A 144,179-nucleotide genomic window follows, 5' to 3' on the forward strand; every position below is an offset into this window, starting at 1 on the left:
CAGGTAATCCTAAAATGGGGAATATCATTTCAGATTAATATAGGACAAGGCTGGGATGAGTCATTAAGTTGCAGCAAGTACTTAAGAAGACACATGGAATTTTGGTCTTTGTAACTATGGAGTTTGAACATAGGGATATCTGGCTACAACTAAACAAGATGTTCAGTGTCTGCACCTGGACATTTTGGTCCCATTTCTCAAAAAGAAAACATGCACCGGCATCTCAAAGAGATTCAATAGGCTGAGCCCTGGGAAGAAGGGATTAAGATATCTAGAATGGCTAAATGAGTGAAGCCTTTATTCATTAGAGTTTTGAAGAACGTGGGGTGATCTACTGAAATACACAAGATTCTGAAGGGATTTGGCAGAGAAGATGTCTCTACTTGTTGAGGGAATCTTGACCCAGGGAATGTAGCTACAGAACTAGGGGACACTCATTTAAAACTGAGATGCAAAGGGATTCTGTCCTCCAGAGAGTGTTGGATCTGAGATAACTAAAAACATTTAAAGGAGGTAGATAGATTTTTGAAATATCAACGAATTAAGGTCTTGGGCCAGGTTTGAGGGGCCAAATGGCCTTCTGTAGTGCTGATTTATTACTTTTTTAAAGTTTATAAGTTTTTGGGAAATAAAATTTCACTTCCCAGAGCTTAGGCAATGTAGAATGAATGATTAGGACATTAAAGTGGAAATTAGCTAACACCATTCAGGAGATGGCAAAGGGATAGGATTTAGGGTAAGATCCTGTAGACCGTCCGAACTAACTCCATGTTAATTAATGACAGGAAGGGCAATGACATTGGCAGAGGATGTGGTGATTGGTAGCCAGGAAATAGGACCCACAAGTGAAAAAGATAAACGAGGTGTGAGAAAACTTTGTAGACAGCCGCATGGTCTGAGAAACGAATTTCAGGATCAGATGATCTAACACAACAGGGAAGTAAAGGCGGAAACAGAACATGTTGAAATATCCTGTGTTGGCGATAAGGTCACACCAGAGGAGATATGATTCAGGTATTGATATTAATGAGTAGGATATTATGAAGTGAACATAATTAGCGATATGTATACCTGTGTAGACATAAAAGGGAAAGGTCATTGGAAGCATTGGGTTGGAATTGGAGCAAGCCACTAACTGAATTGTTTTCCAGAATACTTAAACTATGAAGTAGTTTACCATAGTTTACCATAAAGTTACCATAGTCCCAGAAGACCATTAGAGTTCCTGTCTTATTGCTGTCAAATTTGAAGGCCATTAAATACTTTAATTTTACTGTGTAGCTAATACAGAGGTAGGGATTGCTGATACGATTTGGCTGTCTCTCTCCATGTTGTGATATGGGAGAGTGGTGGATATGCAAACAGACAATGAACTTATCACAGATGTGACAAAACCACCCTGCAGAGGTAAGGGGATAGGGTACACCAGAAAATGGACTAATGTTGGTAAAGGATGATACTTTCTTACAATTATGTACACCATGAGCCATTGTTGTTAACATCTCCAATACTAGTTCTTGCGAGTGATGTTTGGTTCAGATCAAGTATAACAAAAGCATAACAAGAGTATAACAACAGGAGTTGCTGGAAAAGCTCAGCAGATCTGGCAGCATCTGTGAAGAAAAATCAGAGTTAACAATTTGGGTCTGGAGACCCTTCCTCAGAACTGATGGTAGTGAAGAAAATGTTGGTTTACATGCAGAAAATAGGGTAGGAGGAGGGGTAAGAAGTAAATGATAGGTGCGGATAGAGCCCAAAGAGAGAGAAGAACAGTTGGACAGACAAAGGAGTCGATAATGATCTGGCCAGGAGTGTGAATAGTTGGTAATGGAGACTGTTTGTGGTTGACAATAGAGAGTATTGTCTAAGCTTTGGTAAAACAACCGACAAGACAGGTTAACGGTGAAGAGTGACCAATTGCTGCAGCCCTCAGTACAGGGGAAATGCAGTCTGGTCAATTATGTTATTATTGTATTTAACACAGGCAATTCAGTAGAAATTCAACTGATTAAATTCTTTCTCTGCACATCCTACAGGCGCTGTTGAATTTTCCCAGCATTTGCTGTTTTTATTACACATTGTGACGGCTTATGTGCACAAAAACAAAGACTCTGTCACCTACCCAGCGTGACTAAAAAGTTACAGAGTGACCAGTATTCTGTTTCCCCATTGTGTTGAATTTTCTTCTGCAGTCCCACTCTGAACAGAATTAACTGTTGGTGTCATTTGCACTTCCCTTCAGGTTAAAGATGTGACATTCTGGCAGGTTTTCTGTCACAAACAACTTACAATTTGGCTGTCCTACAAATTATTTGAGGCAGCCAACAGGTCAAAACCACTGCCATTTTCTTTTTTGGCTGCTCCTGTTCTGGGCTCCACGAAAAGACGCTGAAGAAAATTAATGAGACATACAGTGAAATTAGCTAGCAGTCAGGGAGCTGGAAATGGCAGAGAGCATTGTGGAATTAAGAATTAACATTTGACTGTATAAACTGAAAGCGATGTCAGTAGTGATGTAACAGATAACCTGATAATGGACAGCCCCTGTAGAGACAAGCAATTGTGTAGATAAGGTGAAGACAGTAAGGAGTAGAAGCAGGTCATTTGGTTCAGAGCCTTCTCCACCATTGAAGACGATCATTGTTAATCTGATAATCCTCAACTCCGCTTTCCTGTCTTGCCCCATAACTTTTGATTCCTTTACTAATTAAATACTGTCTCATTCAGCCTTGGGCATACATAATGACCCAACTTCTACAACTACTGTGGTAAAGCCTTACAAAGATTCACTATGCTTTGAGAGTAGAAATTCCTCCTCATCTCCATCCTACCTAAATAACTCCTTTCTCCATAAAATCCCTCCATGTCTGGTTTCAATTTCAAGCAATTTCTCTGGACAGCCTCCGGTCCAGTGTACATTTCCTTAGACCAGGAACACAAAACTGCTCACAGCTCTTTTTCAGGTGTGATGTAACCACTGTTTTGCATAGTTATAACAAAACTTCCCTACTTTTATACTCCATTCCCTTTGAAATTGAAGCCAACATTTCATTTACATTAAATACTACCTGCTGAATTTATATGCTAGCACTGAAATGACCCTAAACCCTCTCTGTGTTCCAGTTTTCTGCAGTCTTTCTCCAGTTAAATGATATCTGGTTCACTTATTTTATCTGTTAAATGCATAACTTCATATTACATTCCATCTGCCAAGTTTTCGCCCAATTGCTCAACTTTTCTATTTCACTGTAAACTGTGTCAACGTCACAATTTGCCTTCCCACCAATTTCTGTTATCCACAAACTTGGGGTGGGGGAGCCCAGGTCGAGATGGAGTGAGTTTGAGTTGGGAAGGGATTTTTCTGGGGGGCCTCAGGGTTCACCTTTTTTGCACAGATGTTGGTGCATGTGTGGGGCAGGAGCAGTTGCAGTGTTTGGGAGACATTGGGATGGGCATATGGGTGGGAAGGGTTTGGAGTGTTGTGGGCTGGGTGTGGGACTGAATTAGTTTGGGTTATCTAGTCAGTGTGGACAGGTTGAACCAGAGGATCTCTTTCTGTGCTGTGTAACTCTATAGCCAATGTGGAAGTATTGAGCTGAAGGGCTTGTTTCCATGCTGTATGACCCTATGATCCTATGGCGATAGTATATCCATTTCTGTCATTCAAAATGTTAATGTATATTTTAAATAACTATAACCTGAGCACTAAGCCTTTTGGAACCCTTCTATGGGTTGCCATGCTGAAAATGCCACCCCCTAATCCTAACTCTCTGTTTTCTATTAATTAGCTAAACCTTTATTCCTGTTAATATATTACCCCAATGCTATGGGGCTCTTATCTTAATTAGTAGCCTTACATATGGAATCATATTGAATGTCTTTGTAAATCCTAATAAATTACATCTACTGGTTCCCCTTTATCTATCCTGTTGTAACGTCCTCAAAGAACTTAGTAAATTTGCTAGGCATGATTCCCCCTCTGTGAAACAATGTTGACTCTGGATGATCGTTTTCTTTCATGCAAAATACAAAGCTCCTCTTTATATACAATGAACAGCATCTTCCCCATTACAAAAATACTGCAATGTCAGGAATCCCTAGTTCTGCCCCAAAATCAACAATTTTTATCCATGTGGGGGCAGGAATGAGGGCAGGAATTCCATGACCAACTGCCTCCACTGAAAAGTGGTTTTGAAATCACTGATGTCTGGTACCCAGAATATGGAGATTAGGCCAGGTAAGAGCTTGTCTGTTTTCAATGCATTTCTTTTGGATAGCCAATGCACACCTTTGGAGAGCTGAGGCAACCCTACAATATGGTGGCAGCATACCTTGGGGCTGGGGTCAGTATCTTTTGAGAGTGGTGGATAACGGATATCCTTTGGGGTGAAGGTCAGGGTTCTTTTTTGTGGAGTCAAGAGCCTTTTTTTTACAGTGGAACATATTATGCACAAAAATTTCTTCCTTCCCTTGGAAATATGCATCCTATAAAGAGCTTTCACAAAGATTTGATGTGTCAAAATAGGCATTTGTAAATGAGAAAAGTTTATGTTGAAAGTCTATATATAAGTGTGATAGGTGGAAGTTGGCATAGGGGCATGAAATGGAGGGAATCAAATTACATGAGTTTGCATGAATGGCCTCTGCAATTGGACATCCTGTCACCCCTAAGTCAGCACCTCATTTCATGTTCATCCACCTGAAATGTTGACCCTATTTTCCTTTCTAAACAGCCTTACCTTCTGTGTGTTTCCACCACTATTTTTTTTGTTTTGGATTCTCTGCACCAGCAATATTTTGCTCTTCATTTCATTCTCGGAGATTTGGATTTTCTCACTTAAATTGTCCCAGTTCATCCATTTCATGGAGAATATTCTTACCAGTTTGTTGAGTATGGCAAAGTTAGAAACCCATTTGATTATGAGTCAATGAAAATGTACTGTTTCCACTTACTTGAAGCACAGGAAAAACCCTAGCAACCTTCTATAGGGGTGGACGGGAATCACAAAAATGAATCATTTTACCATTTCAATCAGATATGGATGCTTTGACAGAGCCCATCACGTGTACACAAAGGATTCACAGGGGACATCGTAACCTATTTTACGGCTGATAGTAACCACTGTGACAGTCATTTCAAGTAAGCATCTCAAACCAATACAACTTATCAGATTTCCCAATATCCTTTACGAAGCAGCAAACATGCAAACATTCTGATGATTCTCACAATGGAAAATGAGTTGTGGCATATTCAAACAGCATTATCTAGAAGGTGTGTCATATTGCATATGTTATGGCACTATGCAAATGTTAAAGAAAAAAAGAATGTTCAAGAAAACTTTCACAACCAATTCCATTATGATAATAGCTCATTAAAAAAGTCTCCTGTATCCCATGCAAGCATCTTTTAAAAATATTCTACTTCTATATCTTATGGTCTTAAGAAGTAGGCCATTCAGTCTACCAAGTCTGCTCTAGCATTCAATTACTTGATCTAATAATCCTCAACTCCACTTTACTGCCTTTTGTTCATAATCCTTGACTGCCTTCCTGATTAAAAATCTGTTTATCTCAGCCCTGAATGTACTTCAGCATCCAGCGTCAACAGCCTACTGCAACAAAGAATTCCACAGATTCACTTCTCTCTCAAAGAAGAAATTCCTCCACATTTCTGTCTTAACTGTGTCACCTCTTATTCTGGTCCGAGAGTCTCCCACTAGAGGAAACCACATCAGCATCTACCCTGTCTAGTACATCCAGGATCTTACACTTTTAAATAAGCTCACCTCTCACTCTTCTAAATTCCAATGAGTACAGGGCCAATCCCTCTTAAGAAAACCGCTTGATATCCAGAATCAGCCTAGTGATCCTTCTCTGTGCTGCCTCCAATGCTGGCATACTTTTCTGCAGAATTACTACAGAAAATTTTATGGATTGACTTGGTTGGGTTAATTAAATGTTTTTCCTGAGTTTTACATACTTTAATCATGGAAATCATTTTATATTTGTATAAACAGCACCAACAGAAGTTAGTGCATGGCTTTTCACCTTGTGATGCTTGGTTTCAATGTCAGCCCAGACTGACAGGATAAATGTTGACACTCTATGCTCCAATCGAATTAGCTGGTTTGAAACATACAAAGATAGGAGCAAAAGCATTCACTGTTTGAGGCTGGTCCGCCATTCAATAATATCATGGCTGATCTATTTGCAATTCAAGTTCCCCATTCTCAGCTACATCACTACATTTTGATTCCCAAGAATCTGCCAATGCGTTAAAAGTGTTCAATAACTCTGCTTCCACAGGTAGAGACCAGGTCCTATATCCATACACTCCCAAACAAACCTCTAGTGCATACGGGTCTATCTTTCCAAATTAATGATAAATTGCCATCGCCACTTAGACAACGTGCACTTGAAGCAGAAAATTCTCGAGATGTAATACACAAATGTCAGCTGCACGTTCATGGGAAAGGGGAGATTCTACATTTATATAACACCTTTAAAGTAATAAAACATTGCAAAAGCAAATTGAGACTGGAAATTAACAGAACCGTAAAAGACATTAGATGTGACCAAAAGCTTGGTTAAAGGGGCAGGTCTAATGGAACATTTGAAGGGAATATAGGTGGAGAGATTCATCGAAAGAATTTCAGAACTTGGCATCTAGATAGCTCAAGGCATTGTTGATAACAGTGTAGGAAGTCAAGCCAACAGAAAACACCAAAACTGAAGGAATTGAATTCTCATAGAATTATTGGGCTTTAGGAGGTTGCAAAGACAGGAATGGGTGAAGTCAAGGACAGATTTGACTGCCAGTAATTTGACAACATAGAAAGCTGACCAGGATTGAAGAATTGCAAAGTAAGATCTATTATGTTTCTTTTTAACAATAAATCCTCCACCATAAATTTCACTGACGTTGATCCTCATTCTCTCCACTGCATTGCAAAATCAAATTACAAGTCTGAGGGATGCAAAGCAATATAACTTCTTTCAAGTGTATAGATAGTGACAGAGTGTAAGAACTGCTGCAACAAATCTTAAAAATTCTGCATGTTGTGAATGCAGGAAAGAAAACAGGCACGTGGATAATTCTATTTGGAGCAGGAAGTGGCCAAATTAATAAGTCAAATTGGCAACTACCTTGTAACTAATGATGTAAGAAGAAATGAATAAAGGGAGTTAAATAAACCTAGAAAGCTATCATCAAACCAACAAGAAAGCCAAGAGCTAAAATTAATTAGTGATGACTTTGGTCTGATGAGATCAACATTCCTCAAAAGATATCAGTAGTCAATATGACATAGTACAAAAATGCACATAACAACTCTGTGATTCTGATTAAGAAAGTTATACATGAAGGAGAAAATCAAGCTTTTTAGAGGCATTTGGAAATGGATTAGATGTTTGGGCAAGAGAAGATTGCAAGGACATAGTGATGAAAACTAAATCATTAAATGCAAGAGTTATTACTTCAACTTAGTGAGATAAAAGTATACTGCAAATTTGCTAAATTGTTTAAAAAATCCACAATTTTCATCACTTTGGATTTTGCTGTGAACAATGAAGGAATGGCTTTCAGCATTTGCTGAACACAGTTTCCAGGATGTTTTAGTGAACTTGTCAATGGAGGTTTCTTGACTTCAAGTGGATGATCTAGTGTTGCACCCTAGCCAAGGTATTTGTGGCATCTGACAGTAGGAAAAGCAGGCTTTTCAAACCGACTGAAAAATCCTCAAGCATATAGTAGAACATAGAACATTAGAGCGCAGTACAGGCCCTTCAGCCCTCAATGTTGCACTGACCTGTGATACCAATCTGAAGCCCATCTAACCTACACTATTCCATTATCATCCATAGGTCTATCCAATAGCCATTTAAATGCCCTTAAAGTTGGCGAGTCTACAACTGTTGCAGGCAGGGCATTCCATATGGAATTTAATGTGCTCCCTGGAAATGGGAATTGGCTATAAAATTGGCAGACAAGTTTGGGTGAAGACCAGGTCTTCCTCCTGACACTTTCCACATCCCCATCCTAGTACTGTTAAGTCTGGGTGAGGTGGAATTCAGACTTCCTACTCAGAGGTCAACTGAGGCCATTTAGAAGGTACTGAAAGACACATAGGAGCAACAACAACATAACAGCCTCATCCCACTGTCACAGGTATTCACCCTGCAGCACTCAGGGCCCAGCACACCACAGAAACTCGAAGCACTAGTAGGTCATTTGACCTTTCGAGCCTAGTCCTCCTTTCTCCCTTGTATCCCTTGATGCTTTCAAAATCCAAATTTCTTGAACATATTCAGCCACTAGCCTCCACAACCTCATGTGGTAGAGAATTCCACGTTTACCGCCCTTTGAGTGAAATTTCTTCCTCTGTTCAGCTGTAATGATCTAACCCCAAAGCTATGAACACTGCTTCTAGAATTCCCAACCAAGTAAAAAAACATCTTCTCTGCATCTGGTCTGTCCAGTCCTATTAGAAATTTATACATTTTAATGCACCAAAATTTAACAAGAGTAAGGGACGCTTTGCCTGCAACGGTAGTAGATTCACCAACTTTAGGTACATTCAAGTAGTCATTGGATAAGCATATGAGCGTACATGGAATAGTGTAGGTTAGATGGGCTTGATATCGGTATGACACAACATCAAGGGCCGAAGGGCCTGTACTGTGCTGTAATGTTCTATTCTATTCATAGTACATCACTGTACTGCAAAAAGATGAGACTATATGAATCGACGTTACTTCTTGCTAATATTTTTTATGTTTACAGCTATATCAGTTTCCACAAACAGGTTTTTTTTCCTTGAAACCAAACCATTTACCACTGTGAGTTAGCCCATGTACAGTTCTGGTCGCCACATTACGAAAAGGATGTGGAGGCTTTGGAGAGGGTGCAGAGGAGGTTCACCAGGATGTTGCCTGGTATGGAGGGTGCTAGCTATGAAGAGAGGTTGAGTAGATTAGGATTATTTTCATTAGGAAGACAGAGATTGAGGGGGGACCTCTACAAAATCATGAGGGTTATAGACAGGGTGAATAGCAAAAAGCTTTTTCCCAGCATGGAGGACTCAATTACTAGGGGTCATGAGTTCAAAGTGAGAGAAGGAAAGTTTAGGGGAGATATGCGTGGGAAATTCTTTACACAGAGGGTGGTGGGTGCCTGGAATGCGTTGCCAGCAGAGGTGGTAGACGCAGACACATTAGCGTCTTTTAAGATATATTTGGACAGGTACATGGATGGGCAGGGTGCAAATGGACACAGACAGTTAGAAAATAGATGACAGGTTAGACAGAGGATCTTGATCGGCGCAGGCTTGGAGGGCCAAAGGGCCTGTTCCAGTGCTGTAATTTTCTTTGTTCTTTGTTCAAACAATTAATCTCAAAAATGGCAATGGCTCACAACATATAATGACCACCTCACCCTACCATACGACAGAGCTGCTATTGGACACTTGTGCGGATTTGTTCAATTATGAAAGAGAAGCAGAAAAAGAAATTAGTCATATACCAGCATTACAAGTCAAATTTTCACTTTAAACAAACTGGGCTGTCTATGTATTATTTTGATTGAATGAGAATACTGCAATATGGGTTTGAAAATTTGTACCAATATTGAGAAGAATGTTGCAAAGTGAAATTGGTTTGACCACCGCATCACAATTGGAATGGAATGAAAACTAAGATGCAAGTCAGTTTACTGGCACAATTTACTGAAAAGCTATGATATAATGAGTTCAAGCTTTGATAAATTTTAAAGCTTTGAACTGGTAATGTGTTATGATTGGACAAGTTACCTCATTGACATTATCACATGGTTGAGTATACGTGTACATATTATCCCAACTGAACTCAGGAGAAGGCACTTTTCAAAAATAAAGTGCAGAATGGAGATGCGTAAATGCAAGCAAATGCATATGTCTAATTGCTAGATGAAATAATTCACACCTTCACCACAGAGAAAACATCAGACATCGTAATGACCTCAAATCACTTTCAATGAATACAACTGTGGTTAAAGATGTTTTACTGATTCAGTTCAGAGCTATACATCCTCACAAACCACTGTTATTCCACGAGGATTAGATTGCCTTCTCACTTAATATTGAGTGTTGTTAGGGAAACTCTTGAGATTGAAAAGTAACTTAAAAGGAAGATTAAAACCAAACACTATTCTGTGAAAATCAATTTGTATGATCCATTTTAGATGACACTTTTTAGTTTTATGTATTATTACATATTTATATTTTCAACAGAACAGATTTGTATTTTGAAAAGATTGTAACAGTCAAAAAATATGATGAAATGACTTGTCACACTTTCAATTCCAGAACCAGACTTTGACACAACTCAGAATAACACCATGGAAGTCTCATGAATCCAGTGAATTAAGTTTAGCTAATCTCAACTAAATTAACACTAAACTGAGAAACCACAAGGACAGCTGGTGTGGGAAGTATTTTGCTCATGTTCTAAGTGCTATGCACACTTGAGCTTAATGGGCATTGTGACAGTGCAAGAGAAATTTGATCTTTCAATTACACCAGTTACACTTAGCTGAGGAAATACATAAACTTGGATAAAAAAAAACTGGATCTCAGCACCACAATCTTGACAAGTGCAAACAGGTTGATTAAACAAGAATCTATACTGGCCTCTGAGGGGGTTACAGCAGTTTTATCACAATGAATATGTAGTTTAAAAAGGGTTAAGTCATGAGGACAGCTTGCAAAGGCCAGGCCTGTATTCTCTAAAACAGATTAAGATGCGATCTAAAAGTGATGTTTAAATGACTGAATGGGGTGGACAGAAGCAATTCTCTTTGGCAGAAAAGTCCAGGAAAAAGAGACCTAACATTACAATTACATCTAAGTCATCTAGGGTGGTCAGAATTTATCATTATTAGGGCTATAAATGGCAGAAGCACCTGCCTATAGTAATACAGTGTGTGATTTAGCAATGTATAGCCAGGTACAGAATTGTTATATGACAAAAGTGTAGCTACATGTCACATATCAAAATGGAGATTTATATATGCATCCATAATGGGATTTAAATTCATTCCTGTGGATATTAAGTCTAAGGTAGCTACAAAAGTCTGGAGACTGCTGTACAACTGGTATAAGAGCTAAGTCTGGAATGTGGTGGCATAAAATATATTGTGAAGCGCCAAAGATAATTGATAAGGCTGGTTTGGTAAACTTCATGGGATGACCCAAAGCTGTCCATGGACTGATCATGCATCCACACATGAATTGAAACAGACTTTGTGCGTCATGATTTATTTTGTCATTCCACCTCTTAACCACTTTATACTAAGAGTACCACAAGTCTAGAATTTTCCCCCCCAAAACATAATGATGTTCATGGAGAAAAATTTCTCTCAAAGGATTCTGGCTTTGGAACTCTCTCCCACAGAGCATAGAGTCAGGGCCATTAAATATTTGAGGTAGAATGTTATGAATTCCAGCTCAATTCAAGAAATTGAAGCATAATAATACACTGTCCAAGGCAGTGTTAAGCTACCAGAAAGTCTATCTTTCAGATCTGACATTGAACCAAAGTCATATCTGCCTTATAGGTTGACATGAAGAGGCCTAAATCACTATTTTAAAGAAAAAGGCAGTTATTACCAGAGTCCTGGTCAATCCTAAAACATACTATTTGGTTTCTAAATATCGCTGTTTGTGGTAATTTCCTACAATCCAACCGTGATGACACTTTAAAAGGACTTTATAAGTGAAGTGCTTTATGATGTTCTGAGGGCCCAATTAAAGTGCTACATAAATGCAAATTTGTTTTGATAGCATTAAATATATTTAAAGTCAACTAGTTATCAACAATCATAGGATTTTCAATTAAAATGGCAAAGCAGTTATTTAGATTGCTGAGATAACCCATGATCAAGTACACAACTGTATAGATATTTCTTTATTTATGGACATTAACATGCTGCATATATACATATTCATGGTCTCATATGTACATCTCAATGATTAATTTATACATAATAGATTACAAAGAATAATCAAATAAAAAGACATTTGTAAAGTGTTTATTTCAACTGCTCTGAACATAGTATCTAGAAAGTGGGTTCAGGGCAAGTGAGATAAAACAAACAACTTGGGACCCTTTTATTAATCTTACTAAAACAACCCAGCATCGAAATAGGATTTCAGAACATGTGCAGCTTTCTAATAATGATTTTAAACATTTTACAATAAACTTTAAAACAGAAAGACACAGGATGCATACAATATAAAAACACAATAATAAATTTCTTGATTTGTGCATTTGAGACTCCCTACTAAATTCACAACATGGAGAGGGTATGTAAGCGTTCTTGTTCAGCAATCCAAGGTAACAGTTGTTTAATCAGGAGGATACAAAGCCAAGTTTACATTTAGCTTACAGATAAAAAAAGACTATTTTCATGTGTTTAAGTAGCAAACCATCTGCAGCATATAATTTTCCCTGAATTAATGTTGAGAAAATACAATACTACGTCTCCATTAAAGTTCATAACACAGTCATTTATAAATAATTCAGAGGAAACAGTGGATAGTCAAATTTGTCAGTCTGACGCTGCATGACAATCTCAAAATAACTGTTTGACACAGATAAGCCTCTATTTCACATTTCTACAAACGATCAAATTTGCAGTACTCACAACAGAGGTCTGAATTTCACTAACAATAATGCATCCTCCATTGGGAACTTGCAAGAAAGCTTTTTGTAACAAAGTATTTGTACTAACAGTTTAACTGCAGTATTTGATTGTTACAAATGAAGAGAATAATGTGGACATAGTGCCTTTGCTAGTAAGCAGATTCTTACCGATATTACCTACCAGCCTTTTATAGTTGCCCCAATGGATTGGCAATATGGATCTTAAATTCATATTTTAAAAGTATCTAATTTATTGGCTAGTTTTCTGAATGCTGGGTTGCTCCATTAGCCTTTTACAAACTAACACTCACAAGCTGCATGGTCCCTGTGCTACTTAATATGTAGCAAAGAGAAATAAGAGCAATCTGGCATGGTTGCAAATCATGCAGACAGAGATCAATTGAAAATATGATTAACTCAATGCTTTAATTGTATGGAATTAAAAGCATTCCATAAAAATGGTCAACATGAAACAGCTCAAACCATCAATGGTACAGTACAATATCAATGGATTAGAAGTTAGCAGCTCTCATGGTTACTGTTTCTAAAATACATGAATAGACTTTCACAATGCATCTTTTGAAGTAATATTCCCCGAAAACTAAATGCATTGCAATTTTGACCTTGAAACCAATGCTCTCGCAGTATTATGAAATTTATAATTCCATAACCATTAACTTTCCAACTGAGTCAGAGACAAAATAATCAAATTTACTTCTGAGGTCAGTGTGTGCAAAAGAACCAACAATGGCTCATTGATGTATGTCAAAAAATGGAACCAACAAAGAATGAATTCCGGTTATGGATCAGCTTTCGTGTGCACTTACAACCTTTTGTTTATCACATTTATAGCAGCAAGTACCACCTGAGTTCTCAGAATAGGTGATGAACACTAGGCTAAAGTTTGTATCAGTGATAATGGGAACTGCAGATGCTGGAGAATCCAAGATAATAAAATGTGAGGCTGGATGAATACAGCAGGCCCAGCAGCATCTGATGAAGGGTCTAGGCCCGAAACGTCAGCTTTTGTGCTCCTGAGATGCTGCTGGGCCTGCTGTGTTCATCCAGCCTCACATTTTATTAACTAGGCTAAAGTTTGTCTGTTTGTCACTTTACATACTGTTTAAGAAGCAGGGCACCCTCATAACCATTAAGAATATAGTATAATGTCAGTCATAACAGAAGCACAGGTCTTGCGATTCCTGACAAACTTTTTTGTTTGTAGAGTTTACCATTTTTCATGGTTACTTTCTATTCCTTCCATATTGCTGCAGAGTAAAAATTCCAACCAGAACCTGTTACATTCCCAAACAAAAATTGCTTTTCCTTTAACAAATGTAACAAAGGAATGCACAAGTGAGATATCTGATTTGTTCTTCCTGTTATAAAAGTTGCAGGCACTTTTCAAAGCTAATAACAGCAAATCCTGCGCTTCTACTGTAGAGTCAATGGATTGGAGATTTAAGATGCTAACATTATTGGTCGAACTACATATGTGCATGTCAGGTTCTTTGCTGTGAAGTGTTGGTTTACTGTTTTGATCATTTGTGTTAGCAACTTTTAGGGAATTAATTATCGGTACAGAGGGGGCTTCTCAATAGCTCTTCACACGTATGGTAAATTGCTTCAACTTCCAATCAACTACATTTATGCAAGTAGGCCACACAAGCCATTACATCTGAGCCAGCTCTGGGACATAGATATTCTCTTAGTTCTACACTTCTGCCCTTTCTCATTCTTCTTTCTTTATATTTTTAAATAATTTAAAAGATCAGCTACTTAAGAATTCAGTTCCTATCACTGTTACTTGTAGTATTCCATGTTCTCAATACCTCGTCCATAAAAAAATTGTTCCATTAACTTAGTTCCTTACATGAATATCAAACTTACGCATTTGGATATGGAACCACCAGTGAAAATAGTTTTTCTCAGGAAGTCACCAAAATTAGTCAGCATTTTGAACACAATCAAATTTCTTCGGACCCTTCTTCAACAAAGTAGCCTAGTTTTTGGTCCCATTTTACACTAAAACTGGTCCTAGTAAGTCCCTACCACACTCAACTCTCTCCATTGCACTCTACTCTATCCGTGGTTTCGCATACCAGGTGGAGAAGGGTGAACAATTTAACACAACTAACGATTTTATCAGCAGTTTAAAACATTTAATTCTTTTCTTCTAGAGTACTGTGTGCAACTCTGGTTACCTTGATATAGGGAGGATATTATTAAACTGGAGAGAGGTCAGAAACGATTTACCAGCATGTTTCCATAAACAGAGGGTTTGAGTTACAAAAATAGCTTGGATACACTGGGACCTTTTTCAGTGAAGCATAGAGGTTGTGGGGTGACCCTACAGAGTTTTTGAGAAGACTTGTAGCCCGGGTTGTGGATGGGATTGTTGTTTTGTTTGCCAAGCTGTTAGGCTGGTTTGCAGATGTCTCGTCACCACACTAGGCAATATCATCAGCGCGCCTCCAATGAGGCACCGTTGGTCTGTCCCCCTTGTTATTTATGTGGGTCCGGTTTGATGTGGTGGTTGGCCTCATTTCCAGTTCTGCTTCGTAGAGTTTGTACATGGGGTCTATTTCACAATTCTTTTGAATTCTGGGTTGAGTATCAGGCCTCTAAGAATTCTCATGAGTATCTTTTGTTGGCTTGTCGTAGGATGGTTACATTGTCTCAGTCGAATTGGTGCTTCTTTGTCCGAGTGTATGGAAATAAGCAATAACTGGTTGTGTCTCTTGATAGTTAGTTGGTGCTCATGTACCTTGATAGCTAGTTTCTCTCGGTCTAGCTGATATAATGTTTGTGGCAGTCCTTACATGGGATTTTATTTATAACGTTGGGCCTGTTAGCTGTGGGTATGTGATCCTTTGTCCTTGTCAATAGCTCTTGTAGTGTAGCGTGGGTTTTTGTGCTACCACGATTCCTAGTGGCTGGAGTAGTCTGGTCGTCATTTCTGATACATTCGTGATGTATGGCAGGGGGACTAGTACATTTGGGCATGCTGTATCTTCCTATTGTAGTCTGTTGAGTAAGTACTGACAGACTAAGCTTTTTGGGTAACCTTGTTTTTAAAGTTGCTATGGAGGTGTCCTTCTTCGGCTTTGAGCACTTCCAGGGTGCTGCAGTGTGTTATGGTTCATCAGAGACAGCACTGATGATTTTACCTAGCATGGTGATAAAACATCTGCAAACTAACCTACCAGCTTGGTGAACAAATCAACCACCCCAACCTTACACAGGTTTATAAAATCATTAGGGGCAAGGTAAATAGCAAAGGTCTTTTCCCCAAGAAGTGGGAGTTCAAAACCAGAGGGCATTTTTTTCACAGTGAGAGGAGAAAGATTTACAAAGGACATGAGGAGCACCTTTTTTTTAAAATGCAGAGAATGGTTAGTGCTGGAATGACTAGTTTGACTAGTGGGGCTAGTTTAGTTTGGGAATATAGTTGACTTGGATGGAAGGAAGGTTTTCCATGCTGCGTGACTCGATGACTAATGTGCCTCAAGATTGCATGATGTGCTCTGAAATGACCAATGCAGCACAATATACTATCCTAATCAAAAAATCACTATCTAACAGCAAGACTCAAAATTATCTAATTTTACAGCAGTCATGGAATGCATTTTGAGAACTGCGATCCCTTGCCATCACAGTCGTACAAAGTGCACATAAGTCCCTGGCTAACACAAATCAAAGTAAACAAAGAACAAGTGGAGAAGTCAACTTTGTACTTCTTAAACTGACTGTAGGAAAGACAGAAGGAATAGGTTAAGCACGGTAAAATGATTTACGGACCAGAAATTTGACGATTTTGTTATAAGTTCTTTGATCTTGAAGGAATATTTGAAAATGTTAAATTAGGATTTGTGTTTCTTTCACAGATAGCAAATTCCTACTAATTGCTTAGCTGCCAGTAGTACATTCTCTACCCACCACCAAAACCAACCAAAATACAAGCCAAGATCAACGTCAAGAAGAATAAAGTAACAACTAAACACTAAGATCCCAAGCATTTAGTTGTAAACATTCATGACCAGCATTCTGACAGCAACTTGAACATTGCCTAATAAAAGTCACAAACTCACTGGTATTTCATTTTGATATTAGTATTAAATTCCCTTCTTCTTACAGATCATTGTGCATGGTTCAGAAAAGCGACAACTTCTTGTTCTTGTCACAAGTATTAATTTTCACATTCCTGGAAACATTTTCCATCTAAAATCTGGTCCATGCACCTAGTCAGTCTCATCTATTGATCACTGAAGAAGGGTTTCAATTCCAGCTTCAGATTTCGTTGATCGTTTCCTGATTATGGAAAAAGAAAATAGATCATAAAGGCCTTTTGATGACTTATTCAGTTTAATCCTTTCCAAACTGAGTGCTAAAATGCTAGCAAAAGTGACAATGCTCCAGGACACTTTTGCCATTACTCATTCAGCTGCAACTTAATTGGATATTCAGCTGTTTCCTTCCAGTCTGCTCGCCATAACCTTGCAAGGCAGTGACATAACTAGTTGGGTAACCTCAACACAAGGTAGAACTTTAGAAAAAATAGAAATAAGTACGATCTGAAAGTGATCATAGAAACATGGCTGCAGAATGATACACTGTGTCCTGAATATTAAAGGATACATGACATTTAGGAAGGAAAGGAAGCTAGGAAAAGATGGAGGGTGATTCTCATTCAAACATAGAACACAGACAGTACAGTACAGTACAGGTCCTTCGGCTGACGATATTGTGCCAACCTATTATCCTATTCTAAGATCAAAACTAACCTGCATACCCTTCACTTTACTATCATCAACATGCCTATCCAAGAGTCACATAAATGTCCCTAATGTATCTGATTCTACTACCACTGTTGGCAAAGCACTCCATGCACCCACCACTCTCTGGGTAAAGAAGCTACCTCTGATATCGCCATCCCTATACCTTCCGCAATCACCTTAAAATTATGCCTCCTCATGATAGTTGACATGATGGCATTAACACAATGGACAAGGATGATCCAAGTTCAGGAAGAAAGGATACACAAGGAGTTTGGGTAGTGATGAGAAATGATAAACAAAGGAAATTATTACTGGGAGTGGTGTATGCTAACTCTAACCATTCAGTAGCATGCAGTACAAATGAAGAAACTGTGGGAGCTTGTCAGAAAGGTACGGCAGTAACCACGAGGGATTTTAATCTGATTTTTCCAGTACTTATGCAGATATGCAAAGGTACCTAGGTGAAGAGTTCATCTAGGATAGCTTCTTAGAATAGCATGGTCTGACGGTGACCAAAATACAGGCTTCAATGGGCCTAATATTATGCAATGAGATTGGATGAGTCAGTGACCTCAGACTGAAGTTGCCCTCAGTAGTGATCATTACATGATTTAACTTTATACTGATGAATACTGGGTCCAGAACAATTATTTTAAACATTAATAAGGGTAATTATCAGTACTTGAAAATGTACTCATGCTACGCCTGCTAAAATGAGTTGGCAAATGTGGTTGATGGATACGTTAACAGAGATACAGAGCCATACATTTAAGGAGATACTTCAGAATACTGAGAATAAATACATTCTATCAAGTCAGGGAAGTGCCCAAGGGAAGATCCAGTATCTGTGGTTATCTACACAAAAACGCTGAAGACACTATCAAACCAAAAGAAAAATGCGATTAAATATTCACACTGTTGCCTTACTTTCTGCCTGTCTTGGGTCTGGATTTCCCTCCCTTTGAGGTTCTCGGCCTTTCCAGTTTCATTAATGACTGTCGCAGACTTTCTTCAGTGTAGGCCAAGTAAACATGAGACAAATCCACTTCAAATGGCTAAGATAATAAAGAAAGTAGTTAAAAATTAATTTCAAATAGGGAATTAGGTAAAATAACTAAAAAGAGTTTCTGAGCAGTAATCAGAATTTCTGAAAAGTGCATTTTATACTACTAGCCTAATCAGTTGCACCATGTACATTTAAACTTATAGACTTCATGGTATCATTTAATAAAAACTCCACTTTAGACAAGACTTGCTGCACTTTTCATTTTTATTAGGCTTTGCACGAATGCCTTAACATGACTTACTGAAAACACACCTGCGCATCTCAGTAAGATGCCATTGTGATTCAACGAAGAAATCATAAAACATGATATAACATACAAAGACATGATATATGAGAAAGCCATGCAACTGCGTGGGGCCTGCTTTGCTGTGCTTTCATGGTTGATCTTGGGATGCAACTCCACCTTTCTGCCTGCACCCATATGCCTTGATTCCCTGTGACCAAAATTCTGTCCATCTCAGCCTGAAATGTATAATAAACCATAGTGTAGTAGTTTAGTGTGACAAAAGCTGTAGGAAAATTGAATGACATTTATATGTCTGCAGTAAAACTAAGTTTATTTAGTCTTCTGAGATAATGGGAACTGCAGATGCTGGAGAATTCCAAGATAAAATGTGAGGCTGGATGAACACAGCAAGCCAAGCAGCATCTCAGGAGCACAAAAGCTGACGTTTCGGGCTACACTTGCCCCCACACCTCCTCCCTCACCCCTATCCCAGGCCTCAAGATGACATTCCACATTAAGCAGAGGTTCTGCCAATGTGGTATACTGCATCCACTGTACCCGGTGTGGCTTCCTCTACATTGGGGAAACCAAGCGGAGGCTTGGAGACCGCTTTGCAGAACACCTCCGCTCAGTTCGCAATAAACAACCGCACCTCCCAGTCGCAAACCATTTCCACTCCCCCTCCCATTCTCTAGATGACATGTCAATCATGGGCCTCCTGCACTGCCACAATGATGCCACCCGAAGGCTGCAGGAACAGCAACTCATATTCCGCCTGGGAACCCTGCAGCCATATGGTATCAATGTGGACTTCACCAGTTTCAAAATCTCCCCTTCCCCTACTGCATCCCTAAACCAGCCCAGTTCGTCTCCTCCCCCCACTGCACCACAAAACCAGCCCAGCTCTTCCCCCCCACCCACTGCATCCCAAAACCAGTCCAACCTGTCTCTGCCTCCCTGACCTGTTCTTCCTCTCACCCATCCCTTCCTCCCACCCCAAGCCGCACCCCCATCTACCTACTAACCTCATCCCACCTCCTTGACCTGTCCGTCTTCCCTGGACTGACCTATCCCCTCCCTACCTCCCCACCTATACTCTCTCCACCTATCTTCTTTACTCTCCATCTTCGGTCCGCCTCCCCCTCTCTCCCTATTTATTCCAGTTCCCTCTCCCCATCCCCCTCTCTGATGAAGGGTCTAGGCCCGAAACGTCAGCTTTTGTGCTCCTGAGGTGCTGCTTGGCCTGCTGTGTTCATCCAGCCTCACATTTTATCTTTATTTAGTCTTCTGTTGTCCAGAAAAGGAAAGCTTGCATTTTTACACATTTTTCACTTTTCAGCATATCCCAAATTGCGAGAGTGTAGCCATTTGTTTACTTAGTAGATGCAGCAGTAAATTTGTGCGTAATAAGGTCCCACAAACAGCAGCACAATGAGCAGTGAGTCTGCTTTGGTGCTCTTGGTTAAGGGATAAATAGTGGGCAGAACTTCTCAGCTTATTTTCACATCGCCTCTCAATCTTCTAACTCAGAGGTGGGAAATCTTACCATTAAGCCAAGATGTTATATCATTGTTTCAATATTATGCTATATCTATTTTTGGTTCTAATTCTTTCTATCAACTAAGAATGCAATTTCTGCCAGGTGACTAAGGACAGAGTTCCTTTGCCACTTATAGGTTGATACAGGTGGTTTCAGGTAATGTAAAAGATACTGTGTAATGAGTTTAGGTCCCATCCAGAATTGCTAAACACAGTAAGGCATAACACTAAGCTCAAAACTTAAATGTTTGCAAACTTTTTTTTGGAGAAGTTTAAATTCTACTGGCCCAGATCTTCCAGTCAGCTCAAAGTGGGCACATCTGCCAATGATTGCAATTTAAATTATCCACTTACCATATCAATTTGAGCTTTCGCACTTTCTGATATTGGCTCCATCAAAGATTCAATGATGGATAGAGCCAGGAGATCAAGGAAGAAGCTAATTCCAGTAAATGTAATAATTTCTTGGACTTCATTCGTATTTAAAAATTCATAAATAATGTTGTGGGATGGAGGTGGACCAGCAGAGGTGAAGGTGGACGGGAAAAGAAAGGAAGCTATTTAGATGATAACGTTTCCTTTAAGCTAAGAATTCAAAACTCACATCTTTTTCTTTTTTGTCTGCTACTGGAGTCTGTTTTCTCATGTTGTTACCTGTGTAAGCGACACATTTCTACAAATAAAAGAAAAAAAGTTAAAAGTTAAAACGAACTTAAAAGCTTTAACAGGTACTGTAACTAATTCTTTGGGACGCACTTAAACATAACAAACTGTGAAAAAATTTGCAGACCATTTGCTGCATACTAGTATTGGAATCACAGTAAAGCTGGTTGTAGGGAGTTGAATTGTTGAAAGTTAGCAATATGAATGCTTCAAAGCAAGAATTGTTGGAATAATCTTCAAAAATATTGATAAAACCTTTGTACAGATTTTCAACATTATCTAAAAACTTCTTTCCTACAACTTATCTATACTTACAATGCAGATTGTGGAGTCTGAATTCAATAAATTTCTGGAAATGAGAGTCTAAAGATGACACTGATTCCACTGTCGATTGTCAGAAAAACGCACCTGGTTCACTAGACTCCAGACCACAACGTGGTTGACACTTGACTGCCCTCTGGGCAACGAGGGATGGGTAACCATTGCTGGCCTAGCCAGTAACACCTACATCCCATGAATGAATAAACCAAAATGTTTGGAACAAAACACGTAAATTCGTGGAAGACATCAATTTGACGGGGTGTGGGAGTACGAGAAGAAATAAGTTAATACTGAAGGGGACTGTAACAAGTTATGAGACAACAGTAATAAACCGGCAAAAAGCACTGCATGGATTATTTGGCCAACACATGTTGCTGTCATGGATATTCTACATAATTCCATGCAAAACTAGTCTTGCATCAGTTGGGTACAAAATTTATTATCCTGAATTACTACAAACTTACCAACTGCCACTCTCCAATGTCTTCATTCCAGTGTACATAATTCTCAATCATCTCCTGGAAGGTACATACATTCATTTTAGCAAACCTGCCATCTTTGACAAATAGAATACAAGCAATACCCAGTTTACTAAATAGTTTTATTTTTGTAAGTCATAAATGAGAAAAACTCATTAAGTACAATGGAGTATAAAAAAACGTCAGTTCAATTATATTTTTTCCCAGTTAAGGACAAGGCATTTATCAGGACAAAAAATTGTTTAAAATTTCCCTTCCTTACTAAATCAATTAGCATCAGTTTCTTTTTAACTAATATCAACTACCCCAGTAATATTAAATTCAATAAACAACTACATTTATGCAGTGTATTTTTATGCTAAAAATATGAAACATGAGAGCACATTAGTGATATAATTTTTTAACAACATTATTTCTAAATTGGATTCGAACAGAATGCAGAAATCACATGACATACTGATTACTACAAAAATTCAATTTACAATCATCAATATTTACAGTATAAATGATTGTCAATATCCCAATGTCTTCTTGTTCTACAGTTTAATTTACATTATTTTCTAATACAAGTTCAAAGATTCATATATAGACCAGTGATGTGCACTTTAAAAGAAAACATACTGGTTATCATGAAAGCTGTATATATCACTAGGCATAAGTTACACATTCCATTTTTCCATTATCAAAATCCACAACATAAATAATTTGTTAGGAATCTCTGTCCAACCTGGTATTCTTGAGGAATAAAGTTCTCAATAATGAGCATCTGCAGACGAAGTTCACGGCTCAGCTGTCTTATATTCTCCAACAGTCCTTCAATTTCACGTTGGTGTTCTTGCTGCAAGTCTGCCATCTTTGAAATTTAAAAAAAACATCAAAATGAATTGGGAATGTCATCATGAATTAAAGCACAGAGCACCTGAAAGATGTACTGCAAAGAAACTGGACAAACGGGTTACTTATAGAAGGGTCTTGATTGCCAGGAATTTTCAAGAAAGGTCTAGTAAAAGGAACATTCCATCATTAAATACAATTGCTAAGGGCAGGGATGAGAGAACACAAACCTTAATCCCTTCTTTTTACTGTGTGTAATCTATGGTTTTGAAAAGGAAGATAGGCATGTTTCTTTCAACAATGCCACCCACCACCATCCACTCCCCAGCCCCACACAATTTGCGTGCCAACTTTGAAAACGAGCAGGAAGTGGTTGTGGTTTTAAAATAAAGAGGATTATTGTTTCATGTGAATTGCCCGCAAGGTTAGTGCCACAACACTCACCACACAGATACTTTCAAGGAAAAATACAGGTAAAGAGAACAGTGAACTTACACAAGTCGTAAACAAAAGTCATAATTCTCTTCTAGGCTCTTTTTATCCCCTTTCTTTCCCCCATGTATAAATACTTAGCTTAGTTGTTTGGATGGTTAGTTTGTAATGCAGAGTAACACCAACAATGTGTGTTCAATTCCTTCATCAACTGAGGTTACTGTGAAGGATTCCCCTTCTCAGCCTCTCCCTTCACATGAGGTGTGGTGACCCTCAGGTTATACCACTACAAGTCATCTCTCTCTAATGACAGAGTAAGCTTATGTTCAATAGGACCATGGCAACTTCCTTTTTTATACTGAGCTGGCTCCCTTCACAATTATTATCCCCACAGTATCTCAGCATTTTGCCCCCAAACCCAACATTTAAGCTCCCAAGCTTCCTTCCCAAAGCACTGACCTCTGATATCCTTCATTTGAAGATCAGTGAATTGAACACAGGTCTGATTGTGGTCCAGCCCCTTGACTGATAGACAGCCCTGAAAGATGAAGGTCAGATCCCTTACTGATGTCTGTACAGCTCCTCAACTGACTTCCCACAACTCCTGGCCCGTTTCATCGGACCTACAAGGATGACCTTTGTCCAATCCCTAAACTGCAGAGGTATGGCCGCCCCGGCTGTGACATTCCCAACTGGCCGCCTAACTGTGACCAAGTCCCTGGACTAATATCGGAGGATACTCCTGCCTATCCATCCGTGCTGTGTCCTGGCATCAGCATTCAATTGAAGTACAGAACTGGAGATTTGCCATTATGATGTGGTAAGACTGGCACATGTTAAATAGACAAGGCCTGGATGTGTGCAATGCTACGCATACAGCATGCCCCAAATTGCTGCTAACTGGTGTCCAAGATGGAGGTCCGAAGGACCTGAAACTGCGAGGTAATCACCTTGATTTCCATGTCAGGAATTGTTGGCTAACTAGTTTCTATCCAGCGGCTGGGAGAATGGGAATTGGCATATTAATAAGGAAGGAATCACGAATAATGAGATGTTAATATATGGAAATAGGCCTTTTGCCACTTACTAGAGAGAATTGTGTCTTGCCATTCTGGGAAATGAAGTATTTTGGTCAAAATATTGAGAAGCCTCCCAATGGCTATATTGCACTATTTTTCCAACTTTTACATCATGGTCTACGTTGTTGAGGGGCTGGGACAATTCTGCCCGCAAGTTCTACAGTTGGTTTTCACCATGGTATACCCATTCATGGGACCATTTATATTTTTTGTTGCTTCTTTCACACACATACATACAAATATTTTATGCTTATCTGAAATTATAGACTAAAGGTTCTAAGTTTACAACTTGTGCATTTCCTATGCTGTGATTCTATATAAATAGTTATTTAGCCGCCTTTCATAATCTAGACGCTCAGACTTTTATATAGCTCAAGTTATTTCTTTTACTGGAATGAACAACAGTCCACAGGGAAAACACAGTCACAAATCACATTAGCTCCTCCATAAACATGGCTGCCTCTCACCTCAGACTTGGCTGCCATCAGTATTGTCCAGACTTTCTTTAGTTTCTTTGTCTTGCCCTGGGCTTCCTCTTGCAAACTGGTGTATTTTTCCTCAATGTCCAAACGTTCTTGCTATTTAATGGAAGAAAAACACCATTAAAGGATATCAATTGATTCTTAAGAGTGGCCAAAGCAAATATATGTGGATGGAACACCTTTCCAAGATAGTTTTACCTGATATATCAGGTGACCAAAAGATGGTTCAAAATGCAAGTTTTAAGGATAGGATGGGGGTGGAGAAGCAGGTGAAATGGCTAACTGAAGGAATTAAGAGTAAGGGGATTAGACGGCATCAAAAGGGATGGAAGGTTTTTTTTTAAAAAAAGAGGCCATCACTGTTGAGGAACATAAATTTCTAAGGACTTCTAGGATTTGAGGAGATTACAGAGCAGGAAGAAGACACATAATTCTTTACAAATTTAAACTTGATAGAACTAAAAGGATCAGCAAATGTGGAAGCAAATGGTAAAGCAGGGTAAGAAAAATAAGTAGAATTTGATGCAATAGACAGACAGACAGCCTGGGTCTGGACCTTTGCTAAGGAGTTGAACCAAACTGTACGGAGTTGATGGTTGTGCCTTTATTATTTTCCACATCAAATAATTGAATTATTTTATTGTTCTGAAAGTACATCATTCTAACATTAAAAAAATTTTTGCTGAAACCTGGATACCCTAACACCACTTACTTATCTAAACTGCACATCAAATCCGATGCCTCACAACCTAATAACGTCTTTTTAATTATGAAAATTGAATAAAACAGCTAATGTCTAAAAAATAAGTCAATGTTAAAATTGAAAATGTGAGAGATAAATCAAAAAGTGGGTTTTAAGTGACACTTAGCTGGAGGTTTAAATCCTCACAAACTATCATGATAGCAAAACTGAGGGAAGCAGTTTCAACTTTGCATTAATTAAAAAACACGTTAAGAATAATAACAACATTACCTCTTTTTCCTCCAGCTCTTTCCGAAGTTGCTCTGCTCGGTTCCGGCGTGCTTCAAGCTCACAATTTGACTCATCCAGTAGTCTCTCTTGTTCTTCAGCTTTGGCCAGAAGATCCACTCCTCCTACAATCACCTTCTTCTCTAGAGCTGACAATTTTTCTAACAATGTCTGATGCTCCTGCCTTGAGAATTCCAGTAAGTGCATCCCATTACATACGTATATTTCATAAAACGTTAAGTTGTAAATTATTTTCAATTAAGAACAAATAACATGAATCCTTAAGATTAACAGTTTACCTATAAAGAAAATCAAAGAAGCATTATATTGTGGTGCAGTGAAAGGCCCTTTGGTCCACTGAGACTGTGCAGAACAAAAGCAGCCAGTTAATTATTCTTATCCCAATTGCCCTTTATGCCTCTACCACCCTTACAGGCAGTGAATTCCAAATTCCCACCACCCTCTGAGTGATTTCCTTTCTCTTATCTTATCTTCTCTAAATCTCCTGTCCCTTACTTAAATCTATACTGCTCATCATTGATCCCGCCACCAAGAGAAAAATTCCTTCCTGTCTACAGCCCTTATAACTTTATACATCTCAATCATGTTCTCCTTCAGTGTCCTCTGCTCCGAGGGAAACAGCCACAGTCAATCCAATCTCTCTTCACAATTGAAAACTCTCCAGCCCAGACAATAACCTGGTAAATTTACTTTACAATCAAATCCCTCCAATAACATAGATTCCAGAACTGTACATACTACTCCACCTGTGGACTAACCAATTTTTTATATAGTTCCAAGAAAACCTCTGTGCTCTTAAACTTTATGCCTCAGCTAATAAAGACAAGTGGGTCCATAGGCATGTACTAACATCTCTGAACTGACTGATTATAAAAAAAATCCCATAAGCCTTCTTAAACACTCTAACTCTCCCACTAACAAAGAGTATGAGTGGGCGTGCACACCAAGATCCATCTGGTGCTTGGTGCTTCCCATGGTACTACCATTCATAATGTATTCCGTCGCCTTGTTTGTCCTGCCCAAATGCATCACCTCATCCTGTACTTTTGTATTTGCTAACTTTAGTCAAAAAAATGGAAGCAATAACTACAAAGAGGCAAGGAGCAGATCAAAGGTAACAAATGATCCCAAAGGAAAATAACAATTGGTCAAGTTATCTTTTAAAAAAAGCTTATGATAACAATATTCAGAATAATCAATGGGAAATGACTCATAAGCAAAAATTTTTTTTAAAAACACACTTAAAATGATATCATGTTGCAGGTTAACATATCTTTGTAGAAGCCTAATCTCATTAGTTTACAATAGAGTTTGAATTCTACAGAATTTGTGGTCATGCCCTAGGAAATAAACAATGTAGTGATTCTTATGCGCACAAGAAAGATATTGGGCTGGACTTTACCAGGGGAGGCCTGTGGACTCGTAAAATGTTGAGGGAAGGAAGAGCTTAGAGTCCATTGTCTTCTTCCAACTATTTAAATGGCCTCTTAATTGCACTGTTTGTTGGAACACAATATGCAGTTAGTTTACACAATTCATTACCGATTAATTACGGTTGTGGAAATAGGGACATACAATCGATGAACACCTGATGAGACTTAACAGGCTTCCAATGTGCTCAAGCCTGAGGGGTGCTTAATTAAGCAGTCTGTGGTCCTTCAAAAGCCCCTCTGGTACTACAGCCAATGATCCTATCTCAACCACAGTAACTCTTCCCTTGCCCTCTTCAAGCAGTATCCCCAACCCTAGCCTTAGCAGAGCCTACTATGTCTCAAACAATTGACCTAGCCAACGGAAAAGACAATGGCAGAAACAGCCCTGTCGACCCTGCAAAGTCCTCCTCACTAACATCTGGGGGCTAGTGCCAAAATTAGGAGGCCTGTCTCAGACTAATTAAGCAACAGCCTGACATTGTCCGTAAGGTATGATTCAGTGATTCTGACCAAGTTCCCGATGACACCATCCCTGGATATGTTCTGTCCCATCGGCAGGGCAGATCCAGCATAAGTGGCGGCACGGTGGTATACAGTCAGGAGGGAGTTTCTCTGTGAGTCTTTAATATTGACTCTGGACCCTATAAAGTGTCATGGCTTCAGGTTAAACATATGAGCAAGGAAACCTCCTGCTGATTACCACATACCATCGTTCCCCAGCTGATGAATCGGTACTCCTCCATGTTGAACAATACTTGGAGGAAGCACTGAGGATGGCAAGGACACAAAATGTGCTCTGGGTGGGGGATTTCAATGTCCACCACCAAGAGTGGCTTCACAGCAGTACTAATGATCCAGTTGGTCAGGTCCTAAAGGACATAGCTGCTAGACTGGGTCTGCAGCAGGTGGTGAGGGAGCCAACACGACAGAAAAACATACTTGACTTCATTATTACCAATCTGCCAGCTGCAGTTGCTTCTGTCCATGACAGTTTCGCTGAGTGACCACCGCACAGTCCTTGTTGAGACAAAGTCCCGCTTTGCTTTGAGAATAACCTCCATGGTGTTGTGTGGCACGATCACCGCACTAATTGGGACAGACTTCGCAAGATCTAGCAAATCAAGACTGAGCATCCATGAGGCGTTTTGAGCCATCAACAGCAGCAGAATTGTACTCTAGCACAGTGTGTAACTTCACGGATCGGTATAGTTCCCACTCAACCATTGTCATCAAGCTAGTTGATCAACCCTGGTTCAGTGCAGCGTGCAGGACAGTTTGCCAGGAGCAGCATCAAGCATACCTGAAGATGAGGCATCAACCTAGCAGAGCCACAGGAATATTTGCACACCAAACAGCATATGCAAATGATAAACAGAGCTAAGCAATCCCACAACCAAAGGATCAGATCAAAGTTCTGCAGTCCTACCACATCCAGTCATGAATGGTGTGGACGGTTAAACAAATTACTGGAGGAGGCGGCTCCACAAATATTCCCATCCTCAATGATGGAAGAGCCCAGCACATCAGGGCAGAAGATAATTACAGTGAAAGTTTCACCCTTATCAACCAGAAATGCCGAGTGGATGATCCATCTCAGCACTATAGATATCACTCTTCAGCCAATTCGTCACACTTTATGTAATATAAAGAAAGGGTTGGAGATGCTGGATGTTACAAAGGACAAATTCCTTCAATGTTGCTGGGCCAAATTCCTGGAATTACCTCCCTAATGGCACTGTGGCTCAATCCACAGCAGTTGGACTGCAGTAGTTCAAGACAGCAGCTCACCACCACCGTCTCTAGGGAAAAACTAGGAACAGGCATTAAATGCTGACCAACTAGCAATGCCCACATTCAGAAATGAAGGAAATAATCCTGGCTGACTGGCCTCAGCACCCAAAACTGCACTTGCTTAATTTGGGGTGGGTGCCTGGTTGCTTGGCTACCTTCTATTAAAGGAGGTCTCAGGAGTGGACACCATTCCCATTGGCTCTAAGCTACTGTCTCTGATTACACACAACTTCTTTCGAAAATGGGGTAGTCTATTAACAGAAAAGAAGCCTAACACCAATTAATTAGTTGTGAGACAGCCAAAGATTGCAGCCTGTGGTCACACAAATGACAGAGGTGGGGCTGCCCCAGATTTTGGAACCATCACAAGGGCTCTCACCAACAAACTTCCAGCCGGTGTGCTGAGTTGTAAGTTAAAAGCAAAGCAACATGATGGAAAATGGTAGCAGAACTGCAATGGAAGGACTACAGTGATTGGAAAAGAGTAACCCTTTGCAATTTCATTAAGAAATCTCTAATTTTCCCATCACTGGCATGTTAGCCACACCTAGTGGACACAAACAGGTATTGCAGCACCTCAATACAATAATGGTTACAGCATGTTAAGAAAGATTCTATTTGGTATGGATAATAGAACATAGAACATAGAACAATACAGCGCAGAACAGGCCCTTCGGCCCTCGATGTGGCGCCGGCTTGTCAACTAATCTAAGCACCTCCCCCTACACTATCCCATCATTATCCATATGCTTATCCAAGGACTGTTTAAATGCCCCTAATTTAACTACATTGGCAGGCAGGGTGTTCCATGCCCTTACCATTCTCTGAGTAAAGAACCTGCCTCTGACATCTGTCTTATATCCATCGCCCCTCAATTTGTAGCTATGCCCCCTTGTACAAGCTGACATCATCATCCTTGGGAAAAGACTCTCACTGTCCACCCTATCTCATCCTCTGATCATCTTGTATGTCTCTATTAAATCCCCTCCTGGCCTCCTTCTCTCCAAGAGAACAGATCCAAGTCCCTCAGACTTTCTTCATAGGGCCTGCGCTCCAAACCAGGCAACATCCTGGTAAATCTCGTCTGCACCTTTTCCAATGCTTCCACATCCTTCCTGTAATGGGACAACCAGAACTGCACGCAATATTCCAAATGAGGCTGAGTTACTTAAAGTACAGTTTACACAAAATCAGTTCAAGCCTTGAACAACCTAACCATGAAGTTCAACAACCCTCAAGAAAATGTCTGCACACATAAATCTTGTACTTGTACATATCTCATCAAGTTCATCCATTGTACATTCCTATTTTCACAATGGTAATTAATTAGTAATCAACCTCGGGCGACTGACTGTGTGGAGTTTGCACATTCTCCCCATGTCTGTTGGGTTGCCTCCGGATGCTCCTGTTTCCTCCCACAGACCAAAGATGTGCAGGTTAGGTGAACTGGCCATGCTAAATTGCCCATATGGATGTGTAGATTAGGTGGGTTATAGGGGGATGAGTCCGGGTGGGATGCTCTGAGGTTCGGTGTGGGCTTGTGGGGCTGAAGGGCCTGTTTCCACACGAGGGATTCTATAAAAAGGAAAAAAAAGTGTAAACTAATTGCAATCATTATACCTTCTCTTGCTCCACAGTGCTGCTGCAGCACTTTTCTGCATAACTCACTTCCCAAATCTGCAATCCAGAGAAATTCTCATCTCCAATCAACTTTTCATCAGTTTCCCAAATTACGGCAGGGTTTGCTATTTAATCTCAAATAATATAAACTCAAAATATGACGGGAAATGGAGAACAGAATGCTCAAGTTCAAAATATGAATTGAATCAAATCTTCAAATCACCCAAAACCAACCTGAAGGAGGTTGATAGTTAGCAATCAGCAAGGGGATTGCTTGACCATCATCAAGACCACATGGTCTTGATCTTGTGTGCAACTGAAAACTGACTAGATACATAAGAAAATTGTTGGCAGTAAAGTTTGAAACATTAGATCTCAGACTTCACCACTACAGGTCATAAAATCCAACTGAAGAACACACAATAATACACAGGATACAATAAGTGATTATCTAACTGGGCTAATTAGAGTTCTAACCCACCAATGGAAGTTTAGATGTAATTTACCTGGGATGAGAAACTAATGATGATCATTAAACTACTAGATTACTGATAAAAGTATCGATCTAATTCATTAATACCCTTTGGGAGGAGAAGCGGAAGTCTTTTATCCTGAAGCAGTCTGACCCATTTGGGGCGTTCAAGTGCCCTTTAAAATGACTGAGCAAGCCACTCAATCTCAGCTGGATTAAATCATCAGGAGACACAAGAATTCAACATGACAATTCATCTGACATCAGTGCACATGGCAAAGACAAACCTGTTCAATCAAGAGTGCAAAGTTCTCCTTGCAAACATCTGGGGGTTATACTAAAATCATTTGAGCTGTCCTATAGGCCAGTCAAGAATCAGACTGACATATAGAATCACAATCTTCAGTCTGACTTCACCAACACCACTATAAAAGAAATGTTAGTCTTACCTCCAGGAGAGACCCATAAATGTGGCAATAGCACATTGAGATTTGAAAGTGGTGGCCTTGGGAATCATCAACATTAACTCCCGACCCTAAGAGGGTCAAGATACCTAGTCAAACATGGCCAGGCAAATCTCCTATTGATTGCCAACTATCAACGTCCTTCAGTTGATGAATACGTCTCTTCACGTCGAGCACCACTTACTGTCAGCGTTTATTTAGTACGGAAAAGATCCTTCAGTCCAACTCGCCCATGCCAACTAGACATTCCAATGTGACCTACTCCCGTTTGCCAGCACTTGCCCACATCCCTCTAAACTCTTTCTATTCATGTACCCATTTTTTTGCTTTTTAAATGTTGCAATTGTACCCGTCTCCAATACCTCCTCTGGAAGCTCATTCCACACAAGCATCACGCTCTGTGTGATAAAGTTGCCTCTTAGGTCCCTTTTAAATCTTTCCCCTCTCACCTTAAACTTATGCCCTCTAGGTTTAGACTCTCTTACCCTGGGAAAAAGACCATGGCTATTCACTCTCTCCATGCCCCTCATAATTTTATAAACCTCTGTAAGGTAACCCCTCAGCCTCTGTCGCTCCAGGGAAAGTAGCCCCAGCCTATTCAGCCTTTCCCTATAGCTCTCCCTGGCAGCATCTTTGTAAGTCCTTCTGAAACCTTTCAAATTTCCTATAGCAGGCAGGGCAGAATTGAACACTATTTCAAAAACAACCCGACCAATGTCTTTAACAGCCACAATATGACACACCAATTCGTATACTCAATGTACTGACCAATAAATCAAGTGTACCAAATGTCTTCTTTACTACCCTGCCTACCTGCATTGCAACACAGACAGCAACTCAGGATTTTCAAGTTTAGAAGTCCAAGTGTGCTTGCCAGAATCTGAACATAAGTAAGTGTTGTTCTTCTCACTGTTATTTTTGGTAGTCAGCGTGTTAATTACATATGTACCTTCATAAATGAATACTGATTTGTTAGCAGGAAATGTTTCTCAGATGATGAAACTATTACTCCCCAAAGATACCAAGCAAAAAATTACACAAAGGGTAACAATGTCACGTTAAGAATAAGGAACCACTAAAATCCAAAAGGTATTATATAACCCTATTTTAGATACAAGGTAGATATCCTCAACCTTTTAAAGATCCAACAAGAGCCCATCGACAAAAGATTCTTCGTGATCATAAAACCAGTCAACTGATCACTTTATCACTTATGGTCTCACATCTTAAGTTTAAAACTTCTGCGCATCGATACTTTTCACCATCAGGACATCCTTGCACTTCAGTCCATGAATTTCTGATCATAAGGTAAGCAAGTAAAATGTTAAGACACCACTATGAAAGAAATGTTAGTCCGACCTCCAGGAAAGACCCATAGATGTGGCAATAGCACATTGATATTTGAAAGTGGTGGCCTTGGGAATCGTCAACATTAACTCCAGACCCTAAGAGGGTCAAGATACCTATTCTGTACAGAAATCAAATATCTACGGGATGAACCACATCTACTTTTGATTCTTTCTTTCCATTGAAATTAACCCAAATCTCCTTTTTTTGAGAGAAGCACAGTTACTATGTTTATCAATTTGAACGGCAAATATTTGTTTATTGAGCTTCAATATTCTCCATGGGGAGGAGGCAGCTTCGTGGTAGTGTCACGGGACTGTCAGTCCAGAGACCAAGGTAATGTTTTAGGAATAGTGGGAACTGCAGATGCTGGAGAATCCAAGATAATGAAATGTGAGGCTGGATGAACACAGCAGGCCAAGCAGCATCTCAGGAGCACAAAAGCTGACGTTTCGGGCCTAGACCCTTCATCAGAGAGGGGGATGGGGTGAGGGTTCTGGAATAAATAGGGAGAGAGGGGGAGGCGGACCGAAGATGGAGAGAAAAGAAGATAGGTGGAGAGGGTATAGGTGGGGAGGTACGGAGGGGATAGGTCAGTCCAGGGAAGACGGACAGAATAAGGAGGTGGAATGAGGTTAGTAGATAGATGGGGGTGCGGCTTGGGGTGGGAGGAAGGGATGGGTGAGAGAAAGAACAGGTTAGGGAGGCAGAGACAGGTTGGACTGGTTTTGGGATGCAGTGGGTGGAGGGGAAGAGCTGGGCCGGTCGTGTGGTGCAGTGGGGGGAGGGGACGAACTGGGCTGGTTTAGGGATGCGGTGGGGGAAGGGGAGATTTTGAAACTGGTGAAGTCCACATTGATACATTAGGCTGCAGGGTTCCCAGGCGGAATATGAGTTGCTGTTCCTGCAACCTTCGGGTGGCATCACTGTGGCACTGCAGGAGGCCCATGATGGACATGTCATCTAAAGAATGGGAGGGGGAGTGGAAATGGTTTGCGACTGGGAGGTGCAGTTGTTTGTTGCGAACTGAGCGGAGGTGTTCTGCAAAGCGGTCCCCAAGCCTCCGTCTTCCCTGGACTGACCTATCCCCTCCCTACCTCCCCACCTATACCCTCTCCACCTATCTTCTTTTCTCTCCATCTTCGGTCCACCTCCCCCTCTCTCCCTATTTATTCCAGAACCCTCACTCCATCCCCCTCTCTGATGAAGGGTCTAGGCCCGAAACGTCAGCTTTTGTGCTCCTGAGATGCTGCTTGGCCTGCTGTGTTCATCCAGCCTCACATTTTATTATAATGTTTTAGGAACCCAGGTTTGAATCCTACCAAAGCAGATAGTGGAAGTTGAATTCAATAAAATTCTGGAAGTAACAGCCTAATGATGATCATAAATCCATTGTCAATTGTCAGAAAAATCCATCTAATGTCCTGAAAGGAGTGCAACTGCCAGCCGTACTTGGTCTGGTCTACATGTGACTCCAGAACCACCGGAATGTTGACTCATAAGTGCTCTCTAAACAATTAGGGATGGGCAATAAATGATATCATAACCGGTTACATTCTTCCCATGAATGAATTTTTTAAAAAAACTTACTGTGCTTTCAGCAAGTCTTTCTCTCTTTTCTCTAGTTCTGCTCTGGCTTTGTTTCTTTCTTCCTCCTCTATGTCAAGCTTAGCTTCAAGAACTTTTCTCTCTTCATCAATCTTTGCTTGCATTTCTGCCATCTTTTCCGGAGATACCTTCTTCCTTCCTTTAAGAAAAGGGAAAGTTCAAACTGATTCAGCTTCACATTTTTTACACTTTTTCACTTGAGTGACCTGGATTAGCATGACAAAAAATTAATTAAGCATAATTTAAAGTGATGCTGCTAACTTTATTTTGTTTCAAAATGAATATCAACTTTCAGTTAGGCACATCACAGTATGAAAAGGCGGTCTGCTAATTATTTTGGTTTATGAATATTTACGTCAGGAAACTATGCAGCGGCTAGGCAGGAAGTTAGTAGGACCATTTAAGGGAAGGCTTCATCATGGCGAGAGGGAAATGCTTAGCTACCTGAACAGTACACGTTATTGGGTCAGGTACCACCAAGGAGCAGAACTGATGAAAGAAAGGCACTTAATGTGGAGGAACGCAAAAGCTCTCTGCAGGGTGATATTACCATCAATACAGAGATTAGAAAAGCAGTAAGAAGAAAACACCAGTGAAAGAACACAAGCATCATAAAGCAGCAAATCCCAGCGTGGGCAGGCCACCTGAGAAAAAAATATATTTGATGGTACCTGAGTAGGAGGAATTTTCTAGATATGTTTTAACACTTGTTTGGGATATGTAGTGATTGTAATAAGGTCAGCCAGGTGAACTTCAGGATATGCGTTCTCTGATCGGTGCAAATTAACAGCCCCAAGCAGGGAGTCATGGCTGACAAATAAGAACAGCTGTGTCAGACATCCTGTTCACTCTGACAGCTGGGTCTGCAGGAGCTGGATCAATGCCAAGAACTCCCTATATGTGAATAAAGAGTGACTTGGTAAAAAGATACCTGTCTCTGTGGAGTTATTTCAGTGGCGACGTGAGTGGGATTAATGATGTAACCATGCAAAGTGCCTACTAGCCAAAGCCCAACTGGATTTCAAACTGCACTACAACTAGCTTTATCATTGGAAAATATGGCAAGTGCAGCATGAGTTGTAGGGCATTCTGCTGAATGTGGACATTCTCACTGTTCCAACTGAGATCAGGAAACACCACATGAGCGAATGCAACTGCATAGCCTCACTCAGGACTTATCTTGTACAGAGGGACTCTCTGTCAGTGTATAGCAAAACCCTATAACAAAGCCAAGCCTCGGCCAAACAGTTAAAATCTTCTTCAGGATTGGGGCTGGCAAGCTACTGTAATTGCTGTCACAATGCAGACTTGAAACAGCAAAAGAGTCACAAAAGACTTAAATTGAGTAAGAGAACTCATAAACAGGTGTGCAGGAGAGTGCACACCCTGGAAAGTCCACCCACATCTGGTTTGCAACAATTAACTTGCTTAGCAACTTTCAAATCAGAACCAATCAAAATAAACATCTGTTTAAATGATCACCCACATCTGATGGAGGTTGATACCTGTGCAGCCATTTCAGCGATTGCAGAATCAGTCTTTAACAAAATTAGCTCCGGACTCCAACCCTTAGGTTTGTGCAAGACCTCGGCTAGACTGAGAACCTGTAGCAGGGAACCTTTACAGGTAAAGGATACAATTTCAGCTCCAGTCTCTTACGCAAAAGCAGTTGGTTTACAATTTTCTAGACACACTTCCAGTCACAGTTGTCATGCATTCTTGCAACTGTAGTCAGATGAGCATTCTCAGAAGAATGCTACAATTAACACCCATAAGCGGACGATAGTGAGCATTTTGCAAAGTCCACCCCATGTCATTGTTTATCCAGAGAACATGCTAATAACAGGGAAGACCATTAAAGAGCATTTAGAGAAACACTGAAGGAACATATAATATTTCTCCCAGGCAAACGTATACCTTAGAAGGGAAAAATGTGTTCTGGGCATCCTAAGTGACCTACTTGCTCTACACAGTCGACAAGACCGGTGTTGGACCTACTGGAAGATAAAGTGAGGATGATCAAAGATAGCTCAGCTCCCACGTCTGTGCCGGAGCTTGACTTTCCTTGGGCTGGTGAATTATTACAACAAGTTCATATGGAACCTAGCCTCCAACCTGGCATCTTTGCATCAACCCTTAAAAAAGTCAGCCTTGGAAACGGTCACGTAGCTAAGCCATAACTTCCAGAGAAATAAAAAGAACAGGTATCATTCTCTAAGGTGTTGGCATACTATAATCCCAAGTAAGATCTGGTGTTGACATGCAATTCCTGCTTGTATGGCATCGGGGTAGTATTAGCTCATAGGTGGTCCGATAGAGTAGAATGTCTAATGGTGTATGCATCTGGGACTTTGGCTAATGCACAGAGTAAACATATTCAGATAGAGAAGGAAGGTTTGGCAGTCAGGAAGTTCCACCAATGTTTTTACAGACGTAAATTTATAATAACAACAGACCACAAATCCCTGCTAGGTATACTTAAAGAGGTCAAGGCAATGCTGCCCATGACTTCTGGCCAAATTCAGCAGTGGGCTCTCATTCTAAGCACATACAATTACAAGTTGGAACACCATCTATGAGGCCAAGTAGCAATTCTGATGTATTGAGTTGCTTCCTGCTGGCCAGTGGTACCACCCCTGGAAGAGTCTGTAATAACGTAAAATTTTCTGGACGCACTTCCAGTCATAGCTGTCAATATCAGCTTTTGGACACAAACAGATCTGGTCCTGGCAAAACTGAAAACAACTGGTGAGAGCAGAAACCAAAGGGCCATCACAACCAGAAATGAAACCTTTTTGGACGCAGAGAGACAAAATCACAGAAGACATATTATTGTGGGGAGCAAGATGGATTAGCCTGAGCAAAGGCTGGCGCCAGATACTGGCTAAACTATACCAGGGTCACCTAGGGGTTTCCAAAATAGAGATGTTGGTGAGATATTACATCTGGTAGCCAAGATCAGATGCAGAAATAGCAGTGTCGAGAGTGCTAAGAAGAAGAAAACTGTCATCAGCGGCTCCCCCACATTTGGGGAATGGCCAGGTAAACCATGAACTCAGCTACACGTCAACTGTTCAGATCCTTACATGGGCTCAATGTTCTTAGTCATTGTGGATGCCCACTCAAAATGGCTTGACGTGTGCACGGAGTTTATTTGTTAAACATGGGAACGAAGGCAGAAAAACCGCACACATCTTTTGCCATACACAGACTCTTGGAAATGTTGGTTACAGATAATGGACCATTGTTTATCAGCAGGGAATTTGAGTATTTCCTAAAGTCGAATGGTATTCAACACGTAAGAACTCCTCTGTACATGCATCATCTAATAGTCTGGCAGAAAGAGCAGTCCAAACTTTGCAGGCAGACTTAGAGAAAGAGCCTACAGCTTCACCAGATATCAAACTGTCCTGGTTCTTATTTGATTAGAGGCCCATTACTGATGAAACTACAGGAATAGTTCCAGCAGAGTTACTAATGGGAAGATTACTCCCCACAAGGTTAAGTCTGGGGAGAGAGGAAAAGAGACAGGAAGTGAAGAAGAGGGTGAAATGGCATCAGAAGGCCAGTGCCGAACACAAGGCAAAGAGAGCGTGTTTACTTAGGGGACCAAGTTTGGTACAGGAACCACAAGAATAGCCCTGCATGGGCAACAGGGTCAGGTGGCCTCTCTGGAACTATTTCTGGATATGTTTTAAGTTATTTTGTGCAATGTGATATAAATTCTGTTTTTAAAAAGATATAAACTTTCGGTAAGCTGTGGTAATTGATACCTGAAAAAAATATTTGGAATTTAATTTAAAGCAAAGTACTGCAGATGCTGGAGATCTGAAACAAAAGCAAAGTGCTAAAGAAACTTAGTTGGTCTGGCAATATCTATGGAGAGAGAAAATCAAATATTTTGAGTCTGATGTGTTAGATCGGATTCAAAAGGTTAACTGTTTCCCTCTCCACAGGTACTGACAAGCTGCTGGCTTTCACTAGTACTTTCAGCTTTTACTGTGAAAATAATTAGCTTATTTCAGCCAGTTTAGAGTTTCCCACTGATAGCTTTTTTTACTTCAAATTGTAATGGAATGAATCAGCATTATTAGCAGTTAATGGTTATTTGAGCTGATCAAATGTAAACAGCTTGATATACACTTTGGAATTGAGAGATTCTGAACCTAGTCGACAATCTCCTAAGGCATTACAGATGTTCTAAATCCAAGTGTTTCAAATATTGCAACAAGTAGCCCTGCATGATAAACATACAAATAGATGTAAATAGATTTTCCCTTGAATCTTTTGCATCATTCGATTAGATCATAGGTGATCCAACTGGAGCACACATTTGTAATTGCATTCTACACTAAATATTTATGGATACCACGTTCTTTCAAAGTTTTGATAAATTTGCTCTTCCAATAAACAAAAAATTAGATTCCTTTAGAGTAACCTACACAGAGTTTTGAGCTAAGTTGTTATTGCTCAAATTAAAATAAATCACTACATTGACATAAGCTACAATATATCACTTATCCAGTTCTCTTAGCCATCAACTTGTTCACTACAATATCACACCATTTTAGATTGCTATTCTAATTCATTTTATCAAAGGAAATTCCAAGCAGTCCAAAATTTTACGAAGTACATTACTCTTTGAAACCGAATTTGCTTTTCTGATCACGTATCTGTATTTATACAAGCATTGATCTATTTTCTGGATTGAATTTTGTTACATTTTACATCAAAACACAATTGTTATAAATATAAAATTAGGAATTCCATATAGAATACATAATAAAATGATTTTGTACATTTAAAATAAATGTATTTACAATTGTAAATTAATGTCTGAATCATTTCAATTCAGTAACAAACAAGGGTAATTTGCAAGCATCTCTTTAACTAGGTGTGGGTGTGGTTTTATGCGATCAAAGTGAACAGTTTCACCCAAATCAATGCTTCAAATTATTTCACATTCTTATAACTTTGCAAATGAAGTGCAAACTACACTACTGCTCTTTCTTCCTAATCCCTGGTATTCTATACCATGCATACAAGTTCAATGATAATACTGACTACAGCCTCCACTAATACTTCTTTGTAATAATCACAATACTCTTTCTTCAATTTTCCTTCCACTAAAGAGGCCCCTAGTACTCATATTTTTGATTGAGGGAAGCAATCCACAAGGAACCACAATGTGGACATATTCCTACTTCTCCATAGTATTTGTTTTGAGTACCCAACATGTTTTATCTCCACACTACCCAATCACAATCTCTTCTGATATTCTGTTGTTTTAATTCTTTAGTTTTAGCTCATTTTCTGACCTCAGTTCATTTCACTTTACCTGCCTATAAATTTTAAAAAGGGCTGCAATGCTGTATACATGTATGCCTTAATTCATTTAATATTTAATGGGATCAGATTTAGATCTTGCACAACTTGCACCTTACAGAAATATAGAAAGATATATAATTCACTGAAACCAATGAATAAAAAGGGAGCCGAAAACCTGTTTGATCTTGATTCAAGAAGAAATTAGCAAGCCACAGGTGGGCAGATTGTGCATACAGAAGGAAGGGAAAAGAAACAAGTTAATCATTATTTTCTGCAAATCAGAAGACCAAAACAATGAAGACAGGTGATGAGAATGTCACTGCAAGGGAAGAAAAATTAATAGTTAATACAAATATTGTGCCACATTGCTCTTGCCCAGAAACAAACCAAATCACAAAAAAAATCAGCAAGACTGTCAAGATAATACAATGAAATAAAATTTGTTATAACTGTAGTTCTTATGAAAAGCGTGCCTAAGCAGTCATAACATCCCGTATAAAACTGAAGACTGAAATGCAAACCACAGCCCAAATTGTACCTCTGGCCTAGTTTTGACTAGTGAGCAACAGTTATGTTGGCAACTCAGCCATTGTTCCAAAATTATTTTAACACATGGGCATCATTTAATTTCTACCAATTGACTTATCCCAATTCTCCAGAACAAACTATGATTTCTGCTATCATCATGAGGAACAAGGTATAATATTCAAATTGGCATACGCAAACACAAAAGAAATGACTACATAACGGTCATGTTACTGGAAAAGCAGAGAAGGCAGGTGGATTAATAGAACACAAATCCAAATCAGACTATGGCAGCTTGAGAGTTTGAGGGACCACTAAACCTTGCACTGAAGGGATCTCCTACTACTGGTAACAACACCAATGTTTTATCCCAACAGGCAAAAGTACAAATTTAAGCTTGCTTACCTGCTTCCGGCTTCCTGCTTCCTTAGATGCTGTGCCACTTTCAAATGTTGTCTAGCTAGTTCACCTACTTTGTTTAATCTTTCTCTCACCTCAGCTATATAACCAAACTGTGAGATCTCTGACTTTGGACCTATCAAGTTTTTCTTAATTAATAATAAAGGCCCTCTCACTTCATGTCCGAATATGAATTCAAACAAAGTAAACTGGGTCAATTCATTTAAAGCATCTCTAATAGAAAATAATGTAAATGGGGTACCTTTATCCCAATCATTTGGAAAATCCTGGCCATTAGCCTTCAGCATGGTATTTATGACATAATGCCACCTTTCAAATGCTCTCTGGGATTCAGGATGGTATGCACTTGATTTAAAGTGTTGAATGCCTAAATTATCCATGATCTCCTTAAATAATTTAGCAGTAAAACTGGACCCATGGTCTGACTGAATCTCCTTGGGTAGTCCATAATGGGTGAAGAAAGCAAGCAACTTCTCCACAACTATTTTGTGTCATGACATTCTGTAATGAAATTGCCTCCAGAAATCTGGTATGCATGTCCATTATGGTTTTAGGGAGGGGACCTATACAATTAACCATAACCCATGTGAAAGGTTCCTCAAATGCGGGAATTGGCAAAGGCACTGGTTTTATTACTGCCTGTGGCTTTCCTACCATCTGACATGTATGATAGGTACGGCAAAATTCAACCACACCTTCACATAATCCAGGCCAATAAAAATGCCTTTGTATCTTAGCCTGAGTCATCCTTACTCCCAAATGATCTCCTATAGGTATTTTTGTACTACCTGTAATACTTCCTGTCTGTATGCTACAGATACACAATCTGGTGAACTTCTGCCCATTTCTCCTCTGCACTAACCTGCCAAGGTCTCCATTTCTCCATTAATATTGTTATCTTAACGATAATAACATTCAGGAATACATTCTGATTCCTTTTCTAAGTAGGCTTTATGATATAAATCTTTTATTGTCTTATCCTTTTGTTGTAACTCCATTAGTCTTTCAGAATTAAATACTTCTGCCTGATCCTCTACCTGCTCAGGTGCTTCCTTTACCATTTGACAGGATGACAGCTAACTGCATCTCAACTCCTTCGTCTTTCTCTTTGGTTTTCCCTTCTTGCTTTAACTTATGATTGTGCAGTGACAAGATCCCACAGTCTGGAAAAATTCAAGGGTATTTTTCTTTTAACTCCTCAGTTCCCATGCTTTCTTTTGGCTTCTCCACTACAATGGGCATCACGCCCATCTTTGATCCAGCTAAGTTGTTTCCGAAAACAAACTGTATTCCTGGAGTAGACATTCTTTCGATCACTGCCACTGTCACTTCCCCAATCTTGATTGGGCTTTCCAGCCTTATTTTACACAGGGCAACACGAAATCTCTCTCCATTTATTCTACAGATTATCATCCTCTCGGGTAACATTTTAGAAGGAGCACAAATATTTTCATCTATTACCAAGAGACTGACCAGCTCCCATTTCCCCCAATATTGTAACTTCTTTACTCAGGTAGAACAAAAGGGAGGAGGCAAACATTACCCACAGAGGGAAATCTTTGAAGAAATCGGGCGCTATCTTACTATCCAGGCCATGACTAGGCTGTGCACTCTCCTGCAGCTCGACTTGGGACTTCCTTCACTAACTACCTCAAATAATCCCACTGATTTAGCTTCTTTTACCACATCCTGTTTTCCCAGTGCTTCTCTGAAACCACCAGCACTGTGATTTTGTGTGTTCCTCTCTATTACAGTGAAAACAATTGAAGGTTTTCATCTCTTTTTCACCCTCTTGGGTTTCTTTTTCACATGTGATAAACTATTCCCCTTGGGATCTACTTTTGTTTTCCATTGATGCATCTCCCATTTTCCCGATTTTTATCCCTCACAGAATGAAATTGCTGTCAGAACCTAGATTTTGACTTATGCACCAGTATGTATTCATCCGCCATCCGTGCAGCTTTTCTTGCTGTTTTAACATTCTGTTCCTCAACATGAGATCTTATCATTTCTGGAAGTGAGTTTTTGAACTCCAGCATAGTAATCTCTCAAAGATCGTCATATGTCTTTTCTATCTTTAATGCTCTCACCAATCTAACGAAGTTGCTATGTTTAACTCCTTCAAATTCGACATAAGTCTGACCCGGTTCCTTTGTTATATTTCTGAACTGTTATCTGTGTGTTTCTGGTATCAATTCGTAGGCATTCAAAATAGGCTGTTTTACTTCTTCCTATTCTCTTGACAGCACTGCAAATACCTCATTAGCCCTGCTTGCCAACTTGGTCTGAATTAACTTTACCCACACAGTCTCCGGTTAATTCATCTGTTTGGCCAATTTCTTAAAGGAAATGAAAAAGACTTCTTCATCTTTTTCATTGAATTTTGGCAATGTTTTGACATATTCCTATATATTCCTATCAGATCTCTGGCTACCATAGGTCTGCTCATCATCACTCTTCTCCTCACTAAGCATACCTTCTACCTTCATTTCCATCAATTTAAGTTGACTATCCTGTTTAATTTGCAACTTCCAAACTTCAAACAGTCTCTCATACTTTTTGTCTTTTCTCAGCATGTAACTGTAATTCAAACAGTTTCCTTTTCTGTTCAAGCTGCTTCAACTGCAATTGAATTCTAGCCATTTCCAAAGATTCTGATGGCCATTCCAACAAATTTAAACGTCAAGCTATTGCTGTAATTACTCCTTTTCTTACAGACAAAGGCAACCCCAAATCCAGCTTGCCTGTGTGGTAGAAAATCACTCCGAGACGCGGAGAATTCCTCAAGAAGATGATCTTTTATTTGCAAATAAAAGCCGTGACAATCCAGGAGTATTTTCCTAGAGTGCCCCCGAACCTCTTTGGCTTACACTTCTTATACCCTTCTGTTATCAGTCTCTTGATCAGCTTATCAGCATGCCCAACTGGGACAGTCCGAGTTATCTTATCTCAAACCAATGAAGTCAGCCTGCCTTATCTTTCCATACCTGCCACTATGGTTTTTTCCTCCACTACTTAATTCATGATATAATGACTATTCATTTCTTACCTTGCCACAATGGTCTCCTCTACTTCTGACTTATCTCTAATTTATTCTAATATAAATAAGTTTCTACTGCTAGTTCCGCCACAATGGTTTTCCAACCTTCAAGTGACCCCTACCTTAAAGTGACCTCACTCCCTAGTATTTCTTATCTTGTCACACATCACATCTACCCAACACATGCCAGCACGGATGCTCACACAATTACTCTACTTTATCTATTCTAGTCACTTAGTTGTTATTCCATGTTTATCCATGCTTGTCTGTGTGCCCCATAACTGCTGTGGGCTGAACTGATTTATTAGCTTTGTCCCTTGTTCAATCTCCCTTTCCTGTCACATCTTGCTTAATGTGTGATTACTTGTTTGAAACGGTCTTTGCCAGACTCCCATTACCTGACAGTTTTCAAATTTTATTTTCCATACCTGCCAGTTCCTGCAGCTTTTCCTTGCTCACCTTTTGTAAAACCCCCAAAGTCACTTCTTCCACCTCCAGAAAACTCTTAGTGACTGAAAGAGCTATTACCTCGATTATGGTTAAGCCAACAAGTAACCCGAAATTAAACAGATTTTCCACTTCTTAAGCTAAGGTCTAGAACACAGGAACAGGCCCTTCGACCCTCCAAGCCTGTGGCGATCGAGGTCCTCTGTCTAACCTGTCATCTATTTTCTAACGGTCTGAGTCCATTTGCTCCCTGCCCATCCATGTACCTGTCCAAATATATGTCTGCATCTACCACCTCCGCTGGCAACGCCTTCCAGGCACCCACCACCCTCTGTGTAAAGAACTTTCCACGCATATCTGAACACTCCTATTCCCCGACTCATTATTTATCAGAGACATAAACCAAGTTGATTTTAAACATTTACCTTTTCGCTTCTTTCTCTTCTCTCCACCCTCTCCACTTTCACCTTCTTCGTCATCTTCCTCAGAGCCACTCATTTCTGAGCCAGAGATTTCTTCCCCTGAAAATATTTAAATAGTTTGATCAAGATATGGTTTTTATTTCATCAGTATCTCAATGTTCGTCTACTTCACTTGTCCATACCTTCTTTTAGTTTATTTCTAAGATCCTCAATTTCCTTCTGAAACTGGCGCAACAATGCATCTTTGGGGTCTTCATTAATTCTGGCTTTATTTTTGATATTCTTTGCTCTGTTTGCATAGCGTAAAGTACTGATAGTCTCATCGTAATTGTAATCTGCTGGCCCAATGTTTGCACACTGATAAAGAAAAAACATATAAATGGTAAAGGGTGCCAAAAGTTCAATCCTGCGTATTAAACTGTCTATCTTAATTACTTTGCAGTATGAAGATGCCAAGAAGAGATTAGGTACCTCCTTTGGTGCAGTGAATACACCCTGAATCTAGGTTGATTATTCATCTATCTAGATGCAGGTGTTTTTTAGTCACTGAACCAAAGGGTGGTTTGATGGTGATGGAAATAAAGAAAATGTTCATTTTTCTTTAAGAACACTTCTGGATATATAAAGAACCAAAACAAAACCAACAGCATGTTCTTGTGGCAGAGTGGCACTATCACTACCTCAAGCCCGGAAGCCTGGTTCAAGTTCCACTTGCTCCATAGTTGTGTATCAACATCTCTGAACAGGTTGATCAGAAAATATCCAAATACAAAATGGAGGGTCCTTGTGCACAGTGGTTGTGTCCCTAATCTTGGGATCAGGAAGGCCTGGATTTAACTTCTACCAGTTCCAGTAGTGTTTCTGAACAATACAGTGTGGAGCTGGAGGAACACAGCAGGTCAGGCAGCAGGGAAGGAATTTGAAAGGAGCCCTCTAAATATCACCATTTAAAGACAGTCAGCTATCAAAATCTTCTGAAAAATACAGACTGAACTCATCATTAGTTAACACGATACATAGACATAGAAACACATAAGATACAAGCAGGAGTAAGCCATGCGTCCCCTCAAAGCTGCTTCGCCATTCAATAATCATGGCTGATCAACAAGCTCATACCCCAATCTGATCCTTTCAGTGAGCAGTGCATGAAAACATCCAGCTCTCTGAACATTTCTCTCTTAACCTATGGCCAAATAACAATCTGGATAACCTCACACTCATCCACATTATACTGCATCTACCATGCATTTGACCACTTAGCTTGTCCAAATCACATTAATCCTCCTCACAGGTCACCCTTTCAGCTCTGTGTCCCTTTAGCTAAGCATGTTGAATTTCAGTTTTTCAATAAAATCCTGGATAAACTTCAAATCATATAACAAACTTTCCAAACTCATACTTGTATTAAAGAATTGCCAATTTTTGTGATAGATAAGTGCTGAAGAATTTTTTCAACTTTTTGTAGCTATTGATTATATTATACTGTTGGACTATTAAAGGAGTTCAGGAATAGAGACATTGATACACATTTAATTTATGAAAAAAAAAGTATAATGCCAAAAGCATGGTACATGCCAACCTAATGCCTATATTTGACAAAGAGTGATGGAGCATGCCCACAGATTCATATCTCAGCCAGCTTGACAGTTGTGATGAAGAAAATAATGGAAATAAAGGAGAGATTAGCAAAATTATCTAAAAGCCAAAAAAATGAATGGAAAACAAAGATTTAAAAAGGAATGTTTTGCTTCAGAAACTCGATTAATTTTGGGGGATGACAGAGAGAGAGAGAGAGAGAGAGAGATAATGGTAATGAACTGGATGTAAAAGCCTTGACTAATGACTAATGAATAAAGTCAGAGAGAATGCTAAATCAGAGGGAAAGCTGTAAAGTAGATTGCCAGCTGGCTTCAATAAAGGTTGGTGCAAGGGTATAGTGGAGGCTGGTAGTGGTGATTCACCAAGACTGACGTCGGGATCACTATAGGTACTTCTGCTATAACGCGTGTTTTGTTAACGCAAATCTGCTACAATGCAATTGATGAATGGTAAACACTGTTTGGATAATGCAAACTTCCTACTGTACAGTATAGCAATTTTCTATCCATCAAGATTGCAAAAGAACGCAAGTACCATGTTATAGGAGAACTACCTGTACTGTTCACAATTATGATTACAATTTAGATTCTGGACTGGAAAACACAATTACTAATTGTGTGAATGACACAGAGAGAAAGAGGAGATAGTCTCGCTCAATTCTGACTAAAGCAAATTAAAGGATACAAATAATTGGAAAACAAGGTTCAGCGCAGATTAATGAGGTAATACGTCTTGGTAAGAGGAACAGTAAACTCAATTATTGCTTTCAAGTTTTAAGTCTAGGTGGGGTAATAGTACAAATAGGTTTTGACATATCATTAAAAGTTGTGCCACTAGCTAGCAAAGCCATGAAACTAAAACCAAGTCAAACATCAAAATTTATTGTCAGAGAATGAACTGAAAAGTGGGAAAGTTATGCTAAACCAAGGACAAACCATGCCTACAGCACAAGAGGGGAGACGATGGCCTAGTGGTATTATTACTGGACTGTTAATCCAGAGGCCCAAGTAACGTTCTGGGGACATGGGTTTGAATCCCGCCACGGCAGATGGTGGTGGAGTTTGAATTCAATACAAATCTGGAAAAGAGTCTAATGATGACCATGAATCCATTGTTGATTGTCGGGAAAACCCAACTTTAGGGTAGAAAAGTGCTATCCTTACCTGGCCTAGCCATCCTGTAACTCCAGATCTACTGCAATACAGTTCACATTCAACTGCCTCACAGCAATTAGGGATGGTCAATAAATGAAGGGATGACTTAATACAGTCTTACTAATTATGAAAGGTTTTGATTGATTAGATAAGACAGAATGTTTCAATCGCAGAAATAACTGGAGTCATTTAATACAAGATAGTCACCAAGAAACCCATATGAAATTCAGAAGAAACATCTTCTCCGCAGGAACAGCAAGGACATGAAAATGCAATGAAAAGGGCTGGTTAATGTGAATATTATAGATATATTTAAGGGGAGGTCAGACAAGCATAAAATGGAGAAAGATTCAGCGGATTACACTGAGCATAGAAGAAGGAAGATGGGGAAAGGCTAAAGTTGACCATAAACAGATCAGTTGAAAAGCATATCCGTTTTTGTACCACATCAATCTAAAATGGATAGCTCATTTACATATCAGCACAGTTGGTTCAATTGGTTCTTTGAGCCTACTCCACCAAATAAGATTATGCCCGGCCTACCTCAACTCTATCTTCTCATACTGTCAATACATCCGTTAGTACCCAAAAATCTAATATGAAAATAAGAATTATACAACTGCTTATTTAGCCACTTTTTAAACATAAGATATATGCTGAATTATAGGAACAATTGTCAAAATGTATGTTGCACGTTATTTAAATACAAACTAATTTCACTAAATAATATTAATTATTCTCAATTATGCATTAATAAGAGGAAGAAAGCTCACCATGATAGTCTTTGAATTGCCTCCCAAAGAATCCTGGAGTAGACGTGTCAGTTTAGAGTTACGATATGGCACATGTGTACTTTTACCATCAACAAGAGCGGAGATAACATTACCCAAGGTGGACAATGAGAGGTTAATTTTTGTTGCTTCTTTTAATCGCTGTCCTGTGGCTCCAGTCTTTCCTTGTCTTTCAGAACCCTGCAAGCAAATAAGATAGGACTAATGCTTTGATACTCAACACATAACTGTATAAGTTTTCACTGTTATTTTTCAATTGTTGTGGTTACCAAATGAAAAGAGAAAATGTTGAAATACACAAAAATTCATCTACATTTGTAAAGATAAAAGATGGCTTATGGTCTTTTGGACGTGCATGTTCATTTAACTTTCAAAATTAGTACTTAATTTTATTTAACTATTATGCATTTAATATAAATAGTAAGGAAAAAATTCAACTTGGAGGAGTAGAAATGCTAACTGTGCAAACTGACACACAGTATACCTTTTATCAGATTTTTAGGTTGCCTATGTTTATAACATTTCCACTAATCTATTAATAGGGACCAGAATCAAAGATACCACCAATATGGGATGTGCTCTATCTTAACACAATATTGATTTATCATTACAAGCTTGTGAAAAACATATTTATTTATAAGAGTGCAATCAATGCTTGCAATAGGTTGTCAAGAATTATAACTGCAAACACAATTCTGAATTAAAAATTATGAAATGGGCAGACAAGGTAATGTAAAAAAAGATTAAATCAATTAAGCTAAAAGAATACATATCTAATTTTAGAATACTTTTGAATGAATATAATAAATAAAGCTCAATTTATTTTGGAGTCAAGATCAGCATTGCCTTCAGGTGAAATGGTTCAAGAAGATGAAGGCATATTCAAGATAAGGAGTGCTGATGTAATTTATTCTCTATTTTAGAGTTGATGTTGTCTTTTTACACATTCAGTATAAATCTCCATGTCAATTCTTATAATGAAAACCATAGGAAGGCATATCACAATGCAATACAGAACATATAAAGTGGAACCAGTGGGAGAATGGCATGGTGTAGACTGGAAGCCAAGAGAGGGTTGTAAAGGTACAGTTCAGTGGAATTATTACCTTAATGCCTTTTCTAATTCCATTAATGTAAATATGTAATTTTGTAACTGAAGTACAATTCATTACTAGAGCCAAACAAAGGCAGAGGAAACGTTCATTTCACCCTATTTACTCCCTATAACACTCCAATAAGCAGTGTTCTCCAACCTAATTGATTTCATAATTTACTTGCCAACCAGTTGACTCAAGTATTTTATGACTTATTTTCATTGCAAAATTAGAAAATTCAATCTATTCAACAGCAATAACTCTGTGTAGCAGCCAGTAATAGCAAATTGTCCTGCGTTCAGATCAAGAAGGGCAGGCCTGGAACTAGTTGTCCGAAACTGTGCTAGATAGAAAGAAAGCTTCCAGGCAACCTTGTCGGAAAAATACACTAACTACTTTTATTTTTAGGAAAAGATAAACCTGCAGATATCGAAGCATTAACTATGGCCTGGAGCCCTTGGAACTTGAATTTAAAAAAAAAGGAGCAAACATTGATCAAGATTTCAACCAGGATCAACACTACTAGTTCCAGGGCTGCCCACAGTCGTCCATGTTTGAGCAGGGTACAGTTGGGAATGTCCCCAACCATCACTCTCCCTGTTCGGGCTTCAGTAATAAAAATCAAGGTATTCAGAGGTGCTACAAATTCTATACAAATTAAAGCAAAATGATAAGAATGAACCAGAAATGCAGATGAGCAGTGTGTACAAAGGCTTTTTAGATATTCTGCCAATTCTTACTGCAAGATCAACAAGGTGCAGCTTGCCCATGCGAACATGAATATTTCCATCAATTCCTTTTTCACTGCACTCGATGGTAATCGTAAAAATAGCATGAGAACGGGAACTATGTTCATTCATATTTGTGGCACCAACAGAACCTAGAAGGAAATAAAGAATCAATATCAATAAAGTATCAAAACAATATCAACCAGCAGTTTTATTCAAAAACAAAAATACAAAACAAATTTACTCCATGCAAAACTACAAAGGTGAGACTGTGATTCTCTTTTCACCTCTGGGCAGACAGCACAACTGCTTGTTATACTATTCTTTCACCTTAGCTTCAGTTTCAAGTTGTTCCCATTGTTTGACAGCTATTAAGCACACAAGTAATGTTTTTGTTTAATTCAACACTAATACATGTACAAATTTAGTAATATTGTTCAGTTTCACTTGTTGTACAATAGCAAGTATGTCACAGTCAAAGCATCCCAAAAATAACAATTAACACCACTACATTACAATCTTAAAAAGGAACTTGTATTTTTATTGATTCATAACTTTGCAGATTAATGGAAAGACCTACACTTGTTACTCATTCACAGCCCACATTGCTGTTAAGGAGGGAGTTCCAAGATTTTGATCCAGCATTAGGACTGTTACTATTAGGATTTTGTTTGTATTTATGCTCCCTAAGCTTTGGTAATTTTTTTGAACTGCAATTGGAATAATAATAATAGAGACTCTACATCTAAAATTTTCTTTGATTTTTAAAAAAATGATGAGGCACAATACCAGAGTCACCATTTTCAATATGGAAATGCTTGTGGAATCAGAATTATGTATTCATACTGATTTAAAATAATTTAGCATTCTAAACCTAAACAGAAAGACATGGATTCAACACTATTATGTTCATCGTTTTAGCAAACCTGGAGACAGCTCAGAGGGATTGGTTAAACTGTTTCATACTGAAGTAGTTAAACAACTTGCCAAATGAAATTCTATTTGGTTCTTTAACGAGAGATGATGCCACTCGTTCCATCTGCAGACAACTTCAACTGATAGAGGATGCGGACTGACTAATGTGACTGGCAACTTTTAAGAGAAAAATTAAAACTGTTTCATCAGCTCACAAATGTCCAAAATAAAGCTAATAATCCTGGGGCAAAACAGCATTTTTAAAACCAATAATATTGTCTATTTACAGCATCCTTAACATACTAAAACCTCACAAAGGACTTGGCAGGACACTATGACATCAAGCTACACAGGTTTGGTCAAAGGGATCATTAAAGAAGATGAGAGAATTGGTGAAAGAAAGAAATGGGGAAGCAGATAACTTTAGGAAAGGAATTCCAGAGTTAAGGGTTGAGGCAGCTAACAATTGAGCGATTTCAAATCAGGGATGAGAGAAGAAGCCAGAACTGGAGGGAAGAGACCTCAAAGAATTTTGGAACTGTATGCGGTTAGAGATAGAAAGTGGCATGTCTACACTCAAATTTGAAAATAAAGTACATGAATTTTAAAAAAATGATTTTTAAATTCAGAAAATAACTACAAGGAGGCAATATAGATCAGGAAGCACAATAAAAATTGGGTGAATGGGACTTTGTTACTTAGCACCAAGGCAGAGTTTTGGATCATTTTGTATAAATTTATGGCAGGAACCAAACACAATGGCTTTGGTCTTCTCCAAAATTTAGCCAGAGCAAAGTTCCTGCTTACCTATGACTGAATAGCAAACAAGCAGAGGGATAGATTTGAGGCAGTGGATATGAATAGTTTAGGTGGAACTGGGCTTACTCAGCATCAGTTTCCACACATTTGCCATATTTTTAAACGCTAATGCCTAGAATAAGTATATAGATAAATCGTAAGAAGCCTTGTGAACTAAGAGGTAATAAGGAGTGGGAAGAGATTCTATTACAGATGATTTTCTAATTATGAATCGATAAACAAGAATAGAACCAAATTACAGTAGATTCATTCAGTTGGATGAAGAAGGCATGTTGGAGAAGTATGGTATGATCAACAATGTCAAAGTTGCAGGCAAGTCAAGAAGGGGCAGAATACCATGGTCAAATATACAGGATTTCATTTATGACTTTCAAATATTCATACCAAATCTTTTTTAAAACTTACGGTTTTTATTCCCTAAAGTCATAATACGATCCATATCATCTGCGTTGTTTACCACATAACCAGAAAGATCTTTTATGTACACTCCAACATCAGGCCGTTCCTTAACCTGCACAATGAAATGTAACAATTTGAAATAACAGGCATGTGGAGACAGATTTCTAGATTTACATATACATTACCAGAATTGAAAGTAATAGAAGACACCTCCAGCTTTATTGTCCAGGCAGTAAATTGGCTGACTAGAAAAAAATCAAGTAGAGTTGCAGATTATTAGCTCGCAAAAGATTGAAGAATCACTCTCACAACTCAACTCCTTCAGGAGGGGTTGAAGGAGTTAACTAAAATACAAGATAAGTTAAAGTAGTGTCACTATCAAAAGCTCCTTAGTGGAATCCTCCAAAATAAGCAAATAGTAAGATTTGAGACTGCCCTTTATAGCCAGCGTGTGTTAATATAGGATCCCTCGAGCCTAGATTATCTGCCTTGTTGTGAAAAATAAATAAATTTATAAATTTGACTAGATTTTCTTCTCACATGAACTGAATTTCTCACCTCTAGTCTCTGACTTTGATCCTTCCCAAGAAGATCACGAACCTCTTCATTATAAATCTCCAGATAGGATACTCGAACAAGAAACCTTAAAATGTTGAAAGTTTGAGTGGGGTAAAATTAAACCAAAGTATACAAATACTTGATTAAATTCATTAATTTTAACGTCCCAGCAGGAAGCTACATTAACAAAGGCAGCATTGTTTGAAGACAATGTTATGTAATTATATGATAATTATACATAATTCTTTTCTACATTTCAAGTATGGCTAATCACTGGGAACATAGCATGGTGAATTAACTCTCCAATTTCCTAGTTAATCAGCCTTGTATATTAAGCATTTTTAAGTAGTTTATTTTCTCAATGCTCATTTTTCATTTGTCAAACTAGTCATGCAGTAGAAACATCACCTGATACTACACAATAAATTGATAATTCAATGACTAATTTGGAGAAGTGCCATATTTTCCTTTCCTCATGTTTGTTAATATGGACACACTGATATGAGTCATTGAGAAGAGCGCAACAATTTAAAATTGTCGCAGAGTGAGGAGAGAAGCTAAGAGGAATTTCACTATGGATAGTTTTTAAAAGGATAGGATTCTTCAAAAGCTGTAATTGAGGTAGAAATCATTGTAACTTTTAAAAGGAAGAGCAAACATTTGAGACAAAGACTACTGTAGAGATATGATAGAGCTGGGTAATGAACTCAGGTTTTAACAAGAGCCAGCACAGAACCAAGATGAATATCTCTTTCTGCACTTCTCTAGCCTCGAGTAGAACCATATTTCTTCCACTGATAATGCTGGTTTCAAGGAGCCTGATTTCCACTTTCTCTCATCAAGTTGCTGTTGCCACCAAAATGAGATTCTATAAATCTCAAGTTATCAAGTATTTCAATACTATTGTGGCGACCTTTTACAGGACACAAATAAAAATTGTGAAAAATTAGTCATTAATAGATACTCTCTCATCTCTACCTCCACTGAAATAATAACCCTATTTATCACTACTACTGTGTGAAGTACTCCTTGAACTTTACTTCAGCTCTATGCTCCAAATACGCTGATCTTTGCATCTACTCTCTAAGGTAAAATTCATTTTTGTCCTGGCAATTCATAGGTGTGAAACTTTATGCCTACTTCAGCTTTTTGTTCTCCCATAATCTGCAAATTCTTAAAATGTAAATTTAAGCCACCTAATTTACTAATTTACCTCATCTCCTTCATACATCAGTGAAGATCATTTATCTTCATTTCTCAATAAATGAAAATGAGGTAATGTCTTCAGAAGAGATGGAGAGATAAGTTGGCAAGAAAATAGACTTAAAATTAAAATAAAACAATATTATTTGTGTACATTACAAAAGAACATTGTGCAATTTTAGCTTAGAATCAACATCCTGGTATTCATGATCGTAAGACCATAAGACACAGGAGCAGAATTAGGTCGTTTCGTCCATAAGTCTGCTCTGCAATTTGTTCTCCCATAATCTGCAAATTCTTAAAATGTAAATTTAAGCCACCTAATTTGCTAATTTACCTCATCTCCTTCATACATCAGTGAAGATCATTTATCTTCATTTCTCAATAAATGAAAATGAGGTAATGTCTTCAGAAGAGATGGAGAGATAAGTTGGCAAGAAAATAGACTTAAAATTAAAATAAAACAATATTATTTGTGTACATTACAAAAGAACATTGTGCAATTTTAGCTTAGAATCAACATCCTGGTATTCATGATCGTAAGACCATAAGACACAGGAGCAGAATTAGGTCGTTTCGTCCATAAGTCTGCTCTGCAATTTGTTCATGGCTGATCAGTTTTTCAACCCCATTCTCCTGCCTTCTCGCTGTAACCCTTGATCGTCTTATTAATCAAGAACCTACTCATCTCTTAGATAAACTTAGATAGACTTGGCCTCCACAGCCCTCTGCGGCAATAAGTTCCACAGATTAACCACCTAGTGGCTGAAGAAATTCTCCTCATCTTAGTTCTAAGGGTCTAACAAAAAGATGAGGAAGGTTATATGATCTAACTAGTTCTTCATTTCACCCAATTTCTGAATGAACGATTCTAGATTGTAATGTACCCTAATATTTCTGCATCCTTATGAGATATTGGAACTTTACCTGGTGTCACCTTCAGACTTTGCAATATGTCCAAATATATGAGCAAACGAATTGGGAATAATGCCCCTAAGTTCAGGTACAGCCCGTACTCCTTCCATAGTAAATGTCTTGCCAGTGCCAGTTTGTCCATAAGCAAAAACTGTACCTGAAGAATTGAAAAAAAAGTTTGTGATTTATAACTGAAAGATAACAGACTGAGGCTGAATAGCAAAACTGAAAGATTGTCATGAGAGAAAGGTCGTGAACAGCAGTGAAAGGAATGGATGAATATTCGAAACTCACCTTCAGGGGTTTTGTCCATTGACTATGTATTGCTGAAACAATCATTAAATTAACTGAGGCTTCTTTTGCTAAAGACAGGACTGTGGTGACTTGATAGAGGCGTTTAAAATTGAGAAGGGATTTGAAAGGATAAGGATAGGGATAGGTGAGCAGTTTCTTCAACTGGGAGGTCAAATAATGGGAGGCCATCGAAATGACAGTCTCTAATAAACCCAATGTGGAATTTGAGACAAACTTTTCTTTTATTGAATGCGCTAGGAAATTTGAAGATTGCTATCATGTGAAGCGGTTGAGATAAACAATACTAGTTAATTTCAGTGGAAGCTGGGAAAATATATCAGCAAGGCCAAGACTTTTTGTCCATGCATTATTGGTTTTGTACGGGCTGGCTTGTTCAGAGGGCAGTTAACAGTCCATCGCAATGTGAGGGTCTAGAGTCACACGTTGAAAGCTTTGACACAGATCTGGCTCAGAGATATAGACACTACCACTGCATCACAAGAGACCTTATCCCAACTACTGGAAGAAATGAGCAGTGGAAACACACCTGTGCATATTTATAATAAACTTATTTCTAGAAGGGAGGGTGACCAATTCAGATATTGTTTAAAGAATTCTACAAGGATAACTGGTATTCAGATTACTTTCTTTGAATAACAGGTTGGTGAAGAAAATAAATATTTTACACAAAATAGATTAATTTGCAAAATAATTTTCCTTGTATGCTTAACAGATTCTGATAATCTAGATGCAGGAGTCTGAGTGACCTACCTGTTTTGAAATCCTCTTTCTAAAACAATGATATATATTATGAAAACATGTCTGTAATATACATAACTTTAAATTTCAAATAACTGAAAGCCATTATAAAACTATGTTACCATTGTATCCTTCTAGAACTGAATCAACAATTGGTCTTGCAGTGAGATTGTACACATCAACTTGTTTGCTCTCTGGACCGAAAACTGTATCAAATGTGAACGTTTTTGGTGGTTCATTAGCAGCATCTGTCTTGTAGACCGTGATTGTTCCTCGTATCTCATCCACATTCACAACTTGTCTGTGTGCCATATTTCTTTCCTTCTCATTCATCGGTCGGCAGCGTACCACAACCTTCACATTGTCGCTCGCCTCAACATGGTCAATCTTCTCCAATTTATTACTCTACATAAGATATAGTAACAGGAATTGTCATTCACCAATAAAGTAGGATACATGTTCCAACAACTATATTTTGTTCCTGCTAAAACTAAAGTGAATAAAATCTTTTCTTTCCTACATTTAAATGTTCTCTCCTGTTCTGAAAACAATAATTCATGCAGGTTATAATTGCATGAACACTTGCAGTCCACCACAGGTGACCAATTAACATTATCTTTTATTCATGTTCGAATCACATCCCTTCCTCAACTGACTCGATATTTATCAGCAGAGAGACAATCATAATGAGTGAAAAGAATAGTATGGAAGCCATACACATGTAGATTTCTGATTAAAATCAGTTCTGTATGGTTTTGTACTCCTCCAGTCTGGATTCAAATCTTTGCACATAAATAAAATATATTATGTTCAAGGCATTCCAATAAGACAAATGAATAGAGAGTCTGATTTCACTTTGTCCAGGATACATTCTAGCGAGTTCTGCACGCTCAACTTTAAAATGTACGATATGCTTACACTGTTCCTACACAGATAACTGGACATGATGTGGAGGTGCCGGTGATGGACTGGGGTGGGCAGGGTCAAAAATCACACAACGCTAAACTATAGTCCAACAAGTTTGTTTGAAAACACAACCTTTCGGAATCTCACCCCTTCTTCAGATGTCAGTGAGAGAGGTAGCTTCAGACACAGAATTTATAAGCAAAAGATCAAAGGGTCAGAGAACTGATGTGAAAGTATTTAACAGATCTAAGATGGCTGTTTAATCTTTAATCAGCAAAGGGGATGCAGGTTTCGATTGATTAATATGCAAATCCCAATATTTATCTTAGGGCAGTGACTTGAAAAATTAAGGTTTTATCAGTGTACTAAAGGTGACATTTTGCATCAGACAATGTACGTTAGATGTGAAGCCTTGCTTAGAGCTGTTTGCGTTTTGGTTTGGAGTCAAACTGTCTATAAATCGTGCGCTGTTTGAACAAAACAGAGTGCATCTGCAATTACAAATCTACAAATTTCACCCCATAAATTTATGTGTGTGCTTGTGCACAAGAGTAGAAGAGACAGAGTCAGAAAAAAAAAGTTTGTACACGAGGGACAGAGCGTGTGTTTGTGCATGTGGGGGACAAACAGACACACAGAGTGTGAATGTGAGAGAGAAGAGGAGTGTGAGTGTGGGCGGTGGGTGACGGAGGCGGATCAGACAGAAAGGAGAGGGTCTGTGTGTGTGTATCTGTGAAAGACAGCACTGAGTGAAAGAGAGCAGTGTGTGTGAGAGCGTGTGTATGTCTGTGTGTGAGCATGTGTGAGAGGAAGATTGTGTGTGTGTGTGTGTGTGTGTGTGTGTTGTGTGCACACACGTGAGTGAGTGAGCATGTGTACGTGATTGAGAGAGGAACATGAGGTGTGGGGTGGAGTGCAGAGTATGCACAGTTTGGGGAGTGCACACAGGGGGTATGTGCATGGGGTGTCCGTGTATGGCGTGTCCTCCAAGGCGGACCTCAGGATACATAACAATGCAGAGTCATCAAAGAGAGATTGATAGCCAAATTTCAGTACCCATATCTCAATCAGAACCTTGGGTTTGTGTTGTACTACAGGTGATCCCATCACACTACATACTCTCAAAGGCACGCACACACACACACATACACACACGGTGCATTTACAGTTGCAGATGTGTAATTGCAGATACAGCCTACTTTGTTCAAAAAGCACACAATTTGTAGACAGTCAATGTGGTGGTTTATAAACTCCTACTTTGGAAATGAAACCATTATGATGTCAAATTAAAACAAAGACAGATTCTAAATAATACCTAAAATGTCACCTCTGGTATATTGACAAAAACTCTAGTTATCTGGGGGCAGTGACTTGAAAGAATTCAGCTTTTGTGCTCCTAAGATGCTGCTTGGTCTGCTGCTGGACTATAACTTGGTATTGTGTGATTTTTGACATGACATCTGCACAAATCTAGCTATAAAAATAAACACAAATATAACTGTCTTCAGAAATTTGCACAATCATCACCTGCCAAACATCTGCAGCACAATGAACTGGTAAATCCAAATGAAACCGTATACGTAAAGGGACAGGGCACAAATCGGACTATTGTCTGGAGACGGGAGGAATCTAAGGCTGCTCAGTGGAGACACTTGTGATTTAGGTTTACATCGAACTACTGATAGTATTCTTGTAGTCAAAGGTCTGTGCCTGGTACAGATAAGACACTAGAAATCAAAGTTGCAACAGACAGCAACAATAAGTGAATATTAAAAATCCACAGAGGTGAGACTGGAATGAAACTTGGATCACAAATGAGAAAGACTGTTTTGGTTAATTTACAAATTTCTTTGTAGTTAATGTCCGATTTTAGTCATCAAATTATCACATTCTCAAATTTAACTATGAGGAACACTGATATTTTCTTCAATGAGCTCAATTAGAATGCTCAATGTTCTTTTGTTCCTCAAATACTCCACTGCTTATACAGCACTGAAAGAATCCCCACAGTGTTGAAAGAGGCCATTTTGCCCATGGAGTCTGCAAGGCCCTCCGACGAGCATCCCACCCAGACCCACCATATTTCCAAAACCCCACTCTCACCTAGCATGCAAATTCCTGGACACTATAGGATAATTTAGCATAGCCAATTCACCTAACCTACACATCTTTGGACTGTGAGAGGAAACCACATTACCCAACAGAAACTCACGCAGACACAGGAAGAATATGCAAAAACCATACAGCCAGTCATCCAAGGTCAGGATTGAACCCTGGTCCCTAGCACTGTGAGGCAACAGTGCTAACCACTGTGCCACCCTTTCCCATTATAATTTATTTCCCCTACTCTACTAAAGGGACAAAAGTAATGATTTCCACATGTGCCAAAAGGAATCCAGCATCTATTTTTATTAGTGACCCAGGAAAGCAATTAGTCTACGATTTAAGAAGAGTCAAAATTAGTCAACATTCACATATGCTCACTAATTGCTAGTTGTTGACAGTTAAAAAGAATTGAAGGGCAAGAACCTTAGATTTGCCCTCTCCTTCACAAAGAAACTTTGCATCCAATTGCAATACAGCAATTTTCCCACCTTTGATTAGTTAAGTCACACAGACCAAGCCTCAAATCTAAGTTTTCTCGGTCTATCAGGTTCTGCACTAAACCAAACAATAGGTTTCTCAGATAGTAGGAACTGCAGATGCTGGAGAATCTGAGCTAACAAGGTATAGAGCTAGATGAACACAGCAGGCCAAGCAGCATCAGACAAGCAGGAAGGCTGATGTTTCAGGCCTAGACCCTTCAGAAATCATTTCGTCAGCAACATCAGCCTTCCTGCTCCTCTGATGCTGCTTGGCCTGCTGTGATCATCCAGCTCTACAGCTTGTTATAATAGGTTTCTTAGCTAAGCTATCAAGGCAAAAGGTATATTAAATTGAAATGGTTTGCAATTCTGAGTGCCAACATACACTGTCAACATAAGGGGGAGACAATAAGTTTTAACCATGTGTATTTAACATTTAGCGTACTAGATATGTGGGTAGAAAAGTGTAGGTGGATGCTCACAGACGTTTATGAATAAGGCTTTCTTTTAACAAAAAAGCAATAAATACCAACCACAGCTTCCAAGTGTAAATGAATGGTTAAAGAAAATAAATTTAAGACCACGCCTAATTATGGTAGCAGATGTGTTAGACTAATCTAAAGAGGTAGCAGCGTCACCAGACCCAAAACGTTAACTCTGTTTTTTCTTTCACAGATGCTGCCAGACCTACTGAGCTTCTCCAGCAACTTTGTTTTTGTTTCAGTACTTTTGCTGAGTCAAGGTTGTGAGCTCAAACCCCACTCTAGAGTTTGGAGTGCATAACCCAAACTGACTCTTTGGGTAAGGCTTCTTTGACATCAATCCTGTCCAGGACACAGCTATTAACATATCTTAATATGGTAAAAAAAATCAAACAGAAATATTGCCACACTAATCGATTCAATTACCAGAACTTTTTTTCAAAAATTTAGATTAGCCATACAACCTTCAAACAGTTTGTAAGCTACCTTATCACTATACTGCATCTCCACACACTTTTTCCTGGATCAGACAGAAGTGCATTTATACCAAAGGGTATGCATTGATATTAAGTGAAAATCACTTTACAGAGACATCAACCCCGTAGTGTGAACACTTGCTCAATAAATCCAGGATTGCAATTGCTGTATTGGTAATCTGAATAAAAGATATTCTAATATAAATATGGAGTAATGAAAATCCATCTTTATTTACATCTCTGACTATCTACGTAATCACTTAATTCCTAATTTATGTTATATTTATCGTATTATCTTTAAGAAAATCAGTTTCAAGCTTTGGTTTTCATTGACAATGAAGGTTTTTGATACCTTACCAAGAGTGCAGAGAAAAGCAAAACACGGATGCCTGGGGTCATGTCCAAGCAATTTGGGAACCAGCTGAGAGAGCTAAGTTTACTTTCCATGAAACATAAAAAGACTAAGGAGGAATATGGTACGGCTTTTAAAAATAATTAAATAAGAAACTATAAAATGCTATTTGAGCACTGCGATAATGATTGACGCAGGAGAGCTTGTTCTAATGATTAGATATTTGCAGGCAATAGAGAAATTGAATAAAACATGTTTGCATGATAAATTATTAAAATCTACTTTGAACCAGCGACTATTCTGTGGATGCATGCATAAAGCAATTTTCACTGCAAGAGAAACAGAAATACAAAGTAAGAGATGAAAGCTGGGAGGTGACTCATTTGTACAGAAATGTGTTGTCAGTGGTGGGAGAAAATAATATAACAGTACAGTACAGATATACATTTTTAACCCATATTAAATAGCATTGGTGGAGTTGTTGACAACAACTGCTTACATTTGTTACAGACTAACAGGCCTGATACACTGAAGTGCTGAGATCACTCAAAGGAGTAGGACTCCTTTTAAGTTGAAAATGCAATCAAGTATTTCACAAAGCTATAGTGACAGGCACTCAGAAAAATGAATTTATTATGATAGTTGTTCTGGAGCATTTCTCTGGAGAAACAGCATTTGATGACAGTAGTAATCATTTTGAGAGAGAGACCAGTTACTGCCATTTAAAATTCAGTATCTTTAAAAAAATGCACAGTACAGAAAAATATATATAAATCTATTTATTATCCAACATATCCAATGTTAAAGCAGATGCACACAACGGTGCCAAGAACCGAGTTAGGTGAGGAAACTGTGTGTCATATCTCCAAGTTTGCAGATGATACAAAGCTGGGTGGCAGGGTACACTGCAAGTAGGATGCAGAGAAGCTTCAGTATGATTGGACAAATTAATTAAACGGACAAATACACAGCAGATGTAGCATGACGTGGATAAATGTGAGATTGGTTGCAGATACTGGCAGGCATATCATTACCTGCATGATGACAGTTTGGGAAATGGGGAGGTGCAACAAGACTGAGGCATTTGTGTATACCAGTCACTGAAAGCAAACATGGAGATACAGCTGGTAGTGAACACAAACTGTATGTTGGCCTCCTAGCAAGAGGATTTGAGTACAAGAGCAGGGATGTCTTGCTGCAACTGTCATGGCTTTGGAGAGACCACACCCACAGTACGGTACGCTGTTTGTCTGCTTGTGAGGAAAGATGTTCTGGCTAGTGATGGTGTGGAAAGGTTTACCAGACTGATTCATGGGGAGAGATGGAATCGTTTAGGGCTACATTCACTTCAGTTTAGAAGAATGAGGGGAGGATCTCAGAAATCTATGAAGTTCTGACAGGAACAAACAAGCAGATACAGAAAGAATGTCCTTGATGAGCAAGAAGCCCAAATTCAGGGGTTACAGTCTGAGGATAACAGCTAGGCGTTTACAGCAGAAGAAAAGTCCAAAGATGTGCAGTTTACGTGGATTGTGCATAGTGTCCAGGGATGTGTTGGCCACGGTAAATGTGGGGTTATGGGGAAAGGGTAGGGGTCTGGCTGGAATACTCTTTGGAGAGTCAATGCAGACTCAATGGACTGAATGGGTGAACAATTACGTCAGAACATTTGATGCTGTACAGCAAGTGTATACAGATTCACTACTTCTAACAACTTTAATTTATAAGAATCTTTATTGTATAAAAAATGCAAAATAAGGTTCAGCTTTATTAATGGTGAATGATGTTATAGGGTTAGAAGAGATAGTTTTGGGAAGGTTTCTAAAAGAAAACAAAACTGGAAAAATTCAAGAAAGAAGCTACAAATACTATGGTCTTGCTGCAATTTAGACTCAGAGGGCAAAACCAGAGCCATTGGACAAAAGAATACAACTGGGAGAGGTAACAAAACAAGGTAGGAGAAAGGAATAAATGGAATTTGCATTTCAAAATGAGGATGTGAATTCAATTTGTCAGGTGTCAGCCACTGAATAAAGACAAATGAAGAAAATTGTCAGGAGGAAATTGGAGCTGCTATATAAAGGATGCATACAACGGGGTTTTGAATGAAATGGCAGTTTAGGTCGGGGATTCTACAGGTTAGCATGTAGGACATTAAAGAAATCAAATCTACAAAATCAAGGGTCTTAGTCATATAGGTGATGAGATATAGATGAAGCAATGCAATTGTAAAATTAAGCAGTGCTGGAAGCTCATCTCAGGTCAAACTGAATGTCAAGGGTGCCATGGAGGTTGAGGCATGGGTACAGGGGACTTTGGCAACAACCAAATGCTTCGTTTTAGGCTGTTAATGGATTGTTATAAATGGTTGGAGTTTTATTTGTGGTTCTGTAAAGAGGTAGGAGCAAGCCAAACAAAAGATGAGAAAAATGTATCTTGACTTTTACATCAAGCCAATAGGTGACGCTTCTGTTCTCTGGCATACCAATTTCTACATAGTGGACACTGAGAGCCTGCTCTCAGACACCTTCTCCTCTCTCCCCTTGGGCTGTGACTCCATCCATCATCAGGTCATTGGTGACAGTTGTGGATACAACCTCATCTCATCAAGGGATCTCCCCATGATAGCCTCCTAGCTCAAAGACCTTCAACTCCATACAGTCTGCTTCTACCTTCTCCTCGGAGTCCACAAACAGGACTGTCTGGGCAGACATACTGGTTTTGCCTGTTGCTGCCCCACTAAACTTATTTCTTCATAACTCAATTCTATTTTCTCTTCCCTCATCCAGTCCCTCTCACCTACATAAGCAATTCTTTACAGTCTCAAAATTTTCAGTTCACAGGCAGCAGCCGCATCCTCTTCACCACGGACTTGCAATTCCTTTACACTTCCATCCTCCATCAGGATTGTCTCAGTGCCAACCATTTCTTCCTGGAACGAAGGCCTGAACCAGCCCCATTCACCCTTCTCTGCCCCACCAAATTCACCCTCACTTTGAAAAACTTGCCCCTTTAACTCCTTTCACTTTCTTCAAGTCAGACGTGTGGCATTGGGCACCCGTATGGGCCGCAGTTAGGCCTGTCTCTTTGTGAGGTATGTGCGACATTCTTTGTTCCAATCCTATTCAAGCCCCTCCCAGGTCATCGATGACATCATCTGTGCAGCTTCCCTGAAGTTCTGATTTTCAGCTTCACTTCCACTTTCCACCCTACCCTCAACTTCACCTCTCCACCTCCAAATCTTCCCTCCTTGACACCTCCATTTCCATTTCTGGGAATAGGCTGGACACCAATATCCATTACAAACCCACTGACGCACAGTTACCTAGGCGATACATCATCAACCCTACTTCCTGTAAGGACTCCATCCCATTCTCCTTATTTCTCCATCTGTTGCATCTGTTCTAACAATGCCACCTTCTAGAGGAGGGCCTCAGAAACATCCACATTTTTCTTCAACCAAGGATTCCCTGCTACTGTAGTTCACAGGGGCCCTGTTCAACCCATCTCTTGCTCTTATCTCCCACCTTCCCTTCATTCCCACGATGACAATAGGGTCCCCCAGGGTCTCAGTTACCACTCCTCCAGTGTTTACATTGAAAGAATAGTAAACTGCCAGGACTGCCACTACCAGACATAAACTCCCCTCCCTCCCTTGTCAACATTCTTCAGGGATTGTTCTGTCCAGGATATTCTGGTTCACTCCTCCACCACTCCAAACTCCTCCTCACACCACCACATGATTCCCATGTAATGCCTCCTCATAATTCAAGGCCCCAGAAATCACCAGCAGTGATTTACCTGCACTTCTTCATTTCTAGTCTACTGTGTTAACTGGACACACTGTGGTCTCCTCTACACTGGGGTGACAAACATACAGACTGGGTGGCCACTTTGCAGAACACCTATGATCTGTCTGCAAAGATGACCCAAAGCTTCCAGCTCCTGCCATTTCAATGCACCATCCTTAAAAGAGGAGTTGTTTTCAGTACAGCTCACCCATTCTCTCCTAATCCTAGCTCTTATTGTTATTTATTCAGCTTTCCTTCTGTCCTGGCCTGCTATTCATAATCTCCTTACTTACCTACCCCTTTCATGTGTCTCTCTCTGGGCTACATTTCTTCACTCGCACAACCCCAAACCTCATCTTCTACATAAATATCACATTCTTTTAGTTACTGACAGTACTAGCTTTCTTCCAGATGCTGCCAGACCTGCTGGGTTTTGCCATCAATTTCTGTTTTAGTTTCAGATCTTGAGGACTGAAGTTCTTTGTTTTATATTACTGAGGTAAATGTAGGTTACTCTGTGTTGACATCACGAAGACTGAGTAGTACAGATGCTGTGTTAGTAATGGTTTTAACCTTGGTGACAACGTCTCTCTTTTGTAGCTGAGATTTTCACAGGCTTACAAATAAAAAAATGTTGAAATTGAAGAAAAGACATTCCTGAAATCCAGATTCATGTTGATATCATAAATTTAATTATACTGAAATTTATTGACACCATTACAAACAAGGACAAGCTCCAATAAAAGTACAATCTACAATAATTAATTAGCATAAGAGAACCATTAGAGTAATTTTGATCCTTCCTTTAACCTGCATATTAAAAAGCCACTCTCCAAGCACACCAAGTTAAATTACTGTATATAAATACAGAACATGAAAATAAGATAACAGGGTCACATAGCTCCAAATCACCTTTATTGGTCTTTTGCACCATTTTCAACGTATGCAGCTGAAATTGTACACTGAAGTGCAGCCGCCAATGGTGGAGAAATTTGAAAACAAACAAGTTCTGTTTTTAAATTAAGGCATCATTTGACTGGAAGTGATGGTGACAGGGACTTGACTTTCAGATCACTTCCAGTCCAGGTCAGAGCTGCATTGAGACTCTAAATGCTGGTACAAAAGCAAAGTACTGGTTACTCCGTGATTCTGATGATTCAACTAATTACATCTTCTTTTTCGAAAAAGAAGTTGCTCTAAAAGCTCAGCAGGTCTGGCAGCCTCTGTGAAGACAAATCAGAGTTAACATTTCAGGTCGATGTTTCATTTCTGAGGAAGGGTCTCCAGACCTGAAAGGTCGTCGATTCAATTCCAGCTCAAAGGAGTCTCACCTTTCTTTGGGGCAGCACAGTAGCTCAGTGGTTAGCACAGTTGCCTCACAGCACCCCGGACCTGGGTTCGATTCCACCCTCGAACGACTGTGTGGAGTTTGCACATTCTTCCCCGTGTCTGCGTGGATTCCCTCTGGGTGCTCCTGTTTCTTCCACAATCCAAAGATGCGCAGGTTAGGTGTATTGGTCATGCTAAATTGCGCATTGTGACCAGGGATGTTTAGGTTAGGTGGGTTAGATATGAGAAATGCAAGGGTAGGGGATTGGTCTGGGTGGGGTGCTCTTTGGAGGGGCAGTGAAAACTTGTTGGGCCAAATGGCCTGTTTCCACACTGTAGGGATTCTGTTAACTCTGATTTCTCTTCAGAGATGCTGCCAGGCCTGCTGAGCTTTTCCAGCAATTTCTGTTTTTGTTTCTGATTTACAGCATTCACAGTTCTTTTGGTTCTTATATTTACTTTAGCATGGAAAACAGTTTATGTGAATGGATTCTGGCATTGTAAGCTTAATGTCACATTCAGGACTTTGGTAAATTTCCCTGCACCATTTTTTATACACTTGCAAGTACTAATTTGACATTTACGAACCCAACTTCATAACGGATCCAAATCTCCAGAAAACGTTTAACTGCATCTTCCATCGTAGCTGTCCCTTCAAATCTAGCACAAGTTGTTGAATAGCAACAAAATACAGACGGGGGAGTCTGAACCACTCCCATTAAACTGCACTGGAAGGAACGGAGGTTGTATGTAGCGGGTCTCAGGGAAAGGGAAGCCCTGTCATCTGGCAATATTTCCGCCATGGCCATCCGTCCAAACCTGGTGCAACATCAGCCCTGGAATTGCAACCCTTCACCCTGTGCAAGCTCAGAGACCTTTCCGTTTCACACACACATGGGTGCGGGCGTCATCAGCCTTCTCAGGCTTAACCCCCACGTATTGTTTACAGCAGATTCCTGTTTACGGCTTGGGCTTGGCTCACAAGCTTTTTGCGCGTGTCTCTATGTGTGATATCTACATCACATTCAGGTCTACCTCCAGATCCCCGCTGCTCGAACCTAATCCATCACGATGATCCTTCCTGGCGGGATAGGGTGGGGGTGGGCGGAGTCGGTTCGTACACTTACAACTGATCGCCCGCCCGCCCTCCCTTAAATAAATGGAGGAGGATCAGAGTGGAGGGATATAGCGATCTTTCAGTCCGATCCCAGACGTGGTGGGGAATAAGAATCTGGCTTAACTGGTGTGAGGAAAAATAAACGGCGAAGGGTGCTACCCAATTTCTGCCGCATCCCCAACCCGCACCCCTCCCCCGCTCGCAGACGGCTGGTACCAAACCGGGCGCTTGAGTTTTTAATTGTCCAGATTTGCTTCAGACTGAGGTCTCTCTCCCCAGCGGGAGATCTGAAACCCAGGCTCCATCTCAGCGGTTAAACAGAGGCCCGTGAGTCCTTTCTCCCACTCCCTAGTCCGAATATCTCCATCCGGCCAAAGCCCGCCGTTATTGTCTGCAGACTCACATTAACTCACTCACCGGCATTTTGATCGTCGCCACGGGCCTCGAGAGCACATTCAAATTTGACTCCGACCGTCGTCGCCGCCGCCGCCCCTGCACGAGTACTCCCTCCTGCTCACCCCAAAGAGCTCGAGCCTAACCACCCCCGAGATTCCCTTTCGACTCCGCTCTGCGCATGCTCACTTGCCAGCGACACACGGACGGTCCACCCCCATACTTGATTGACGGTCCGCATTGGCCAATCGGTGTCGAATAGCTTGGGCCCGCCTCGGGGAAGGGGCGGGGCTCTGCGCGCCGCCACGAATCAGAATGGAAGATGGCGCGCGTCTGGTTTCCATGGCCACCGCTGACAGACAGAGAGGGAACAAGCCGCAGAACTAACAATGGCCCCGCAGAAGAAAGAGGAAGAGGGAGATTTGTGTAGGTAGCTGAGTGGGTAAGACACAATTAATCTGTATACATTGATTTTTTAATTGTATAACTTTATGAAGGATGGTGGGGGATGAAGCACTTTCCATTTCAACCACAAGCTTACAGCTGCATCTATCATAATCGCTCGTGCCTGTGGTTTCTCTGACTAAGATTTGCAAATATGGCTTTGTGCCAACAAGAGTGAAACTGCTGAAACTCATTTCAAATAAACGCAAGCAGTAGGCTGAAGAGATTTCCTCTCCTTGACACTGGGGTAGATTTGAATCCTAGCGGCCACACATAACAGGCAAGACAACCGACCTGCCCATTTCAACCAGTGGTATAGTTCGTGCTAGATTTGTCAAATCAATTTAATTATTGATTACATTATTTTAAATGAAATTTAGTATTTTATGTTAAATGCTTTCAAACATAGTGTGATCTCTTAAGATGATAATTCTATACTCAATAAAACAATATGTCACATAATTTCTTTGTCTAAGAACAGTAATCATTCCAACGTTGATCATGATGCTCTTACTGGTTTTTCAATTCAATTGGTTCATTTTTATTCTGATAGATGCAGTTGTGCAGATCTAATTTCCACATATAGAGTTACGTCAGTTTACATATGGATTTTTCTCAGGGCCGAGCACTTTTGTACAACCTTGCTTATCACTTCTAAATAAAGATGGCAAAGTTAGATTCTGCAAGGAATTTTTCTTCTTGATGTTAGTGGGTGTTCCAGTTACTGTAAAAAAGCACACAATCTTATAAGTTAATGTCTTGCAGGGTAGGAAATCTACCAACCATACCTGATCTGGTCTGGCTGAGATGCATTAAAGACCCACAGCAATAAGGTTAATTCTTAACTCTCCTCTTAAATGGGCTGGCAAGCAACTGTCTTGACCTACAGACTATGTGTGACATCAGTAGAGTGAGTGGTGTTCAATATGGGTGGAGTGTGAGCATTAATTCCTTCTGCTACATTATCTTTGAAACACATATGTCATTCATTTCCATTGTTAAACACTGCCAAGGTCTCCAGTTTGTGACCTTAGATAGTTTTTCAGTCTCTCCAAAGATTTGGTATTGAACATCTGAAGGGATAACTGTCAATGAGCCCATTGACACATACAAAGGTGCATATTTGACTTTCACTTTTCACCAAATTGTTCATTCAAATTTACTATATAATAGTACTAGCTCTTCAGTACCTCCTGAGTCTGATCACCTGTCAGCTTATGGACCAGTGGAATAATCTTAAGAAAATTCAATCTGGTCATTATATAACACATGCAAGCACATTTCCAGCAGGGATTGTTGAAAGTAAAAAGAAATCATGGATTAAGTTTCTCCTTCCATTGCTGAGGAAAACTGAAACCAATTGCAACCCAATTATATCCAGGTTGAATACAACATCCAGCCTTAGTACAGATCAGGAAATCGGCCTGTGATCTTCTCGGTTTATGTGGTATTTTGTTGTTAATTATTTAGAATAAATTAATTTCATTTTTCAAAAAATCATTTTATGATTCTAGTATACAGAAGACAGAGAAGTTGTTCCTCCATATGTTATGTTTACATGATGAGAAGAATGGAATCCCAACAGTGTAGAAGCAGGCCAATTGGCCCATCAAATCCACGCCGACCCTCTGAAGGGTATCCCAGTCCCTGCAACCCTGCACTTTCCATGGCCAATCCATCTAACTTGCACATTTTTGGACTGTAGGAGGAAATTGGATAATGCAGAGGAAACTCACGCAGATGCGGGCAGAATGTGAAAACACCACACGTTCCCCCAAGGGTATAATTGAAGCTGGATCCATGGTGCTGTGAGGCAGCAGTGCTAGCCACTGATCCACTGTACTGCTCTGATTGAGTTAGTAGGTTTTTGTTCAATTATTAGCAATCATTTAATTTTGTTTTTTGCACATGAAGATACCAGGCTACAATTTGCTGCAGCAGACTCACACAAACAACACTGTGATGAAATCATTTTCTGATATGCAGATTTAGGGATAAATATTGACCAGGACACTGGAGAAATCTCCTCTGATATAGTGTCATGGGATCATTTGGATTCACCATGAAGCAAAAATTAAACAGCTTATCCAAAAGTCAGCATATCATGGCCTATTAGCCTTGATTTTCATGCAGTTGTAAATCTAGAATTAGTTGTACGTTTAGATGCAGAATTTCAGAATTACTTTTTTTGAAACCAATTCTTATTTCCAGTACTCTAGTACAAAATTCACATAATGCGATTTTTTGCATTATTAATCAATGCTTCTGGATTACTCATCCAAATATATAATAACTGTAAACCACAGTGACACAGCAGATATTAAAACAGAAAGTGCTGGAAACACTAGCAAGTCTAGCAGCCCTTATGGAAAGAGAAAGAATTAATGCTTTAAGTCAAATATGACTTATTCAAAGTGGGTTAAAAAGCATCATTGCTAATAGTAGTAATAACAATAATAATATTAATAAGGATACACAGGTAAAAATTACTGTTTCATTAAGTACTTCAACACACAGAAATAAAGACTGCTGAGGCATGGAGGTTTAGGAGGTAAAAAACGGAGATGTGTGATGCTGCTTTCTTCAGATAAACATATTGTCAAGGAAATGTAGTCGTGAATAGTGTCATACTTCACCTCATAACTTGAATGTGAATTGACAGTGATTTTAGCCAAAACATTAAATCTTGTTTATTACCGGGGACCTGCTGGGTATTTCCAGCACTTTATCTTTATGATTTCCAGCATCTACAGTACTTTGTTTTTATCTTATTGACCATGCTGAATTTATGTACAAAAAGGCTTGGACATTTTGTGCTGAATCATGCTGACAGTCAATAGAATTGGATTTACTGGGTGAAAACCATTCAGCATTTATTTATTGCAAAATATTCTGAAATGTTGACATGTAGCAAAATTTGGAGAAATTATATTGACCTCAAAAGTATATCTGATTCTGTTGTTTGCTAACTTCTAGAATCTTGTAGAGTCTTTTACAGGTCCTGAACTGTTGTGTAATGACTGACAAGATAGTTTTTTTGCTGTCTATTTGTTCGAAAGCATCTTGCTGAATCAGCCCAATCACTCTGAAGATCATGCATTTCTAGAGTTATGGATAAATGGGGAAGTATTTCTCATGCTTTAGAGACCTTAGATATTTTGTATTTGCAATATGAAGTCAACACTCATGGAATAGTTGAGATTTGGCTACGTCAGTGGGAAACCACACAGGTTTAGCTTCCCAACTGCACCAGGACTCTGATGTAGACTCAAATCTAGGTCATGAGGGAAAATATTCTCACATCTACATCAGTATAGATTTTTTAAGCACAGATTTTACACTGATGGCTGCTGAGAGCACAGAACGGCTTTAAAAGTTAGCTGTAGGGAACTGCCAAGTGAGTCACAGATGTCTTTTCATATTATGCAGTCCACATAATAATACACTGTTACAGTAAAAAGAAATAGAAATACAACAATATGCATGTTACTCAAAATTGTTGTTGTCCATTCTTTGAACACTTTGACCAGTTCATGTACTAAAAACATTTTACCCAAGACCTCTTGTCAGTGAAGCAAACAAAGAGACACAGATTCTGTTTGCAGTTCAGCTCAATTTTGTTAACAATACATTTCCCTATTAAAAACACCACATGAGCATTTCTCAAACTCCCACTATGTTAACTATTTGTCTATCATCTGAGAAAGGATATTACCCGCAACGATCCAGGTATTTGAGCTGGATTCTCCTTCCTCGCCAATGCAGGGCTGGTTCCCTTTCATGAAGGTGGGTATTGTAGGTAGGGGCAGGTCTTCTCTCTTACTCCAGTTGGTTGGAGCTCCACTGCTAGACCAGGTTGAGTCTTCCTTTATGGGGTGGCATCCAGGTCTGTGTTCTTAACTTTCCTTGCCCTTGACTTTCCGAATGTTGTATGGCTATATGTAGTATGGGGTCATGAGCTGGGTTCAATCACCCAGTGAGGTCACACCAACACCATTCATTGTTGTAATGCCAGGAGGTGTAAAGTGCATATGTTCAGGCAGTCAAGATGCCAAAAATAGCTGATTGTGTATTGGAAATGTATCAATCTTCAGACTGGTTGTTGCTGGTTCCCCTGAACTTTTCTAAACTTTTTGATGTTGATTTCCACTCTCCTCTGTAATTAATAGCTACTGCCTACTGTTTAATTTAGTTTGGCCAATTTTCTGTCAGGCCTGATTTCTCTGGCTATGGGTCAGTTTAAAAATGCACTGGACCACAGTACAATTTTTTAAAAATCATTCAGGAAATCTGGGCTTTGTAGGCTGGTCCAGCATTTATTGCTTATTCCTATTTACCCTGGAGAGTCTGGTAGTGTGCTACTTTCTTAAATTGCTGCAGTTCTGATACACTCTTATCCTATTGGAAGGTAGTTCCAGGATTTCAACCCAGTAATAATGAAGTAATGGAAATACTGAAGGAACAAAGGAATGGAGACATCACCAGGTCAGAATGGTGAGTGGCTAGCTGAGGAACTTGTAGTTGGTGATGTTCCTGTGTAACTCTTGCCCATATCTGTCTAGATGGTAGTGGTTGTGGGCTGGAAGATGCTGGTTTAGGAGACTTGGTAAATTTCTGCAATGTATCTTGTAGGTGGCCCAAAGGCTTTATGTGTTGATGAAATGTTTATGGTGGTAGTGCTAACCATGCAGGCTGCTTTGTGCTGGATGGTGTCAAATATTTTTTGTTTTGTTCGAGCTGCATCCATCCAAGCAAATGTGGAGTATTCCATCACACTCTTGACTTGTACCTTATAGATTGTGGACTGGCTTTGGGAAACTGGAGTTGAGTTACTCACTGCAGGATTCCTAATTTTCAACCTGCTAACGTAATACAATTATTTATGTAGTCAGCCCAGTTCAGTTTCTCTTCAATGGTAACCACCAAATATTGATAGTGGGTGTTTCAGTAATGGTAATACTATTGAATGTCAGAGGGCAATGGAATTGAAGATGGTCATTGCTGGCACTTATGTATTCCAAATGTTACTTGCCACTTTCAAGCCCAAATCTGCATATTGTCTAGGTCTTATTTGCATTTGGAGATGGATTGCTTTTGTGTTTTGAGGTATCATGAATCGACTGACTGTTGTGCAGTCATTAGCAAAGGCCCCTCTTGTGACTTTGTGAAAGAGGAACGATCACTTATGAAGCAGCTGAAGATGATTGGGCCTAAGGCACTACACTAAGGCACACCTGCAGTGATGTTCTGAAGCTGAGATGACTGACCTCCAACGGCCACAGCATCCTTTTTGCATTAGGTATGACTTCAACAAGCAGAGAGTTTTCCACCAATTCCCACTAACACTAGTTTTGAACACTCCTTGATGCCACACATGGTCAAATGCTGCCTTGATGTCAAGGACACTGACTTCCATCTCAATAAGCTCTCAAATTAGCTTATTGTAATTGGTATAATGGGTGTTTGCGTGGTCCCGGAGTGATCGATTTTCAACTCTCCTAGAAAAAAAATCTCTATTCTGTCATTGTTATCAGTAGACGATGTGGAGCAGAGAATTATTTAGTATGTCTAATATTTACACATGATCTGGCCATCTGAATAATAGTTTATGGAAGTGCAAGTGAATTGTAGCTTCCAGGTCACACTCAGGTTGACAATCGATCCTTCAGTGTTCCACTTATAACATCAAAGTATTTATCAGTTTATTTTATCACCATTCATTGAATACCTGAATACAGCAAACCTATAGCAGCATAAACAATAATTAACTAAAACAATGTTTCAAATTTTACTTTTGACATTGTCTAATACTATTTTTGTAATAATTCTGTGATTTCCTTGACAAAATATGCAGTTTTTTTTAAGTTTAACCTATTTTCCATAATCAACCTGTTTACACATCTCTGGAGTAGGTGGGACTTCGAACCTGGGGCTCCAAGGTTAGGAACACTGCTACTGAACCACAAGACAATCTGACAAAATGATGTTAAAGATTTGCGTACAGTGACAAAGATAACCTAACTTCACCCTTGTAAGTTTATTGCCATTCCAGAAATTGATAATTGCAACAATGTTGTTATCTTATTACAATATACATTTCTAATAATTCTAAATGAAAACAAAAAAAAAATATGTTACTTCTGATCAATATATTTTCTGCTTACCAAATTCTCTTTTTGGCTTCATTTTGCATCATATTTACAATTTTAATTTGAATTTTCTTTTGTCTTGTCAAACTTCTCATCTCCTACTAAGAGATATTGATACTTTGTCTAGTGGTTCTCAAAGCTTATTTGCAATACATTACACCAACTGCACGCCAAAAGTCACCAGAAGGCAGAATTTTACAGTTACTAGCCAGCTCAGTTGAAGGCAAGAGGAGCTCATAAAATACAACACATGGCCAGCCTGCCTCCTATCACCTTTCCCCATTATGTCTCCCCTTTTAAATAGTACTGTAGAGGTGTTAGATGGTCTGCTTGTCCATTATTGGCCACTTATGTACCTCAACCCTCCCTGCTGCTATGTTGCCCCAGCTGGTGGAGGCCTACACTAAGTATGTTGCCCAGCAGCCTTAGCTAAAAACCATACTTTACATTTATGTAGGATGTGTGAGTTTACAGTCCATCTATTAATATCTGGTGGCACTGTCCTTAATTTCTGAGGTGATTGCACCTCACTAGCTATGCTCCTGATCTTTGATCAACTATGGTAAATGGAGCAGAAAGACTAGGAAATCTCCTTGTGAGACTGTTCTGTGGCCTAGTCAAGATGACCATCAACAGGTTCAACTAGGAACCAGTCAACAAGAGTGTCATTTGGCCTCACTGCCTCTCTCTGTTCCACCACTAGATCCACAGTCAGGTACCCCTGGATAGAGAGAGAGATTTTTCTACCAACAAGCTCTTTTTTAAATTCGGCGGTGGGATATGGATGTCACTGTTTGGTCAGCATTTATTGCCCATCCCTAGCTAGCTTTGAGAATGTGGTAGTGAGCTGTATTCTAGAATGACTGTGGTCCATGTTCCATAAGTAATCCACTGGTGAGAGAATTCCTGGATTTTGACCCAGCGACAGTGAAGGAATGGTGAGATACTTCCAAAGCAGTGTGGTGAGCAGTTTGGAGGGGAGCCTGCAGGTGATGTTGTACCCATTCTGCTGTCCTTGTCTTTCTAGATGGAAGTGGTCAAGGAGTAGGAAATTGCTGTTGATGGATCTTCGGTGAATTTCTTTAATTCATCTTGCAGATAGTACACAGTGCTGCTACTGAGCATCAATACCAGATGGATGTTTGTGGATGTGGTGCCAATTAAGTGGCCTGTTTGTCCTGGATGGTGTCAGGTTCCTTGGGTATTGTTGGAGCTGCAGCCATCCAGGCAAGTGGTGAGTATTCCCACTTTTAGATGGTGGACAGACTCTGGGGAGTCAGCAGGTGAGTTACTCGCTTCAGTATTCATAGCCTTAAACCTGCTCTTGTAGCTACTGTACTTACATTTACTGCATGTTCAGTTGAGTTTCTGGTCAATGGTAACCCCCAGGTTGTTGATAGTGGGGGAATTCTGGGATGGTAATACCACTGAGTGTCAAGGGGGCGGTGGTTAGATTGTCTCTTATTGGAGGTGGTCATAATCCGACATTTTTGTGACGTGAATGCTACTGCTAGTTGTTAGCCCATGCATTTGAAGATGGACAGCTTCAGTAGCTGATGAGTCATGAATGACACTGAATTTTGTGCAATCATTGGCAAATATCCCCAATCCTGACCTAATGAGGGCGGGAAGGTGATGAAGGAGCTAAAGACGGTTGGACCTAAAACGTTATCCCAAGGAACTGCTGCAGACATGTTCTGGGGCTGAGATCGCTGTCCTCCAACAACATCAACCATCTTCATATGTGCGAGGTTTGACTCCACCAGCAGAGAGTTTGCCCTCTGATTCCCACTGATTCCAGTTTTGCTAGGATTCCTTGATGTCACACGCAGTCAAATACAACCTTGATAGACCTTTTCCATGACTACATATTTCTCCATTCATTCCTTGGTATATATTTCCTCTTCCTTCATCCCCCAAACCCCTTCATCTCCAACACGCCTTGCTGTCCTTAAAACAGCAGGCTTAGACAATGCAACACCTGTGCTCTTAACTCATTCCTCTCACTGTGCAGTGCCACAAAATACTGCTTTATGGAGAAATAAAAATTTGCTTGAGTTCTTTTCATTTTATTGTACTGTCTTCATTGTTCATGATGCAGTATGAAAACCATGTGTTGATAAGAGTCTAGAGATAGTAGGAACTGCAGATGCTGCAGAATCTGAGATAACAAGGCGTAGAGCTGGATAAACACAGCAGACCAAGCAGCATCAGAGGACCAGGAAGGCTGACATTTCGGGCCTAGAACCCTTTTCAGAAATTCTGAGGAAGGGTCTAGGCCCGAAGCATCAGCCTTCCTGCTCCTCTGATGCTGCTTGGCCTGCTGTATTCATCCAGCTCTACACCTTGTTATCTCTATTGATAAGAGTGAGCATTTTGTGCAGTAGCTGTGTTTAGACAACAAGTTGACCCTGTGCTTCTGGTCACCTTAATTTTAATTCTCTGTTCCATTCCCACACACTTATTTTAATTTGGTCTCCTAGCCAAGGCTTCCAGCTCAGCATTGAATTCAATAATTTCATTACTATTGCTTCATTTTCTCAGACAAGCAACTGTTGATAAAGATCTAACCATTCCTATTTACACGTTAACACAGTGTAGAGCTTGAGGAACACAGCTGGCCAGGCAACATCAGAGGAGCATGCCCATTTCTAAAGAAGCATCCCGACCCAAAACGCCAGCTCTCCTTCTCCTTTGTTGCTCCCTGGCCTGCTATGTTCCTCCAGCTCCACACTGTGTTATGTTTGACTCCAGCATCGGCAGTTCTTATTACCCCTACTTACACCTTGCCTGAACCTATCTTTTATCTATTCTCTTTTGTTTCTTCACTTATCCCGTTTAACAACCCTCTTTCACCTTACACCATAATCCCTTTTGTTTTTTAATCTCACTTGTCTTCCACCCTTTAACATCCTTTTAATTTGTTATTTCCTCCTCTACACTTTCCCTACCTTTGTCGTTGTTTCAAAAGTTACATGTTCAATTTCTACCTGCTCTACTAAAAGATCACAGACTGCAACTATTAATTTTGTTACTCCCTCTACAACTGCTGCCTTACCTGCCAAGTTTTTTTCAGAATTATCTCTGTTTTGGTTTTGTTCAAATATCTCTGGTGTTTCCTCTCCTCATTAAACCTCAATGGAAAAGAATTTCCCTATTTCCTTCATTTTCGACTGCGACCTACCCTCTTTGTTCTTTACCCGGTCAGTTCAGTTATAACACAATCCTGTGCAACATTACGTTATAGAAAATCACACTGTACAAATAGTGGAGCCTATGAGAAAACCAGGGTTAGGGGCAGGCCACCAAAAAACAACACTCAAAATTGCTCAAAAATCACTCAAAAGCCAAACACAAAGAGTAGCGCAGTTTGAATAAATGTTTAATTCATATCTAATAATGAAATAAAAGTAAATTGAACACCTTACATTGAAAAAAATATCAAGGTGACTTGATGGGGGAGGAGGTTTTGAGGTTGCTCTGTTGTTGATGCAGAGGCTGAGAGTCATCAACATCACTTTCAGGTGCAGTTGTGGTTGCAGGGCTAGGGCAAAAAATAGTTAATCTAGAAGTGGATCGTTGCAGTTCATTGTCTTCTGACTGTTTCTTGGGGGTTGGCTTAAAAAAGAAATCCAGTTTTTGCTGCTTTGTCTTTTTTCTTCTTTCATGAAGAAGCTGTTCAGAGGGTACCAGATAAGATCTTATTCCATTAACTGCTACGCTGCTGTGTTCTGCATTGTAATCATTGTCCTCTAAGAGCTGCAACTGCTTCTCAATTTCCCTCAGAATAGAAGACAAAACAGAAGTGGAAAGCTGTCACAGTGCTGCATCCTGGACTTCATCTTATTCATAATAAAAACCAAAAGAACTGTGGATGCTGTAAATCAGGAATGAAAACAAGGTTGCTGCAAAAGCTCAGCAGGTCTGGCAGCATCTGTGGAGGAGAAAACAGAGTTAACATTTCGGGTCCGGTGACCCTTCCTCAGTTCTGATGAAGGGTCACCGGACCCGCAGATTTAACGCGGTTTTCTCCTCCACAGATGCTGCCAGATGCTGAGCTTTGCTAGTAACTTTGTTTTTGTTCCTCTTACTCATCTCCAGCTACGACTTCCCCCTCAGCGGCAAGTAGTTGTAGATCAGCTGTAGACAGGTCTTCACAGTGGAACTCAAGCAGCTCTTCAACATCCTCACGCTCCACTACTTCAAATCCAACTTGCTTTGCAAGATCAACACAATGTTCTTTGATTCTTGGGAGCTGTTTTATGTTATGAAAGGCATAGTGGTTCTTAAGACCAGCAAACCAACCTCTGCTAACACTAGAGGCAGGCACATCTGTAGGATTTTCAGCTTTTTTTGTTAGCACTTCATAAATTGATAAGGCTTTCTCTTTTATGGTTGGAAAGGTGGTCCCAGATCACATTTTTGTTTGATCTTCTATCCGCACACTTAGAAGCCGCTCCATCTCCTCAAGATCTTTTCTCCGTAACCTCGCAGATTTATTAGCACTTAGACTTGTTCCAGCAATACAGCTTGCTTTAATCTTTTCTGCATTCTCTCCAATGGTGCAAAAGGTAGACTGCTTTATTCCTGTTACATGAATTATATCACATGGTCTGTCATTATGCTCAAAACGCTTTATAACACCTAGCTTCTCTTCCAGTGTTATAGCCTTTCTTTTATGTGCACCTTTATTTTATCACCAGGACACTTCTCGCTAACATTTTTGTCACTGTGACCTTGCATTTTTGTGGGTAACGTGGCAGAATGTACAAAAGAAAGAAAATCCTGGGGTACTGTACCTCTCATAGAAAGCACTTCATGACAACATCTGCAAAATGATCACATGATGCCAGCATGGAAACCCTTTTGGCACGAAGATTGCACATATTCATGACAAAGTCTGCAAAATGATCATGTCATGTCGATGTGCACTCCTCCATGTACCAACGGAATTGTGTTGTAGCCAATACACGTTTGTGTTTTAGAAATAACATTCCCCTAATCGTCAGTCGTGTTACAGCCAATTCATGTTGCCGGAACATGCATTTTCACAGAACCGACCGTACTTCCTCTTCCATCTCTTCCACACACTCAGCAAATCCATCTCGTTTTTGAGACCCACATCCTGCTCCCTCGATGCCATGTCATTAAGTTATTGACTACCCAACTTGCTTCCTTCGTCTTGTGCTAACTGAAGTAAAAGAAATTTCCATTTCTTAACCTGTCTTTGCTGTCTGTCATTTCTGGTTTACTTAGTCTGATACTATGAATCTATCCTGTTAGCGCAACACTTATTGAAAACTGCATTAATAAGCATTAATAAGCCTGTTACCATGTTAGAAATCAATATGTTTCCAATATCTCAGCAAATTAATATTCTTTTCATACTAATATATTCCTTGTCTTTTATGCCTGTAGTGAACTTATTTTGACTCACCAAGCGTTGCTTCTTTTACTGTCATATGATAGTTAATTATTCCTAACTGAATCCCACTGAAAGATTGCCTGGATAGGTAGTCTTTAATATCTAGATGTGAAAGACATGAAGCTGAAGTGTATTCAAGTCAGGCTATTTTTATGGAAAAAGTGAAAAAACATCTGTAGGTAGTATGTATTTTTTAAGAACAATATATGCCATGGCAAGGGGGAGGAGTATACCTATCAAATAGCAAGCTCATTTAGGCATTCTCAGTTATAAATACAGACACAGCTATTTTAATGGAAAGATAGACAAAGTATAAAAAATAATTTCCTGATCGTGAATAAGACTGAGCTAAACCCACCTGTATGTTCATATTTAAGTCATGAGTCAATATCTAAAACACACAGGTGCTTCCACTCTGCAAGCAGAACTTAGAAATACAGATGTAACAAGTACATTCAGGCTTTTTATTCACTGTCCAAAATGAGAATTTCTTTTCCCTTCTCATTATTTGAGTGTCGTTTGCTTGCATCTTATAAACTGCAAAGGTATTTTTCCAAATTTCCAATGCCTGATCTCTATTCAACAAATTAGATGTCAGATGAAGACATGGTCAGGCTCATCTATGATGATGATACATGCGTTTAAATGTTTGCCTCTTAACGGTATGTTAATTGTATTGCACCGATAAACAAGTGAAGGATATTGATTAGTAAGTACCTTGACTAAAAGAGTATGAAGAAAGCTTTCTGGTACACTAGATGTTGGTTAGCAAAGATGCAAACATACACCATGTTGCATTCTGTAAATAAATTTAATTTTAAAAATTGAGAAATAACTTACAACTTCACTGTATGGCTTTAAAGTGATTTAACACAGCGAGTGAGAAATGTCATGTTTCATGCCTAAACAATGGTTCTGTCAGTAAGATATCAGAGAATAATTATAGCCTGACAAATAGCACAAGAATCACAGCTTCAGGAAGAAAAGAATTTAAGTGAAAAATGTAAAATTAGAGAAGCAAAAGGAAAAAGAGGGAAATTAAAACAAAAAAATTAAAAGCAAAATTTTAAACTCTTTAAAGTACTACACTGTTGCACTTACTATTGGATTTGATTTTTACACCACAGAACCATTAGAATGCTTAAGCTAGATCTTGTGCCACCCTCAAAATATTGCTAATGAGTGGGTCAATTTTCACACATTCATTTTTATTTCACAGTCTTCTGCTTATGAGCAAATGCATCGGCAATATAGAAATGTAAAGATGGCTTCATTTGAGCTGTTTCATTTAATATTCATGAAGTCCCAGACGTGCATCAAAGTAGTGTTACAAAGATGACAGAACACATTCAGCTACTTCAATCAAATCAAGGCAGTAGCAGGCAGCCAGCTAAAAGCATTGCATGTGTATGATTCTGGTAGAAAACTTCAAAAAGCTTTTCTTTAGGCTGGGACTTATTTGAAAACTGTTTTAACTTAATAGCCTTCTTCTTTGCTAGAATTCCTAAAATCTCACAGATTGTAATGAATATCAATGTCATTTCTGAGCCACTTTCTCAACTAGAAATATACCATTTAGGTTCCAGTTACACTCAACATGTATTAAAAGTTTCCTTCTGTTAATGTTTCATCTTGATGAAGCTGCTAGAAATCTAAAAGAGGAGAAAATTCAGCAGTGAACTATCAGTGTTCCTGGGGGAGTGCTGTGCTTAATTCTCCAATAAACTTTGAGATGTAATGCATAATTTTATTGCTGTTCCAATTCAAGTATCTGACTTCAGGGTAGGAAGGCTGCCTATGATTTACAATCTAAATGTTCTGTTAGACCATAACACCATAAGATTTAGGAGCAGAATTAGGCCATTTGGCCCATTGTGTCTGCTCCATCATTCAACTGTGGCTGATAAATTTCTCAACCCCATTCTCCTGCCTTATCTCTGTAACCCTATCTATCAAGAACTATCTATCTTTGCCTTAAATACACTCATTGACTTGGCCTCCACAGCCGTCTGTGGTAATGAGTTCCACAGATTCACCATCCTCTGGCTGAAGACATTCCTCTTCATCCCCAATCTAAAAGGTCGTCCTCTCTCTCTCTGAGGCTATGCTGTTCAGTTCTATTTCTCTTTCTAGTGAAAACATCTTCTCCATGTCGATTCAATCCAGGCCTCTCAGTTTGCTGTAAGTTTCAATCAAGTCCCCTCTCATTCTTCCAAACTCCAATGATTACAGGCCAAGAGTCCTCAACCACTTCCCATTTGACAAACTCTTCATCCCCAGGATCATTCTTGTGAACCTTCTATGGATCCCTTCCAACACCAGAACATCCTTCCTTAGATATGTGACCCAAAACCGATCACAATATTTCAAATACCATCTAAAGATGTAGGCAATTGTGGAAAATTTTGGACAATGTCACGAGAATGCAATTTTTGACATTGAAAAAAGAATCTTTTCCTACTTAAGGATTCAATGCTTGGATGAGAAGCTTGCAACTAAGTGGCTTCCTCACTCTCCACGGGAGTCATACCAGAAGATTGGAGGGAGGCAAATGTTGTTCCTCTTTTCAAGAAGGGGAATAGGGAACTCCCTGGAAATTACAGACCAGTCAGTCTTACGTCTGTGGTCAGCAAGGTTTTGGAAAGAATTCTGAGGGATAGGATTTATGACTATTTGGAAAAGCATAGCGTGATTAAAGGGAGTCAGCATGGCTTTGTGAGGGGCAGGTCATGCCTTACAAATCTTATTGAGTTCTTTGAGGAGGTCATGAGACAGGTTGACGAGGGTCGAGCAGTGGATGTTGTTTACATGGACTTCAGCAAGGCATTTGATAAGGTTCCCCATGGCAGGCTCATTCATAAATTCAGGAGGTATGGGATACAGGGTGATTTGGCTGTCTGGATTCAGAATTGGTTGGCTGACAGGAGGCAGAGAGTGGTTGTAGATGGTAAGTATTCTGCCTGGAGGTCAGTGCTGAGTGGTGTCCCGCAGGGCTCTGTTTTTGGGCTTCTGCTCTTTGTAGTTTTTATAAATGACTTGGGGTGAGGAGGTTGAGGGGTGGGTTAGTATGTTTGCTGATGACACAAAGGTTGGAGGTGTTGTTGATAGTATCGAGGGCTATTGCAGGCTTCAGTGAGACATTGACAGTATGCAGAGCTGGGCTGAGAAATGGCAGATGGAGTTCAAGCTGGCTAAATGCGAAGTGATGCATTTTGGAAGGTCGAACTTAAATGCTGAATATAGGATTAAAGGCAGGATTCTCAGCACTGTGGAGGAACAGCGGGATCTTGGTGTTCAAGTGCATAGCTCCCTCAAAGTTGCCACCCAAGTGGATAAGGTTGTTAAGAAAGCATATGGTGTTTTGGCTTTCATTAACGGGGGATCGAGTTTAAGAGCCATGAGGTTATGCTGCAGCTCTACAAAACCCTGATGAGACCACACTTGGGATATTGTGTCCAGTTCTGGTTGCCCTATTAGAGGAAAGATATGGAGGCTTTGGAGAGGGTGCAAAGGAGGTTTACCAGAATGCTGCCGGCACTGGGGGGCTTGTCTTACGAGGAAAGGTTGACTGAGCTTGGACTTTTCTCTCTGGAGAGAAGGAGGAAGAGAAGTGACCTGATCGAGGTGTACAAGGTAATGAGAGGCATGTATAGAGTCGATAGCCAGAGACTTTTCCCCAGGGCAGGATTGACTGCCACGAGGGGTCATAGTTTTAAGGTGTTAGGAGGAAGGTATAGAGAAGACGTCAGAGGGAGGTTCTTCACCCAGAGAGTTGTGAGCGCATGGAATAGTTGCCAGTGGTAGTCGTGGAAGCAGAATTATTAATGACATTTAAGCGACTGCTGGACATGCACATGGACAGCAGTGAATTGAGGGGAATGTAGGTTAGGTTATTTTATTTTTGGATTAGGATTATTCCACGGCACAACATTGTGGGCCGAAGGGCCTGTACAGTGCTGTACTTTTCTATGTTCTATGTTCGATGACGCTATTTCTATATATTTACATGTCTTTATTAGTGAATTTCCCTTCGCTAATATACAGGTTTCTATTTTCCCAGGCACTTGAGAGAAACCAGATGGCACCAATTCTCAACTTGAATGTCAAATCAAGTAAATGTATCTCTTAGGTCCCTCACAGCATTTCAGCCTCACCTCACCTTTTCGTGCATTGCCACTTCATTCAAAACTTACAAGCTCATAGCAATTCTGTCTTGTCCCGCCTTTTAGCACAGACAGAAAGCTAGGCAGCTTAATATAATAAAATGTGAGGCTGGATGAACACAGCAGGCCAAGCAGCATCTCAGGAGCACAAAAGCTGACGTTTCAGGCCTGGACCCTTCATCAGAGAGGGGGATGGGGAGAGGGAACTGGAATAAACAGGGAGAGAGGGGGAGGCGGACCGAAGATGGAGAGTAAAGAAGATAGGTGGGGAGGTAGGGAGGGGATAGGTCAGTCCAGGGAAGACGGACAGGTCAAGGAGGTGGGATGAGGTTAGTAGGTAGCTGGGGGTGCGGCTTGGGGTGGGAGGAAGGGATGGGTGAGAGGAAGAACCGGTTAGGGAGGCAGAGACAGGTTGGACTGGTATTGGGATGCAGTGGGTCGGGGGGAAGAGCTGGGCTGGTTGTGTGGTGCAGTGGGGGGAGGGGACGAACTGGGCTGGTTTAGGGATGCAGTAGGGGAAGGGGAGATTTTGAAACTGGTGAAGTCCACATTGATACCATTAGGCTGCAGGGTTCCCAGGCGGAATATGAGTTGCTGTTCCTGCAACCTTCGGGTGGCATCATTGTGGCAGTGCAGGAGGCCCATGATGGACATGTCATCTAGCGAATGGGAGGGGGAGTGGAAATGGTTTGCGACTGGGAGGTGCAGTTGTTTGTTGCGAACTGAGCGGAGGTGTTCTGCAAAGCAGTCCCCAAGCCTCCGCTTGGTTTCCTCAATGTAGAGGAAGCCACACCGGGTACAGTGGATGCGGTATATCACATTGGCAGATGTGCAGGTGAACCTCTGCTTAATGTGGAATGTCATCTTGGGGCCTGGGATAGGGGTGAGGGAGGAGGTGTGGGGGCAAGTGTAGCATTTCCTGCGGTTGCAGGGGAAGGTGCCGGGTGTGGTGGGGTTGGAGGGCAGTGTGGAGCGAACAAGGGAGTCACGGAGAGAGTGGTCTCTCCGGAAAGCAGACAGGGGTGGGGATGGAAAAATGTCTTGGGTGGTGGGGTCAGATTGTAAATGACGAAAGTGTCGGAGGATGATGCGTTGTATCCGGAGGTTGGTAGGGTGGTGTGTGAGAACGAGGGGGATCCTCTTAGGGCGGTTGTGGCGAGGGCGGGGTGTGATGGATGTGTTGCGGGAAATACGGGAGAAGCGGTCAAGGGCGTTCTCGATCACTGTGGGGGGAAAGTTGCGGTCCTTGAAGAACTTGGAGATCTGGGATGTGCGGGAGTGGAATGTCTTATCGTGGGAGCAGATGCGGCGGAGGCGGAGGAATTGGGAAGAGGGAATGAATTTTTTAAGCCTGAGCTTGGTTTCCCCAATGTAGAGGAAGCCACACCGGGTACAGTGGTTTAGAACACCTCCGCTCAGTTCGCAACAAACAACTGCACCTCCCAGTTGCAAACCATTTCCACTCCCCTCCCATTCTCTAGATGACATGTCCATCATGGGCCTCCTGCACTGCCACAATGATGCCACCCGAAGGTTGCAGGAACAGCAACTCATATTCCGCCTGGGAACCCTGCAGCCTATTGGTATCAATGTGGACTTCACCAGTTTCAAAATCTCCCCTTCCCCTACTGCATCCCTAAACCAGCCCAGTTCGTCCCCTCCCCCCACTGCACCACACAACCAGCCCAGTTCTACCCCCCACCCACTGCATCCCAATACCAGTCCAACCTGTCTCTGCCTCCCTAACTGGTTCTTCCTCTCACCCGTCCCTTCCTCCCACCCCAAGCCGCACCCCCATCTACCTACTAACCTCATCCCACCTCCTTGACCTGTCCGTCTTCCCTGGACTGACCTATCCCCTCCCTTCCAACCCACCTATACTCTCTCCACCTATCTTCTTTTCTCTCCATCTTCGGTCCGCCGCCCCCTCTCTCCCTATTTATTCCAGTTCCCTCTCCCCATCCCCCTCTCTGATGAAGGGTCTAGGCCCGAAACGTCAGCTTTTGTGCTCCTGAGATGCTGCTTGGCCTGCTGTGTTCATCCAGCCTCACATTTTATTATCTTGGAATTCTCCAGCATCTGCAGTTCCCATTATCTCTGAAGCTAGGCAGCTTGTCATGTTGGCAAACACTGAACAGTCAAGTGGATAGACATGGTGCACAGCAATCTGCTCTGTCAATGTTGTTCCGATGTTCCTTGCTCAGTGATTGGCGTTGACGTGCCAATACAGCATTGACTTCCAGTTCCAGAAGATCACACTTACAGCATGTGCCAGCAGCTTATTCAGCCAACACATTGCATGTACTTCAAACAAAATGGCTATGCCTGAAATTCTAAAGGGAAATACCGCATATTCAAGTTAAGCGAGACTATGATCTCTCAGGGGTGTTGCCATAACTAGTCAAGGGCATCATTGTCCTCAATCCAGGAGATTGACCACGGTGAATTGGTAGCTTGATGCATGCAAGATCCATAGATTTGTGCCATGACAGTTAATGAATCAGGCCATTGTCAGTCCTGCAGGTTGATCCCATCTAGTCTGATAACTACCAACAGGCCAGTTGCAGAGCTGCACAAAAATCAAGCATGCGTCCAAACTATCATCAATTTTGTTTGTCACCCAGAGTTGGTCTGGGGACTGAGCCACAGTTAGTCCTATGAGTTTAGGCACTAGATTTCAAGTATATTTATCAGGAGCTGTGTTGGGGAAATTGGGCAAGTCAGTTGTGAGGATTAGAGCCAGCATGTTGGGATGGAGTGGGAACAATCACTGTAAAGCGAGTAACTGTACATACAAGGGTGAGAGGCAATATAACATTGTAAGGCATGGGGTACTTTGGGAGGGGTCATCAGTGGTCACTACCTCCTTGGATTCCATGGAGGGACGGTGCACCACAGTGTTGGGCATTGCATTGTGGTAGGCCTGGGGCTCAGGGTCTAAATGGGGTCGTAAGTAAATGAAAGGGATGGGTGGGAATTCTGGGAGGCACCAACTTGATGGGGCTGACATGAAGAAAACAGCATGAAGGTTTGAAGGGCAATCATCAATTCAATCATCAATTTTATTTGTTCTTTCTGACATCCCTTTGGAAATATGTATAACGAGTATTGCAAAGCAAACTTAATGGAGCATGACATTTAAATGCCCTTTTGTCTGAGAAACTGCGGTTCAAATTTAAACCAAATGCGTGTGATTGTTTTTGATAAGTTCTTAATGAATTGAATTTACTGATTTCCCAATGAGTTTTCAGCAGGCTCAAAATAACAGTTTAAAATCGCTGCCCATGCATTACAGTCTCTTGAGGATGAGTATTGTGTGAAAAATAGAGATATGGTTCTGAGCTTCACTACATTAGTGTACCCTTTAAATGTTTTAAACATGTCAGAGAGCTTCATTGAGTAACAGATGAGTGCTCAGAGAGTAATGGCTTTTGACCAAAATTGATTGACAAAAAGGATTTTAAAGAAGCTTTCAATGAAATAATTAAAAGGATTTAGCAGAGAATTCCAGATTACAGCATGAGACCATTGAAGACTCTGCCAACGTGGTGGAGCTGATAGATGGACATACAACTGTGGAACAGACGGGGATGGAAGAATTAAACACATGGTTAGGAGTATGCAACTGGAAAAGGGTAACAAGTAAAGTGGTTAAGTTCAGAGTATCTGAATTCTTTTTGTGACTTTTTTTTAGTTTAAAATTGGCTTGTAAATTAAATAGCAGATTTCAACTTTGTAACTGGTTAAAGGTACACTGGGAATAAACACTTTGCATTGAATTCATCTTGATGAGCATCCATGGGTAAGACCTGCTCCCTGGGTAAGAATAGGATGTGTTCCTGGTAGCTCATAGCAAGGTTGTCTGATTGTCATTTCCTCCTCACCCCAAATATTACTTCAATCTATCTGCTAGTGATTATTTAATCAAAGATCGACTGGCCTCTTGTGCACGTATTAAACATTGGCTAGATGAAAATATCGAAACTAAACTGACCACCACAGACTTACATGACCTACATTACATATATGAGTACAGTGTCATTGCTGATTCAAAACCAGATTTGCAAACAACTTTCTATCTCTTCAATTCTATACACAAAGGATGTAGCCTGTTTCCAAAGCAAAACTTATATCAACTCAGAACTGTTAATTCAAATATCCCACCTTCTGTACATTAGGAGACACTCTGGAAAATACTGAGCACTTCCCACACGTCAATGAACAGTTTTCTCAAAAGACCACCATTGATGAGGAGATCCAACATTGCATCAATTTTATTTTCTTAGTTTTCAATAAACTACACAGTAAGAGTGTAACAACAAACACTTCCACAAGTCAACACATATTCTAGAGTATGCAGCAATTTTCAATTTCAGACTGCTTGGCTGCGGTGAGATCTGGACTGTGCATCAATGACAGGCATCAAAGAAGTCCAGCTCCAGGATGAACAATGATTTTGTTGAATGGTGAAGCAGGCATAATGGTTCAACATGAGGAACATTGAACAATAGGTAGTGTCTTTCTTGAAGTCAACTTGCAAGTATTCATAACTCCTGCAAAATCAACTACAGTGGATTGGATACTGTTTCCAAATGGCTGAGAGGTGTAGTTCTCCACCTGATCCAATTTTCTCAAATGGCTAACAGTCTAGTACTTTAGAAATAAAACCAGCCTGACTCCAAACCAAAGCACAAACAGATTCTAAACAAGGCGTCATACCTGACACGTATTGTCTGTCCTCAAATGTCATCTCTTCTTTACACTGATAAAACCTTTAGTTCTGTCAGGGCAGTGACTTGAAAGAAATTTGAGATTTACATATATTAATCGAGTAAAACCTTCTAACTGATTAAAGATTTAACAGCATCTTAGAGTTGATAAATATATTTTCATCGGTGGTGTGACCCTTTGATCTTTTACTTATAAAATGTGTGTCTGATACCACCTCACCAACACTTGAAGAAGAAGCAAGGCTTAAAAAGCTTGTGTTTTCAAATAAACATGTTGAATTGTAACCTGGTGTCGTGTGATTTCTGACCTTGTCCACCCTAGTCCAACACCAGCACCTCCACATCAAGTCTAGGAAACAACAATGCAAAAGCTGCAAAAATACTATGAAGCAGTCCTCAAAGCATGGTAGCATTGATACCCGAGCAGATTGTGCTACATTCAACATAGCAACAACATGTCGATCAAGTTGCATTTTACCTTGAAGTGGAACAACATTATGGAATGAAAGAAAAGGAAGCAAATCCTGCACTTGGGCCCCCATAATTTTGTGGGACATTTCCCTCATTCCCAAAGTTCTGTAGGTCAAGAATGATCCTGTACAGTCAGCTGACCTGGGTGAATGTTTTAGTTTTAGATTTTGGAAAAACTTTTGATCAAGCCTCATATAGAAGGTTCTTGTGAAAAATCAACACACATGAGATTGGAGATGGTGTACTGACACAGAATGAGAGCCAGTAACCAGCCTGAAAGCAGAGAAGGAATAAGTAGCACTTTCTCAGAGTGGAAGGTGGTGATGGCGAGTACCACAGATATCATTGCTTGGGCCCCAGCTGAGACATGGGAAGTGCTCAATATATTCCAGACGTATGTATAGGAGGTGGACTATTTGATTAAGGCAGATCTGGGTTGATAGGAATTTTATGCTGGCCACATTCAAGGATAGGCTGCATCATTTGTGTATAGAATTGAAGAGATGGAAAGTTGCCTGAAAATCTGGTGCCGAGTGAGTGATGACACCGTATTCATATGTTTACTATAGATCATGAATGTCTGTGGTGGTCAGTTTAGTTTTGGGACTGAGGAGACTAAGGTTAAACAGTTAAAGGCACTTTGGACTGAGATGAGAAGGCATTTTTTTCACTCGGTGGTGAACCTGTGGAATTCTCCACAACTGGAGACTGTGAAATGTTGAAATCACTGAATATATTTAAGGACAAAATATATTCCTGGAAGTTAAAGTTGTCAAGAGGGCAAAGGACAGGAATATGAGATAGAGGATCAACAACGATTATGTTGAATGGTGAAGCAGGCATTATGGACCCAATGCCCTATTCCTGCTCCTATTTCTTATGTCTCTATAATAGCAAAATTGACATTGGAGCCTGCAAGTCAATCTGTCCAAGTGTGGTCTGCTGCGGATTGCATTTTCATCTGATTCTCAACTGCTAATAAACATGAAATGGCTGCCAACAAATCAAATTGGGCAAAGTAAGTTTTGTTTTGTCTGCAGGAACAGGATCCACTTGTGGCCAAGGTGAATCAGATCAAATGTGACCTTTAAATGGTCACCCTCGGTCAATAATTCCTAAATGCATTGCAAGTTCACAGAAGATGTCCAAAGCATGGAAATTCTTTGGCCTCACATTGAATCATATGCATTTGCCAACATGCTCTTCCATGCAACACAAGCTCTCTTGTATTGATGGTGATGTGGTGTCTAGGGGCAGGGACACAAGGTTTCCATAATCTACTGCATTTCCAATCTACTACAGAACATGCATGATATGGCTTCTGTTCCTACATCTGAATCTAGTCTAATATGATATTAATCCATGTAAAGGTATCTCATGATCGTCATTGTTGGAAGCATCCATGTCCTACTGTATGGAGGCCTATGGTAACATCTAATTGGTGTCTGCTACAACTGCTGTTGTAAAATAAAATAAAGAACTGTGGAGATCTGAAACAAGATCAGAATTTGCTGGGGAACTCAGCAGGTCTGGTAGTATATTTGGATAGAAAGAGTTAAGTTTCAAGTCCAGTGACCCTTCTTCCGAACTGATAGTTGCTAAGAAAAGGTGGCTTATTTGTGATGACAGGGAATTGAGGGAAAGAAATGAGATGATAGGTAGAAATGGAGACCAGTGGGAGACAGAAAGTTGGGAGGATAAAGGAATGGATAGTATGCAAGGGAGAGAGATAAACTGACAACGGGTGCCATGATTAGGTGAAAATGGGTTGGCTGTGCTGGAAGCAGCCCATAAAAGAGCCTTGAGTGTGTGGATGAATAAAGAATATTGGGGAAATGAAACACAGACCCGGTGACCACTTTGCAGAACACTTAGTTTCTGTCTGTAAAAATGATCCCTAGCTTACAGTTGGCTGTCACTTGAACACGCCATAATATTCTGTGACCAGCATTTCTGTCTAGGGCTTGCTGCAATGCTCCAGCAAAGCTCAACACAAGCTGGAAAACCGGCATCTCATTTTCCACTGGGGGACCCTGCAGCCTTCAGGACTCAACATCAAGTTTGACAACATTAGAGCCTGAGCACCTTCTTACCCAGCACCCACACCCCAGAGTCTGTCATAATAAGGTCAGTGCTACAGCCAAATAGCTAGCTTCCCCCAGGTGCTTGACACTTTGGATTCTATACACATGGCATTGAAAGTGCTATAGAAAGAATAAAAAACAAAGAACAAAAAACAGTGCAATACAGCAGGAACAGGCCCTTTGTCTGACCAAGTCTCTGCCAACACATGAAAACCTTTTGTCTCTACGTGGTCCGTATCCCTTCATTCCCTGACCATTTGTGTATCTGTCAAGTTTCCTTTTAAACATTGCTATTGTATCCGCTTCTACCACCACTGCTGGCAGCGCATCACAGGCACTTACCATCCTCTGTGTAAAATACTTGCCTCTCATATTTCTTTTAAACTTCCTTCTTTTATCTTAGATCTACATTCCTAGTAATTGACATTTCTATGCTGATAAAAGATTTAAACTATCAATTCTATCCATGCCTATCACAATTTTGTAAACTTCTATCTGTCATTCCTTGGCCTTTGAATTTCAAAGCTCGGATTGTTTAAAAATCTGAGTTTTTCCAATCTCTCCCCGTGGCTAATACTCTCCAAACCAGGCAACGTGGTGGGCCTTTTCTGTCACCCCTCCAAAGACCTTCAAATTCCTCTGGCAGTATGGTGACTAGAACTGTGCACAATATTCCAAATGTGGCCTGACTAAAGTTCCATTCAGCTGCAACATGACTTTCCAATTTTTATTTTCAATGCCTGGACTGATGAAGGCAAGCAATGCCCTATGCCTTCTTGACCACTTTATCCACTTGTGTTGCCATTTTCAGAGAACTATGGACCTGTATACTTAAATCCCACTGTTAGTTATTGCTTCTAAGGATTCTACCATTTACTATATACTTCCCTCCTGCATTAGACCTTCCAAAATGCATCACCTTGCATTTGTTCAGAGTAAATTCCATCTGCCATTTCTCTGTCCAATTTTCCAGCCTATTTATACCCTGCTGTATCTTCTGGCAATCCTTCTCACCAGCTGTAGCTCCCCAATCTTTGGGTCTTCCAGAAACTTACTAATCAGGCTACCTACATTCTCTTTCAAATCATTTATAAATTTTACAAACAACATGGGTCTGACTAGTGATCCTTGAGGAGCACCACTGGCCCCATGTCTGCAGTTAGAAAAACAGTCAAAAAAAAGTACCCTTCCACTGCTACGCTCTGTCTTCAATGAGCCAGTCCTATATCCATCTTAACAGGTCAGAGATAGTAGGAACTTCAGATGCTGGAGAATCTGAGATAACAAGGTGCAGAGCTGGATGAAAACAGCAGGCCAAGCAGAATCAGAGGAACAGGAAAGCTGGCATTTCGGGTCTGTTTCAGAAAATTTTCTGAAGAAGGGTCTAGGCCTGAAACGTCAGCTTTCCTGCTCCTCTGATGCTGCTTGGCCTGAAGGATTTGAAGGTCATTGGGTGACCTTGTTATCTCATCTTGTCAGGTCACCCTGGTTTCGGTGTGACTTCACCTTCTGTATCAACCTGCCATGAGGGATCTTGTCAAAGATCTTGCTAATGTCCATATTGACAACATCCACTTCGCTGCCCTCATCAACTATCTTTGTTACATACTCAGAAAACTCAATCAAGTTTTTGAGACACAACCTCCCCCACAGCCATACTGCTTATTGCTAATAAATCAAAATTTTGCAAGTATGAATAAATCTTGGCCCCTAAGAAGCTTCTCCAATAATTTTCCAATGACTGACGTAAGGCTCCCTGGCCTGTAATTTCCTGGGTTATCCATGTTGCCCTTCTTAAACAAAGGAACAACACTGATTATTCTCCAGTCCTCTGGGACCTTGTCTGTGACTAAAGAGGATACAAAGATTTCATACAAGCGGCAAACAATTTCCTCCCTCGCTTCCGTCAGTATTCTGGGATAGATCCCACCAGATCCTGGGGATTTGTCTACCTTAATGCTTTGCAAAATACCCAATCTTTCTCCTTTTTTATATTGATATATCCTAGAGCATCATCATACCCAACTCTAGACTGACCATCTATCCTGTCCTTCTCCTTTGTGAATATCGATGCAAAGCATTGATTCAGGACCTTGCTTATGTCCTCTGGTTCCATGCATAAATTTCTTCCTTTGTCCTTGAGCCAAACTATCCTTTCCCTAGGTACCCTTTTGCCTCTGAAATACATATAAAAAACTTTGGAATTTTCCTTCATCCTATTTGCCAAGTTTAATTTTGCATTTTGATCAGCATGGACTGGTTGGACTGAAGGGTCTATTTCTATGCTGTATGACTCTATAAGTAATTTAAAACATATGGAATTATGGTCACTATTCCCAAAATACTACCTGACTGAAACTCCAGTCACCTGGTTGAGGTCATTCCCCAATTAAATATCATATGGGCAGTATGATGGCTCAGTGCAAGGAACCCATGTTTGATCCCATCCACAGGTGACTGTGTGGAGTTTGCACACTGTCCCTGAGTCTACATGGGTTTCCTCCCACAGTCCAAAGATATACAGGTTAGATGGATTGGCCATTCTTAGTTGCCCATAGTTTCCATGGGTGTGCAGGCTAGGTAGGTTAGCCATGAGAAATGGAGGGCTACAGGGTTAGGGTGGGTGTGGGTCTGGGTGGAGTGCTCTTCAGGGCGGCAGTGTAGACCTGATGGCATGAATGGCCTCTTTCCACACTAGGGTTTCTATGACAGATTTCTTTGAAAGGAAAGCATTCTATTTGGTCGATGTGAAACTCATTTGTGGCCATCATTACCACATTCTAGATGCCTGAGCCAGGTACCCCGGAAGCTGCCTTCATGCCTGCATCCTGGAGAACTCTCATATCTCTGCTCCATTTCAAGTTCCTGATGTCTTACAAAGACACATGCTAGGACAGAATATGCACCCTCTCCAACTATGGCTGATGACTGCTCTAAACACCTCCTGACTGATGCCAACCAGACATACAACTGTGGATGCTGTAAATCAGGAACAAAAACAAAGTTGCTGGAAAAGTTCAGCAGGTCTGTCAGCATCTGTGAAGGAAAAAACAGAGTTGAAGTTTTGGGTCCGGTGACCCTTCCTCAGAATTGTTCTGAGGATGCAGACATACAATGAGGCCCATTATTCCATCAGAGCCATTCTGGAGCAGAAAATAGTTCTGCTGAAAATGAGGTTCCAGTGCTTGGATCACTATTGGTATGGGGTGCTTGAAGTACAGTCTGGACAAGTTGTGCTGTGTACAGCTGGACGAGTCAATGAGAGAATGTAATGGATGCTGAAGAGCTGGGAAATCAGTGGCAGTCTTCTGAGGTGGATGAGGACGTTGAGCAGGAGGATCATCCCCTTTGCCATGATAAGGCAATGAGTTAGAGAGGACCTAATTATACCATCACTTCCAGCAGTTCTGAAGTTAAAAGAGAAACCTCTGGAGAAATTGTTTTTATATCAGATTTTTAGTGTCTGCAAGTTTTCTATTCATCGAATAGATGTGAGTCGAATGAAGGCAAAATTCAACAGCATAATTTTTTTTGTTGCTCCAAATGCAAACTGTCCCTTTTTAAGGCCAAAAGAAAATGCATGGATTTTGTTGGTTCCTTCTTCATATTGCTGTTGTTTAGTATAATGTTTGATGCTAATAATTATTTGAAATCTTTACAACACATGACGTTTCAACATTCAACAATGACAACGTGCTGTGTGAAGATGGGCATCAGAAAAACAGTAGCATCTCTTCAAACAGGGCTGTAATCTCATATGGCATGAAGAAAGGGTAGCATCGGTACCTTTATTTGTGTAGCTGCAGTTATAAGGACAGTTGATCAGATAGATGTTATTAAATGCCAAGATATCTACAATGTGACCTTCTATGTGCAGTGAAGTGTCACCCATGCCAACCATGTGCCTTCAGAATGTTTTCTTTTTCATAGCCCTCCAACTGTGTCTAGGTGCAGTCCTGATCTGCAGCTGGATTGAGGGATCCGCTCTATGGTGGAGACTGTTGGCTTGGTTGGAGGCTTTGATGGACAGACCCCCCAGCATTTGTGGCTAGCGGGCCTTGGCATGCTCCTGCTTAGATGCACACGCCTCCTCTTTGGCTGCAGTCTCCAAAGGTCTGGGATCACAAGCAGGGTGGAGGTGAAAGATTTATGCATCTCTGGAATGTGACAACACCAAAATCCTGGGACAAGCTAGGTAGAGACAGGCACGAGAATTCCCAGAAGCCTGGCACTCCACGAAGCATGCTACTAATAAACATATTGAACTTGACCCCATATACATTCCACTACAAAATAAAATCGGAAGTGAGGCAATCCATCTCAATGGACCCCAGAGTTTAAAAACCAGGTGGAAGAACACACCGATGCTTCATCGGAGGCTGCACTGAGGATGTTACCCAGCATGATAACGAAACGTCTGTGTAACAAGAAACCAACAAACCTCAACATCTCTGGAATGTCCTGCGATGAGAGTTTGGTGGGGTGGGGGGGGTCTTGTATGTGGTTACTCCTCTGTGTGGGTGTCTGCTGGCACCACCTTGTCTCACGTAGAGGAAGTGGCACCTGGAGTGAGATTGAGGTTACTTATCTCCCTGTTGCTTTACAAGGATTCTAAGCACCAGTGGCTAACGTGATGGACTGCGGGACTCACGTGTTGTATTGTATTCTGCTGACCATGGGTCTCCTGTGCGTGGAAATGGCCAAACACATGCATGCCAGAGTCAACACAGTTCTGATAACATTGGTGAACTCCTCCAACCTTAGATTCACTTCACGATGTCTCTGACAAGCCCGACTGCTGGTTCTGTCCTTGTGCATTTTAACAAAGTTATTCATTGCTAACACCATGGTATCCTCTTCTGCCAGAGGCTGACCAGGTGCCTGGGCTCTGGCAGTCCTCTGAGTGCCAGCAACATGAGGCATTTCTTCTTCTGCAAGCAGCAGTGATGTGTCCACCAGAATGTGCTTCCAACTTGAAGTACCCATCCAGGTCGAAATATGTGAGCTGGTGGAGGGTACTGACTTGCTGGTGCATCTTCTAAATAACCTGTGTTTTTTTCCTCTGAGCTAAAGTAGGAGCTGGTGGCCTAAAAGGCTGAACAGTTTCAGATAGAGGCTGTGTGAATGTCACCAATACCTGCAGAATTAGGTGCAGAAAAGGCAATGTGATGTTCTGAGTGATGTGTTGCATGTAATGGAATAGTATCTATTCTCTCCATGTACAGGCATCCCATGGCTCTCATATCAAAGGCCTCCAAGTCCTACTGTCTCCAGGACTATGGTAAACTGTAATTTGCATTTGCTGCAACTGCTAACTCCTCATATGACTAAAGAGCTGATTTGTTTCTGACATTCTCCACATCGATCCTTTGGAACTGTCACCAATTGTTCTCACCGGGATAGGTGTTATTGTTGTGGTCACTGGTCAATGAAGGCACAGAGAAATTGAGGAGTAGAAAATGTGTCAGAAAGCCCAGGACCAGTAGCAACCGCCAGCAGCTGTGGAAGGGTCACTGGACCCGAAACATTAATTGTTTCTCTCCACAGATGCTGCCAGTCGTACTGGGCATTTCCAGCAATTTCTGTTTTTGCTTCTGATTTCCAACATTTGCAATTCTTTTGGTTTTAATTCCAAATGAAGAATTTGAAGCAGAAGGTCCCTACAGGCTGCAGAAGTACACAAGACACACAGTCAATAGACCTCGATGCCATTTCCTTCAGGTGAGAAAGGCGCAGTGCCCTTAATGAATGAGAATGTCATGGGACACCATAACAGAGCTGTGTTATCTCCTGTAGCAGGACTTTTAATCGGAAGAAGCAAGTGAACATCCTATCTTGATGGCCATCAATGTAACAGATATTCTAGCTTTTCATGTACCTTTTAGGATCCACGAGGGACTTTTGTGGAATCTCTTAATGCTCAGTGCAAAAATTGATTAAAAATGCATCTGTTTCTGATGCAATTTGTGCCAGTTCACAAAACTTCACCTTGTTTCTCCATGACACGGTTAGTCCTGCAGCCCGGGCAGTAGACTTTCCCAACATAGCTGGCTTCACACAAGCACAGGGCACCACAGACTTTGCACACATTACACAGTAAATGTCATTTCTCAGTACAGCTGACTTCATTAGTAGAAGAGGATTCCAATCAATTAATGTTCAATTCATCTGTGATCACATCTATGTCACCAAATATCCTGGAAGCTGCCATGAACATGGCTTAGATAACGCTCAGTTTCTTGATTCATTTCAGGAGCTGGATGCCTTACAAGGATAGCTGCTGGGGGACAAGGGTCACACTGTGTAACTACAGATCATAGACTCATAGAATCCCTACAGTGTGGAAGCAGGCTGTTCAACCCATCAAGTCCATACCAAGCCTCCGAAAAGCACCACACCCAGACCCTACTCTATCCCTGTAACCCTAGATTTCCCATGACTAATCCAGCTAACCTACATATCACTGGACACTTTAGGAAATTTATCAAGGCCAGTCTACCATTTCTGCATTTCTTTGGACAAATTGTGGATCTATTATGCAATCCTGAATGAGATTAAGCATAGTTACAATTAAGGGGAGGAAATTGAAGACTGTGAGCAGACGGAGCATCTCCTTCTGCATGATAAGCAGTGCATTAAGAGACACAAGCCTGAAGAACTTGCATTGACAACTATGTCCAATTGATTTGGGGTGGGTGAAGTCTTCAGTCATTGATTGTAAATTTGTTGTTGCTCAAAATGCAAACAGCCGGTGTCATCCCAGAAACAATGCAGCTTTTTCATTGTGTTTTTTTTGTCTTTGCTTTTCCTATTGTTAAATAGCATTAACATAAATAACTGGTTGAAAGTTTCACAACATATAATGCTTCAAAATTCAATAATGACAAGATATTATGACACTATGGGCATTAGGGAGAAAGTAGTCATGCAAAGGATGGATAGCCTTTGCAAGTCTTTACCTGTATTTGCAGTGAAAGATAGGTAGGAATGTAAGTTCTGAAGAGGACATAAGGAAGCTATGAAAATAAATAGATTAATTAAACTAGTGCACAAGAAGGTGGAAATGGTAAATGACGTGACAAAATGTAAAATTGTATACTTTTGCAAGAAGAATAAGAAAGCACATTACTTAACTAGCAAGAGATTGAACCCTTCTGAGATGTAGTGGTAGATGGATTCTTGTTAAGTAAAAGGTACCACAGCAGCTCAGTGGTTATCACTGCTACCTCACAACGTTAGGGCCCCGGGTTTGGTTCCACCCTTGGAGTTTGTGTGGCATTTGCATGTTGTCCCCCATGTCTACATGTGTTTCCTTTGAGTGCTCTGATTTCCTTCCGCATTCCAAAGATGTGCAGTTTGGGAGAATTGGCTATGATTAATTGCCCATCATGTCCAGGGATGTGGAGGCTAGGTGGATAAGCATGGGAAATGCAGGGTTGGGGGGTGGGGGGAGTGCTGGGTGGGCTGTGCTTCAGCGGGTTGGTGTGGGTTCAATGCTCTGCCTCCATGTTGTAGGGATTCAATGATTCAAATAGGTGAAAGCGTATCGGGGTAGGTTGGAATGTAGATTTGGGGTTAGAATCATATCAACCATGATCCTATTGAATGTCAGAGCAGATTTAAGGGACTATTCCTGCTCCTAATTCATATGTTCTCTCTCTCTCACACACACACACACACACACACACACACACACACAGACATCTATCGTAGTATTAACTGCTCATTGTCTTAACCATTCTCCTGGAATGAGGTACCTGCAGGCTTCTGATTGTGAGGCTAAAATGTGAAATAATACATAGAGTTGATGTCACTGTCAGAGATAAAGCATAAACGATCAAAGTTAGCTTTTTCCATTGCAAAAATATACTCTATTCATTAAATATCTTTATCTACGTTCACAGGTACTAAAGCAGTTCTGTGTACTCTTCGCATACCAAGAAAAACAAATATTTGAATTTGACATTGATTGAAGTTAGTGTATTTTTTATTTTAAAAATATACATTATTTATTAAATATCTTTTATATACATACATAGCAACTAAAGCAATTCAGTTCTCTACAGTAGTATATGAAGAAACAAAAAAAAAATTGAAGTTTGACTCTATCCAACAAACAAACCAAAGGCATTTCTTAATTGTACAAGAATACATTGACATATATTTGAGGCACTGGAAGGGTTCAATAACTGACCAAACTTTCTTTTAACTTTGGCAGAAAGACCTTTGGAGTGAGATCCTTCCACACTGCACGTTGGCAGCAGCTGCCTCAAATTTTAGTGCTTTCCCCCCCCACCAAGCACATGGTCCTGGATCTTGGAATGTCCCAGTCTGCAACACTCAATCAAGGCAATCTCCTTGCTCTGAAAGACCAAAGAGCATCTTTCACCAAGTGGATGGTCCTCCAGGTGCAGTCAATGTTAATATCAGTACGTGTCCTGGAGCACAAAATCCTGCGTCACAAAGCTGCTTGGGACGAACTTTTGGCATCCTTTTCCAGACTTCCTTTGTAAGGGCACATTCCAGCAAGAGAGGTATAACAGCCTGCAGCCACTTCAAGGAGAGCCGGCAGTGGTGGGCATACAAGAAGGATCTCACGACCTTCCGCCCGCCAGCAAAGTGATATCTTGGTGCTTGTTAGAAAATTCTGGTGATGAGGAATTCTGCCAAATGAGTTTAACAGCCTGCTCAGGGAACAATCCCACAGGATCCACCCTCTTCCCACAGGGTATTGAGGATGCTGTGTGCTGACCACTTCCTGATGGACTTGTGGTCAAGTGTTTTTCTTTGCAAATTTCTCCATGAAGGACAAGTGATATGGAAAGGTTTATCTACTTGGAGTGTTCTGCTGAAAAGTGTGTATGAAACAAATTCGAAAGAGGTGGATCATACCAATTAAATATGTCATTTTAATTTGTTGTTTAGTTGCAATTTTTAAAAATCACAACATTCCTATTAGTAATGTTTATATGCCATCATCTCAATGCAAATACTTATCTTGCCAATTATAGGTATTAATGCTCCTTTTCTTTCAGACACCATACTTGTTTGGACTAAGAACTGGCACTTGCGTATATTTTTCCTAGAAATACAATCAATTAAGGTTAGAACTTAGTTCATAAAATAGATGATAAAATATCAACATTACTAAACATAACCTTAAATCTAATAGTGTATTCTGTGAAGAGGCTGACTTGTTGAACTGGTAAATTCAATTCTATGTAATCCAATTATGTTAATCTTGAACAAGTAGCCACAATCATTTTTGCTTTCAAACATCAGCACTGTTGCAGTAGTAAGCCAAGCCAATTACGTATTAACAAGAAATCAGTGACACATGGTTGGATTTTCCCTTCACTCTAATCAATGACAGTGCTACCTCAGTAGCAGGGGAATTTGCAACCGTTAATGGTGAAAAAAAACTTAAATTAAAAACAAGAAAAACTACCTTGATATTGAATTAGTTTTTTAAAAAAAATCTACGTTAGGGCTGGCTAATAGTTGCTCATACATTTATTTCTACGTTTTGCTTTGCCAATCAAGCAACAATCTAGCATAAAATGATTTGGCCACTAGTCGTCACTCTGTTGCTCCGCAAAGAAGATCAGTGGATAATTTGTTCAAATGGTCAATCCTGAACAAAACAATTAATTTTGCTATAAGCAGGATACGTTTATCCTATTAAGAACGTGAACCTATTAGGGTCTATCCACAGAAAATTATTCAGTCAATACAGCTTCTCTAGATCATAGATTATTGATTACATTAATATTTGGATTGATCTGTTCAAAGTTGTGCACAAGTCATGTAATGTAAATAAACTAGTCAATTTCACTGAAGTACAATCCAGTGAACAATTTCTTCCATGAGGAGAAAACATCAACTTTGTTCAGTTAATAACATTATTGTATCTTGGTTGTGAGCTTGTGTGAATTTGTTAAGTAACCCCATTGTAAGACAATGCTGCATTAAGATGTACTGTTCTTTCGGCATGTGGCACCAAGATTCTTGCCGTTCAGCTAAATGTTAAAGATCTAACGGTACATTTTGAAGTGCAACTAACATCGCTCTAGAAAACAAAACAGACCGCTCACCTGTTGTTTATGGTATCTAGCTCCATACAAAAAATTGCATTTCAAAAATTACTAACTTTAAATGGTTTGAGTCCTTTGTCATAGAAAACCATTTAAAAGCTCAGCAATCATTTTCAGATTGTCTGTTGACAAGCGCAAAAAGGTCTCAGTGCACATGTACAAAACGCATGCTTGCAGTACCCCTGCCGGTGATGTCATTCCAACCCGTACAGGAATATTAATTGTCTTTCCTCAGACATCTCCCTGTCTCAGCAACAGTGAACACTCTGTTTCAGGTCAAACTTGGGAGTTATTTCAGCAACATTTCTAATTTCCAAAATGACTTTTCCATTTCCATATTATTGTTCCAGGCGTTCCATATTGAATGTTTTCTTTCTCCTTCAGTTCTGTGGCTGAAGACAGCCTCTTAGTAATTAATTGCTGCTGTATTGACTAAATAATGTTCTGTAGATAGACCCTAATAGGTTCATGTACCTTTAGGATCAATGTATCCTGTTGTAGCAAAATTAATGGTAAAGCACTGAGAATTTTAAAAACTTTTGTTGGAGGCAGCCGGAAAATGAATCAAATCCAGTGCCGATGGCTAACCATTCACTCAATATTTTCCGTTAACAATACTAAATTTCTGATCAAATGAAGTAACAAAAGTGATTTTTCTTCTGTATGTTAAAAGTAACAGGTTTTCCATATGTATGAAGTCAGATGTGAGTACTGAAACAAAAGCAAAATGGACATCTGGGGAAAATGCTGGAAGTAACCAGTCGGGAACTGTGGAGAGAGAAACTGATGTAGCTGGCTGATGACCTATCAAGGTGAATAATGTGTTTGGTTAACAAAATAAATTAGTTCCTTTAGATTCAAAAATGCAATTCTTATTTTGGATATTTTTCACATGTCATATGCTGGCCATTTTGGCAAAGGACATCAGCTGAGATAATGTCATGGCAGCAATAGGGCGTAATCTATTAGTATTACTCCCACTGAAAGAAAGATAAAAGTATTGCTGAAATTGCATTTTACATAGAAACATGGGAATAATAATGGTGGAGTATTAAATGCATTCTACTTTGAAATTAAAGCAACCTAAGCAATTAAAAATATTGGCTATGTCTCCTGTCACCCCAAAAAATTCACTTTGTGTATCAAGATATTTCTCCATATGAAAAATTTGTGCAACACTCAGTTAGTAAAAACAATGGTACCACAGATGGTAGGAGTGCAGAAGACTCGTTCTTTGCAATTGTCCAATTGGTCTGCAGTTATTTCTGCTATTTTGGATGACAGTGAGTGGCCTCTGTACTAGCTACTCACTCGCTTGCCTGAGATACCTCTTGAACACTGACACCAACACTAACACACACTTTCTGCAATGCCCAATCCCTTCTTTTCTTTGTGCCAGAGAAAACAGCTCACAATAGGGCAGAAAGGGTCCAGATGAACAGAGGGGTGGCAATATTCAACTCCTCAGCCCCTGTGAGAAGAGAATCCTGGCCCTCACAGGTGAGGACCGGGACACTTCTGTGGAAATGCTGTGATGGACCAAGTAAGTACCACTCTTCACTCCATTACAGCAACCCTGATTTCAGTATCATTCATTTCACAGGACTTCTAACCATTAACCAAAATGGCTTCCCTTTCTTTTGTCTCACAGGTATTGCCAGCATCACTACCACCACCATGGTGAAATGGCTGGCTCTTCCAGAAGAGACCTCCTTGACTTCTGAGGACTTGAGTACAAAGGTTTCAGGGGAAACATCATCAAGGCTTAAATGCTGACATTTCGGTGGGAACATCAGCCTTACTAAGTTTGGAAACATAGTCTGGCAAGTGCCTCATTAAAAAGGCTCCACAACTGGCCAAGGAAGAAATACCTAGACTGCTGGCACCACGAGTCAATCAGGGAGGTGCCATGATGGAATGAAGGGTTTACAAATGTCAGATCCCACTGTCCATCAATGAGGCATGTGTGAAGCTGATGCCCGTATGAACAAACCACAAGCCGCTGTTTGGTGCTGAGCACCATGGAGGCCGGTAGAAGTTAGTGGCGAGTTGAAGTCGACTCTTACCCACTTTAATTTTCATACTGAGATTTTTTGATGTATGGCTTGTTCAACTCATTTGGTGAGATAGGAAGCTAAATATTAACAATGCAGGTTGCGGTATTAACAAGACATTTAACTTGCTATAATTGCCATCAATTGGCAACCTGCCGCTGCCTTGTAAGAAACTTACCTGGCCACTCAGCACAAGCAGAAAGGACACAGCATGATGCTCCTGACTTCAAGATTGGCCTCTCTGGACTTCTCATCTAAATCTGCCACTAATTTGGCTGTAGCCCATGTCATTTGGACCCCTTTATTTTTCTGCCCTGTATTTCTGTGTTGCAGGGCAAGATAGTTGAGAATGCTAGACATTCTGAGATCAGCTGACAAGAGAGATATGCAGAGGAAGAAGCAAACAAAATAATAATGATGAATGTAGAGTTTATAACACAAGCTTTTTAAGATTACATTCATTTGTTACATCCATCCAAAATATCTGTGAGACTTTCTTCAGCAATTTTTTTTCCCCAGAAGGGTGGTACAGTGGCTCAGTGGTTAGCACTGCAGCCTCACAGTGCCAGGGACCCGGGTTTAATTCCAGCCTCAGGTAACTGTCTGTGCGGAGTTTACACATTCTCCCTGTGTCTGCATGGGTTTCTTCTGGGTGCTCTGGTTTCCTCCCACCGTGCAAAGATGTGCAGACTAGTTGGACCGGCTATGCTAAATTGTCCGTATGTTCAGGGGTGTGTGAGTAATAGGGGGATGTGCCTGGGTGGTGATGCTCCAAGGGGCAGTGTGGGCTTGTTGGGCCAAAGGGCCTGTTTCCACACTGTAGGGAATCTAATCTAAATGGCACAACTGTAAATGAAACCAAGTTGCTCCCCTCTAAGTTGATCTCCAATGTCTCAGTGGAATGGCTTTTGGCACTTCATAATAATTGCATCAAAGCTAATTAGGAGATAAATGGCTGATGAACTTCAATGTGAGTAAATGTGAGGTTTTGCACTTTGGAAAAAAGATTACAGGCATAGACTATTTTCTAAATGGTGATAAAATTCGCAAATCAGAAGTGCAAAGGGATCTGGGAGTGTTGGCCCAGGATTCTCTAAAGGTTAACTTGCAGGTAGAGTCCGTAATTAAGAAAGTGAATGCAATGTTGTCGTTTATCTCAAAAGGGTTGGAATATAAAAGCAGCGATGTGCTTCTGAGGCTTTATAAGGCTCTAGTTAGGCCCCATTTAGAATACTGTGTCCAATTTTGGGCCCCACACCTCAAGAAGGATGTATTAGCCCTGGAGCGTGTTCAGCGGAGATTCACACAGATGATCCCTGGAATGGTAGCTTTAACATATGATGAATGGCTAAGGATTCTGGGATTGTGCTCATTAGAGTTTGGAAGGTTGAGGGGAGATCTAATAGAAACTTACAAGATAATGTATGGTTTAGAAGGGGTGGACACTAGGAAGTTGTTTCCGTTAGGCAGGGAGACTAGGACCCATGGGCACAGCCTTAAAATTAGAGGGGGTAAATTTAAAACTGAAATGAGATGACATTTCTTCAGCCAGAGAGTGGTGGGCTCATGGAATTCATTGCTGCAGAGTGCAGTGGAGGCCGGGACGTTGGATGCCTTCAAGGCAGAGATCGACAAATTCTTGATCTCAAAAGGAATCAAGGGCTACGAGGAGAGCGCAGGGAAGTGGTGTTGAAATGCCCATCAGCCATGATTTAAATGGTGGAGTGGACTTGATGGGCCAAATGGCCTTACTTCCACTCCTATGTCTTATGGTCTTATGGTCTTGGTCCTTTTGTATGACAATCCTCACTGAAAACAAATGCATCTTCCTGGGGTTGCATTATCATGTCAGTTTCCATGCTCCCTCCCAGTTGTCCCTTCCTGGAGAGTAGAACCTGAACAAACTGTTTCAACAATTCATCCCAAATGCAGTGGGGCATTTTGGTATGAAGTACAGGAAAGGAATATTGCTTGTATAATAAGTCAAAATGAAGTAGAAAGGGATAGAAGTAACTGATACACAAGTCATTAAAAAGAATCATGTCAGTTTGATTAAGACCAGGCAAAAGCAAACCAAACGTTGGAATTAATTCCTAGGGGGGTAGAACAGCAAAAAAACAGTCATATTCAACTGGTTTCATATTTTGTTAAGACCACAAGGAATGTTGTGAGCAGTTCTGGTTTCCAAACTATATAAAGAACATAGAGGCATTGGTGAAGTTGAAATGGAGATTCACAAACATGTTTTTGGATTGAGAGTTTTCAATATCAGCAAAGATTCAGTATGTTTGGGTGCTTTGTCCAGAAAAGAGAATGCTAAAGAATGCTGATAGAGGTCTTCAACAAGGTGAAAGACCTTTAAAGGTTAGACCTTGGAATTGGGTTGGAACTTGTTCCAGCAATGTAAACCCATCACCTGGATGAGAACCCATGTTACATCCTGAAGGAGGCCCAATGCAATTAAGTGTCAGTCAGGTACTTTGCTGGACAGTCACAGCCTCCTGTATGATCAAGCTGCAATGAAGTGGAAATCCCAGCCTTGAATGCTGGCAGTTCTTTGGTGACGAGCAGCTCTCCATTATCAGAAATAATAATGTACTGTGGCTGTCACCACAATCAACACTGGATCCCAGCAGACAATTGATTCAGTGCAGGATGGACATCACAGGGTAAGTGTTGTCAGAAAGGGAGTGGTAAGGGAAGAGGCATGACTTACACTGACTCTGCCCTCTCCTGCTGCTGGATCCCTCAATTGGGCACATTATACTTATCAGTGAGGGGGCCCCCCCATCTGAGGTACAGTGTAGCCTTCAGAAAGCACAGCTCATTTTTTTCTTAAATTTAACCTATCTTTCTAATCAACCTGTTCAGAGATATTATTACGCACTTCTGAAGCAAATGGTACTGAAACTGTAGTTTCCAAGTCCAGGAATAAGGACACTACCATTGCAACAATGCAGCACCCCTGCTACTCTCATTAAACTCCCCAGCCACCTCTAAATTTCAGTTGGTCATGGATAATCAACTTTAAATGGCTCATAAATGAGGCTGATTGCTTTCCCACCATTGGCAGATGTGAGCCCCCACCCTAATTGGGGACAGTTTTCCCAACATCCGGAATCTGATACAGGAACTCCTGGCCCCATCTGCTGGAATTCCCATTCTGGTGGATTCCATCAAATTAAGTCCATTGTTTGCATTGCTGAAGGAGATCAAAACTCAATATAGAATAATGAATGATAAAGATGGAAGAGAGTTCAGGAAAAACTTCTCCATCAAATAATAATTACAATGTAAAATGTGCTACCATAAGGTGTATTTGAATTTATCAGCAGGGATGCATTTAAAGGGAGTTTATCAAGTATTTTAGAGAGAACTGACAAGTAAGAACTGTACAGAAAAGGGTGTGAGGAGGCTCTTTTAAAAATAAAATACTGCAGATGCCTGAAAACATGAAATAAAAACAGAAGATGCTGGAGAAACGCAGTAGGTCCAGCAGCATCTGTGGAGACACAAAAGAGTTAATGTTTTGAGTTCCATATTACTTTCTACAGAAGTTTGAAATATGAATGCTAGCGTAGACAGTTTAGGCCAAATGACCTGTTTCTGTGCTTGTAACTCCAACGTGTCTACTCTCATGAATTATTTGCAAACAATGAAAATTGCGGGGAACAGCTGGCTCCCCCACCCCCATTGCTGGAAGGCGAGCCGCTGACCATCCGAGTGGCCAGTTAGAAGCCAGTGGCATAGCCCTGCTATATTGCGGGGGGGGGGGGATGCTAAACAATCTCTCAGTGGAATTTGTGGCACTCACTAGGAGAATCCACTCTTGATAACTGCTGGCAAATCAGATTTGTACCAATAGTGCCAGGAGTGCTGGCACCAATGAGGCAGATAAATCCTGGGGCTTTGGAACTAGGAGAATTTTAATACCTGACTGTGGAGGAAAGACAGACTAAGGTAATGTTACCTTTTGTGAGGGATATTGAGGGAGGATAAGGGCTTGTCCAATAACACCATCCACTCTTCCTGCCTGCCTTTTTTAAACATACTGAGAAAAGAAAAATGCCTGTTGTGGTCTGTATGACCACATCAGCCATGTTGTGGCATGGGCAAAATAATACTGGGCACAAGTGAGCTTTTAACCAGTTTAATTGTCTCTCAGTTATTTAATTATAACTGCTTTCCACGAACCATCTATGCTATGGGGTTGAGCTTGGGGACAGGTGGGAAACTAGTGGACAGGGATCTTCCCCTATGTTATTTGTCCTTAACTAAAACAGATGCACTCAACCTGTATATATCCCTTTGTATCTCCTTGTGTCATCCTCACCACTTGCCTTCCCACCTATTATGAATATCACATTCCCCATAAGTTTGTAATAATAAAGTGTGACTCACTTTGACAATGGTTAACCACAAATCCCTAAATGACTGTCATTTACATCCTAAAGAAAATTTTACAAATGAATACTCATGATACAGAGCTTCATCTAGCGAAGTGTATTGGAGGAGATTTGTGACCTCTCTCTCTTTCTCTCCTACTCGAAATTTCTTTGAAAATGTTGGACAGGTTATTATCCAGGTATCAGCCAGGGCCAATGCATGTAATTGATTGCCTCCTCCATTTGAATTTGAGTTTAACAGTAACAAACATGATGGGCCAAAGCACCTTTTTCTGTATTAAATCTCTCTGACTTTATGACTCGATGAAATACAAAAATAGAGTCTGACAATATCATTCCAATATCAATGTTATTTTAAGCTGGGAATATCCTTTGCTAATCAAACACTATGAAGCCTTGCTGGTCATAACCATTTATAATGTATGTTGGACCCTTACCTGGACTTGGGCTGAAAGGGCAGGGACAGCCAACTGACCCCCTTTCCCTCAATATCAAATAACCTGTTTTGTTACAACGACTTCACAAAATGTAAAATCATGGATCAAAGAATTTGTTGCAGTGGTCAGATGCCTATATTCACATTGTTAAATTAAAGCAAGATTAAATAAATGGCACACTATCTTTTTTAAAACCCACATGTGGCATCTCTCTTGTGATTTATTGTTATTCCTGTGTCATACCAAAGTCTTTTAGACTTCGTGTGAATGGCAATGAGCTGGTATTACAACATTAAATGGACAACTTTAATGCCCCTTAATGATGAAAAGAAAGGATCTGGTAAGAAAGGCAGGGAAAATTCACAAATATCACATATTGCTTCAAGCAAGCCAAGTTAAATTTCAACCCTAGCAGTTTCGGGGTTGTCCAATTAATTCATTTTGCAAGGCAGGCCCATGTGTAAAATATATTCATGAGGATTAATAAAGTTTGAACTGAGCACTGATCAACCAGGATTTCCAGAGCTAAAGGGAGAAATGGTAGGCATATTCAGCAAGTAAATTCATCTAACAGACTTACTTAAGAACAAGATAGCAAGTGTGCTTATTCCTAGCCACTCAAGCAAATCTTATTCCATATCATCTGATCCTCTATTCCTGTGCCAGATAGATATTTCCTAACGAGCCTGTTCAGAAATAATGTTACACATTAGGGGAACAGGTGGGACTTTGATTTTGTTTTATCTTATTACTGCCACATGTACCTAGATACAGTGAAATGTATTGTTTTGTGCACTATCCAGGCAAATCATACCATACATAAGTACATTGGGGTAATAGAACAGAATGCAGAATATAGTATCACAACTACAGAGTAGGCACAGAGAAAGATCAACTTTAATACATGCGAAGTCCATTCAGAAGTTTGATAACAGTGGGAAAGAAGTTGTTCTTCAATCTATTAGTATGTATTTTCAAAATTTTGTGTCTTCTGTCCGACAGAAGAGAGTGGAAGAAAGTATCATTAAGGTTGCAGGGATCTTGAATAATGATGGCTGTTTTCCTGAGATAGTGGGAGGTATAGATGGAATCAAAGATGGAAGGCTGGTTTGCATGATAGACTGGGCTACATTCACAACTCTCTGTACCTGGGAAATCTGGCTGAAAGGTGGGGACACTACCATTACCACATTAGAGCTTTCACTAATTCAGAAATCCCGTGTCAGATATCTTGTGTATTTTAGCAAGACATGATTATTGATTTTCCCTCTTCCTCCACAATTTTTGGTCTACTTCACCCATTCTCTCCAGCAACTTGCTTCTTTTCTGCAGGAACTATCCCAAGAGGCTGGGTCTGTCTACCACAGACATTTCACCTGGGGGTCAGCATAAAATCGGTAAAATATTCTTAGTGAAGCTTTGCATTAGATTTTTGCTATCTCCGGGGTTGCAGTTCCTATCTCTGTCTCTGCAAACATGGTCCCTTCTCTACCTGCTCCAAAACCACACGCAAAGTTACTCACTATCTTGGATGCTTAAAAGGAATCAAATTCTAAAATGCACAGGGACAAAAGACTCAGCATTTCATGAATGCTCTAATGTAGTTTACCATTGAATGCATTCTGAGAAGTTTTAAATGATGGATTAGTAGATATGGGATTGAAAAGGGTTGGTGGGGAGTACACATTTGGGATTCACCATTGAAGAGATTTTCAATGAAAAACAATGAAGGCGATATAGTTCTGAAAAATCTATAGCCACTGAGGCCCAGAAGGCATTCTATTAAGGACTTCATTCTATGCCCCAAAGAACTGAAACTAACATTATGTACATCTCCATGACACTGTGTGTCTAATTGCTTTATCTTTCATGCATTTCATGCATTCCTCCGCTCTTTTAAGTAGATGTCGGCTCAGAATGTTATTCTCCAATGACTCCAAAGAAACTGAGCACATCTGTTCAAATATGAATCATGAAGCAGAAAGGCTGGTCAATGCCAATTAGACTTTTTGCTTTGCTGATGCATACTCATCATAAGAATCTTTCACTTCATTTGGAAATAACTTAATGTGCATATTCATAAGTTTTGCTATGCTGAGAGCACCAAAGATGCTCCAGATTTAATCAATTTTGAAAGTTTCCAATTAGAAACAAGTTTATAAAAGTATTTGTAAAAGTAACAACCAATGTTACTGCTTGCTGTGTTTGTATGACAATTTAATCAATTTACTTTTGTAATTCCAGACACCTTTCATTTAAATATTTTACAAAAACACAATATTTAATATTGCTTGGAGGACTTTAGATCTGAAGGTTTATGAAAAAAGGTTTGCATTTCAAAATGCTTGGACGTACCTGGTGTGGTTTCTTTCAAAGAGGTCATTGAAAGTCTGCACGCACGCTAGAGTTTATTCTAACATAGTTTCCTAACCAGCGATAACAGATTGCTTTGTGCATATCCTGCTGGGCCTGCTTTGAACAGTTACTTGGTTGGAGATGTTTCTGTTTTATCTGGTTCAGTCGAATAGAAGCCTACTAAGAACTATCTGAATTGGAGGGCTACTTGCTGAGAACTAGCGATCTAGCAAATCTCTCCCACCATTTCTCAAAAGAAAACACTCGATCCCAGTTCAAGGTGACCTATTTTTTCTTTTGAAAGAATGATTGAAAAATCATCTCAAATGGTATTTTTGGTATAAACTTTGGCAGCAAGATTACAAAACCAGCTAGGCATGATTAGAGAATTTGCCACACATGTTTAATCCACTGGCCAGTCTTCCTATTCCAGAAAAACAGTCTCTGCAGATAAATACTTTCTTTCACAGAAGACAATGTAAAAAATTGTTTTTTGCAATATTTAGAGGGATAACCATTTATACTTAGTATTGATTCTACATGTTAACCAAATATTGCATCTTTATTGAATAATTTTGATTTGATAAGCTCCTAATTGTATTTATAGAGAAGCATGATTGATTGTATTTTTGTTGAAAATCTGATAGTAGATCAGATATTTAATTTGTCGTCTTAGTAACTAGAAAAAGTGTCTTTAATTTTCTATGCTATACCATAGAGAAGTAGGACTATACCGACACTGCACTCTCCAATCTTAATGGGAACAAACAAAGGCAGGAATTATCATATAAACGTATTTAATTCCTACACTAATGACTGCATTAAGTTACATTAACTTAAGGGTAATATTGTTTCACAGACACTGCTCTGAGTCTGATATTTATAGAATACAATAGTCCATGCACAGACCTATTGCCAATTGTGAATTATGCTCATTACAGACAACCTTGGACATTTGCAGAGTTGCATACTGCAATAAATCTACTTTTGATAATATGAGATTGTGGCCAGGAAGGTCCACTTTCTTATTATTAAACAATGAGCTCAGTGATGAGAAGTGTATGATTTTTATATACATGCAATATGTTGAGAGTTTGGTTTTCAAAATAATGGCAAATAGTTATTGGTGTTAATTATTGTGAAGGGATTTAAAAATTAACAAAGTCAATCTTTCCAGAGCCAAGCTTTTAAGACAATATGTGCCACCCAGAGTGTTTCTATATGCTGTAAGGATCTACCGCTGGAGACAGAAGACATTAAAGCATTAAATTAGCAGAAGTTAGGATGAGTATGTTCTTTTTAAATTTAATTCAAATTCAGTCGGCAGTTCAAAGGATACCTGACTGAAATCAAAGGCAAGTATAGCCTGTCCTGAAAAGGACATAGTTTAGACCAGTTAAGGGATCAGCTCAGTCAAAGGGCATGGTTTGTGAAACTTCCAGAATGGGAGTGTTTTGTTGGATCACTGCAGATTACTAGAAAACCGAGTAAATCAAAACTCTCAGCTGTGTGGGTGGTCAAGAGAAAAAGCTCTGCCTCTCATGGTCTGGACATGAGAAGAAGTAGTTAAGTCAAATCTATAGATCTGAGAGAGGAAAATTTCTCTGGAATTCAAATAAATGTGAAATGATGATGTTAAGCATTAAGTGATGTTTGGCTTTGGCATGTGTTTTGAAACCTTTCAAACTGTTATATTTAGATAACTCAGCTAGCTATATTTTTCTTCCTTTTCTGTTTTATTTTTAAAACTAAATCTGCACCCTGATGTCTTATGTCTCAGTGAAAGAGTGCCACATTTTAAAAAATAAATAGCGTAATCTATCAAGCCAGATTTCATTCTGAGAGCCATCTTGTCCATTAGTAAAATCAGCTAAGATCATTACATTTGCACTTAATGAGAAACCTAGCTAGTATCTGTTCATTCTTCATCTCTTATTTTAATGTGTTCAGTTTCAGATTGGCAACTTTGTTATACTTTCAGTTTCACAATGATGTATATCTAAAACAGGTATAAAGGCATAAAAACATGAGCATAACTCTGCTCAATGAGCCAAATTGATCTTAAACCTGAAAATATGTCCCAACAATTTTATTTCTATAAGATAATAAGAACTGCCTATGCTGAAGTCTGAGATAACACATTGTGGAGCTGGAGGAACACAGCAGGTCAGGCAGCATCAGCGGAGCAGGAAAGCTGATGCTGAAGAAGGGTCCCGACCCAAAACATCAGCTTTCCTCCTCCTCTGATGCTGCCTGACCTGCTGTTTTCCTCCAGCTCCACACTGTGTTATCCCAATTTTATTTCTAAGTTTTCAAAGAAAGAGAAGTCACTTCTATAAAATCACCAAATGCTCAGTCACAATGAAAAAAAAATATAATTTATAATGTTAAGTTTTCATAAATGAGTGTAAAGCTCTGAAGGCACTTTTACCTTACAGAGCTATCCAATACAGAATTAAAAATCCATCAACAGAGAATTTAATAACTTACTTGGATATTGCTTCTACAGAGCTGGCATGAGTACAATGAACTCCATGTGTGGTATTCATTTTTATGACTCAATTAATAATCTAACACAGAAAAAAATACTTGATTTCTGTCGCTAGATTATTTATTGGACACTGTTTGCTGTTTTTGGCGTAAATCATGTTATGGTATGCTGTGGAAAGAGAATTGACATCATGGCCATAATTAAATGTGCTCAGACACCTGTAGGAGAAGCTCATGATGAGGCTGATGGAAAGGATGTCTACTCAGGTAAGTAACTGATGGAATATGTGATGTTCACACATCCATGTTTGGAGGATTTTAATAAGATTACTTGTTTTTATGGTAATAAAATGATGAGAAGAGCTTGTGAAGTCGATATATACCTGGCATTGAAAAACAATATAACCATTGTAAAAAGACAGTTCTGAGGTTTTTGAAGCTGCTAAGTACATAATGCAGACTATATGTTGTTTTTCTGGTGTCATTTTTATTTAGTTTCAATAACTACAACTTAATGATTGTGCACTTGAAATGTGGAGCTCAAATTGAATTAGTTTAGAAAGTGTGATCAGCGTTAATGGGAACTACAAATGCTGGAGAATCCGAGATAACAAAGTGCGGAGCTGGATGAACACAGCAGGCCCAGCAGCAGCTTAGGAGCATAAAAACTGACATTTCAGGCCTAGACTCTTTCTGATGAAGGGTCTAGGTCCGAAAAGTCAGCTTTTGTGCTCCTAAGATGCGGCTTGGCCTGCTACGTTTATCCACTTCACACTTCGTTATCCCTATGTTTAGAAAGTGTATTTGGACTACGATATATTGTAGTCATACTGGAAATACAAAGTGTGATGCACCTGAGTACACAGACAAAATTATGTGACGTAATGTTTCATTAAAGACCTGAGTACTTATAATGGATTTTCACTGTCTTTATCAAAGACCTGATCCATTTTTGCCATAACTGCAAAAGTTGGTACTCTGGTGTTTAAACAAATAAGATAAAAATACAAGAAAATGTTCAACAACTGCTGAGTGTTTAAGAAAGTTACATAACATCTACATTATCATCTGAATAATCTTTACATCATTTTGTAAACAAATAGGACAACAAATGGACTAGATTTTAATTTCCTCTGTCTGAGAAAAAAAATGGTTGCAGAATACAAACAGGAGTAGCATGGTTAATTCAAGGTAACAAAGTGTAGGGCTGGATAACACAGCAGGCCAAGCAGCATCTTAGGAGCATAAAAGCTGATGTTTCGGACCTAGACCCTTCATCAAGGTTAATTCCTCATTTCAGCTCTACCCCTATTTATTCAGTGCCTAAGATCAGAATTTAAGGAGAACCTTAATGACTAACATAAGATCAATGCTAACCAAAATGTTATTTTCAGTATCAATGCACAGAATACCTATGATTAGAAAAATGACAGAATCCGTTATTAAGGATGTAGTAGATGGACACTTAGAAAATCACAATATAGCCAGTCAAAATGTGAAAAGAAAACTGTGTTCGACAAAATTAATAGATTTCTTTGAAGCTGAGACAAAGATTATGGATAAAGGGAAATTTTACATAAGGTAGATAAGAGATCATGGTGTTTAGGGTAGAGAATTTGCTAATTAACAGGAATCAGAAGCTCATTATTGATGAGTCATTGTCAGTGAAGCTACTGAGGTATTGTAGTTATCAGTGACAGAGCCTCAACCATTTACGATCTATATTAATGACTTCGATTAAGAGACTCATTGTTTTGTCACCAAATTTTCTGAAATACATAGATCAGTAAGAAAACAAATTTTGAGGAAGATGCAAAGCATTTGGAAAGGGATGTAAATATGTTAAGTGAGTGGGAAAAATGCTGTATTTGTAATATTATTTGAGAAAGCATAAAGTCGTACGGGTTGCTTGTCAGGAAGAGTAGAAAAGCAGAATATTATTTAATAGATACCGCAGAGTGCTTTGGCTATATAAGGTGACTTGTACCTGATCACATGCCTGCTTACAAGATGGCAGACAGAAGCTACGCAAAACTATAGGCAGCTTGCTCACACAGTGAAATATCATGAACAGAACTGCAAAAAGGTCAGCAAACGAATGCCGTACATTCACATTTGAGACAGTCGTGATAAATGGATGCCTTAGGACAGATGACTGATTCCAGCTTTATTAATGAAAGGAAAGCTTTATTAATGAAAGTGTCATTGATCTATCTTCCAAAGCCAGATCTGGGGAAGATCCTGTGGCCCTCTCCCTGCATAAATTGGTTTTAACTTGAATAAACATCTTCCACTTGCCTGAATCCTGTCTGCTTCCTGACTCTTGTCCTTGGACAGAAAAAATGCTCCTACCCTATGGAACAGAAGAATTTAGGTGTCCTTGTGAATGAATCACCAAGTGTCGGTATGCAGATATAGTAAGTAATCAGAAAGCAAATGGAGCATTCGCCTAATTACAAATAAGATAGAGTAGAAACAGAAGTAAGTCTTGCTAAGACTGTACAGGGCATTAGTGAGACCACACCTGGAATAATGCAATTTTGGTCAACTTAGTGAAGGATATACTTGCATTGGAAGCAGTACAGAGAAGGTTCACTCCACTGATTTCTGGAACGATGGTGCTTTCTTTTGAGGATAGGTTGAGCAGTTTTGAGCCCATTGTATCTGGAATTTAGAAGAATGAAGAAGAATAGAAGGTGATCTTATTGAAGAATATAAGAATCTGAGAGGGTCCAACAAGGTGAATGTTGACAGCATATTTGCAAACGTGGGAAAATTCAGAAATAAAAGATACAGTTTTAATATAAGGAGCCAATTAATGCTAAGGAGATTTTTTTTTCTGTTGACAATCATTCCTGTTTCCAATTTCCTTTCATAGGGAGAAGTGGAGGCTGGATCATTGAATATATTGAAGTGTCAGTTAGATGGATTTTGATCATAAAAGGGGCAAATAGGAGAGTGGAGTTAATATCATAATTGGATCAGCTATGATCGTTCGAGTGGTGGAGCAGGCTCAAAAGGCTAAATGAATGATTCCTGGTCCTGTTTCTCCTGAACTATGAAAACACATGCTTCTCGAGAAAATGTTAGTGGTATGCTAGAAGAGACTTGAAAGAGTATGTGCTGAAATTAATTTTGTTTGGGTCTATAAAAGCAAACAGGTGTTTCTGCTGTTCAGAAAGACAATGTTTTGTGTTGCCACCCCAGGATTTTCTTCACCCCTGCAGATGGTTTGAATTAAAGCAGGCGTAATATATGCATAGATAACAAAGTGTGAAGCTGGATGAACACAGCAGGCCAAGAAGCACCTCAGGAGCACAAAAGCTGACATTTCGGGCCTAGACCCTTCATCAGAGAGGAGGATGGGGAGAGGGTTCTGGAATAAATAGGGAGAGAGGGGGAGGCGGACCGAAGATGGAGAGAAAAGAAGATAGGTGGAGAGGAGAGTATAGGTGGGGAGGTAGGGAGGGGATAAGTCAGTCCAAGGAAGATGGACAGGTCAAGGAGGTGGGATGAGGTTAGTAGGTAGGAAATGGAGGTGCGGCTTGAGGTGGGAGGAATGGATGGGTGAGAGGAAGAACAGGTTAGGGAAGCGGAGACAGGCTGAGCTGGTTTTGGGATGCAGTGGGGGGAGGGATGAGCTGGGCTGGTTTTGGGATGCAGTGGGGGAAGGGGAGATTTTGAAGCTTGTGAAGTCCACATTGATACCATTGGGCTGCAGGGTTCTCAAGCAGAATATGAGTTGCTGTTCTTGCAACCTTTGGGTGGCATCATTGTGGCACTGCAGGAGGCCCATGATGTCGTCTGAGGAATGGGAGAGGGAGTTAAAATGGTTCATGACTGGGAGGTGCAGTTGCTTATTGCGAACCGAGCGGAGGTGTTCTGCAAAGTGGTCCCCAAGCCTCCTCTTGGTTTCCCCAATGTAGAGGAAGCCACACCAGGTACAATGGACACAGTGTACCACATTGGCAGATGTGCAGGTGAAATCTGCTTAATATGGAAGCTCATCTTGGGGCCTGGGATAGGGGTGAGGGAGGAGGTGTGAGGGCAATGTGGACTTCACAAGCTTCAAAGTCTCCCCTTTCCCCACTGCATCCCAAAACCAGCCCAGTTCTTCTCCTCGCCCCACTGCATCACAAAACCAGCCCAGCTTGTCCTCTCCCCCCACTGCATCCCAAAACCAGCCCAGCCTGTCTCTGCTTCCCTAACCTGTTCTTCCTCTCACCTATCCCTTGCTCCCACCTCAAGCCGCACCTCCATCTCCTACCTACTAACCTCATCCCACCTCCTTGACCTGTCCGTCTTCCCTGGACTGACTTATCCCCTCCCTACCTCCCCACCTATACTCTCCTCTCCACCTATCTTCTTTTCTCTCCATCTTCGGTCCGCCTCCCCCTCTCTCCCTATTTATTCCAGAACCCTCTCCTCATCCCCCACTCTGATGAAGGGTCTAGGCCCGAAACGTCAGCTTTTGTGCTCCTGAGATGCTTCTTGGCCTGCTGTGTTCATTCAACTCCACACTTTGTTATCTTGATTCTCCAGCATCTGCCGTTCCCATTATCAGTAATATATGCATATGTTCTTTCTGTCCAGACTCAGCAAAATTGGGAGCAAACATGCTCTGGCTTAGTTCTCAGGACGCTATCTTGGCCAATCAAAATTAAGCTACCTGGGCTAAAATATGTGCGAAACTCAGCAGATAACTGTCAGTTATCATCTATCTGATGCATTCTCCAAGGCAATGCCTCAACCAATCAAAATCCACTTGCCAACTAATCTTCTCGTGCAGTATAAATGTTGTTTTCCCTTTACTTTGTAATTTCTTGTAAATTGTCCTGATAAGGACAAGATGAAAAGCTTCAAAATAAAACTCTTTTATGGTAACACTCAATTTCTATACCACTAAATTACTATATACAATTTACATTAAGCAAATGTGTGTGTTAGTTTAGGCCAGATTTTGATAAAGTTGTTCATCTCCTGGTTTTCAAAATTGAGGAAATCACATAAAATATTCTAACAATGAATTTAATAATTGAGACTTGCTTATACATTTGAAGTGTCAAGGAGACATGGTTAACTCATAGGAGTGCTCACTGATGATGAACTCAAGAAAAATATTGAACATAAAAACTTAAATCTGGAGCCGACTAGACAAGCATAGAGAAATCCTGAAAGTCTAGTTACATCTAGGCCCTTCTTTGGCACCTAATAAACTACTAAAAGCACAGAGATGTAACATGAGATATCAAAGATAAGCTCCAGCATCAGGTTTGCCTATAAATAATGCTAAAAGATGTTACGAGCTGATATAAAACCTCATGGCCAGACACATAACATTGATACAACATAACAATGCAAAACCTGTGGCAGATTCCTTTCTTTGCAGCCTTTGTTCATTTTTAAATATGGGGAGACATAGATTTGGTCAGGGCAGAGAGTAGCTTGTGCCCCTTCAAAGGGCAATTGGCCTAAACTTAGGTTTTTCAAACAAGTAAAGAACATGATTACCCGTAATGACAAGTAATTGAGAAGTGGCCCACTGTCTCATCTTGGAATGAATAAAGAGTTTGTGCACTGAGTATGTCGCACAAATATTGAAGTTGACAGCTACTGGGAATTAAACTAGGACTGAGATAATTAAATGCTCCACATGGCTGCAGTACAATCCAAGAGAAGAACAAAAAGGAGACTGGAAGAACATAGCAAGCCAGGGAGCATCTGTTGCAAAGAGAGAGTCAACATTTTTGACCTTCTTCAGGACTCCTTGGACTGTGGGGAGAAACCAGGCAGAACATACAAACTCCACAGAGTCACCTAAAGGTGGAAGTGAACCCAGTCCCTGGCACTGAGGCAGCAGTGCTACTCACTAAGCCACCATGCTACTTTGTACAGTTGGGGAGGAAACCAGGCAGAGATTGGCTGTCCAAAGCCATAGGTCAGGAAGGATAAAAGGGAATGACAGCATGGATTATGTAGTATTGATACAGATGTTTCTGTCAGAATGTTAAATCAGTACTAAAAGTCCACTATAGAGCAAATTGTACAGACCTACAGACATACGAACATATGAAATAGGAGCAGAAGTAAATCATTCCAGCCCTTGAGCCTGTTCTGCCATTTAGTAAAATCAGGGCTGTTCTGTTTCAAATTCCACATTCCCATCTACTTCCAGTAACCTTTGATTCTTGTAAAATATTCAATGAACTTGCATCAGCATTTTCATAGGCAGAGAGTTCCAAAACAAAAACCACTTGTTATCTCTAAAGTGCAGCCCTTAGTTTTAAATCAGTGTCCCTTAGTTCTGGACTGACTCACTAAAAGAAACATTTTTCCCCCATTCACCTTGTCAAAATCATTCAGGATATTATACACTTCAATCAACTCCCCCCTCATTCATTTAAACCTCAGTCGAAATGATCCCAGTAAGTTTAACCTATCCTTCTAAGACAACTTGCTCATTCCATGTGTCAAACCACCAAATCTACTCTGATCTACCTCCAATGCACTAAGGCTTTCAGGGAACAAAATCGTGCACATTACTCAAGGTGTGACCTCACCAATTCCCTGCCTAACTAGAGCAATAACATCCTTACTTTTTGTACAATTCCTCTTATAATAAAGGAGAGCAACCCATAAGCTGCATTGACTATGTGCTATACCCACATACTTTTGTCTAATTCTTTGCTGGATCTGGGAGGGCAGGAACAGGAGCAATGTGGTGGCTACAAGATGGTTGGACAGAAAAAAGGAGCCACATGATGCGTGGGGAATAATAGGCTATGGATATATATATTTCAAGGGAGGGCAGGGAGGCTGGAAGGTGCAAGAGGAACCTGCAAGAGGGGTGGGAGAACAGAGGCTGTAAGAGGTGAGGACTTGGAGAAAGACTGCAAGCAAGGATGAAGGAGGAGAATGTTCGAGGTTTCTGGGGCCAATAAAATCAAAGGACATGGAGACCATGCGAGAAAAGAGATGATCAGTCATGATCTATAAGACAATTAAAAACAATAGGAACAGGATTAGGTTAGTTGATTCTTTAAGCCTGCTTTGCAATCCAATAGGATCATGGCTGATCCGAAATTCTTCATATCCACTTTCCTGCATTTTGGCTGTAACCCTTGATTACACAGACCAGGAACCTATCTATCTCAGCCTTAAATGTACACAAGGACTCTGTCTCCACAACTTTCTGTGGCAAGGAGTTTCAAAGACTCGCCCATGAGAGGAAATATCCTCTCAGCATTTACTTTCCAAAGGCCCTTAAGAATTCTATATGTTTCAATAAGATCGCTTCTCATTCTTCTAAATTCCAGTGAGTCAAATTCCAACCATCTTAACATTTGCTGATAAGACAATCCTTTCGTACCAGAGATCATTTTAGTGAACCAGTTTGAACTGCCTTCAATGAAAGGATAATTTTCACTAAATAAAGGGATGAAAACTGCTCACTGTATTCCAGATGTGGTCTCAAAAGCACTTTATAGAGTTGTAGTAACATTTCCCTGCTTTAATACTTCAACCCCATTGAAATACTATTCAACTTTCCATTAGCCTTCCTGATTACATACTGCCCCTGTGCGTTGGCTTTCTGTGTTTTATGCACAAGTACCCCGAGCCCCTTTGTGTTGCAGCTTTATGGAGTTTTTTTCTCCACTTAATTGAATGCTTATTATATTCTATGGCTACATGGCCTGAATGACCCATTTCTATTTCTACCAGAGAAGGCTACAAATAAAGCCCATTTAGCCTTGTTAATAAAGGGTTATTCAACCTACTAGAAACAAAGAACATTTGATATTTCTAAAGTAATTAATTCCTTTCAAATGAATGTGGAATATTTTGTTTAAAGCAGTATAATTCAGGAACTACTGTAATAGGAGAAAATGTGTGAATGTAACTATAATGAGCTGAGTCAATTGTTAAATTTAAATTTGAGGTTATAACTTAAGATGCAATATAAAAAACTGCCGGGTTATTATCTTTCAGTTTTGTATATGTTTGATAGAAACAGTTTTGTTGTGAAATCACCAATCAGTGGAAGTTGTGTTTAGGGTGATAGGACTTTGTGTGTCTAAATGTGCCATTTATATTAGAAAAAGAATGTTCATGTGCTTCTTGTCTTGTGCCAACTTCAAATGTAGCATCTATGAAGTTGTGATTATATGCCCTATGCCAATACAAGTACAGAAGATATTGTTAAGACATGACTGTAACACCCTATTAAATCAGTTAGTGAGAATGAAGAAAAAAGCCTGAAAATGAAAAAGTAACTCTTGAAAAAATCTGAAGACTAGCCTTCGAAACAATTTGTGCTGTAAACAGGGGTAGGCCATTCAGCCCATAACCTGATCCTACATTCCAGATCATGGGTGATCATCTATCCCAATGTCAACCATTTGCACCATCTCTATATTTTCTGATGTCCCCAATATATGAAAATCTACTACTCTTAGTCCTGAACATACTCAATATCTCAGCTTCCACAATGTTTGCAGTCGTGAATTTCATAAGTGCACTACACTTTGATGGCTTGGTCCTTATTCTGAGACTCTGGTTCTAGGTCTCACCTGCCAGTGGAAACATCCTATCTGTAATATTCCAATTTAGCCCTATAACGATTTGTTAGTTTCCAATGAAATCACCTCTTGTTCCTCTGAACTCCAGAGATTCCAGGGTCAGCCTCATCAATCTTTCCTCGTTGGATAGTCCTGCCATACCAGAAATTAGTTCAGTGAAACTCTGCTGCACTCTCTGGTAAGTATACCTATCCTAAGGAAACAGACTCAAAACTTTGCACAATACCCCAGGTTCAATCTTACTGAGGCTGTGTACAACTGCAGTAATAATTCTCAACTCCTGTAACTCAAACCCTTTTAATATATCTTTTGGCTTCCTGATTGCTTGCTACTTGCATGTTAGCTTTCACCAACTTATGAACAAGGGCACTTTGATCAGATATCAGCACCTAACAATCTCTCACCATGTTCTACATTTCCAGCCCATCTACAAAAATGGATTACCTCACACTTACAAGCAGTATTTTCTGCCTGCCATTTTCCTGCTCATTCTTTTAGCCTTTCTAAAGCCCTTTAAAGCATTTTGCACCATCCTCACATTCTAACCTGATTTTGTGCCATCCACAAACTTGGAAATATTACAGTTAGACTTTCTCAGCTTCAGTGTGAACTCACTATTTTGACTGTAATGCAATAACATCTATGATGGTGTGTATATCAACAGAACTGCCTGGAATGTTGTAAAGTCTATATCATTGTGTTGATAAGGTGAATGACCCTTATTCCCTCCATCTTGGTTATGTTCCAAATGCTGGTATATTCTGCATTCATTTGTGCAATAATGTTGAGCCTTTCATGTAAAGCACATCCCTACTAATAAATAACTCTAAATAACATATTCATATAAACCTGGTAAAATACGACAACTTCAATTATTGGCATAAGCTTATACATTGTATGGATGTACTTACTTTAAAATCTTAATACTTTGGTCCTGAATCTCTTGCAGCAAGTTTCTGATTCCAGCTGGGGTTCTCCAGAAAAATGTTCATTGAAGGTAATTTTTTAAAAATCTAAGTTGAGTATTGGAAGATGAGCCATCTTTCATGCTTTTCAATTGCATATTAACTAATCCTGGAGAAGTTTTAGCAGAAACTTGTCCTCTGTCAGGGAACTCTGCCAATTACAGGAGAACTGGAAAAAGAAAACAGCTTGCACACAGTTGCTTTAATAAAATATATTTGCGCTATAATGGCTTATAAGCTTTTGACAACTTAAATCCTTGTTCTAGCAGAAAGCAGCATGATTCTCACTAATTCTAGTTCAAACATGTTTTGTTTAAGAAAGTAAAGACAGACAGGTCTAAGACACCTTTTGAAAGATTTCTCTGAAATCCATTCTGAAACAATTGCACATTTGATAGTAATGGAATAAGGCTGTTGAAAGCCTATGTGACATTTTGTTCAGTATTTATTTTTTGTTGCTGCTGGCGCTTGATAAATCATTAATGCTTTGGTGTCTCTTCTGCAACTGTTTTCTCTTTAGTGTGGCTCTTAGTTCCTGCATCACATCCTGCCTACAAATTGCAACAGGATGTGGCCAGGGACCAAATTTACCGAACAAAAGCTCGGCTTCATCATTCACATTGTGTCACTTTGATTGGGCATCCTTTTGATATCTTTCACTTGAGCAATGTAAATAATTAAGACACCTTTACCACACAGTCAGTAAGTCAATGCTTTTACGCCTTAATCTGGCTCTTCAGGTATCAATTTTGAGTGTGAAAAGAAATCTAAAGAAAAGGAATTAATGTTCCCCTTTCTCTGAATCTCAATGTGCAATTTTAGCCTAATCTATTGGGTAGTTCTAGGTCAACTGTTTGTTTTACAGCCAATCAATTTTTGCACTTTTACACCCAATCAATTTTTGCACTCCATTAAAGTCATTTTATCATTAACAAGCAAATTACCTGTGTATCCAAGATAATGGGAACTGCAGATGCTGGAGAATCCAAGACAACAAAATGTGAGGCTGGATGAACACAGCAGGCCAAGCAGCATCTCAGGAACAAAATGTGAGGCTGGATGAACACAGCAGGCCAAGCACAGCAGACCAAGACCTGTGTATCCAAGCAGTTTGCACCCACTTCTCATTTGTGGTCTTTCAATTAAAATTAACATCTTATCCTGGGGATATTTAAAACACCTTGCAAGTTATTCACTATTTTAAAACAAGCATTATTGAAAACATGACATAATCTGCACTTTATATAGTAAGGATTACTGTAATCCTTTACTCTTTCAAAGGAGGTAACATGTGATTGTACTTGATCAGTTGATACAAACAGAAATATTAAACTGTGAACAGATGTGTTCTGTATATGTTATAAGTCTGTATTATGTATACTGTAGTGCCAGTTGTGTTTTCAATAGACTAGAATGAATTTAAACTGAAATGGTCAATATCTTCAAATCTATTTGAATTTTGATCTATTTTATGATATGAAAAATAGTTTTAGCATGGGCAAATAAGCTAGCAAGTCATTTTAATATTGTGCATCTACCAAAATGGCAAACTTAATTAATTTTTGAAAATCTACCCTTTAAAAAATGTATAATGTGTTAACATACAACTTGGCTATTGGCTGGGTGTCATTTTTTTAAAGTTTCATGAACTTTGAGAAAGATTAAAGATGGAGTTTAAAAATCTTCCAGAAGAAAAAGTTAGACGTATTATTGTCACCCATGTAATCAAGAGTTAACACATCCTAATAAAATATTAACCACAAAAATAACATATTCACATTTCAAATCCAAAAACTGTTCTTCAGAACTTAGGAATTCCAAAGAAATGTCTTTGGGCATGAAGCATTAACTCTGTATTTTTCTTTCCACAGATACTGTTAGACTTGATGAATTTCTCAAGTATTTTCTCTGTTTATTTCAGATTTACAGCATCCACAGTATTTTGTTTTTATCAAAACCAAAACTTCCTTGAGGTCGCTAGTAATCAAAAGCCTGGCCAGACCAGTCATGTCATCAATATGACCACAAGAACAGAGCACTTTGCAAAATGTGGTTCATCTCTCAAATTCTCACGATTTGTTCACCATCTGTATTGCTTGTTAGAAGTGCAATGGAATGTTTACCATTCACTATTCACCCATACAGAGTCTGAGAAATATTTAAAAAGCTAGATTCTATTCGGTACAAAGAGGTTCACCTTTTCATTGTCCTTGAGGGGTTAGTGGTAGTTGTCTTCTTGAATACAATTACATAGTTAGCTGGAATTTTTCAGGGGAAGTTACATTGCATCTCTGGGATTTCAATTATTTAGTTTTGGCTAATTGAATTCCAGTTTTCAGCTGCCTTGGCGGCAGTAAATGCATGATTCCAAACCTTTAGTTCAGCCTTCTATTACATTGCCACCATGCTACTGGACCGTACTGTGTTGTGCAATCCGTAACTCTATCACTACCAAACTATCCACACATCACAGCACATCACCAAGTTTACATTGTCCTTTCCAATTTAAGTCAACCTTTGAAGCCTCAAAAAGTTCCTTTGGCATCAATTTAGCACCACATGTTGATGCAATTTCAAATAGTGACCCGCACCCACACCCATGCTGGTAGCTTACCTTTAGGCTCAACGTATAAATTGACCTCTAAAGCCTCAAAGTCCTTCTGGGATTGACTGGTACATTGAATATTAAAGTGAACTCCTGGCACAGGTTTGCCTGTTTGCCAGTTTAAAATGGCATTTGAATGTAATGCAAAGAATGTTTGTCTTATAAACTCTCACACATCCTTGCAACACAACCTACAGTATCTACTTGATCCATTGTACCAAAGATACCAGTAAGCAAATCATGCATTTGTGATGTGAAAAATTGAGGCTTACAACTAATGCAAATATAGACTGTTATAGCTGAAAACTGGAGTAAGGCAGGAGGATCTTATCAACTTATGCACTGACTGTATCAAAAACATAACTTTCAGGTTTGGAGTTCAATCAGAATGGGGTCAGTCGCCTCAATACTACCCTCTAGGGAAATATCAGGTGAGCCGGAGGCGATAGCTTTCATGTTCTGCAATTTACAGGCAGCCATTTCAGCTGGTTCTGAGGGCTTCTGTATAAAGGAGTCAGTGAGCCTGATCATTTTCTCTTCTAAAACAGGTCATCTATGGTAGCAGATATAACACAATGTGGAGCTGGAGGAACACAACAGGTCAGGCAGCATCAGAGGGGCAGAAAAGTTCATGTTTTAGATAGGGACTTTCTCCAGAAAGAGAATACTCTATACCATTACTGAGAGTGGATTAACATTCCATTTATTTATTATATTCCGAAAGGGTCCCAATCTGAAACAGCAGCTTTCCTGCTTCTCTGATGCTGCCTGTCCTGCTGTGTTCCTCCAGCTCCACACTGTGTTATCTCTGACTCCAGTATTGACAGTTCTTACTATTTGAGCCTTGGTGGCAGGCAGGGCTGTCATCTCCAATGGACAATTCAACCAACTCCAAAGAGAAGGAGAGGACTTTGGATGGTGCAGAATCACATCTTCCTTTGCCGTACTTCACTACTACAGTTACCTCAGTGGGTTTGCACTCAAGAGTAGATTCAGGTTCACAGCACAGAAAGAGAGCTAGGGACAACCACACTCTCTCACACTCAGAGGACTGTAGGAGGACAGCTCTAAGTTGATGAAGCATTTCTGGAGTCACTGTGAGATGTGTGAAAGTCAGATGGAGCTTCTGCAAAATATCTGTACCCCAGCTCAGACAGTCCACAAGCCCTTTTAGATATTAGTCTCTATCTGGTCTATGAAGGTAGCCTCCTCCATCAAGAGATTGGCCACCAAACCCATGATTGGATGCCAGAGATGTGCCCATACTTGCATTCTATCACCTTGTCACTGAGTTCATGGGAAGGTGGCATGGAGAGATTGTACATGGTGCATGGGTGTTCCTGCAGATCAGCTGAGAGGTATAAACATATTGTGTGAGGGACACCTCTATATCTGAGGACACTTCTGAATGCACTCCAATTGCAAGCCAAAGTTCATTGGCCTATCAGCCCATGACTGTAGCAGCTCAGATTGGCGCGCCAACAGAGAAGGCTCCTGTATCCCTGCAGGAGCCCCTCAGCGTGCCGGCACCCACAAGGCTTCAGTCACTGAGAGGATTGCTCCCATGTTCATCCCAGGCCACAGGGCAGTTTGGCCAGCAACCTTCCTCCAAAGCAGTTGCTAGAATGGGTGGTACCGGTTAGCAGCACATATAAGATTTTGAAGGAAACTTGAAAGCTGCATTGAAGTCTCACAAGGGCATAGAACAGTGATAAATTTGCTCTTACAAGCTACAATTCATACAACAAATGTTTAATTTGATTTATGAACATCTTCATGCAGTTCTAATGGTCATCCAACTCTGCAAAAATGAGAATTGGCTAACCCAGGGATTGGCAAGATTAAACAGGCTCTGTGTACTCTCCAATTGCAGAAGCACCAGATACTAATGGTTGAGACATCGGAGATTTCAACAGGTGTGAGTACCACCCCTGTGCTTGTAGTTTGAATATTTAATTGAATGAATGGCTGTATTACCACCCCACCAACCTCCGGATACAACGCATCATCCTCCGACACTTCCGCCATCTACAATCCGACCCCACCACCCAAGACATTTTTCCATCCCCACCCCTGTCTGCTTTCCGGAGAGACCACTCTCTCCGTGACTCCCTTGTTTGCTCCACACTGCCCTCCAACCCCACCACACCTGGCACCTTCCCCTGCAACCGCAGGACATGCTACACTTGCCCCCACACCTCCTCCCTCACCCCTATCCCAGGGCCCAAGATTAAGCAGAGGTTCACCTGCACATCTGCCAATGTGGTATACTGCATCCACTGTACCCGGTGTGGCTTCCTCTACATTGGGGAAACCAAGCGGAGGCTTGGGGACCGCTTTGCAGAACACCTCCACTTGGTTCGCAATAAACAACTGCACCTCCCAGTCGCAAACCATATCCACTCCCCCTCCCATTCTTTAGATGACATGTCCATCATGGGCCTCCTGCACTGCCACAATGATGCCACCCGAAGGTTGCAGGAACAGCAACTCATATTCCGCTTGGGAACCCTGCAGCCCAATGGTATCAATGTGGACTTCACCAGCTTCAAAATCTCCCCTTCCCCCACTGCATCCCAAAACCAGCCCAGTTCGTCCCCTCCCCCACTGCATCCCAAAACCAGTTCAACCTGTCTCTGCCTCCCTAACCGGTTCTTCCTCTCACCCATCCCTTCCTCCCACCCCAAGCCGCACCTCCATCTCCTACCTACTAACCTCATTGGACCTCCTTGACCTGCCCGTCTTCCCTGGACTGACCTATCCCCTCCCTACCTCCCCACCTATACTCTCCTCTCCACCTATCTTCTTTTCTCTCCATCTTCGGTCCGCCTCCCCCCCCCCTCCCTATTTATTCCAGAACCCTCACCCCATCCCCTCGCTGATGAAGGGTCTAGGCCCGAAACGTCAGCTTTTGTGCTCCTGAGATGCTGCTGGGCCTGCTGTGTTCATCCAGCCTCACATTTTATTATCTTGGATTCTCCAGCATCTGCAGTTCCCAATATCACCCAGTCTATTCAATCTCTTTTCATAACTGAAACATTCTGCCCAGGCAACATCCTGGTAAATGTCCTCTGCACCTTGTTCAATAATATCACATCTTTCCTATAATGTGATTCCAGAACTGTGCACAATAGTCTAGCAATGTCTAACCCACAATTTATGTAGCTCCAACATTACCTCACTGTTCTTAAACTCTATGCCTCAACTAACAAACGAAAGTATACCTTGTGCTTTTTTAACCTGTTCTTATATCTTAAGATGCACTGCAGAAATTCACCAAAGATTGTTAGACAGGACTTTCCAAACCCTCAACCATTTCCATCTAAAAGGACAAGGGAAACAGATATGTGGGAATACCACCAACTTCAAGTTCCTTTCCAAGCCACTCACCATTTTGACTTGGAAATATATTGCTATTTCCTCACTGCTGTTGGGTCAAAATCGTAGAATTCCCTCCCTACTGGCTTGTGGGTCAACCAAAAGCAGGTGGACTGCAGAGGTTCAAGAAGGCAGTTCATCATCACCTTCTCAAAGGCAACCAGGTATATGCAATAAATGCTGGCTAGCCAGTGACACCTACATCCCAAAAAAGAATACATTTTTAAAAAGGGATTGGTGCATTTTCACATCAAGATCCTTCTGATTGTTTATGCCTCCCAGGGTCCGACCATGCATAATGTATTTTAAAGTATTCATTCTAAAGTGAAAGTAAGTATCAGCAGGAGTCACATAACAATGGCAAGCCAGACTGTACAATGTACAAATGTATTCCAGGCTAAAAACATTTGCATCTTTCACAAGTGTGGCACCCAGAACTGAATGCAATAATCTGTTTGAACCTGAGCCAGTGTTTTATAATGTTTAACATGCTCCTCGCTCTTGTACTATAAAGCCTAGCAGTATGCTTAATTAACCGTGCTCTCAAATTGTCCTGCTGCCTTCAATGATGTAAATACAAACACTCCCAGGTTTTTCTGCTAATGAACTCTTTTTATAATTGTACCTTTTATGTCATATTGTCCCTCTGTATACTTCCTACCAAAATGAATCACTCCCTCTCTACCAGCTTTGTGTGTGTACCTATACCAAATAAACTGCGACAGTTCAAGAAGACTGCTCACTATCGTCTTCTCAAGGGTAGTTCATTTTGACAATAGATACTGGCCCATTCCATGGAGCATACATCCTATGAATGAATTCTTGTAAAAAATTCAGTGCATTGAATTTCATCTGTAATAAAACACTGATGAGTTAAGGTCAGGGTGGATAAGGAAAGTAACAAATCTGAAGCAGCTCGTTATTTAATTCATTGCCCTCATTCTGCTTCTTCTCCAAAACACGCCAACAAAATGTAAAGATACTTTCATGAATGCTCTTGAGCTTGTGTTGAATGTTTCAAAATGGGCTTGTGTATGATTTAGTGTCTTAAATTAGTCCTTTAAATTTCAAAAGTGTCAAACCTGAAACTGTTTGAATAAGTTATTATTCCCAAATTATTGTGCTACACAAAGCTATGAAAACATCTCAATCTGTCTTGGGATAAGACATCTCCTGTCTCCTGAATACCTTTGTAACGTTGAACCTTTCATCTCACACAATATTCAATAATCTCCAGCTTTCTAATCAGGAATAATAAGTGAAAATCATTTGATAATAAGAGGGTTTATATGTTTACCATAAGTTTGTGGACAAGGACCTGAAAAATGTGTGTTGTGTATCCATTACAGTTTTCAGTTGAAATGGCCAAAGGGACATACAGTGTGATTACAAATGCTTAAGCTTGGATTACTCCAAACTCTGTGTCAAATTTGTCTGCTACCTCCACCAGCAGAATAAACAATACAATTGCAGGAGGCCATGGTAAGCATTAGTGCCAGTTTGTAATGTGGCAACACCAAATAACTGGAAACAAGTTATGCCACACTGCAGTGCAAAATCACACGTAAAGCATGAAAATCTCTCTGTGAAACCCTCTAAGGGCGTTTGAGGAAGCTATTGGTCATGAAGATTCCAATGGATGCCCACATGCTCATCCATATTTCCCCAGCTGAAGCTGCAGAGGGGGTCTGAAAGTTTAGACTACAACACAAAGGTGCAGAAAAGCTATTGGACTGCATTGAAGACATGCTGAACTGTATCATGTGTCCAAGGACAACATACTAAGCAGAAAAAAGGTTGCTAAGTTTTTTCCAGAGCTAACTCACAACATTTCTTTCAATGTGATCTACAAGGTCAGGCCATCCTGAGTAACAAACTGTTTTGTACGGAGAGTTTGAATAGGTTGGGCCTATTATAATTGGAATTCTGAAGAGTGACAGGCAACTCTATGGAAACATTCAAGACTCACAGGGGAGTGGGTGTAGAGCAGTTGTTTCCCTGTGAGGGAGAATTCAGAACCAGGGAGCATAACCTCAGCATAAAGGGTCATGCATTTGAGACAGAGATGAGGATTTTTTTTTTCTCAGAAGGTATTGAATATGTGGCATTGTTTACTAAAGAAGGCTGCCTAGGTTTGGTCATTAAGCTAAATAAAAAGACTTTAAATCAGTGAGGGAATCAAGGATTACAAGGTAAAGGCAGGAAACTGGAGTTAAGGACTATCAGATCAGCCACAATCTCATTGCATGGTGGAGTACACTCAATGGATTGAATGGCTACGTCTGCTCCTATGTGTTATGGTCATAATTGAAAAGTAAAGACATTCTTCACATAATTACTCAATCACTGAATTGCAATTTTTAAAAATATAGTGCACATTTGTAGGTAAAACTGTGTTGCGTTGGGACTTCCTCAGCTGTCTTGAAGCTGGGCTTAACATAAATATGTGGGCGGGCTCTCTGCACGTGGACATACTGTGATTTTATTATATTTTAAGTCAGCAGAATAAACGTTCCAGTTTGCAGACACACCTGCAAATCTTTCAAGGTTTTGGGTGGCCATGAGGCTGATGGTGTAGTTTGAGGTGCCTACAATAAACCTAACCATTTGGTAAATAATCCCTCTGTTTGCCCTGCAATTGAAAGGCTGCATCACCGACCAGAGATTTGACTTAAAAGCTTTGGCTGTGTTATAAATGAGAATGGTCATTGTTAATCTTAATTCAGTCCTGATCAGGGACAAAGCAATTCCCAATATTTTAAATTAAAATTCTTTATTTTCAGGATCCATGGATTATTGGATTGATGTATTAACAGGTAATTAATAAAATCTATTGAGGTATTATAAGCCTATCTTTGATTATTTGAAGGATACGAAGTGAGCTCTTAAGTCTTTTCTATTTCCTTATTATGAATTTTTCACCTTCCATATTCTATCAATCACTTCAGTGCTATAAAATACGATAGAATAATACAAGTGTGTTTATAATGGGAATCCTTCCGAGAAGTTTCTCAAAATTAATTCGAACAATTAAATATCGGGAAACAAATACAATGATTTTTTTTATTAATTGTTTCTATACATGCAGTGTTTATTTGCTTTCTAATTAGTGTAAGAAGGCAATAATCATGTATCAAGTGTCCAAGGGAGGCATATGCATGCAGCACATTTGGGAATAACATGGGATAACAGCTGCAGAACTACAGCCAATTGGCGTTGGCAATCCTGCTCCAGGTAGATGTTAATTTTGGTATGGCAATTCAAAGACTCTATAAATTTGTTAAAGCCCATTCTGACATTCCCCCAATAACCTATACAGTAAAGAACAAATTAATCAGCCATTCATTGATTCACTGTGCATGTGATCTTGCTCTGCATAACTTGGTTGCCCGAGGTTTGGCTATAGTGACTCCTTTCAAAAGTAATTCTTTAGCAGTGACATCATCAGATCCTGCTTTCTGGACCAGTGAAGCCCCCAGCTACTTTATGCAACAATCTTACTGATTGGTCAGAATGCACTGATGAAGTGGGGCACAGTTTGAGACCTGAAAGAATTGGCTGAATAGTTTGCTAGAGCAAGTAGGAACTGTGGATGCTGGAGAATCTGAGACAACAAGGTGTACAGCAGGATGAACACAGCAGGCCAAGAAGCATCAGAGGACCAGGAAAGCTGACGTTTCGGGTCTCGACCCTTCTTCAGTAAAAAGAAGGGTCTAAACCCGAACCATCAGCTTTCCTGCTCCTCTGATGCTGCTTGGCCTGCTGTGTTCATCCCACTCTACACCTTGTTATGGCTGAATAGTTTGCTGCAAGGCAATTAACCTCTCTGCTTGTTCCTAATAGGCATGGAGCGCAAACTTGAGGCATCCATTGTTAATATTAGGACTATAGATTTTAAGTAAAAGATAAAATCAGTAAGACTTCACAACACAACTCGCACTCATGTGCAGGACATAGCAGACCATTTGATTAGCAAACCATCCAACAGCTTAAACATTTACTCCCTCTACCACTAGTACACAGTGGCAAGAAGGCTTTCAACCCTCTGACTTGAATAAAAATGAGAGGAGAATGTCAGACTCAATTCTGTGAAGCTCTCAGATGTGTTTTGTTCAGAGCTGTGTAAGAGATGATGATGACTGGAGTAGCTGATGTAGCCGTCAAATGTCACTTTGTGTTGGTAACACACTCCACGTACTCAATATTTCTGTAATGCAGTCAGATGGATTTGTTTGTTCACCACTAGCAGGAGCTGTGACTTCATCGTAAAACGTATATTCCTATTAGTAGTGAATCTACACAATTCAATTAATAGATCACAGCATAAAAGAGCCAAGACTTATTTTACAGTGTGATGCTGTCTCACTGCCGTCATATAACATGCCTGGCCCTTTACTGCTGTCCAATAATTGAGTGCAAATACAGACACAACCTAACAAGAAAAGTACATGGCTCACAGATTTTCTGCCTACAAATTTTATGATTCCTGAGTATTTCTGGCTTCTGATCAATTTCTCCACTTGTAACTTGCTGTGCCAAAAATTTCCCATTCACTTTTGCCCAATATAGCAATTTTGCCTGGGGAAGGCAATGGCCTGAGTGATGTTATCGCTGGACTGTTAATCCAGAGACCCAGGTAGGGTTCTGGGGACCTGAGTTTGAATCCAGCTACGGCAGATGGTGGAATTTGAATTCAATAAAATATCTGGAATTAAGAGTCAAATAATCACTATGAGCACCTAGCAGCTTCATTTCAGGATATTCATAGTGCCTTTACCTACCCCCTGCCTTGGACCCCTATTCCTGACGTAGGTCAAGCCAATGAGGGTGAGCCTGCATTTGAGAGGGAGATGCTCAACTGCCCAGCATCCTCTAGGCCTAAATACGCCAAGGGACAACGAGTGGAGTCTTCAAAGTCTGCAAGGCCATTCACACAGCAGGCCCCACCATCCCAGCTGTACAAGTTAGGCCGTTTCTATACATAACGGCAAGGAGAGAAAGAAGTAAAAAGCTTTACAAGTAGAATTTTCAGACATATATATTTACTTGCCTTGCTACAACATCTGCTGAAGTCCTGTAATCACAATAAAATTGAGTAAAATGATACAATGTGAAAGGGGATGTCAGGACTGTCCTATGAGCATGCATTGACTTGATTTTAGAATGATGAGAGGAGTTCTGATTGAAACATAAAATTCTAACAGGGCTGGACAGACTAGGTACGGGGAGGATATTTCCTTGGCTGGAAAGTCTAGAATGAGGGACATAATCACAGGATATAGGGTGAACCATTTAGGACTGCAATGAAGAAACGTTTCTTAGGTACGAAATGATAGATAATTTGTTTTCGACATTAAGGACATCAGGGGATACAGTGAGAAAGTGGGAATGTGGCTTCAGAATAGAGGATCAGCCATGATCCTACTGAATGATGGGGGCACCTAAAAGGGCCTATTGGCCTATTTCACTTCCTAGTTTCTGTGTTTCTGTTGATGTTAAGGTTAATGTTATTGTTGTCTTTTATTTCAAAAATGTATCTTATTCATGAAATGTCTGTAAGTTTAAAAAAACACAGGTTTGTACAGATTTCTCAGATAATACAGTTAAACTGTCGGCACAACATTGTGGGCTGAAGGGCCTGTTCTGTGCTGTACTGTTCTATGTTCTATGTTCTAATCCATTGCCGATAGTTCGGGGAAAACCCATCTGGTTCACTAAAAGGAAGGAAACTACTACCCTTACCTGGATAATAAAATGTGAGGCTGGGTGAACACAGCAGGCCCAGCAGCATCTCAGGAGCACAAAAGCTGATGTTTCGGGCCTAGACCCTTCATCAGAGAGGGGGATGGGGGGAGGGAACTGGAATAAATAGGGAGAGAGGGGGAGGCGGACCCACAACTGCACCTCCCAGTCGCAAACCATTTCCACTCCCCCTCCCACTCTTTAGATGACATGTCCATCATGGGCCTCCTGCAGTGCCACAATGATGCCACCCAAAGGTTGCAGGAACAGCAACTCGTATTCCGCTTGGGAACCCTGCAGCCTAATGGTATCAATGTGGACTTCACCAGCTTCAAAATCTCCCCTTCCCCCACCGCAACCCTAAACCAGCCCAGTTCATCCCCTCCCCCCACTGCACCACACAACCAGCCCAGCTCTTCCCCCCCACCCACTGCATCCCAAAACCAGTCCAACTTGTCTCTGCCTCCCTAACCGGTTCTTCCTCTCACCCATCCCTTCCTCCCACCCCAAGCCGCACCCCCAGCTACCTACTAACCTCATCCTACCTCCTTGACCTGTCCGTCTTCCCTGGACTGACCTATCCCCTCCCTACCTCCCCACCTACACTCTCTCCACCTATCTTCTTTACTCTCCATCTTCGGTCCGCCTCCCCCTCTCTCCCTATTTATTCCAGTTCCCTCCCCCCATTCCCCTCTCTGATGAAGGGTCTAGGCCCGAAACGTCAGCTTTTGTGCTCCTGAGATGCTGCTTGGCCTGCTGTGTTCATCCAGCCTCACATTTTATTATCTTGGAATCTCCAGCATCTGCAGTTCCCATTATCTCTGATACCCTTACCTGGTCTGGCCTACATGTGACTCCACACCTACAGCAATGTGGTTGTCTCATAACTGCCATCTGGGAAATTAGGATTGAGCAATAAATGCTGGCCTAGCCAATGATGCCCTCATCCCTGAATGAATAAAAAAAAAGTTTACATTCAGTTTTTAATAGCTAGCATCTCAATAACAGGTTGTGGCCACCAGATAGTACATGGCACAGTATTTTGAGCGCCCATGAGAAATGCAAAAGAAAATTGGACCTTGCATGGAGCAGCCCATTTTTACAGTATCACCTTTAATTGTTGCCCCATGATAAAGTTAAAAGTACTCTCAATACTTGAGTGTTTTCTCATAATGGAATACCTTGGGCTCCTCTCACAAATTTGCTCATAGGTATACACTTTTATTAAATAAGAGAATTGTGTAACAAAAGCAGCTGGCCAATTTGCCAACTACGCCTGAGCCAGCAGTGCAAAAGATCTATCAAGTTAGTTTTGCAACACCTGAAAGAGATTCCACGGTTATGTGAGAGAGATAATGGGAACTGCAGATGCTGGAGAATCCAAGATAACAAAGTGTGAAGCTGGATGAACACAGCAGGCCAAGCAGCATCTCAGGAGCACAAAAGCTGGCGTTTCGGGCCTAGGCCCTTCATCAGACCACGGTTATGTGATCCTCTTTTAAATATTGCAGTTCAAATTACTTCTACCATTATTTCAAACATTCCCAGTCATTCAAAAATTCTCTTCACTTCTGTTTTGATCCTTTTATCAATTATTTTAAATCTTTTCCCACATTTAAAGCCCAAATTTTGGTTTTGGGTTAAGTGAAACTAATGGAAATATATTTATTTCAATAGAAATCATAGTCAAAAACTGAAAGTAAGTCACTAGAAAGGCAAGGTAATAAACTCTCTTCAATTACACATTTCAAAAGCAGCAAACTCTATCACTTAAAGGGACAAGACAAGGGATGCATAGAAATGCTGGCATCTGTGAATTCCACTTCAAGTTACACGCTGACTGGGAGATCTATAAACATTCCTTCACTGTCTCCAAACCAAAATAGTTGTTTTCATTGCAAAGTACAGAATTTTTTTTAAATCTGGGTTTGACTGTCAAATAAATTGGGGACATTTGGATACATTGATTAAGTTGTTTCACATTTGTAACAAGTCTGGGAATGGTGGGGCTTGACTTCCAGTGCACTATTTCAGTGAGTCGTGACACTTCCACAGAATGGACCACAACATTCAACTATTCACTATTTGCTAACTATTTGTAGACAGATCTGTATAACTTTCTTTTAACATTTTGTACATTTTTGGACTCTCCTCTTTTTTCTAATCTGTATGTATGTGTGTTGCATTAGTATATGCTCTTATGTATAGTCATTAATAAATTCACTTCGTTCGTTATTTCAAGAAAGCCTGGTTAAATTGTCTCATTTTAAAGCATCTGTACATATGGTCTGGTCAAAGGTATCCACAAAGGAAAGGATCCTTTTAGACATTAAAAACTGAAAGAACTGAGAAAGGATCACCAGACCTGAAACGTTATCTCTGATTTCTCTTCACAGATGCTGCCAGATCTGCTGAGCTTTTCCATCAATTTCTGTTTTTACTTTTAAATATTGACCTTGTTGCATGCAACTGATGGTTTGGTGTCTAAAAAAGCGACCAATTCATCCTTGTTCACTCAAAGGCTTAATTGCTTGGGGTATCCCATATGGGGCTGTAACAAATTGGAGAGATCACTGGGATCTGGTCATCACCTGTTCTGAGAAGTTAAATTCTTCCTCATCCCGATCCTAAATGAGAAATCAATTATTCTTAAACTGTGCCCGTCAAGACTTTTCAGACTATATAGATGAACACTTGTAAGGCCATAAGCTAGAGGCCAAGTGATGGAAAATGGGATTCAAAAAGAGAGATGCATAATGACCAGCATGAACATGATGGGCCAAAGGGCCTCTTCCTGTGTTGTAAAAGCTCTATTACTCTGATGATTTTAGCTCTACACTGCCCCAAAGGGGAAACAACTCCCCAGCATCCATCGCCCTGTTAGGTTAATTCAGAATTTGATATTTCAAAAAGGTCACCACGCATTCTTCTAAACTTCAATGCATTTAGGCCAAAGCTACTCAACATTTCCCACAAAATGAATTATTTCTTCCAGGAATCGCCAAAAGATGAATGCAGAAGGGCCTGCAAGGAACAGCATCAACAACTCTTAAAAATAAGGTGTCAGCCAATGAAGTTAAAACACCTGCATGGCAAATAATGAAACATCATGTGATAAACAAAGTTAAGCAGTTTTACAAACCATTGGATTAAGTCCAACTTTTGAATGATGGTGAACAATTAAACAACTCACTGGAGGAGGACGGTCCACTAAAAACATTGTCCTCAATAGTAGCGTAGCCCAGTACCTCAGTGCACAAGCCATAAAACTGTGGAGGCCAGGTCATTGAGTACATTTAAGATAGATAGGATCTTGATTAGCAAGGGGATCAAGGATTATGAGGAGAAAGCGGGAGAATGGGATGGCAGAACCTCTCAGCCATGATTGAATGGCAGAGCAGACTCAATAGGGCGAATAGCCTACTTTTTGCTCCGATGTCTTATGGTCTTAAAAATGGGTGTAAATTAAGGTATGAAAGAGAGAAAATGGGCCCATGCTTTATGAATCTGCTGAGAGCACAGCAACCAAGACATAAACAAGTCACCAACCATAGGGAGAGAATGTAAAAAAAAAGAGGACTGATGTCATAAAGTTATGCCCTGAAGTTGTGGAATACAATATTGAGTCCTAGATGCCTTAAAATGCTTAAATAGAAAATAAGGTGCCGCTTCTTGAGATAACACGGTGTGAAGCTGGATGAACACAGCAGGCCAAGCAGCATCAGAAAAGCTGAAAGCTGACATTTTCGGTCTGGACCCTTCTTCAAAAATGGGGGAGGAGAAGGGGATTCTGAAATAAACAGGGAGACAGGAGAAAGGAGAAGATAGGTGGAGAGGCGACAGACAGGTCAAAGAGGCAGGGTTAGAGCCAGTGAAGGTGAATGTAGGTGGGGGGGATAGGGAGGGGATAGGTCAGTTCAGGGAGGATGGACAAGTCAGGCGAGCGGGATGAGGTTAGTGGGTAGGGGATGGGGGTGGGGCTTGAGGTGGGGGTATTGGTTAGGGAGGCAAGGACTAGCTGAGCTGGTTTTGGCATGTGGTGGGGGGAGAGGGGATTTTGAAGCTTGTGAAGTCCACATTGATACCCTTGAGCTGCAAGGTTCCCAAGCAAAATATGAGATACTGTTCCTGTCTCTTTTGGGTGGCTTCATTGTGGTAATGCAGGAGGCCCAGGATGGACATGTCGTTCAAGGAATGGTGGCGGGGGGATTGAAACAGTTTGCGACTGGGAGGTGCAGTTGTTTGTTGCGAACTGATCATCGGTGTTCTGAAAAACGGTTCCCAAGCCTCCGTTTGGTTTCCCCGATGTAAAGGAGGCCACAATGGGAATAGCGGATACGGTATATCACATTACCAGATGTGCAGGTGAACATCTGTTTGATGTGAAAAGTCTTCCTAGGGCCTGGGACGAGGGTGAGGGGGGAGATATAGGGGCAGGTGTAGCACTTGCTTCAGTTGCAGGGAAAAGGTGCCGGGGTGATGGGGCTGGAGGGGAGTGTGGAGTGGACAAGGGGATCACGGAGAGAGTGGTCCCTCTGCAAAGCACATAAGAGTGGGGAGGAAAAAATGTCTTTGGTGGTGGGGTTGGATTGCAGATGGCGGAAATGTCAGAGGATGATGCGTTGGATTTGGAGGTTGGTGGGGTGGTACGTGAGGCCGAGGGGGATTCTGTTTTGGTTATTATTGCGGATGGGGGTATGAGGTATGAGTTGTGGGAAATGCGGGAGACACGGTTAAGGGCATTTTTGATCACTGTGGAAGGGGAAGTTGTGGTTTTTGAAAGAAGAAGACATCTGGGATGTTCTGGAGTGGAATGCCTCATCTTGGGACAGATGCAGCGGAGGCAAAGGAATTGGGAATTGGGGATGGCATTTTTGCAGGAAGGTGGGTGAGGGGACGAATATTCTAGCTAGTTGTGGGAGTTGGTAGGCTTAAAATAGATATTGGTTTCCAGGTGGATACCAGAGATGGAGACAGAGAGGTCCAGGAAGGAGAGAGAGGTGTCCGAAATGGCCCAGGCAAACTTAAGGTTGGGGTGGACGGTGTTAGTGAAGTGGGTGACTGTTCAAGCTTCTCATGGGAGGAGAGGACATGTCCTATTGAGGACAATGTTTTTAGTGGACCGTCCTCCTCCAGTGAGTTGTTTAATTGTTCACCATCATTCAAAAGTTGGACTTAATCCAATGGTTTGTAAAACTGCTTAACTTTGTTTATCACATGATGTTTCATTATTTGCCATGCAGGTGTTTTAACTTCATTGGCTGACACCTTATTTTTAAGAGTTGTTGATGCTGTTCCTTGCAGGCCCTTCTGCAGGTGGCGCCAAAACAGTCATGAATGTAACAGAGAAAGAGATGGGGTTTAGGGCCAGTGTAGCTTTGGAAGAGGGATTGTTCCACATACCCTACAAAGAGGCAGGCATAGCTTGGGCCCATGCGGCTACCCATGGCCACCCTCTTTGTCTGTGGGAAGTGGGAGGAATTAAAGGAGAAGTTGTTGAGGGTGAGGACGAGTTCAGATAAGCGGATGAGGGTGTCAATGGAGGGGGACTGTTTGAGTCTGTGGGACAGGAAGAAGCAGAGGGCTTTTCGGCCACCTGCATGGGGAATGCTGCTCCTTGAGTTTGCGTTGTGTTTTGTTGGAACACTCTAGGAGGCCTAGGACCGCAATGTTTGCATGAAAACAAAGTGTTTTATTGGAATGGCAAGCAACTGGAAGGTCAGGGTCATTCCTACAGACAGAGTGGAGGTATTCCACAAGACGGGCACCCAGTCTGCATGTGGTCTCTCCAATGTAAAAAGAGATTGCATTGTAAGCAGTGAAGCGATTAAAATTCATAAGAGTGCTTTATTTTTTCAGGCCTCGGATATTGAGGAAGGAGAAGCTGAATGGGAAAGCTATGCCTTTTGCGATTACATGTAATGGTGACATGGAGAATGCAGAAGTGACGGAAGAGTAGAGAAGGATGCCACGGAGGGAATGGTTCACTTTAAATGCTGACCAGTGGAGGAGAGGAAAATATAAGTTTGTGCTTTGGCATCCTGCTGAAGGTGGTGATAATAGCGGGGGGTGATTTGGCTGAGAGCCCCATTAACTAAAGTGGAGGGAATTCCTCAGTTGAGGAAAATGGAGGCAATGTCAGAGGCACCTCGGTGGAAGGTAGCATCGTCCTAACAGATGCAAAGAGGATGGAGAGGTTGGGAAAATGGAATGGAATCTTGTCAGGAAACAGGGTGAGAGGAAGTGTTTTCAATGTAAGTGTGGGCTTCTAATGAACGTTAGTGGACATCCTATCCCCAGAAATGGGAATAGTGTAGTCAAAGACAGATGAGTGAGAGATAGACCAGGTGAAGTTGAAGGAAGGATGGAAATTAAAAACAAAACTGATTAATATTTCTGATTCTGGGTGCAGGCTGGAAGCAGGACCAATTATATCGTCAATGCATTGGAGAAAGAGTTGTGAGTGGGGGTCCAAGTAGGAAAAGTGAGAACTGTTCCACATAATTCGCAGAGACAGACATACCTGAGGCCCATGTGGGTGCCCATAGCCACAAGGAGAAAGTTAGATGAGTTGAAAGAGAAGTTGTTCAAATTGAGAACCTGCTTAGTCAGGCAAAGAAAGGTGGTGGTGGATGGAGATTATGCAGGTACAAGACAAGACTGAAGCACTGAAACAATCTTCAACCAGAAGTGCCAAGTGATGATGCATCTTGGTTTACTTCTGACATTCGCAGCATTACAAATGCCAAACTGAAGTCAACTTGACTCACTTCATATCAAGAAGTGGCTGGGGGCTCATGATAATACAGATGTTATGGGCTGTGAGAACATTCCATCAGTAGTAAGACATGTGCTCCAAAACTAGCTGCAATCCTAGGACACCAAAAATCGTAAGTACAACCAACTCACAGGCCCCTGCCACCCACAAGAGGATTCCTGCGCCTCCCAAATCCCGACTCTGTCCCTGCCCCTCCCCCACCATGCACCCGCCGCCATTGACCATGAGGACACGGCCCGAGACCCCACCGATGACGTCACATCGGCCTCCGCCGGCCACAGAACTTCCGGAACCGCTGCTGCAGTCACCACCTCCACGTCCAGGTACTACAGCCCACACACCACCCTCACCTCAGCTGCTGCCGCCCACCCCGATCCTCCCACCGCCGACGGAACCCCGCCCACGGCCGACGCCGACGGAACCCCGCCCACGGCCGACGCCGACGGAACCCCGCCCACGGCCGACGCCGACGGAACCCCGCCCACGGCCGACGCCGACGGAACCCCGCCCACGGCCGACGCCGACGGAACCCCGCCCACGGCCGACGGAACCCCGCCCACGGCCGACGACATCATCGCTCCGCCCACAACCTCCACAGCCTGCAACCCCAGAGGAGACAGCCACACTGAGCCCTGCCGAATCTTCACCATCCCCCCAGACCTCCCACTGACTGAGGACGAACGGTCAGTCCTGAGCAAGGGGCTCACCTTTGTCCCCCTACAACCACACATCAACGAATACCAGTCACGGTCGGACATAGAGCAGTTTTTCCGCCGTCTTCGCCTGCATGCCTACTTCTTCAACCGGGAACCCAACCCTCCTTCCACTGACCCCTTCACCCGCTTCCAACACAAGTCCTCCTCCTGGACACCACCCCCAGGCCTCCTACCCTCCCTCGACCTCTTCATCTCCAACTGCCGTCGAGACATTAACCGCCTCAACCTCTCCACCCCTCTCACCCACTCCAACCTCTCCCCCGCAGAACGGGCAGCCCTCCGCTCCCTCCGCTCCAACCCCAACCTCACCATCAAACCCGCAGACAAGGGTGGCGCAGTGGTAGTATGGCGTACTGACCTCTACATCGCCGAGGCCAGACGCCAACTCTCCGACACCACCTCCTACCGCCTCCTCGATCATGACCCCACACCCGAGCACCAAACCATCATCTCCAACACCATTCATGACCTCATCACCTCAGGGGACCTCCCACCCACAGCCTCCAACCTCATTGTTCCCCAACCCCGCACAGCCCGTTTCTATCTCCTTCCCAAAATCCACAAACCTGCCTGCCCTGGTCGACCCATCGTCTCAGCCTGCTCCTGCCCCACCGAACTCATCTCCACCTATCTGGACTCCATTTTCTCCCCTTTGGTCCAGGAACTCCCCACCTATGTCCGTGACACCACCCACGCCCTCCACCTCCTCCAGGACTTCCAATTCCCTGGCCCCCAACACCTCATATTCACCATGGACGTCCAGTCCCTGTACACCTGCATTCCGCATGGAGATGGCCTCAAGGCCCTCCGCTTCTTCCTGTCCCGCAGGCCCGACCAGGCCCCCTCCACCGACACTCTCATCCGCCTAGCGGAACTCGTCCTCACACTCAACAACTTCTCTTTTGACTCCTCCCACTTCCTACAGACTAAGGGGGTGGCCATGGGCACCCGCATGGGCCCCAGCTATGCCTGCCTCTTTGTAGGTTACGTGGAACAGTCCATCTTCCGCACCTACACAGGCCCCAAACCCCACCTCTTCCTCCGGTACATTGATGACTGTATCGGCGCCGCCTCTTGCTCCCCAGAGGAGCTCGAACAGTTCATCCACTTCACCAACACCTTCCACCCCAACCTTCAGTTCACCTGGGCCATCTCCAGCACATCCCTCACCTTCCTGGACCTCTCAGTCTCCATCTCAGGCAACCAGCTTGTAACTGATGTCCATTTCAAGCCCACCGACTCCCACAGCTACCTAGAATACACCTCCTCCCACCCACCCTCCTGCAAAAACTCCATCCCCTATTCCCAATTCCTCCGCCTCCGCCGCATCTGCTCCCACGATAAGACATTCCACTCCCGCACATCCCAGATGTCCAAGTTCTTTAAGGACCGCAACTTCCCCCCCACGGTGATTGAGAACGCCCTTGACCGCGTCTCCCGCATTTCCCGCGACACATCCCTCACACCCCGCCCCCGCCACAACCGCCCCAAGAGGATCCCCCTCGTTCTCACACACCACCCTACCAACCTCCGGATACAACGCATTATCCTCCGACACTTCTGCCATTTACAATCCGACCCCACCACCCAAGACATTTTTCCATCCCCACCCCTGTCTGCTTTCCGGAGAGACCACTCTCTCCGTGACTCCCTTGTTCGCTCCACACTGCCCTCCAACCCCACCACACCCGGCACCTTCCCCTGCAACCGCAGGAAATGCTACACTTGTCCCCACACCTCCTCCCTCACCCCCATCCCAGGCCCCAAGATGACATTCCACATTAAGCAGAGGTTCACCTGCACATCTGCCAATGTGGTATACTGCATCCACTGTACCCGGTGCGGCTTTCTCTACATTGGGGAAACCAAGCGGAGGCTTGGGGACCGCTTTGCAGAACACCTCCGCTCAGTTCGCAACAAACAACTGCACCTCCCAGTCGCAAACCATTTCCACTCCCCCTCCCATTCTCTTGATGACATGTCCATCATGGGCCTCCTGCACTGCCACAATGATGCCACCCGAAGGTTGCAGGAACAGCAACTCATATTCCGCCTGGGAACCCTGCAGCCATATGGTATCAATGTGGACTTCACCAGTTTCAAAATCTCCCCTTCCCCCACTGCATCCCTAAACCAGCCCAGTTCATCCCCTCCCCCCACTGCACCACACAACCAGCCCAGCTCTTCCCCCCCACCCACTGCATCCCAAAACCAGTCCAACCTGTCTCTGCCTCCCTAACCGGTTCTTCCTCTCACCCATCCCTTCCTCCCACCCCCAGCCGCACCCCCAGCTACCTACTAACCTCATCCCACCTCCTTGACCTGTCCGTCTTCCCTGGACTGACCTATCCCCTCCCTACCTCCCCACCTACACCCTCTCCACCTATCTTCTTTGCTCTCCATCTTCGGTCCGCCTCCCCCTCTCTCCCTATTTATTCCAGTTCCCTCCCCCCATCCCCCTCTCTGATGAAGGGTCTAGGCCCGAAACGTCAGCTTTTGTGCTCCTGAGATGCTGCTTGGCCTGCTGTGTTCATCCAGCCTCACATTTTATTATCTTGCAATCCTAGGTATGCTGATTCAGAACAGATACAATACCAGAAGTTGCCTGAAAGTGTGAACAATTTCCCAAGTAGGTACTATCAACAAAAGGCAGGACAACACTGGGTCATCAGCAAAAAAAGGGATGGAAGGCATCATTCTCAGTAGGATGTTGAGGTCTGTGCAATGAGCAGCCAGAGGAAGTGGGAAATGCAGTTAAGTTATAACATTTAAAAGACATTTAGGCAGGTAAATGAATAGAAAAGTATGAGAGGAATATGGGCCAAATGCAGGCAAATGGGACTATCTTACTCTGGGAAACCTGGTCAGCATGGACGAGTTGGGCTGAAGAGTTTGTTTCCATGCTTTATGAGTCAATAACTCTATGACTTTATAAGCGACTCTTCGATAGCAATAACCTGCTCACTCATT

General features: G+C 40.8%; 1 protein-coding gene and 1 long non-coding RNA gene across 3 annotated transcripts; one reads left to right on the plus strand and one right to left on the minus strand.

The window, feature by feature from the left end:
• Nucleotides 1-11,953: 11,953 nt before the first annotated feature.
• Nucleotides 11,954-67,346, minus strand: kif3a (kinesin family member 3A). The gene is made up of 17 exons (XM_048543270.2): nt 67,169-67,346; nt 55,836-56,118; nt 54,673-54,817; nt 52,543-52,627; nt 51,991-52,096; nt 49,864-50,003; nt 48,012-48,209; nt 44,668-44,842; nt 44,489-44,584; nt 34,286-34,442; nt 25,551-25,731; nt 24,563-24,673; nt 22,478-22,603; nt 21,736-21,789; nt 20,892-20,960; nt 18,384-18,511; nt 11,954-16,989 (listed from the first exon to the last, which is right to left on the minus strand). Exons 1-17 carry the CDS (start codon nt 67,172-67,174, stop codon nt 16,941-16,943), a joined length of 2,109 nt encoding a protein of 702 aa, XP_048399227.1. The 5' UTR covers nt 67,175-67,346; the 3' UTR covers nt 11,954-16,940.
• Nucleotides 67,347-67,475: 129 nt separating this feature from the next.
• On the plus strand, nt 67,476-103,252 carry LOC125458123 (uncharacterized). Of its 2 annotated transcripts, XR_007248766.2 has the most exons (4): nt 67,481-67,586; nt 71,997-72,082; nt 74,836-75,020; nt 98,829-103,252. It is a non-coding gene; the product is annotated as an uncharacterized LOC125458123 (long non-coding RNA). The 2 variants fall into 2 exon arrangements; XR_009446603.1 differs by lacking the exon at nt 71,997-72,082 and having other exon boundaries at nt 67,476-67,586.
• The last annotated feature ends 40,927 nt before the right edge of the window (nt 103,253-144,179 follow it).

This window comes from Stegostoma tigrinum, chromosome 13 (assembly GCF_030684315.1).
Source record: "Stegostoma tigrinum isolate sSteTig4 chromosome 13, sSteTig4.hap1, whole genome shotgun sequence".
NCBI lineage: Eukaryota > Metazoa > Chordata > Chondrichthyes > Orectolobiformes > Stegostomatidae > Stegostoma > Stegostoma tigrinum.

Coding starts and splice junctions, on each gene's coding strand:
- kif3a (XM_048543270.2), bottom strand. Junction 52,628..54,672: donor AAGTCTGAAGGTGACACCAG/GTAAAGTTCCAA, acceptor CAACATTTTAAG/GTTTCTTGTTCGAGTATCCT. Junction 25,732..34,285: donor AAAGACTTGCTGAAAGCACA/GTAAGTTTTTTT, acceptor GGAATTCTCAAG/GCAGGAGCATCAGACATTGT.